This window comes from Pituophis catenifer, unplaced genomic scaffold (genome assembly GCF_029215685.1).
Source record: "Pituophis catenifer annectens isolate HBS135680 unplaced genomic scaffold, rPitCat1.0.hap2 SCAF_2, whole genome shotgun sequence".
In the NCBI taxonomy this organism is placed as follows: Eukaryota; Metazoa; Chordata; class Lepidosauria; order Squamata; family Colubridae; genus Pituophis; species Pituophis catenifer.
The window spans coordinates 122,759,929-122,870,188 of record NW_027256882.1 but is presented as its reverse complement, the minus strand read 5'-3'; the positions used below and the strand labels follow the sequence as shown (position 1 = coordinate 122,870,188).

General features: G+C 41.4%; 3 protein-coding genes across 3 annotated transcripts; 2 read left to right on the top strand and 1 right to left on the bottom strand.

Annotated features, from left to right (window-relative positions):
- Positions 1-41,303: 41,303 nt before the first annotated feature.
- On the top strand, positions 41,304-78,338 carry CAMSAP3 (calmodulin regulated spectrin associated protein family member 3). The gene is made up of 19 exons (XM_070934443.1): positions 41,304-41,596; positions 53,312-53,577; positions 59,876-60,010; positions 60,980-61,078; positions 61,672-61,704; positions 62,811-62,858; positions 64,558-64,696; positions 64,794-64,933; positions 65,408-65,501; positions 66,611-66,659; positions 68,186-68,262; positions 69,000-69,072; positions 70,905-72,618; positions 73,486-73,622; positions 73,886-74,112; positions 75,192-75,288; positions 75,432-75,550; positions 75,792-75,910; positions 77,599-78,338. The coding sequence occupies exons 1-19, from the start codon at positions 41,449-41,451 to the stop codon at positions 77,905-77,907; spliced, it is 4,023 nt and encodes a 1,340-aa protein (XP_070790544.1). The 5' UTR covers positions 41,304-41,448; the 3' UTR covers positions 77,908-78,338.
- Positions 78,339-79,800: 1,462 nt separating this feature from the next.
- On the bottom strand, positions 79,801-100,950 carry XAB2 (XPA binding protein 2). Its single transcript, XM_070937420.1, is given in 20 exon segments — positions 79,801-80,440; positions 80,542-80,651; positions 83,739-83,865; positions 83,974-84,145; positions 84,867-84,989; positions 87,618-87,808; positions 88,454-88,616; positions 89,497-89,610; positions 90,326-90,457; positions 90,810-90,941; positions 91,250-91,369; positions 91,796-91,947; positions 92,429-92,573; positions 94,352-94,516; positions 94,670-94,804; positions 96,408-96,605; positions 98,234-98,357; positions 98,696-98,844; positions 100,784-100,887; positions 100,890-100,950. Coding segments are annotated over 20 exon segments (2,679 nt in total). The 3' UTR covers positions 79,801-80,378.
- A 1-nt stretch (position 100,951) lies between these two features.
- PET100 (PET100 cytochrome c oxidase chaperone) lies at positions 100,952-107,498 on the top strand. The gene is made up of 4 exons (XM_070937421.1): positions 100,952-101,036; positions 105,347-105,427; positions 107,212-107,244; positions 107,334-107,498. Exons 1-4 carry the CDS (start codon positions 101,004-101,006, stop codon positions 107,409-107,411), a joined length of 225 nt encoding a protein of 74 aa, XP_070793522.1. The 5' UTR covers positions 100,952-101,003; the 3' UTR covers positions 107,412-107,498.
- Positions 107,499-110,260: the final 2,762 nt, after the last annotated feature.

Genomic DNA, 110,260 nt, shown 5'->3' with positions numbered 1-110,260 from the left:
CCAACAAAGACCAGGCAACCGAGTCACAGCCAACTAAAAACACCGCACACACCAACAACCGGCACAAAAGACCGCCCACCTGCAGGAAGAATCAACCGCAGAACTCGAACTCACCACCCGCTACACCGACAACGCGAGGCCCGAGGGAGAAGAGAAGAACCGGCTACTCACCAACGCCACGACATCCATCAGGCCAGTCCACGCGACCAGGGACCAGCGACCACGAGGGAGGACCCGCCGCCGCCGCCGCCATTACCGCCGAGCCGCTGGGTGCAGGGAATCCTCGACCTACGACCTCCACTACTGCTGCGCCGCCGACCCGCGAAAGTCCTCGACTTGCGACCGCGTCGCCCCCACACCTTCTGCCCTTCTTCGCCGGGGATCCGGCCATCCAGCAGTGGTGTCCACCTTCAGGAGGAATCTTCAGACCCACCGGGGGCGGGTCCAGCCTCCCACCGACAGGCCTAGGCCTAGGCCTGGGAGCTCCAGCAACAGGAACCTCACCCGATGGACTCCAGCGCGGAATGAGCTTCACGCATGCCCAGTACCTGCCTGTAACAAGAGAAGCAAGTTACATAGATCCAAGCAAGTACAGAATGGCCACAGACATCCCAAAGCCTTATTGTGAGTTTAATCACATTTTGGACCATGGACAGCTTCCCCCAGTAAGTAACCTTACTAATATTTCTGGGGCAAATTATACCAATTTGCCAAAATTGCAGTTAGATGGGGGTAATATTATAGAATGGAGCCAACAATTAAGAGTTGCTCTCATGAGAGAGAATGCACTGTTCCTAGCTAACAGACCTCCCCAAAAGCCCTGGTCACTGGAAATTGACTGCATTCATCACAGGGCATTTTGCATCATGTTAACCTCCATTCCATCTGCTATGTATCCATCTATTGAGGACAATCTAACTGTTTATGATATTATGCAAAAACTATGTAACCTGTTTTATAGCCAAAGCAGAGCCACTACCACTAGGCTATCTAGGGAGTTCCACTCCACCAAGCATAAGGCAGGGGTCCCCATGAGTGAGCACATCTTAAAGATGAATGCTGCAAGGGCAGAACTCATGCAGAGGGGGGAAATCATCACTGAAGAGAGCATGATAAGCATAATCATAAACTCTCTTGATAGCAGCTGGGACAGCTTCATGACCCAACTAAATAGCCTCAGCTTGCAATACCTCACACTAGGCGCACTGACCAGTCAGCTCGTTGCAGAGGACACTCTGAGGAGGGAACGCCAACTAGCCAAAGGGGACCCTAGACCCAAAAAGAGGGTGGATTTCCAGGATAGGGCCAGGGATACCTCAGAATGTTATTCTTGTGGATCAAGGAACCACTTAAAGAAGGATTGCCCCAGGAACCATAGGGATAGGGGACAGCATGACAGTAGAGGGGGAAGGTCACCTGAACGCAGGTTCCCAAAGGAAAGAGGGCGAGGGTGGTCACCCAACCCCAGGAAACACCACGAGCGCAGAGACCACTCCAGGGACAGTAACTCTGGCTCCATGTACGGGATCAGGCACGATGACCCAAATGACAAACACAAGATAGAGAGAAACTCATGGCTTCTAGATTCAGGGGCCACAAGTCACACTACCTGTAACCCAGAGCTGCTAGACTCACTCACAGAAATAGACTCAGAAATAAAGGTGGCAAACCAAAGCAAGGTCAAAGTAGTGGGGAAAGGAAACGTACACATCACACAGGTAGGGGACTTAAAAGGAGTACTGTACATACCAGAGATTCCCCACAACGTGCTAGCCATCACAAAGCTGACACGAGACACAAATATAGAAATAAAATTTAAAGATGGAAAGGCACACTTGATCAAGCAAGGGAAAGAGATAGGAAAGGTAACCATACACGAGGGACTTCCCTACTTCACACCCAACGCAAGGGAGGAAGAAGACATTGATACCAGCACAAACCACAAGATAGATAAGTATCCAGAAACAGAGGGGGTGCAGCAGGAGGCAGGATGTAGCCATGAGAAGACAAACAAGTCTGTATCTATCAGCAAGCCATTGCATGATAACTGCGCCCACCTCCTCCACAGGAGACTGGGACACATAAGCTTCCCCATTGTAAAGAAAATGACGGAATGTACCGAGGGTCTCAAAGTAAAGAACTGCGAAAACTACTTGGAGTGTTCAGTTTGTAAGCGTTCTAAGATCAAGGTTAAGGCCATCCCCAGGGGATCCAAACGAACCACGGAATACCCCTTCCAATTGGTGCATATGGACTTGGTAGGGCCAATGAAACCCTCTGTAGGACATAGGAAGCGATTCTTCCTCACGATTGTGGATGACTACACCAGATATGGGTATGTCTACTCCCTCAGACACAAAAACGAAGTGTTCCAAAGGTTTAAGGAATTCCACAGAAGAGTAGATATGCAACATAACATGAGAATAAGGCAGATAATGACTGATAGGGGCTCAGAGTTCATGGCCAAAGAATTCACAAGGTGGCTGAGGGAGCAGGGCATAGCGCATTACACCTCTTCACCCTTCTCCCCCTTTCAAAATGGAGTCTCAGAGAGAAAAAACGGGGTGTTGCAAACCATGATGAGATGCGTCCTGGAGGATGCTGGAATGGGGCAGCATTTCTGGTCAGAGGCATTACACTACGCTAATTACACCCTGAATAGACTGTGGTCAAGCTCTATCAATAAGACACCATATGAGATGCTATACAACAGAAAGCCCAACATTGCACACTTACACATATTTGGCGCCCCAGCTGATGTCCACATTCCCAGACAGCTAAGAAGAAAAGGGGAGAAATTATCAAAAAGGTTGAGGTTCGTGGGTTACGAACTGGGCACAAAGGGCTACAGATTTGTCGACAACAATAACCGTTTTGTGGTTTCCAGATCAGCCAGTTTCCACGAAAACGCAAACTGGTCGAGGGTACACTCCAATGACATCCCAACCAATAGGGTCACGTTCGAGCATGACCAAGGGGAAAGGGAGATCAGAGAGGTCACAGGGCACAAAGCCAACCATCGCAAGGCGAGCGTCAAAGGTTGGAAAGAAGGGCACCCTTCACTGAAGATAGATGACCTGACGGACAAAGAGGCAGACAACATGCAGGAAACCGAGCCAACCCCCAGCAGGCCAATCAGAGAAACCAGAAACAAGCTACCAAAGAAGTTAGAGGACTACGTTATGACCATCCACAACACCCATTTCACGCCCAGCTCATATGAAGACATCCTCGGGCTCCCCCAGGAAGAGAAAGAAAAATGGATGTCTGCCATGGGGAAGGAGATGGAAAGCCTAAGGAACCTCCAGGTATACTCACCTGCCCAAGTTCCAGAGGACAAAAAACCAATAGGAACCAAATGGGTGTTCAGGGTTAAGACATTAGAGGACAACAAGGTCCTATACAAGGCAAGACTAGTCGCGCAGGGTTTCGCCCAAAGATACCCCGAAGACTATACAGACACCTACTCGCCAACCGTCAGGGCGGAGAGCGTCAAAAGCGCCCTGGTGGTGGCCACCATCCTGGGCTTGGAGGTCTTCCAATTCAACGTACAAACAGCGTACTTGCACGCCGACCTGGATAAAGAAATATACGTCAAAGCGCCGCCCGGGTACAACAAAGGCGAGAACCAAACCTGGCTGCTGAACAAAAGCCTGTACGGGCTCAAGCAGTCAGGCAAAAGGTGGTATGACTGCCTGGCCAAGGCCCTCAGATCCATGGGCTTCGAGGCCACCTCAGCCGACAAATGCTTCTTTACGAGGAGAGAAAACAACACATTCGAAGGTGTGCTCGTTTACGTGGACGACATCTTGTACATCAGCAAACACAAGGACAGATGTGACAAGTTCGCCACTGACCTGGGTAGCCACTTCTCCTTAAAGTCACTTGGAAAGATTGACAGATACCTAGGGGTCCAAGTGATAAAAACCAACAAGGGTTTCCGCCTCTCCCAGAGAGAAAAGATCATCGAGCTGCTGTCCAAATGCAACATGTCCGAAGCAAAACCCAGCGAGACCCCCATGCAACCTGAGTTCCTGAAGACCATGTATGAGGAATCTGAACCTTTCACAGACAACAAATTGTATAGATCAACGATAGGGTCACTGCTGTACATATCCAACTGGACTAGGCCCGACATCGCCTTAGCCGTCAATCTGCTGTCCAGGCATGTAAGCAAACCCACGGTAACACACTGGAACGCCATCAAAAGACTACTTAGATACTTAAAATTCAGTGCGGATGCCCTACTCTGCCTAGAACCAGAAACATCCGAGAAACCAAAGCTAACCTGCTATGCTGACGCTGACTGGGCTGGGGACATAGAGTGCAGAAAAAGCACCTCAGGCTACGTGCTACTACTCAACAATTGCCCCATCCATTGGTACACTGGAAAGCAAAAACTGGTGGCCACATCAACTACGGAAGCAGAATTTGTTTGCCTATCAAAGGCCGCAAACAATTTAGTATGGTTCGATGACCTGCTCTGCGACATCTGGGCTGAACCCTCATATCCAATAGTTATCCACGAAGACAACAAGGCAGCGATAGAGATCTCTAGGGCCGATGCCATAGGTCAGCGTTCTAGGCACATTGACATTAAATACAAACACGTCAGGCAGTTTTCAGAGATAGGTTTCATTAGGGCAGTACACTGTGACACAGAGGAGCAAACAGCAGATATCCTCACTAAACCCCTACCACATAAACAACATGCTTACCTCATGTCAAAAATGCGTGTCTGCTTGTAATTCATGCCTGTACCTGTGTATTCTCTGTATGTATGCAAACACCGCCCCAGGTACCCAGTTAGGCATTTAGAGGGGGTTTTGTCATGATAAATGCCTAACTACTATATCTCCCTGATCACCCGGACCTTCAAGGGTTAACTAACCACATATCCCATAATCCCTATAACCACTCCTTACCTCTTAGCCCCTCCTCCTGGGTACAAAAGGTCCGACCACATGGTCCACAGATGATTCCAGATGTATACCTGAAAGAGAAAGGTACAAGGTCAGTGACCTCCAGTACCAACAGATCAATAATAAAGCTACAGAAAAGAATTGGAGTTTGTCTTTGAGTTATTGGGCTAGATCCAGCTTTTAACAGGCTCGTGCCTAGAGCAGGGCTAGAACTCGTGTCTTCTGAAAACTGGACATAATTGAGGAAGAATCTCTGTCTCTACCATCTCCCCTGGCTGCTTCAGTGCCTTTGAGAAAAGTGTGAATCATGCAGAATGATGCAGGATTAACAGTTTCAATGAAACACACTGCAGAACTACAAGAACTCAATGATCACATACAGCAATGCTCATTTTTTCTAGAATGTGTTGAGCAGCACTGCTGTGGCAATTCAGACTTGTGCTGCCACATGGGTATATACATTTCAGGTTATCTGAAGATGGGACCAGGAATCTAGAAGATCATAACCCTGAGGTAGCACTCTAATGCATAACAGTAGCCAGTGTTAAGAAACAGTCTGTTGGGGAGAGAAACAGGTGGGAACCCCTAACACCTTGGGGGCTGACAGACCTTGGGAAATAAGCCAAGGGTGTGCCAGGGTGCACTTCGGGGATGGGAGAGGTACCATTTTTAAGGCCTGCCAAGACCTGTATGGCCTGAAGCCTGAACAGGATATGTGCCTCTATGTGCCAGGGTGGAGTCAAGTTGCACGTGTTGGCAAGTGTGTCCTAGGTAAAAATTCAGGAGAGTTGCCAAGTAGCTTCATTTTAAGCATACTTCTTTAGAATCTCTCATGAGCTCACAAAACAAAAATGCAACAGTTGTCCACCACACCTCATCCCTGCTCAGGAAATCTTTCTGCAGCTGGGCATGAGTTCTTCGTAGCTCCACCTATACCTTTCTTCCAAAAGTTAGGGAAGCTTAAAATAAATAGGACTCAAGACTAAGGCATTTATAACATATGCCAGCCTTCTGGGTTGCAATTCATTAGTGATATATCATCCCAAAAATTACTGGCTGATTCTCCAAATTAGCTGTGTGAAAATGTTCTAGATCAGGGGTCTCCAACCTTGGCACCTTTAAGACTTGTGGACTTCAACTCCCAGAATTCCTCAGCCAGCAAAGCTGGGAATTCTGGGAGTTGAAGTCCACAAGTCTTAAAGGTGCCAAGGTTGGAGACCCCTGTTCTAGATGGTTTATAGCTTGGCTCACCTTGAAACATTGTATTGTATCTGATTTATTCTAGGATGGGGGACAACCAGGGAATCCCAGGGCTGCAAACTAAGATAAAGAGTTGGGGGGGAAAACCCAGAAAGTCAAATCACTTCCATAGCCTTGCTAAGAAACAAGACACATGTGCCAATAAAGTTACCAGAAGTAAGCTTGCCTTGAGAGAAACTTTTCCTTGGTCCAAAATTGTTCTAAGAAGCAAAGGAAAAAAACTTCATTGTAACCATAGGGTTGTAACCAAATCCCAAATTATTATAGTAAATAAAAATGGCAGAGTAGGTAATTTGTGACATTCCAGTATGATCTTTCCTTTAAATATATACATATACATACACATACACATACACATACACATACACATACACATACACATACACATACACATACACATACACATACAGTCGGGCCAGTTGGGCTTCAGGGCGGGTTACAGCATGGAAACGGCATTGATCGCATTGGTTCATGATCTCTGGAGGGCTCGGGACAGGGGTTGCTCCTCTGTCCTGGTCCTCCTAGACCTCTCAGCGGCTTTTGATACCATCGATCATGGTATCATGCTGCGTCGGCTAGAGGGGTTGGGAGTAGGGGGCATCGTTTTACGGTGGTTCTCCTCCTTCCTTGTCACTGCGTTTTTTTATTTACCAGTTGAGCTCTCATTTCTGGACTATCAGACTTTCCGTAGCATGCCAAGAATTGTTATCAGTAAGCTAAACTGCGCATGTGTCCTCCACCCACATTCTTTCACACTCTTTCCTTTGTTCTCTTGCCAGGAGGTCCGGCTGCTGAGAAAGCAGCTGGCACGAACTTTATTCAAAATGTAACAATTAATTTTCTTAGTTAGTGAGATGTTTTATTTTCTTTATAACAAATAAATGAGTTTTCTTAGAATATATCTTCGGGTTTTGTTTTCTTAAAGTATACTGCAAGGAAAGGTCTCGATTCACCCCTCGTAATCAGGTGCAATTATCCCAAAAGCAGAATGGGATTAATCAACGCCCTGACATTCCTCTCTGACCGTACGCAGTCTGTGTTGATGGGAGGGCAGAGGTCGACCTCGAGGTCCCTCACTTGTGGGGTGCCGCAGGGATCGGTTCTCTCGCCCCTCCTGTTTAACATTTATGTGAAGCCGCTGGGCAAGATCATCCGTGGCTTTGGGGTGAAGTGTCAATGTATGCCGATGAAACGCAGTTGTACATTTCAACCCCAGGCCACCCCAATGATGCCCTTGACGTGATGTCCCGTTGCCTGGAGGCCGTGCGGATCTGGATGGGGAGGAACAGGCTCAGACTCAACCCCTCCAAGACTGAGTGGCTGTGGTTTCCGGCGTCCCAATATAGCCAGCTTACACCATTGTTGACTATTGGGGATGAGAACTTACCCCCCTCAGAGAGGGCTCACAACTTGGGCGTCCTCCTGGACTCACAGCTGTCTTTGGATGATCACATGACGGCCGTGGCCAGGGGGGCTTTTTATCAGGTTCGCCTGATTTCCCAGTTGCGCCCCTTTCTGGATCGGGACGCCTTGCGCACAGTCACTCACACCCTCGTCACTTCCCGTCTGGACTATTGTAATGCTTTCTACATGGAGCTCCCCTTGAGGAGCACCCGGAGGCTCCAACTGGTCCAGAATGCGGCTGCGCGAGTAATAATGGGGGCGACCCATCGCTCCCATGTAACACCTCTCTTGCACGAGCTGCACTGGCTCCCGGTGGTCTTCCAGGTGCGCTTCAAGGTGTTGGTTACCACCTTTAAAGTGCTCTATGGCTTAGGACCTAGCTATCTACAAGACCGCATTCTGCCACCGATTGCCTCCCACCGACCAGTATGCTCACACAGAGAGGGCCTCCTCAGGGTGCCGTCAGCCAAACAATGTAGACTGGCGACCCCCAGGGGGAGACCCTTCTCTTTGGGGGCCCCTGCCCTCTGGAATGAATTGCCCCCGGACATACGAAGAATCCCCGACCTCCACGCCTTCCGTCATGCAGTGAAGACCCTGTTATTCCAGCAAGCCGCTCTGAAAGGATAAATCGTTTTAATTTGGTTTTAATGGGGTTTTAAAATTGGTTTTAAATGAGAGTTTTAAATTCGGCCTATGATTTAATTATTTTAATCTGCTTTTAAATTCTATTTTGTACACTGTTTTATTATGGCTATTCACCACCCTGAGTCCTTCGGGAGAAGAGCGGTATATAAATAAAATAAAATCAATAAATAAATAATGCACACACACACACACACACACACACACACACACACACACACACGTAGGTCTTTGGTTATTCGGGTTTTCTCCTGCGTAGAATTGGAAGTGTCTTGACGACGTTTCGACGAAGTCTCATTCGTCATCTTCAGGCTGGTGTTTTCGGCTTCGTGCTTCTAGCAGCAATGTGTGATTGCAGCTGTTTCTTCTTTTTAACTACCAGTGGGGGTGTGAACTGATTGGGTGGGAGCTTGGCTGTGTTCTGATTGGGTGGAGGTGTGTTCTGATTGGTTGGGGGCTTGGCTGTGCTCTGATTGGATGGGGGTTGGCTGTGCTCTGATTGGATGGGGGTGTGTTCTGTTTAGGTAAGGGCTTGGTTGTGCTCAGGTTAATCTGAGTTGCAGGGAGATTTGAACTGGTGAGCTGCATTGCTGTTGTTTGGCTTCGTGTTCGTAGTCATGCCTCATCTTCATGGTGGGTGTCAGTTTGCTTCATGTATGGATTGGAGGGGTTTAAAGTGGCTAATGATGCAGCTGCGGTCTGGCTTCTGGTTTGTGGTCGTGCCTCATCGGTGTGGATTTGGGTTTGTTCTTTGCGTGGATGTGTGGTGGTGACATCCTGTGTGATTTTTGTGAGTGTGGGTCTGGTGTAATTCTTAGTGTTAGGGACTCGTTTGTCAATAAGGGCGGGTTTCCAAATGGCTGGTAGGCGGGAGGTATCATCTCGTTTATTCATGCTGTGTGGGCGTTTTTCTATCTCAATGGCTTCTCTGATTATTCTGTTGTTAAAGTGTTCAGTTTTGGCGATAGTTCTGCTCTTTTTAAAGTCAATTTCATGTCCTGTGGCTCTAAGGTGCTGGACCAGGGAAGAAGTTGGTTCTTCTTTTCTGACTGAGTTCTTGTGTTCTTCAATGCGTGCACTTATTCTTCTGTTGGTTTGTCTGATGTATGTGGTGGGGCAGGCAGTGCATGGGATTTCATATACTCCTTGATTTTCTAACTCAATTTTGTCTTTGGGGTTTCTTAGGATGGTGGATATTTTTCGGTTTGTGCACAATGCTGTCTTGATGTTGTGTTTGTGGAGGATCTTGCTGATTCTGTCTGTGGTGCCTTTTATGTATGGTAGGAGGGCTTTGCTGTTTTCTTGTTCTCTGTCTTGGATTTTAGTGGGGGTTTCTTTTTGGATTAGGTTGGTAATCTTATTTCTTTGGAATCCGTTGGATGTTAGTATGTTAGTGAGAGTGTGTAGTTCGGTTTTTAGGTGTTGTTCATCAGCTAAGTGTTTTGTTCTGGAGATGAGTGTCTTGGAGTTGATCTGTGCTGGGTGGTGATGTGAGAGTGCTTGCAGATAGCGGTTTGTGTGTGTTTTCTTCTGGTAGATGGTATGTCCTAGGGAGCCATTGGATTTCTTGTAGACTAAGACATCCAGGAGGGAAGTTGGTTGTTATCTTCTGTTTCCATGGTGAACTGTATTTTGGGGTGTAGGCTGTTGAGGTGTGTGAGGAAGTTGTCCAGTTTTTCTTTCCCGTGTGGCCAGATTATGAAGGTATTGTCTATGTATCTGAGCCAGAGTTTGGGTTTGTAATCAGATTTTTCTAGAGCTTGGGTTTCAAAGTGTTCCATGTAGAGGTTTGCAATGACAGGTGAAAGGGGTGATCCCATGGGTGCTTCTTCTGTTTGTTTGTATTTTTGTCCATTATAGATGAAGTATCTGTTGGATAGGCAGTGGTTGGTCAGATCTAGGATGTGCTTGGGGGGGTTATATTTGTTTTGGATAGCTGTCAAGGCTTCTTTGATTGGCACTTGGGTGAAGAGGGATATGACATTGAAGCTCATGAGTAGGTCACTGGGCTGTAAGTTTTGTTTCTTTATGATCTCTATGAACTGGAATGAGTTTTTTACGTGTGAGGCGATGGATTCTGCATAGGGCTGTAGTTGTTTAGCGAGAAATTTGGCTAGGTTTTGTAGAGGTGAGCCTATGGAGCTGACTATGGGTCTAAGTGGGGTTCCTTCTTTGTGTATCTTGGGGAGACCATAGAGCTTAGGGCATCTGGATGATTTCTCTCTGGGAATGATTCTTCGCTGGATCTCTTCGCTGATAATAATCCTATCATAATAATCCATCATAATAATCCTACCAGCAGACAAGGGCAACGCCACGGTGATTATGAACACATCTGACTACCAAACCAAATTAACCAACCTACTCCAAGACTCCACATACAAACCTCTAAACACAGATCCCACCACCTATCTGGAAAAAAACACTAGATCCAAAATAAAAGCCTCCCCCATCAGCGAAGAGATCCAGCAAAGAATCATTACCAGAGAGAAATCATCCAGATGCCCTAAGATCTATGGTTAGGAGCATTCTAGGAGCACGAAGCCGAAAACACCAGCCTGAAGATGACGAATGAGACTTTGTCGAATCGTTGCCAAGACACCTCCAATTTTACGCGGGAGAAAACCTGAATAACCAAAGACCTACACACACACACACACACACACACACATATATATATATATATATATTCTTGTCTCCTTCACTTGCCTGTGGCTCTAATATAGGAGAGAAGTTCAATAAAAACCTGCTCCAAACTCAGTTTCTTCCTTTTTCCATGGTTGTTTCAGAGATTATAGTGGAATATCAAGTTTTGAGGTTGCTGCAAGAGAAACCAGGCATGGGGTGACTGGGAAACTCGGCATCCAGCTCAGGATTTCCTTGAGCATTTTCTGGGAATGCAGACATGTGTTCTCTTCTTATTTTCACTTCTCAAAGAGAAGTGACAGGGACAGCTTTGAAATTTTTTTTAAGATAAACGAACATGCTCCATTAAATTCCTAAGGTTTCTGCGACTATGGCTCAAAGACAAATAAACGATATATGCCTTTCAGAGAAACTGCTACAGATGGCATAAAATTATCTTTTCCCATCTAGTGTATGATCTCAGTTTAATGGCTACATTTGATAGGCACTTCATCTTAGTCAAGAAGCCCAGAAGCCTTTTGATAAATAGGTAGATCTATCATTCCATTTTGGAATAAACAACATCACACAAATTACAGAAGGAAAATAACGAAGAATAAGGGGAAAAAATTAATCAAAGGACACATTAAAAAATAGTCAATCTATTTTGCACCAATTTCATTATCTTTCTCCATGCTTTTCTGTCCTTGGAAACCCTCTTTGTTTCCACCATGTCTGTACATCACCACTTCATTTTGGGTTTTCTCAGTTTTCCTCTTTCTCTCAGTTCAGCCACTCTTTCATCATGTATTAGTTTTGCAATTCAATATTCAGCCAAACCTCTACAATGTCTTTCTCTACAGTGCTTTTATTTTCATACTCAATTCCTATTCATCCAGGGTCTTCTCATTCCTAACCCCATCTCTTCTTAATAGCCACACCTCAAGGCCTCATTCTCATTGTGCTGAACCTATTTTTATCTTTCTTTTGATAATTTCAGCTCAACTTTCATAACAAGAAGTATAGGTGGTCGATTTAATGACCACAGTTGAACCCAACATTTCCATTGCTAAGTGAGATAGTTGTTAAGTGGGTTTTGCCCCATTTTGTGACCTTTTTTGCCATGGTTGTTAAGTGAATCAATGCAATTGTTAAATTAGTAAATTGTTAAGTTAGTAAAGTAAATCTGGCTTCCACACTGATTTGGGGAAGTCAGGAGGGGGCAAAAGGTGATCCCGGGACACTGCAAATGTCATAAGTATCTAAATTTTTGATCCCATGACCATGGGGATGCTGCAATGGTTGTAAGTGTGGAAAATGGTCATAAGTCACTTTTTTCAGTGTTCTTGTAACTTCCAAATGTTCATTAAACAAATGGTTGTTAGTTGAGGACTACCTGTATGCAGAAACATGTTCTTGCATGCAGATATTTTTTGCTTAAGTTTTTTGTTTGTTAATTACATAGAACAATTCCTTCCATTTTCCCTGTCAATCACCATGACATTCGTCTTTGATATATTAATTTTCAAATCCATGCTCCTTCTTGCAACATACACTCTAATATTCACTTCAACTATTTGGATTCTCAGCCAACCACATGGCATCATCTGTATACAAAAGTACGTAACACTAATGTCCCTGAACAATAGCACCCCTAACATTACCATAGGCATTTCTTATACATTCATCCATATGCACATAAAATAATCAAAGGAACATCACCTATACTTGCCTGACTCCTTGCACAATGATGAACCAGTTGCTAAACATTTAATATACTCTCACACATGCTTTATGTCTATCATATATAATTCTTAATCACTCTCAGAAATGCAATGTCAACTCCATATTTGCTGTAACCATTACACAATTCAGTTTTTTTTACTTTAGCAGATGCTTCGTCAGTTAAACTAATGTGTGATACATTTACTTTCTCAGATTCATTTCTGCATAACCTCCTGAAGAGCCAAAATCTAGTCTGTATACCCTTTTGTCCATCAAAAAGGTACACTGCACTTTCTGTAGACCAGAGAGGGAAAATGGCCAAATAAGCTAACTCTATATTATTGTAAATCTGCATTAACCGAATCTTGCAACTCTAAAAGTACAACTCTCCCGCTGTCACTTTTACATTCTGAGCCTATTGCTCTTCCCACTAAGCGGCTCTGGGCTATGGTCCCTCTTATCTGACTGTTTTTCAATGGGTTAATTTAATTTTAATTAAAAATGAAAAAATAACAATTAATAAAAGATAAAAATAACAATTAAAAATAATGAATAAATTAAAAAAGAAAGCAAAAAACAAACTCAAAGGACAGACTTGATGAAGTACTAGATCTTTTTTGGCTGTCAGTTTTCTATGTTTCTATGGGTATCTCAAGGTCATTGCCATATATAATTTCCCAGTTTTGTTATTTGCTACTTCTTACCACATTCTTATTCTTAATAAAAGAAATACTAAACCATCCATATAGTCTTTCATTTGTGCAACTGGGGATGTTCAGTTTATCAACTGGGAATCTTCCGAGGTATTCTAGAAAACAGAACACAATCAAAAACTCAAAATTCTTTCTCACCTTTTATTTTACTGTAGAGAAGTAGTGATATCATGTCAAAATGTTAGTGGCCAAAATTGAAAGCCACTACTGGTTATAAATCAAGGATTACCTGTAATCATAATTTCCTGATAAGAAAGAGAAAATGTGGTGTGCAACCTTGTTTTGTGGTAGCTTCACATTCTGTAAAAAAAAATAATAATAATCCTTGCCTGTTGATGAGATATTGTTGTTCAATAGTTTATTTATTTATTTATTTGTTTATTTGTTTAAATTTCTATACCGCCCTTCTCCAATATAGGACTCAGGGCGGTGAACAGCCAAAGTAAAAACAAGACATACATACAAAACATACAAAATCTAAAAAACTGATTAAAATAATTAAATATCTTGGCCATAATTAAAACTGTTCCAATTTAAAATCAATTTAAAATTTGACTCAAGCCAGCCCAGCTAGTTGAAATAAATGGGTTTTCAGGGCCCGACGAAAAATCCGGAGGTCTGTTATTGTATGTAACTCTGGGGGAGGTTGTTCCAGAGGGTGGGCGCCACCACAGAGAAGGCTCTCCCCCTGGGGGTCGCCAGCCGACATTGTCTGGCGGACGGCACCCTGAGGAGGCCTACTCTGTGTGAGCGTACTGGCCGGTGGGAGGCTATTGGTGGCAGAAGGTGGTCTCGTAAGTACCCCGGCCCTAAGCCATGGAGCGCTTTAAAGGTGGTCACCAACACCTTGAAGCGCACCCGGAAGACCACCGGGAGCCAGTGCAGCTCGCGCAGGAGAGGTGTCACATGGGAGCGCCTCGTCGCCCCCATAATCCCCCGCGCGGCCGCGTTCTGGACCAGCTGGAGCCTCCGGGTGCACCCCAGGGGAAGCCCCATGTAGAGAGCGTTGCAGTAGTCCAGGCGGGAAGTGACGAGTGCCTGAGTGACTGTGCGTAAGGAGTCCCGATCTAGAAAGGGGCGCAACTGGCGTATCAGGCGAACCTGATAGAAAGCCCCCCTGGCCACGGCCGCCAAATGATCTTCTAAAGACAGCCGTGCGTCCAGGAGGACGCCCAAGTTACGAGCCCTCTCCGTGGGGGCGAGTGATTCACCCCCAATAGCCAGCGATGGCATCAGCTGGCTATATCGGGACGCTGGAAGCCACAGCCACTCGGTCTTGGAGGGGTTGAGTCGGAGGGGTTGAGTTCAATTGCTTCCAACTCTTTGTGACTCAACAAACATTGCTTTTGCAGGTTATGTGTCACAAACTGCTTCTCTGAGTTTGTGTAATCTCGTGTTTATGTCATCAGTAATATCAAATTATCTTCTGTCAGCTTCTTTTTATTACATTCAATTTTCCCGAAATTTTCCAAGAATTAAAATTAACTCTTTTTTTCTTTATCTGTCCAATGTATTTAGACATTAGTTAATTAGCAATGCTGCCTGATTTTACTTCATCTAGTTTTGAATCATGTGTTCTTTTTGCAGCCCACAATATTATTTTTAATTCCCCTAAGCCATCTGCATTTCAGTTTTTAAAATAGCTGTAATTTTATTAAAGATTACAAATACAACAATAAAAACTGATACAAACTAAAAAGTAGAAAAAGAAAAATAGAGGGTGCAGAAAAGAAAAAACAGAAAAGAAAAACATATTAGTAAAGAAAAATGAAATATGTAAAAATTGACTTCCCCCTTCAGCACAAGAATAAACAATTTTAGTAATTTATCGCCTTCTCTTAAAATACAACAAATGATTTCTTCTTCCCATATATCCTATCTCTTCTCTATAAACAAATCCATAAAGCCTCATCATTTTAGTCCTGATGTAAGCAAAAGTCCATTATGGGTTATCAGATATAAAATATCTTATCTTTTATCTAACCTTGATAAAATAATTTTATATACCTTCTTTTTTATTTCTAACAATCTAGATTAGGGGTGTCAAACTCGCATCGTCACATTGTCGTCACGTGATGTCTCATGACTTTTCCTCCTTTCACTAAAATGGGGATGGGCGTGGCCAGCATGTGACGCATCTGGCCCGCAGGCCCGCAAGTTTGACACCCCTGATCTAGATCTTTAGTGCCTGATTTATTTTCATTTTTTCTGTACAAGTCTTTTTTGTAAGTCCAATATGAGAAAATTATCCAGGTTATCCAGGTTTGCTTTTTCTAAATCACTTTTTAATTAGGAAGGTACCACCCAGTTTCTTTTTTATGTCCAATGTAGCATCTTTTTCCATATCATTCTTGTAGCTTGACATCTGTTTAAATCTACTTTCAAATCAGTCTCGATCTTGTCAGGCACAACTTGTTCCTCTTCCATAACATCTTTTTAACATCTTTTAAGCACAGTCTATTAAATAAAATAGATACTATTAAAATTAACTTTGGTGTCCCCTGTTCAAACATAGCCTGCAAAATGTCTAATGTTAGAATACTTTGTTTCATTCTATTATTGTAATTCTGAGCCTGAATGGCATAGGAGGCTAATGCCTCCTAAGGCAGCATTTAACATCCAGCTGCCTGCAATTACTGCGAGTTCAATTCTCACCAGGCTCAAGGTCGACTCAGCCTTCCATCCTTTCTAAGGTAGGTGAATTGAGGACCCAGTTTGTGGGGGCAATAAGCTGACTTTGTATAAATATACAAAAGTATGAAGGCTATTGCTTAACGCATTGTAAGCCGTCCTGAGTCTTCGGAGAAGGGCAGCATATAAATCAAATAATAAAAAAATAATAATAATTCAAGATTATGAGTTCTTCTTATTTGTAATAGTTCTAGTTCCCCCTAGTGTCCAATTTTTAAAGCCTTTTTTTTTTTTTATTCAAAACAAAAGCATTTTCTCATGGCAAGGATTCTTTATAATTAATTCTAAAACCTAATTCCAAATTTATTTGTACCTTTAGTCCATTTGTAATATTTCAAAACCAAAGTTTTTACCACACTTTTGTTGTTTATTCTCCAAACGTTTTTTAAAGTTGTCGTTAACATTTCTTTCACCAAGGAAACTTGCCTGGTTTTGGGAAACTTGTTGATCCAAAGATTTGTAACAGCTGAAAAGCAATTAACCATGTATGGAAAGTTTTAAATCAAAATAAATTTTATTCCTTATACTGTTTCCAACTTCCCCTTAACCATTAACAGAATCTACAATTGACAGAGACTAGAAATAATGTTGCAAACAAAGGTAATATATTGCTGCAGAAGATTACTAAATTGCATCTCCATTAGATAATTGACAACTGAGCTGAAATGGATTAAATCAAGTAGAACAGCAAACAGGGAAGAATCTTTTACGTAAACTTCCTTGAATGTCCGAATAGGTAAACCAGACTTAATCCACACATTAAGGAAGAATGGCTGTAATATACATAAAGTTAATTAAAATCTGTCTCTCTGCAAACTATAAGTCCACCAGAATACACATCACACAACTCTACACAGACTCAAACACCACACCCCTACCACTTTTTCTATAAATATGTCTGATTTCTGTACCTCATTTGTAGCTACCTTTCAGAGGGTGGATTCTGAGTCCTTTGTCCAGCACCAGGGAAATCAGAAGATTTGAGCAATTCAAATGTATCTCCAAAAGATTTACTGCAAGCTTAAGCTCTCTACAAGAATCTGAACTACTAATGGTCAAGGGAAATTAGTGGGAGTTAAGAATAGAAGGAATTTAGTGGGTTGGACTTAGACCACTTGTGAGCACAAAAGGACTGATGACCGATGACATATTTGACCCAGAGATGGGCATCATATAATGTAACAACCGGTTCGCCTAGAACCGAAAATGTGAGCGTGCATAGTTCACAGTGGCATAGTTCAAAGGCACGGATTATTTTGGTTCAACTTTTTTTAATGGTTAAGCTTTCACAGCCAGATGTCACAACTGGGAGACACATAGCTTTGACAATGCATATCTTTGTCAATGTGATGTCTCTGTCTAGAACTGCCACCCAAGTAGCAGACATCTGTTTATTATATATATTAGCAACTCAATACAGACTTACAGACTATAGTCATCATTCTTTTTTTAAAAAAAAAAATTAAAAAAGGAAACAGCCAAGTGAAAAGAAAAAAAAAACGGAAAGATACAATATCAGTCAAGTGAACAAAGAAATTGCAGAGTTAGTGCTCTGTTATGATCAATTAATAAGGGATTAACCATAAAAACAGAATATGTTGAATTTTTTTTTAACCAAAAAAAGGGGGGATTTTAAATATCTTTTTAAATAGAATGTCAGTACCTCCATATGTTATTGGATGGGCATCATATACATTTCATGTATAAATAATAAATAAAATTTAAAGATGCATTTATCTTTAAATTATCTATATTGTCACCATTCTTGTAATGTCTTCCTAGCTGAAAGATTAAATCTGTACAATTTAATGCAAAATGTGAAAAACTGATGGTTGATCTAAAATCTTTAAAAACTTCCCAATGTATATCACAAAGAAACAATTACATATAATACTTTTAAGTCTAAAAACTAGTAATCCTTTCCCTTGTGCAATTCAATAAAAATCAAATGTTTTAGGGATGAATAACTTGTTAGGTATTTAACAGAGACTAAAAAAATGTAAGAAATAGACTATATATTTGATGTTCTCTTATAACAATTTTACTTTAACTGGTAGGTGATTCCTTATATGAGAAGTTTATTACATAACATCTAGATGATATTCCATTCCAAGACAGTTATGAAACTGAGTTCTCGCTGATATGAAAAAATATGAATCCCAGTCTGATCTAGTTAATAAAATATTATAATTCAAGCAGTGGTGGAATTCAATTTTTTTTACTACCGGTTCTGTGGGTGTGGCTTGGTGGGCGTGGTGTGGTTTGGTGGGGTGGCTTGGTGGGCGTGACAGGGGAAGGATACTGCAAAATCTCCATTCCCTCCCCACTCCTGGGAGAAGGATACTACAAAATCTCCATTCCCACCCCACTCTGGGGCCAGCCAGAGGTGGTATTGGCCAGTTTGCCAAACTACTCAAAATTTCGGCTACTGGTTCTCTAGAACCTGTCAGAACCTGCTGAATTTCACCCCCAATTCAAAGCTTATTTGAAAAGAGTGAATTGTTTTCCAATAAGGCCAAATTAAATAGTTATGAGATCTATGTCACATACCCTGTCTTTAGAAACTAAGGAATAAGGTACCAGGAAATAATGCAAAAGAAAACAATTTCTAGGTGCAGAAGAAGATATATTAATATTGGAAAGGAGCACAATAATACAACTTTGGAATTTGAGAAAAAAAATTTAAGAGAGTAGGAATTACAATATGAAGAGGGATCTAGAGTTATTCCACATTCATGATTGTTCTCTAATCTGTGCCTAATAAGTGTAAGAAACTTGATCTTGATACCTATTGGTGGGTGGAGTCTTTGTTCAAGAGAATCCAATATACTTCTATGGGAAGAGCATTAGAGAGAATGTGAAAAAAAAAAACATTCACCTTTAATAACCGGATACTATTAGCATGAAAAGCTCTCCAGGGGTTTACTTTTCTTACAAAGTCCTTAGCTTAATCTTTTCAATGGCTTCAGCAGCTGCTATTGTTTTGATTGTTTTTCAGCTTGGCAGGCTACTCTTAGAGCTATGCCTTATGGCTCATAATAACTTATAAAACCACAACATTATCATGCTTTATGCAAAAGATGAAACTAAAACACAGTTATATTGCAAAGCACAAACATATCCAAAGAGATTGCATCAGGTATTAAAAACAGTAACGGCCGATTAAATATATACAGACACCTATGAAGACACACACAAGCTGCACAATAGAAAAAGGGAAAATTAGTTCAGCATCAAGTGTTTAAATATTAATAATTAGCAACCCCAAATAAAAATGTTCAAAATCTCTTAAAAGACATTAATATAAGGTCCTGCTTTCCAAGGAGTTCCATAAATGAAGGTTCGTCACTTCAAAGTCTCCCTGTTTATTTATTTGTTTTTATTTATTTATTTTATTTACTTGTCAAATACATATAACAGACATAAGTATAAACATGATTATGAATACAGGATACGCACTGTCACTCATGCCCTTGTCACCTCCCGCCTGGACTATTGCAATGCTCTCTACATGGGGCTCCCCTTGAGGAGCACCCGGAGGCTCCAACTGGCGCAGAGTGCGGCCGCGCGGGTGGTAATGGGAGCGACATGGCGTTCCCATGTAACATCTCTCCTGTGCGAGCTGCACTGGCTCCCGGTGGTCTTCCGGGTGCACTTCAAGGTTCTGGTTACCACCTTTAGAGAGCTCCATGGTTTAGGACCTGGTTATCTATGGGACCACCTACTACCACCAATAGCCTCCCACCGGCCGGTACGCTCTCATAGAGAGGGGCTCCTCCAGGTGCCGTTGGCCAAACAATGTCGACTGGCGGCCCCTAGGGGGAGAGCCTTCTCTGTGGGGGCACCTACTATCTGGAACGAGCTCCCCCCGGAGATACGGAGGATCCCGGATCTGCGCACCTTCCACCGCGCTCTTCAGACCTTTTTATTCCACCAGGCGGGCCTGGCCTAATCTTTTCCCTCTTTTTAATTATGTAAATTTTAATTGGTTTTTTAAAATGATTGGGGTTTTAATCTGTTTGGGCCAAATTGTTTAATTCGATTTTACTTTGTTTTTAAATTTTGTATCTATGTATTTTTACTGTTTGGCTATTCACCGCCCTGAGTCCTTCAGGAGTAGGGCGGTATATAAGTTAAATAAATAAAAATAAATAAATAAATAAATAAATAAATAAGGATACAAATAAAAGGGAACATTAGGACAGGGACGGTAGGCCCGTTGGTGCGCTTATGTACGCCCCTTACAGACCTCTTAGGAATGGGGTGAGGTCAACAGTAGATAGGCTAAGGTTAAAGTTATGGGGGTTTGGGGAAGTAACCACAGAGTCAGATAGTGCATTCCAGGCATTGACCACTCTGTTGCTGAAGTCGTATTTTCTGCAATCACATTTGGAGCGGTTTACCTTAAGTTTACCTTAAGGTACTTTAAGTACCTTAAGTTTAATCCTCCTCAAGGATAGGTCTGTAAGAAAATATCTTTTCTTTCTGCTGAAGAAGAACTAGGCAAATTGTTAAGGTTTAGGCCAAGAGATCCTTTTCTCTAATCACTAGAAGCCAGAGGACTGAGCAGGAATGTGTTTTGCAACAGGCTAAAAATCAAAACAATTATGAAAGCTATTACTGAAAGACCCAAGGCAAAAATTAGACTAGCATGCTAACCATGTCCAACAATGTAAGGTTAGAATTCAGGCAGCTGGTCATGGGATAGGTTGCCTCGAATCCTGGGTCAGTGCCAAATTGCAAACTTTATCCTAGAGCTTAGAAACCTCTTTATAGCTGGTCTGCTTCTACCAGAATTTCTGAGAAGTTCCTTCAAAAAGCCTTGCTGGCACACACCATTCTACTTCTTAGCCTTCTGAATGATCGTCTGTCAATGCCATGGAATCCAGGCAAATTTAAATGCAATAGATAATTCTTCAGATAATTTGGCCATACATGATTTTGAGCTTATAAATTTTTTCAACCCAGAAAAAAACTGACAAGCCAACACAGCTTTTATAAAATAGGTATAATATATTCTGACAGCCTGGAGTAACAAACAATATGGATATTTTATTCTGTCTAAACAAGCATGCAAAGTGCACAATATTCAAAGTAGACATAAAATGGAATACAATAGTCTAGTTTCTAATATAACTAGAGGTTGGTGGTTTGGGCACTATCCCTAGATAACAGCTTTCTCTAAATATTCCGCCTTTCCTCACTAATGATTTAATGAACCACCAGTTCTAGCTTGTGGTTAAAAGAGTGACTGCTATTCCTTACATGGTCTAGAGCACAGGCACAGGTGTCAAAACACGTGGTGTCATGTTGCCATGTCACATTGTGACATTTCACAATGTTTTTCCCATTCACAGAGCTGAGATGGGCATGGCCTGCACGTGACCCATCTGGCTCGTGGGCCGTGAGTTTGACACCCCTGGTCTAGAGTCTTGATTGGGTCCATACTACCTTTCTAATCAAATACCTTGTCCTTAAGTCCTGGGAGCAATATTTTCAGGGAGCAATTTCTTCAATGGCAAGATTGGCATGTACCATCAGCCAGTGATCTAAAGAAGGGGGCACGATAATATCTTCCCACAGTTCACATCCTGCAGTAAATTACCTGTCCTTTCTGAAAAAGGATGCTGAAGCACTATGCATTTTTCACTCTTAGATGTTATGGACAAACGCATCACCTTAAGCTGGAAAACTTGTTCTTTTTCAGGACTTCTCCAGACTGCTTAAATCAAAGGCTGGGAACAATAACATGAGGTCAGCATCATGTAATCAGAAAGTTACCAAGTTGTTTTGAGATAGCAAACAAAGAAAGGACTGAGGTAAAATCGCAAATCAATCTAAGCAGAAGAAGGCTGCTTCATCCCACTATTGAAGCCATCTGAGCTTCTGCAGAAACCAACAAGAGACTTTTTTTTACTGAATTTGTTGTACTTCTCCATTCCAGTTTATTTATTTATTTATTTTATTAAAATTTATGTGCCGCCCTTCTCCCAAAGGACTCAGGGCAGCTCACAACAGTAAAATCACAGTAAAACAGCAATAATAAATAAGATTAAAAGAGTCAATTAAAATCCCACAATTAATTAAAACTCCCAAAACAGAATCAGACAATTTGCTTAAAAAGCCATGTCTTCAGGTCTTTGCAGAAGGAACAGAGATCAGGGGCCGTCCAGAGCCCGGTGGGTAACTCGTTCCAGAGGGTTGGTGCAGCCACAGAGAACATCCTCATCCTGGGTGCCATCAGCCGACATTGTCTGGCTGACGGCACCCAAAGGAGGGCAGCCCTATGTGAACGCACTGGGTGGTGGGAGGCCGGTAGGATGTGATCCTGCAAGTACTCCGGGCCCATGCCAGTTAGCAGATTATCGCAGCCAGTGTGTTTTCTTATCTAGATTATTTTAGTTTCTTTGGTAAACAATAGAAATAAACACCTGTTTAAATTCCCATATTTTCCCTGTACTAGTAGGAACACAGAGGTAGAAGTACATGCCATTCATAAGCTGAAGAGAATTCAGCTAAAAGTTTTATATGGCTTTGATAATAGTAGCAATGTGAGTGGTAGAATGTACCTATGGCAGCTAAAAGTCATCAGGTCATGGAACACAGTAGTCATCACCTTCTTGGTTGCAGCCATCATTAACCTTAGAAAGTCTTGCCAAGTACCATGGGCCTGAAGCTAATACATTACCCCTTGCATGGCAGCTACATTATGTATCTTATTTCAAATCATTTTTGGCTTCCACCAGCTCTTACAATTTTTCCAAAGATCATCACCTCCTACAGAGATTTCCTGACTCTCCTCTATTATGACCCTATGGAGAGGATCTCCTGAGAGGCGACAAGATATTTGCAGGAGATCACAACTGCTGAAATCATGACACTGGTCTATTTTTGAAATACCAAGTACAACAGGGGACATTTCCTCTCCATAGTTTTCTCATTTTAAAAAAAGTAATAGGAGTCCTATTGTAGTAGGCCAGTCATAGCATAATTTTCTGTTTCGGGAGAAACTGAAACGTCTTTCACTGCCCTTCCCATTTATGTCCATAGAGAAGGAAAAATTATGAGTGAGTGAGCAACCTACCAATTTACGCAATACCTTCTCCTCCTGGAGAAGGTTACCTTCTCCTCACTCTACCCAAGAAATCATCCTACATATATTTTATGTTTATTTTTTGAGAACTGAAAAGAGCTCTAGAGGACTTTGGATCTAAACTGCAAAAGATGGTTTGGAGTGAGGATGTAACACCAATCGGGAATTTGGAGGCACTTTATGGAGGCTGAATGCAAAATGCTACATAGGTCTAGGACAAAATAGTTCTCATCTTCATATGTCAACATTCACACATTAGAGGATAGAAGGAGAAGTATATTTTCATGAATGAATGTAAACATCTTAAAATAAGTTCATTTTTAATGTGGGTTTGCCTCTAAGGACAGAGCACATTGAAAAGATGGGCCCAAATTAATTTAGAGCCTTTTCCTATCTAGAGTACTTTACAGGAAACTGATCTTTGCTGTTACAAAATTGGTTACAGTATTTGGGCATTGTAGTAAAAACATCCTGATCCTCCTTGCTCTCCAATCCAGCTATCCAAATGTGTTGTCCATGTGGGTAGAGGACAAATAATTTGAGGTTGCTGACTAGCACATGAATGCAGTTATGCAATGCATTATATATTTTACTAGGTTGTAATATAGGCACTTTGAAATTGCACCACCATACACTTATCTGGAGTTCACATGACAGAATGAAACATAAGGTAACCACACAAGTTACATTCATCACAAAGGAATGGTTCCCAAACAGTGTGTGGTGAACTTTTGGAAGGCCAGAGTCTTTGCAAGAGTTCTCTGCACCAAATAAGCAGAAGAAAAAATAAAAATAAAAAACCCACTTACACAGCTTTTCCAGGGGCACAGTGGGATACTTCAGTTCCTCAGATGCAGTGGGAGAGAGAGAGAAATGCTGGGCTCTCCTGAGAGGAAGCTTAGAAGGAACAGGATCAGTTATTTTGATTGATTCCTCCTTCCTTCCTCCTGCACCAACTGGGATTTCTCTCCTTCTCAATGTATACATGACTTTACCCAGGAGGGCCATGCTTCGTGGATTGTACTTGAATATGATTCCTGCAAAATGGATGCAGCTTCATCTCTAATCACGCACAAAGGGCTTCTCCCCCCCAAAAAATGAAAATAGAAGGGTCTTGTGGGAGGAGTCATAACAAGAATATATTTGGCTGTTTCTTCTGAACAAGTGTGGTGTGAGGGGGGATAGGGAAAAGAATGGGAAAGGGAAAGTCATTGTCGCTGCCCTTTCAGATCTTTTAGCAGATTGCTAATGGGATTTCTTTGTGTGAAAAAGACTAAACTTCTATGGCCTGAGTACATATTTGCGCATAAATTTAATATATTTCTACAATGGATGGATGCTGTTGTTGTGAATATTTAAAATACCAGTAGTCCTCAACTTAGGACCACAATTGAGCCCAAAATTTCTGTAGTTCAGTGAATTTTGCCCCATTTTATAATCTTTCTTGCCACAGTTGTTAAGTGAACCACTGCAGTTGTTAAGGTAGTAACACAGTTGTTAAGTGAATCTGGCTTTCCAGTTGATTTTGCATGTCAGAAGATCGCAAAAGATGATCACATGACCCACTGTCATAAATATGAGTCAGTTGCCAAGCATCTGGATTTTGATCACATGATCAAGGGGATACTGCAACAGTCATAAGGGTTAAAAACAGTCATGTCACTTTTTTCAGTGCCATTGTAACTTCAGTCACTAAATGAACTGTTCTAAGTCGAGGACTACCTGTTAGAAATAATGATTTCTGAAATCATAGCCTTTTTTGTCACGATGTTTTAATTCAGTCAGCAAAGGACAAGGTGAGATTCCACAATCTTTTTGATGTTTTTAAGAAAACTTTTTTTAAAAAAATATTTGACAACTACTCGCCTGGTTAAAAGGTGACCGATTAGTGTTTTGCCTGAGTGCATCTTGCAAAGGTAGCCGTACCTTGTCTGTTTGAATGGCTGCCTTTTCTTTTTCCTTTGAAATGGGGCTTGGAAATAATTAATCAAAGAAGTCTATTGGAATGTTTGCAAGAATTGGACTGACTGTGTAACAAAATTGTGTGATTAGCTTATCTGGCTGTGAAAGGCACCAGATATTGTGGTGAATAATAACCTGACACAGCACATGGAGCACTTTCTTAGCTGAGTTATGGAAATCTGCAGAAAGGTCAGGATATAAAGCTATGATTCATTCTCCACAAAGTGCAACTGAATTCAAAAAAAATATTCAAAGTATTTCAAAATCTATTGTTGCACCCAAGAGAGACCAATGATGCTGAGAAGTACCAGGGGTGAAATGTAAAATTTGGTACTACTGGTTCTGTGGGTATGGCTTGGTGGTGGTGGTGGTAATGTGACTGGGTGGGCGTGTCCAACTTTTTTTTTTTTAACTTTTCAAAGCATTTTTTCTAATACTTTGAAAAGCCTCTGCCGATCAGGCAATTCAGCTGGGATCGTCAGAGACTTTTCGAAGCATTTTTTTTTACCACCTCTTCAGCCAAGAGGTTGCAGAAAAAAATGCTTTGAAAAGCCTCTGATGATCCCAGCTGAGCCGCACGATCATCAGAGGCTTTTTTGTTACTTTTAAAAGCATTTTTTTGTCAGAAGAGGTTATAGAAAAAATGCTTTGAAAAGTAAAAAGAAAAAGCCTCTGATGATCGTGCAGCTCAGTTGGGCATGGTGGGGGGGGGAGGGCGCAGGGATTTTTGCTACCGGTTCTCTGAACCATCCGCCACCATCGCTACCGGATCAGGCAATCCGGTCCGAACTGGGAGCATTTCACCCCTGAGAAGTACCTCATTCAAAATGTCAAGAGTAGGAGGGGGCAGTGAACGTGTGAAATCAGAAAACAGGAACATGCACCTTAACTGCACTATCCCTACCCATTGAGTAGCATTCCCCCTACTAATGGTTGGACTTATGCTAAACTGTGATTGTTTTTTTAACTACCCTTGGCTGGTTTCATTGCACTAAGCAATACACTATGAACGATATACTACGTGGCTAGGTTTATTTCACATGCTAAGCCAAACACAGATACTCCACCTTGTGATTATCATGTGAACCAGTCCAATGGCTAATTTTTAGCCTATTACCGAGTATTAGGGCTAAGAGCTCTCCATCCTTTCCTGGAGTTTGTCTTCATATGCTAAGCTGCTAAAATGTAAATGAACATATTTATATAATTCTCTGTCTCTACATCTAGACCACAAGGAAAGCATCATTGCAGTGATGGTTTCTCAGTGTCTATAAATACTTCAGACAAAGATTTTTCACTCACACTCATCTCCCCCACTTTAATCAATTGCAATAAGCACATCTGTTTGTTATCCCAGGATTCTGTTATTTCAGCAGACAGACATTTCCTTGTATTTCTTACATTGTTATACAGACTATAGAAATGCCGGTAAAAGGTGGAATAAAAATTTTTTTGCAAGCAGTTTAATACAGATCAGGTTGTAAGATGGCTTTATTGAAGGGAAAGTTCTGGAAATGCAAAGAAATCTGAAATAGAAAATGATTGACTTGAAAATTGTAGAAACTAAAACTGCCTTTCAGGTTTTGTGGAAATCTCTACCCTATCACTGCTTGATGATTGCCGTTTCAAGCATATATAGGTATATTTATTCTGTTAAATTTTGCTTATGTGTTTGCTAATGTCAATAACTTCAGCCAGCAAATCATGTTTTTTCCCAAAAGGTAGCTGAAATTGTTATGCGATTACACAAGCCATATGTTGCCACCACTTTCAATAAAAAGAGACGGGTGAACATGATTTACTTTTTCTCTATGCATCAGAAGTGTTTCTTCATCCCTTGAGGAACATGATCTAAGTTGTCCATGGAAGAGAAAATAAACTCTAAACTGTAAAGCTTGGTGGATTTGTCAGAAATATTTGTGGTTTTTTAGATGATAGTGTCAGTTCTGCAAATGGCCAACACTTAGGTTCCAGATCACTTTGTTCAATCTATTAAAACTAAAGGCAAGATGAAGAAGAAAAAAAACTTCATAAAAACTAATCTGGAAAAAAGGGTAGGAATGAACAATTCTGTGGAAGAACCTGGCTTACAAAGCACTTGAAACTACAAATGAGAACATTATTTGTGTAATTCATAACATCTTTCAATAATACTGGAGTGTGCCATCACGTGATTTACTATAGACAAATCACCATTACCCCACTCATGCTACAGATTTTACTGGGTTCTGTTCCTATTATCTTCTATTATGTTCAACTCTATTTTCAGGATATAATACATTCATAATTAACTATATTTTATAGAATTAGCCCAAATCCCTGGATTGATTAAATACTAAACTATGAATATCATTTAAGTGGCTAGTTTGGAGTTCAGTGTGCTGGGTGAGATTAGTTAAAGGGCTTATTCACATGTCCTTCCTCCTGACGTGAGGATTCTCAAAAATAGTGCCCAACCTGCCCCAACCTACTGTGAAAGCAGCCTCTGCACATATTTTCTTCAACCATATGAAAATTAGTCTTTTCCCCTTGTGCCTGCAAGAGAGATGTTATGTAGACTGCCTGCAGCTCTTCATTTTCTTTTTCAGGAAAATCCCTTCAGTTACTTACTGTGCATTCCTTCTGATCACTGATTGCTATCCCCCACAGAGGTTTCACTCAGGGATGCTTGAATAACCACTGAAACTGTGGTAGTTTTTTTTTTTCTTTTAACCCTAGTGACAAGAAGAATAATTTAACTCTTTGTCTTCTTTTTATTTCCCATCTGGTAGACATACCAAGGAGGTATTTGTCAAGTATTACAGAGTGTAAGATGACTTTAATGAAGATGTGCAGGAACTGTTACATAGACAAAATGGGATGAAGCATTTTGAAAGTCCAGAATGATGAGATAACATTCAGAAGTGGCTAAGGAAGACACCTCTCTAATTGACTGAACTATTAGAAAGAGGAAACGTATAGGACAATCATATTTGAGATATTGTATTATTGCAGCTAGTCTTAATAACAATGTAGTTTTAGCCCACTTAAGGGGTTGATTTTTTGGTCTGTTCTGCCTAATAGGTCTAACAAGTATGAGAAGAAGACTCATACAAATGGTCCATCAAATGGAAACCACATGACCTCAAAGACATGGGTGAGTGGGCTAAAGGGAAATTCACCAACCAAAGGCCATTTTAACATTTGGCCAGCATCATTGCCAAAACCGAAGTATGGACTGAAATCTGTACAGCATTTTTTTAAAGCTGTTTTCATTTCCAGTCGATTTCTGAATAGAATAGAATACAATAGAATTCTTTATTGGCCAAGTGTGATTGGACACACAAGGAATCTGTCTTGGTGCATACTTTCTCAGTGTACATAAAAGAAAAGATACATTCATCAAGAATCATAAGGTACAACTCTTAATGATAGTCATAGGGAAACAGTCAATATAAATTGTAAGGATATCAGCAACGTTACAGTCATAAGTGGAAGGAAATGGGTGATAAGAATGATGAGAAGATTAATAGTAATGCAGATTTAGCAACTAGTTAGACAGTGTTGAGGGAATTATTTCTTTAGCAGAGTGATGGTGTTCGGGGGAAAAAACTATTCTTGCGTCTAGTTGTTCTGATGTGCAGTGCTCTATAGCATCGTTTTGAGGGTAGGAGTTGAAACAGTTTATGAAAGCCCTATATTGAAGAGTCCTAAGCATTAGTTTGTTTGTAGTATGAGTTAGCCACTCAAACTACTTCAAGTAGCAGAACAAGCCATTAATCAAAAGTCCCATAACAGTTAAATCACAGAGCAATCACCTGCATGATGTAAAGTGCTTTTGTGAGTTGCCCAAGTAGGCAGGCAGCACAGACTTTCAGTCTGGCTGAGAAAAATGTTGCCACAATGAAAATGCTAAACGTGTGGTTTCCATCTCCTTACAGGCAATGCTACAATTCAAAATGCCCTTTCAGGTTATCAGTTTATAAATCCAGAAATATGTAGCTGTTTATTACACAGGCTGCAGCTTTGTCTAAATTAGGAACTTCTACTGCAATAGGAGGGTACAGTATATAATATTTCCCTAGCACACACATTATCATTCTTCCATTCTACACCACATTATGATCAAACATCAGTCTGGAAAAAATACCTGTGAGGGAACTGAAACTGTCCATTTCCAAATCTTACTTTAGAAACAAATCTCTTAAGTAATCATGGTAAGCCACTTTTCTTTTTAACTCTTCATTGACAAAGAAGAATTTACTGGGTTTGGAAGGATTAATATGTTCATGCACTGTGAATCCTTGCAGTGCATTGACATGGTGTCCAAGTCAAACTTAACTATTCTGGTTTGGTTACAATGTGGGCCTATCTAGCTGCAGTATTTCTCTTGCATAGCAAAGAAGAAAGTAGTAAAAGACATGGGAGATGGTCACAGAAGTGATACTTTGTGGCTTGTATGTTCCTTTCTTTCTTTTAACCTGCGTACAGTCTGTGACACTCTGAATATTTAGAGCAGAATAAATCTGCTCTACTTTCCAAAGGTGAAACGCCCCCTGTTGGATTCTCACACAGAGAAAGCTCATGGTCCTATGTGCAGTTTGGAGGCAAGCCCAGGGGTGAAATGCTCCCGGAGCGTATGCAAGGGGCATACAGGCTTTGTTCACAACTTCTGTATAATATGGGAATGGGAGAAAAACTGTTAATTAAAAACTAATTAATTATTTCTAACTTTATTTGACATTGCAATAAACATGCAAGAAGTCATCAGAAGTTTCCTTCTCTCTCAAAAGTTAGCTATTAGATTTTTATTTATTTATTTATTTTTTTATTTTAAATTTATATACCGCCCTTCTCCCTGAGGACTCAGGGCGGTGTACAGCCAGAATTAAAAAACATAAAATACAAATATTAAAAAACAATTAAAATATATATAAATTTTTATGATTTAGCATGAGGTGCAAAATCTTTCAATGGCTGAAAATTGCTTTCTATTTCCCACCTCATGTTGACCCTGAGAGAACTACAATTATTCCAGATAGAGATGATTTCCAATCATCTCTAGGACGGAAATGTCTAAGTAAACAACTATGATAAGGAAGAAGATACCAGTTAGTTGCAGGATTTGAAATAGTGGTTATCACATTTTAGTGACTTTGGAGATAGTCCTGTTTGCATGGGAGCTGACATTTACACTGATTAGGCACTAATAGCAAACCAAGGATGATATCCTAAAAAGCCTTATTATACTCCCTACAAACCATTTTTAGTGTCATAATTTATTCCAGGCATTTCAAGCTCTCATAGTTATATGTCATGTCCAAGTCAGTAAAGATGTAGTGGATTTGTAGGATGTCTGTCAAGTATTTCTTACTCTGAGTGACTTCCTTTCCTTCTCCTTGCTAAGGCCCCTTCTTTCTTTCTGAAATGAGAGTGAAATTAACAAGATAGAGCCGCAATGTCTAAATAGTTAAATAGAGGTTTTCAATGAGAACAGAGGAACAGGAGAAAGGCTAAACGGGAACTGTGCAGATACAACTACTAATTTAAAAAATCCTGCTTCCCAGCCAAAAACAAAACAAAACAAACGTATCACCACCCGTTTAAATTTACTTTTCAACAAGCATATTTTCTAGTATTGTAATTTGTAGGTAAAGATGTGGTATATTTTAATTAGGGAAGAAATCTTATAACTGGAGATGTGCCAGCTTGGGAAGGATGGAGAGGGAGATCAAACAGCTGGCTATGACAGCTGTTTGAGCTATTCCAGACAAATGCCTCTAATACCCTGCAGAAACAGCTAAAATTGATCAGAGTTGGGAGAAGACGGGAAGGAATAATTCACATGTAATCTTTCAGTGCCACAACCATGCTTTTGTGGACTATGGGACTTGTACATCAATATCAGAGGTGCAATGAGGAAACTTATTCATTAAAATGCTTACATGGTGATCCATGTTATACAGAATAAACCTGTATGGCTCACTGCAAGATCAGTAAGAAGAGAAAAGAAAAAACAGCTATACTACGCATCATTGAGAAAACATACCTCCAAGGTTCTACCAGATTACAACATTTAAGAGAAGAGTCCCACACTATCACACTTTCACTATGTGGTGGGCAGAAAACCTCAGAGGGAGGCAGTTCCTCTTATTTATTTATTTATTTATTTATTTATTGATTGATTTATTGATTGATTGATTGATTGATTGGTTTGATTTATATGCCGCCCTTCTCCGGAGACTCAGGGCGTCTTACAATGCATTAAGCAATAGCCTTCATACTTTTGTATATACCTGCTTAGTAGGGCTTTCGCCCCCCCCAAGTGTTCTTTTTTTATACAAAGTCAGCTTTCCATTCCTTATTTCCATTCTTTTCCATTCCCTCACTCGCAACTCGCAACATGGTAAATGCTATTGAAAGCCACTGACAGATCAAAGAGTGGCAGGATGGATGCACAATGCACATTCCCATCCCAAACCATCCACAATTCTAATGTTGCTTCAGTACCGTAATCCAGTCTGAAATCTGACTGGGAAGAGATCAGATAATCTGCCTCTTGGTGGTGGTGGGTAGACCTCCAGGCCTGTTAATTATGTGCCTTTGTTTCCTGAAACCTGACTGAAAGTTGGGTTGGGGGTTGGGTGGAGAGAGGGTTTGGTGGATGAGTATTGATTTATTACACTGTGTATCCACTCATATTAAGCACACATGTGTGATCTGCTATATTCTTTCCAACAGCCCTGGAGAGACTGATACACTTCCTATTATTCTTGACTATGCTCTATATTGTATGATTCCATCTAACAGCCTTTAAGAACCACCTATGTCCCCATAATTATTTATCAATATGCAGGATTTCTATCCTGCCCATTTAAGTAATTTTCTGATCTGCTGCTGAGGAAAAGTCAATGCTTGCTAAAGACAAAGTACTGTAAGTGTGTCTCCTCCTATCTTGCAGTGGGATTTTATGAATTCATGATAAAGATACTGCAATAAACCCAGATGTCTACTTTGCCCCACGTTTATATCAACAATTTCACATAAAAAGCTAGAGGCTCCTTCACATAGTCTTCCTCCAATATCTGTCAGCAATGTTTTTCTGGATTCTACATAGGAGAAACAGGCCAGACTTTGTACAAAATCATCTTTAGTGGAAGACTTGATTATATAGATTGGGGGATTAGTGTGACTCTTGGATTTCAAACAGTTGAAGTTGCTTACCAGTTCTTAGTTCAGGAAACAAGAACTAACATGAGAATCTTTTACATATAACCTTCAATTGATTCTTGCTTCTGATTAAATAAAATGTGTGCTATGCATCGCATGACATTGCACTGAAATTCTTTTTCCTAATATTGTTTTCCAGTCAGGATGAATCTGAGGCAGAAATTATTACAACTGGATCATCAGCTCAACTCATCACAGAAAAAATAACGGCTGGGGTCATGTGGATTAAACAATGGCAGGATCATTTCAGTGATGATAATAAAACTATTTACATGGAGATAACCTGATAGAGCAAACATACCTTGTCCCTGGAAGAAAGGATGGCTGGGATTGTACTAGTAATTAGAGAGAGAAAACATTTGCCCCACTTCCTTATCATTCCTGATCTTGAAGGTGTGACTACATGACTGTTTAATTAGGACAAATCAAACAACATCATAATTCAAGAGAAATACATTGGCATGTGCTACTTCCCTCTGCAAATAGCTGGCGGGTATCATAGCTCATCTCAAGATAAACAAAGTCACGTTTGAACTCGTATAAAGCAAAATCTACAAGGGAGCTCAGCTACAGGTGGTACTGTTTTCAATATTCTTTCCTTAGACTGCAGTTGTTCATAATGATCTTAAGTGAATGAAGAAAGCAATACTTATTTTTTTTGCCTCCACAAATAAGCTGTGATCCTAAAGAAGATTGGGGTGATTCCTTTCTCTGGGCAGCTGACCGATAATCTGTCCCACATTGTTCTCAAAGCCCTCTAATCTTCCAGAGAATTTTTGTGGGTAGATGCAACTGATTGGAGCAGAGAGACAGAGAGAGAGAGAGATTATATAAAATTTTATTTGTGTTGAATTGCCTTAGAAATGTTCATTTAATAAAGTTTATTTAATAATTAATATATAGGTGGTAAGGTTTTGCAATCAACAGTCTGATTCAATGACAATTTTTCTTATTTGTGTATAAAGACACAAATACAGTATTAAGTTTCTAAGCAGCCACCCCTCAGATTAATAACAATCTGTTGGCAGCACGCATCTGGGTACTATTTCAGAATAGATTTAGAATTAAAATCGTGAAAAAATGGACTGTTGGGAAATAAAATTACAACCTGTATCAGATTAGTGGAGAGCATGAAAAACTGTGCGTCTTGGATTAAGTTTGTTTCTGTGAGGTTCAAGGGTTTTAACTAATGCAACATATTCTAAATTCTCAGCTATACTCTCCATATCTTTTTAAATCTGTATCTGTACCAATAGAAATGTGGTGTTATGTACCCACTTTCCCTCCACTGGAAGGGAAAAAAAGAAAGTTGCATCAAAACCTGCTTGGGAACTTAATGGTTTATTTGTAACCTTATACAGAAATAAGAAATCTCACCTTTCTAGTATCCCCCTAAGCATGTTTACTTAGAATAATCTTTCCTAAACCAATGCCCTCCAGATGTCCTGGGGGCACGTCTATAGAACACAGCATAGGGCGGAGTAGATGGGATTGTAATTATGAAGCAAATTTGTGGAGATTTGGGAGGAGAGGTAAATGGGAGACCCAGGTTGATCACAGAGCCAGTCACTCTCTCTCAACTCAATTTATCTCACAGCTGCTGTTTGGAGGAGTAAGATTAGGGAAAACCCTCCCCTGCCTGTTTGAGCTCTCTGAGACAAAGCAGGATACAAATGCAATAAATGAATCTGGAAAAGTGCCATGATCTAAGACAATTGGAGTGAGGTTGGCACAGAAAGACAGGAGGGACAATTGCAGGGGAAAGCTGGCTACATTTGGGAAAAATAAGGCAGAGCAGGAACTAGCATTCTCTGTTTTAAGAACAGTATTACCATTTGTTGTCTATCCACCTGTATTCTATTATCTTTACTGTTCCTTCCCTTGCTATATTTTCTATCTTTTTAAATCTGTATCTGTACCAGTAGAAATGTGGTGTTATGCTCTTTCCCTCCACTGCAAGGGGAAAAAAACGAAAATTGCATAAAAAAATCAGTCTGCTCTCATTTCCGTATTGAGGAGGAATTTGTGAAGCTTACAATAGAGGATTCAAGGGGGAAACTGGAATAATCTTTATGCACATTTAAAAATTCCACATTGAAATAAGCTCCTTATTAAACCTGGCTGTCCTGATTGATCTTAAAGGATAATCAGATTTTAGGAAGAAAGGCAATAGAAAAACATAGCAAGAGCTCTGGGGGATCAGTTTTGAGATTCGTTTTGTCAATTATTCTATTCACATACTGGCTTCTGGCAAATTTAAAAGCAGAACATCTTTGCAATATTCTCTATTTGATCTTCAGGATTTGGTACTGACAGGCAAACCAACTCAGACATAACTATTATATTTTTTATCATGATTAGTGGTGGTTACTCTTTTATCCTTCATGAACCCCACTTTAAAACACAACAAATTGGTGATCACCATTGCATCTTACAAATGATATGATTCACCGATGTACTAGACCCGTAATGGTGAACCTATGGCACGCGTGCTACAGGTGGCACGCAGAGCCCACTCTGCGGACATGCCAGCCATCACCCCAGCCCAGCTCCATCGTGCATGTGCGCGTGCTGGCCCGCTGGCCTTCAGGTCTCTGCCGCGCATGTGTGTGGGGCAGGGTGCATGTGGGGGACACGTGCATGGGAGGTGGGGTACATGCATCAGGGGGTACAGTTTGGTGCAGGAGGCTTTCCATGCCCAAAACAGGGTGTGGGGGGCCTCGTGTGGTACCCCCGCCCCCCGTTTTGGCTTCCAGGTTGGTGCAGGAGGCTTTCCAGGCCCAAAATGGGGCACATGCGTGGGGAGCGCTAACACTGCATTTTGGGGGTTCTGGCACGTGTACGTGCATTCGTGCGCGCATGTGCACGCTTTGGGCACTCGGCACCAAAAAGGTTAACTATCACTGCACTAGACCAATGATGAACCTCTGACTACATATAAAAAATGACATGCATGTTTTGGGTGACACACCAGAACTGGTCAACTACTATTTAAAGCACACCCTATTCCCCCCCCAGTTTTTGGAGGCTATGTAGACTGTGTGAGAATTGGTATATTCTTGCATGCCCTCTGGAAATCACACAAGAGAGTTATGCTCTTGTGTAGCCTCTGGAGATTCCAAGCACTATGCTAAAATGGGGTGTGCTTTTGTGAGATTTTTGAAGGCTGTAGAGGCCCATGCAATAGGATGTGTCTGGAGCCTCTAAAAATAATGTGAAAAGAGGATATGCCACAGAAGAGCGTTCTCCAAAGTTGCTTCAAGCATGAAGGCCTTGTATGATCTGGAGCTGCTTCAATTTATATTTTTTTAAAAAATAAATGGATGTGTAAAGAATTGTTTCTCTCATGTGTAGTTGGGGGGGGGGGGGGCGGGGCGGGAGAGACATGCCAGCAGAGGCAAGTTAGGCATTTTCTGAATTTTTGATACACTGAGCCCAAAAGATCTGCCATCACTGCACTAGACAGTAGAGAAGTCTTTATTTTTGTTTTGAAAAGGTCACAATTCAGCTTTATTGTATATGACCCTAGCCTCTAATATTTTAGGCGTGAGTGTGTGTGTAAATATTTCTCTATTTGCATGGTGCATGATTTCATATATCATATTTCAGTCATATATTATTGGCATTGTTTTCTACAATAAAAAGTTCAATTTTTTTCTTTTTAGAGGAGTACAAACCTTCCCTTGATTTGTTTTTTAGCTCTTCATGCAGCATCTTCCCCCAGGATCTTAGCTGGTGAGAGTTCTGTCATCAATATTTGAATTTGCACCTGCATAGGTGACACTGAAGCTCTGGGTCACTTACTGTGGCAAAATTAAAGACTTTAGAGCAGTGTTTGTTTTTTAAACCTGGGTAAATTATGCAAAATTGTGTAAATGTGTTTTTTTTTTTCCCTTTGGACACACAAACCGGTTACCCAATCACAACAGGGACATTTAAATAAGGACTTTCTGATAAGCGGGAAAACAGATTTTCTGATAAGCGGTCTGGAGTAATGAAAGAAAAGGTTTGGGAAACACTGACCTACAGAATGTTTTGGCTGACCTCTCAGTAAATCTGTTAATCATTTACACACAGAAACTTGCACTGCATTCCCCAAGAGGAGTCAATGTCAGTCTTTGCTCTGCTGCACTAGGAATTCTGTTTTCCTGATTTAATCAATAAGAGAAGTGGAGAATAATGCCAAGAGAAAAAGACTATCTTGGTGTGTGTGTGTGTGTGTATGTATGTATATACGTATAGGTGTATATGTGTGTGTGTATCCACTGATAGATCAAGACCACCAAACAAGAAAAGTTTCATTATCTCAGACCATTGACTAAGCTGACACTGATGGGTAGCCTTTAAAAAGTGACATCATCATTCTTATGGTACAGTAGCCCTCAACCTACAATCATTCGTTTAACAACTATTTGAAACTATGGTGGTGCTGAAAAAAGTGCCTTAAGACTGCTCCTCACACTTACGACTATTGCAGGGCCCCTGTGATCAGAATTCGGGTGCTGGGCTATTTACAACAATGGAGGCATCCTGGGGTCACGTGATTACCCTTTATGACTTTCCCAAGTGGCTTTTGATGACCAAAGTCAAAGCAGGAAGCCATATTTGCTTAAGGGTCATGTGATTTTTTAAAAAACAACTCTGGCAAAAAAGGTAGTAAAATTGGGTGCAACTCACTGAACGACCATATCACTTAGCGATGAAAGTTCTGGTCTGTTGTGGTTGTAAAGTGAGGACTACCTGTAGAATATCTACAATAGTTGCCTTAAACATGTTTCTCTTTGAAGAAGGGATCACGCTTTGAATATTTCAGATGTTTAGATATTTCTAAGGCATTAGAGTGGAGAAGATTCTTATTGGAATTAGGTAAAAGCAGACACTACAATTCTGATTTCTCGTGTCTAGACTAGAATCTAATAATTTAAGACAAGTGAAAAAGTCCTTCATTTGACTGATCCCCAGCAATGCTTTTGAGATTTTTCAAAATTATAGTGTTTTTTCTTTCCTTTACCTCACTAATTTGAGACAAACTGGCAAGGTAGAAAAAAGGACAGAAAAAAAAAGTCCTTAAAATTCTTGTATGTTATGGTGTGAAGTTAAAAAGAAGCCCTACATGGACCCACATTCCAGAAAATGGCTTTCAAAGAAAATGAATTAAGAGTCTTCTGTTTTTCTAGGATAATGAGAAATGTTTTGTGTTTCGGGGAAGGAGAAGAACAAGTTACCTATCTCACTTATTCATCTTCTTTCACAAGAGCACTTGGATTAAGAGGAAGATTAGTTATTGGCAAAGTTCTTTTTTAAATTCAAATGTAATTAAATAAAATTAATTTGTATTTTTTATTTGGATTCATCATTTTTTAAAAAGATCCATTATTCGGATCTTGCTAGGTTGTATTACTTGGGATAATCTCAGCCACTTTCTGGAACCAGTAAGAGTTTCGATATGACTTAATCCAGGGAAGACAGGATTCCGTTGGTTAGATAAATGGCTATCCAAAATGAGAGTGTCAGCCTATTCTGGAGGGAGTTTCCATTCTGTTTAAGGAGATCTGCAATTTAGAAATACTCCTAAAATTGGCATTGCTCCTGAACTGAAATAGATAGCAGTTTTTGCTTAAGCTCAACAGAGTGCAACAGAGGTTTTGAGACAATGGCCTTGCCAAAGTTATACATCTTAATTATATCAAAGTATGACTATTATATTACGCACTGCTTCTAAAAAATGCCTGAGAACTTGATCCAGAATACAGTAAGCAATTTACAGTATTGATTAGAATGGCAATTAAGCTTTAGTAAATACTTTACATAAATGTGAATGTTGAGTCTGCTTCTAAGATCATGGATTTTCATTTTGTGATTATAAGTATCTTACCTCTTTAATTAGCTCTCAAAATGTGTCTAGATTCTACCTTTAAACTTTCAGATATTGGGATGTGAATTCTTGAAAGGCTGCACAGATACCATCCTTTCCCATGTATGTCTTAGGAAAGGACCCCTGCACCTGAATCTACTTTGATCTAAGATGTGTGGATAGGCATAAAGATCTGGGATTTCTTGTATCTATCAAAAATGGTCTTTTATGGTCCATCTTTCCTTAAACTCTCAGAGCAGAGAGAGATACAGATATTTTATTATATTAGGCCTCCATGTATGAAGTTTTACACGACTTCTAATATAGCTTGTTTATTTAACTGAAAATGGCACATAGGATATTAACTGTGTAGCATTTTTTGCAACCAAATTAGCAAATTATTTACATGAAATTAGTTGGTTGTATCTCTATTGTCAGGAGGCAGTTCAATTTTTTGTTAGATGTACTATCCACTAACATACTTTATCAAAGACATTAAAGTTCCTTGCTAAATAAAACACGTGTTGTCTCATGTACTTATCATAATTACAGGCCACTTCAGGTTCTTTTATTGCTGTCCCTTTTGTTTAAGAATTTGGGTTTCTACCCAGGAACAAAAAAGCAAAAAACAAACAAACAGATACATGTGGCCTAAAATAGCCTTCTTTAAATGGGGGCCCACCAGTTATCTTGGAACTTCACTCTTAAAATTTCTAATTAGCATGGCTAGTGAAGAATAACTCTGGGAATTGTAGTCATAATGTATCTGGAGGGCATGAGATTCAAAAGATTTCTCTGTTCAGCTTACATTGGTATGGATTCTTTCACTGTCTGCAATTGTTTTGTCAATTTAAATATTCTAGGGCAATTGGAGATTGCCAAGTATATAAGCACTCTAAATTAGTTGATAAGATCCAAATGTCCTTCATTATGTATTTTTTTCTTCCATTTAATTGTCTGATTCTCAGACACAGACTGCCTGGACATGTCACTGCAGTTTTCTTGGCTAGGTTTTTCTCAGGTGGTTTGCCCTTGCTTCCTTTCAAAAGATCCATCCATCCCCAAGCAGGATTAGAACTCAGTCTTCCAATTTCTAGTCTGATGCCTTAATCACTAATCTAAACTGACTCTTGTTTATTATGCCAATGTACATTTTGCTCCTCTAAGTTTTAAATAAAAGCTGATACAGTAGTTGCTTCATACAAAACAACTACTGTAATTACTTCTAAGGGGCAAAATTCAAGCTTGGCATCAAGGAAAGCTTATATAAACTCAAATGTGGAAAAACAAGAAACTGGAAAGGCTGGTTTTATACATTTTTTTTGCCTCCACAGCACTGGAAAAACAGACTATCAATTCCATGTTAATATACAGAACTGCCTGCTTCCTGGATTGCCCTTTAGAGTTTCAAGACTATGACATCTGGAATAAAATTAAAGCATCTGGAAAAACGTGTCCTTGGCTACATACAAACCTCAAATTCTCATTGAAAATGTGAAATGCCTGGAAATAAATTCCTCATTTCAAATCAGATTTTAAAAGTGTAGCTGTTGAGGATGCTTATCTTGTGAACAGGGTGGGTCAATAGAACCTAGCTAGGAAGGTGGGGAGAGGAAGGAGTGGCACGGGCATGTTAGTCTGTCTTTGCTTATACATGCAACACGGGGCAATATGATTCAGTTAAAACTATGTTTCATCTGCATGTACGCACAAGCAAGCAAATGAGACCCTGACAATTTCATTACCTCCCTGCTTAAATAGTTAAAACTGGCATTTGGAATTATTCTGCCTCTGAATATGGAGGCTTCAGATGGTCTCAGTGCCAAGATGTCTTGCTAAGCTTACCTCCATTCATTCATTTTTCTAAATCCCCTTTAAAAGCTTCCAAATCAAATGCTGACCCTTCTGTGATACTGTATTGGGTATAATAAACTCGGGCAGTGGACTGAACTATTTCATGCAACAGGGGTGAGCAGGAAGAACCACAGTACGTGGTGGTTGATTTTTTTGGTTAAATCCCGACAATCTGTTTTCGGTCAACCGAAAGCAGGAAAATATATAGAATTTCAGGTTGAAAAACTGAAGGATTCAAGGCGTTGGTCCCCACGCCATTCAGTCTTTAGGTACCACCCCCGTTCCCCGGATCAATAGGATTTAGATTGGCTCCAGCCTAACAAAATGGTAATTACTTGCTGCAGCCAAACCGAACGGTCTTTACCGCATCTTTCAGCCGCAAATTCCGCTTATACCCTTAATCGCCCCTTAATCTTCGATGGGTTGCCCCGAGTTATAAAAGTCACAGGAGAAATAAAAACCTTCCCCATGACGGGCGCTGGATTTCGGTCTTTGCTAGGATTGCTTTTAAATTCTCCCTCAGCATTTCTTTCAGAAAGCGCCCCAAAGCGCTTTGACCATCTCGGTGGCCTTTCCCAGCCCCACAGCAGCTTTGTTGGCAAAAACGGGAGCGCGTCGGAGCCAGAGGAAGAAGGATAATTCTACTCCCGTTTTCCAAAGCCACGCTTCCCCACAAACGCCGGGCGCGAAGCCAAACTCGGCTACCCGCGTCGGCCACGGAAATGAGCAAAGGTCCGGGTTGGGTTGGGGGTACATTCCGAGGGATAACTCGTCTTTCTTCGGGGGGGGGCTTGTCATTCACGCCCGCCTGCCCGCCCGCTTGCTAACATGGTGGAGGTGTGCATACGAAAAGAGCGAGCACGCGCGCGCTTGCTCCAGCCCGGGCTGCGGTTCCTTTGTGTGTGTGTCTCTCTGTCTCCAGCAGGAGGATTGCCGTAGCCGTCTCCAGCCTATATAAACCAGGAAGGGGGAGGGAAGAAGAGAGGGAAATCCCGGTCTCGTTTCTAAATCCTCTCCCTCCCTCCCCACCGCCGGGAGAGCGCTGGCACAAATGCTCAATGGACTTCCAAGCGCTCCCCCCTCCCTCCCTCCCTTTTGTTCCCCCCTCCAGCCTGCTTGGTGCAAGGCGCGCACGCGCCCCACCCACCCCGGGCTGCGGCTTCAAATCCACCCAACCCACATAGACCCAGCGCCTTCGTTTGCCTCGGGCAATTACCTGTCTGGAAACTCCTCCCCACGCCTTGATTGACGGTCTCGATCACGTGGCAGCGGAGGGGAGGGGGCGGGAAAAACTGGGACGACTGGGCGGGCGTTCGCACCTGGAGCTGGAGGGGAGGGAAAGAAAAAGAAGAAGAAGAAAAAAAACCGGACGGGGATGCGCTCGGCTGGGGCCACCGCCGCCAGCTTAGTCTCCGTTGCTGTCGCCCTAGCCGCCTCCTCCTCCGCCGCCACACCAGGCCGTGTCCACTTCTGTTTCCCGGTGGTGGGGCCATGGTTGCCGCTGCCCCTGCAGCTGCCGCGGCCATGAGGAAGAGCTTCCTGGTGCCCGAGATCAAGCCTTTGGATCAGTATGATTTCCCTCGGGCGCGGAGCGCTGCCAGCTTGGCCTGGGTGCTCGCCAAAGCCTACGGCGGTGCAGGTACGGCCGGTGGCATGCGGAGGGGGGGGGGGCTGGTGTGGTATTGGCCGATGCCCTCTGTTTTCTTTTTCCTAGAGAAGGCGGTGAGGGAGAGGGGATTACCTCCCCCGGGACGCTATTGTGACCAGATCTTTCCTTCTTTCTTTCTCTGTCTTTCTCTCTGGCAGCTTATTGACTTCGGGCTTTTCGTTTTTTTCCCCCTTCATTTGAGCCGCAGTTTCTTTCTCCCTCTGTTTGGCGGTGGCTGGGAGAATGAATATGTCAGCCTCGCCCTCCTCTTTCCCGGCTTCAGGGATGCCCCACCTGGTCGCATCTGTTCAGGGGTGCGATGGCAATTGGCTTTGGCAATGTTCCTTCCACCCTCACCCACCCACCCACCCCACCACCCTTTCGGCGCTAACAATGAGCTCAGCTCGCTTGCGCCTTCTCAACCAGATAGTGGTCCGGGTGGGGCTGGCGGAGCCCGCAGTTGGGGTCGCCTTGCACCTAGGAGGATTACTTCCTATCTTCTCACCAAACAGGTGTTTGCTTTTCCCAGACTGATGGGGGAGAGGTCTGGGAGACGGGGTAGTAAGAGGCATGTGAGGGGGCCGTGGTGGCACTGGGTGGGGGCATTTTGCCATGTCTACCGCAGCTCCTGTCCTACACTGCCCTATGTAAATATTAAATCCTCCCTCTTTCTCTTCTCAGTCGCTCCAGTGCCTTATACTGTAGCTTTGTGTTGGCTTTTGTTACAGCCTAATCTTCTGCAGGACTAGCAGGCTGCTAGGTGAAGATCAAAGGCTTAGCAACACCCGCTTGGCTGAGCACCCCAAGGACCACGTTCTCCGAGCCTGATGGTATCATGGCTGCCCCACCCTAGTTGGTGGCACTGACAGATCCTTGAACAGGAAGGCAATGTTGGTGTTTACCTTTGTTCGGCAATGGAAAATTCTTTGGGGAAAACGATGCTACCAGCTTCGGCTATATTGCTTCAGCCCCCCACCCCCCGTTCATTAGCTTTTATGAGCGAAAAGGACGTAATGAGTGCTTGATCCTTTGCCTAGTGCCTTGGCGGGGTGTCTAAACAAGTGCAATGGAAAGGCCACTGCCTCTTAGCATGGTCCTCTTCGGTCCTCTGGCAGTGCCAGGCGGCAGACTTTGCACCCAGGCAACCCCTTGGGCTCTAGCTGCGGTTCCCTTTGTCTCTGCTGGGCCTGGAATTAATGTTCTGTAAGGATTTGCAAATTGGCCGTGCACAATGAAGGGGAAAGGAGGGGTAGCGGAAAATCCCTAGTGGGATTAACATCCTTGCTGTTCCTCCAGGAAAGTGGGCGTCATGGGCACTTCTTTCCAGTTCTTGATAACCTAGATTTTGCTTCCCTCTCATGATGTCATCCTTTCATCCTCTTGATTGCCCAAAACAAAAACCCACCACCCCAAAGAGGTGAGCCCTTGGACATTGGATTCCTACCCATCAATCTCTCCTGAAGACCCATTTCACAGCTCTCACAGTGCGATTGCAGAAAGTGATAGTGGGCTCATTTGAACCATAAATGGCATGTGAAATACTGTTTCATTTTGAGGATTGTCAAACTTAACGTATAAAATATATGATGTGCTTTCTGTCGCCAGTGAGTTGCCAATCAGGGTACTTACTGGCAGTGGACAGACCTTCCTCCCGATGTCTCTGTATGTATTTGTGTTTGTGTTTGTGTTTGTGTGTATGTGAATGAGGGGCATTCCTGAGGCTGTTGACCTAGAAATAGCATAATAGGGTTTGAGTCCTGCTGGGATTCAGGCCAGCCTGGGAGCAGGAAAATGGCTTGTGAGTTAATTAATAATTTTTCTCCTCTTGGTCCAGGGCTTTTGTGCCCAGAAGCTGTTCTCTCCTCAACTCCTGGAATCATGACCTCCTCTGAGTGAGATGCAACAACTATTCCATGGAGCAACAAGAAGAAAAGAGTAGAGTAATTGTAACACTTTTTGAAATTCCATGTCTGTGTGTCTGTGAATATCCTCACAAGGGTGGAATTGGGAGACCAGTTTTCATCTTTGGAATTAGTCTATATATTTGGTCAAACCCAAGTGAAACAGGTTCCCCTTGTCCCTACCCTTCCTTGTCATCTTGATGACACACCAACAGCACACTGTGATGGAAGTGAGACTTGTCATTTGCCTTGGACTGAGGCCAGAATAATCAGAGGTGCTAAGCCAGTGCTGGGTTCAGAGTTCAGTGAAAAGTGGAAAATGTGTTTCCTGGGATTGGCAGAAACTTAAAGCACTGTCCAGTCTGGGAGTCAAGTTCTTCTGAGTGCAACTGCTCATTGTCTTATAACCCCAAAATAAACATGGCACAGTTACCAGCTGTTCCAGAAATTGGCTGCTGGTGAGAGTCATCAATAGTTCAAAGCAGGGTATTTGGGGGCTATATACAATTGAGGGTGCAGTGAAATAAAACAAAATTTAACATCCTTTTTTAACATATGTAAGTATTAGCAAGTAATGTTGTCAGATACCTTGTAGTCTAACCTAATGCATGTTATATCCTCAGAAATATTTTTGCCTGCACTTTTTCTCATCTATATGTAAAAGTAATCTGGAGTGATTATTTATACTGATGATTCAAGAAATGGGCCCAGATTCTCCCCAGGAATGTCTCCATCTCTGGCACAATCTGTGGATACAAATGTAATCATTCTTATGGGTTAGACCTACTTGATTTACCCATCCTGGTACTGATGCTTTCCCTGTAAACTAGCTATCCCCTGACAGGTTTCCTGGCTAAGACTGCTGTTGTATAAATGCGAAAGTTGGCTATAATTATGTAAATTAAGGTAGCATGCTGAGATTAATTTCTTGGACAAATTTCAGCCCTTGTATGTTAGATCACAGCTTTCAATACCTTTGAAGGATTTTGGCAAAGGGATGGGCAGGAATGGGAGAAGACGTGGGTAGAAGTGACCGGATCAAAAATGATCAGCAGAAATTGACCCAAAATTTCAATGGTTTGTGTGGCTGACTAATTGGATGGGATTGAGTTTTGCAACTCTGTTACCACAATTTTGGTATTGTCATGCTCTGGATAAACCAGATAGACTGAACCTTAGCACTTTAATCCAATCCAATATGACAAACATATTCTTCACTGGACCAGCTATTTCTTGATAATATAGGACTATAAAATACTATTATGGTTTAATTTGTTAACTTGAGAAATGGAATGCAAAGAGAAAAATTAACTTCACCTAGCTTTTATCCAGTCCATCTCCAAACTATCAAGTAGTTTTGCAGTTGAGCAAAATTGCCCTATTTAAAGTGTATGCTTGCAAATGAGATGTGCAAGAAACCTAATATGAAGCTGGTAGGAAAAGAACAGAAAGACAGTTGGTCTGTATATAAACATGTATATGATTATCCATTTCAGCCAATGTCATTTTTATTTAAATTAACTAGACCTCTTTTTACTCCTTGTTCTCTGTAGTGGAATTCTGTTTACAGTAACATCACACTGCTGATTCATTACACTGATGTAAAAAATTGTTAAGGTATTTATTAGTGTACTCAGTTTTTTTAAAAAAAATGTAAAGAAACATGAGTACAGATCCAACTTAATTATATGCTGTAACTGTATGCCTTGGGCTGCAATATAGATTCTCATCAAAAGGCACATGGAGATGGACTAAACAAATATGTTGTCCTCTAAATATGCTGGGACCACAATCCCCAAATTTCTCAGCTATCATGGTATTGAATTATCTCCACCTCAGTGCTTATTAGGTCAGAATCACTTGCCATGCAAACTTTTATGATACCAGCTCCCAGTTTTTAAGTAACAATTTAGTCTTTATTGCTCACAATTTACATATTATATTTTATTTTATGGAACCCTTAAAATGTCTGTTGGAATTCTATAGAAGTTTTCCATGGAGCCTGCTTGCTAAATTGTAATATTCATTTAGTCTTGAAAAATGATGTCAATTCTGTTTTCTTTTTCATGCTTAAAGGTTTTGTTAGTAAATATTTGCTTTGAGTATTTCAACAGTAGAAATTAAACTAGTTTTCTGAGGTCTGTGTCTTTTTTGATAAATACAGCAACAACTGCTGCCTTTTTCTTGTCTGCTGTATATTTTAAAGATTTCTCCAAAAAGACAGTTAGTGGCTTTGGTTTTTCCTTGATTCTCTAACATTTGGGAGTATAGTTGATTAGGAGCTAGGTTCTTTTAACCATATGCCCACCTTTCCTGCATAGCTGTTTGATCAATTTATTGAACATCTGAGGTTTATTATGAGGAATCTGCACTGAGAAAATCCATACTGAAGAGCTATTGTTCTTATTCCCTTTCGACACTATATGGTTCCCCTTGTCGAATATTCTCACATCGAATCAAGTCCTTGATCGATCTTTTGGTGAATTTGCCTTGTCATGCCAAGACTGGACATTATGCATTGAATTCTCAGGAAAGTGCTTGCCATGGTAGCTTGATTGAACTCTTGCCTTGTCTCTTCTTGGTATTTTTCCAAACTCTTCCTGGTTTTTTTAACTAGGCCATGGATGCTTGGAGCTTATATCCTCCTTTATTATTATTATTATCTTAATTATATTCTCATGTAGGATCCCATGAGACACTGTTAGAGGCACTGAACCTCTCCTACCAAAGTTGGTGATCGGTTTTCTATAAGAAAGGTCTCTTTTAGACTATAGCGTTGCATATCACTCCTTAATTATTGTAGTAGTGATTGCATGGCTGATGTAGTAATGATTCCTGCAGCAGTTTTGAGAAGGCTGCTGACTTGCACTGTGATTTGGAGGTCTTTAGAGGATTGCATTTGTCATCATGGATTCAGAAGCTGAACAATATTTTATTAGCTTAAAAAGTACTTGGTTTAAAACTGAGATTGTGGGCACATACACAAACATATAGGCGTATATATCTTTTCACAAAGTAAGAGGTTACAGCTTTTTGGTTGTAGAACCTGCCTTTAGGTTCATTCTGCCTCAGAGGCTTTCCTTTCTTATCGCCTTACTCGCCTCTTGCTGACTTAACTGTATATTGGACTTGAATGGCTGAATTTTCTGTGTAAGCACTTTCTCTTCGGTCTGCAGACTGGAAAGTCCAGAGATTGTTGGTAGAAAAAAAGGTCCTGTTCTTAGCTAGCAATAAGTGTTTAGCAGGTAGAAAAATACCTGAGTCTTGCTCTGTCTTACCAGCTACAGTGGGAAAGGAAGATCATTCTGAAACTCCTCTCCTTGATTGTGTTTCCACCCCAGAAGCTGACAATCCACCCTTTGGTTACTTATTCTCTTGCTTCTGCAAAGTAAGATTAGTTTGTTTTCTTCGTAGCGACTGAAAGATTTTAGAGTTTTCTTTCAAAAAAGTGGTCCACTGTGTCAAATTGCTCAGTGTGGAATGGCAGTGGGCATAATAATGTTTTTGCAGTATGATAATCTTTTTTTTTTATTTATTTATATGCCATCCTTCTCCGGAGACTCAGGGCGGCTTACAATGCACTAAGCAATAGCCTTCATTCTTTTGTATATTTATACAAAGTCAGCTTATTTCCCCCACAACTGGATGCAAGGTTGAGTCAACCTTGAGCCTTGGCAAGATTCGAACCTGCAGTAATTGCAGGCAGCTGTTCTTAATAACAGGGTGCTTTAGACCACTGTACTACCAAGGCTCTATTACCTTCATAGTAATACCACTATTAATAAAGGAAACCTTGGAACAGAATAGAAAATACTCCTTGATAATCAATTAAAGCAAAAAATTATTACTGGAAAATGAAACGAGGGCTTCTAAGGTTGTATAAAAATTTCAAATTCATGTTATTCTGACTTTATAGAAGTTCTAGCTTTGGAAAAGGGTTCTGATCTCAAAACTATTTTACGCTCAAATTAATGCTTGAAAATGTTTTGTATACCTTCCAACTTCAGTGTTTTTAAAAATGAAATAATATGGATCTTATTTGTGATGAAGATTTTAGTGGCCATTTGGCATCATGGCTGCATGATAGCTCTGCACTTATAATGATGATTACTGGGATACATAAATAGGAGGATGCTGTTACCCTCATCTCCTGCTTCTAGGCATATGGTAATTTATTGTGCAAAAATCTGGTGCTGCTCTGTATAGACCTTTAATCTCATTCAGCAAAACTCTGCCTTATGAAACAGAGTATGTATGACTAACCAGATCTCTGTGACGTGGATACTGTCTTACATTTGGCACGTCTTTGGGGTCCATTAAATTCGTCTTTATAAACTTCTGCTTGCCTCTCATCCTTGACTGTAGCTCTAAATGGTGATCTTAGCATTCCAAGGGGGAGGAATAGGCAACTGTGGCTAAATGGCTTGTTTTTCTCTGTGATCTGGTTGCTTTTCTAAAATTCCAACATGTGATTTTACAAAACAGCTTCCTGGCTTGAATTAAACTCCTGTGTCTTGGGAATATAGTTCAATATATTTGTGGCACAGTTTAGGATATTTGGTCTCATCTACCTGTCTCTCGGCAGGCCTGGGATCCTAATATAAAAACTGTCTATGAAATTGACCTTCTGGTCTCAACAGGAGTAACTCTGATTCTCAGATGCCTTGGGGACAAAGGCTGTTTGCTATTTTAAATACTGTAGTTTCTTCCTGTTCTTCTGTTCCATTGACCATCAGTCCTTGTATACTTAGTACAGTTCTTCCCTCCCTGATTCACTCACAGCCCTGCAAACTGCCAGAATTCCTGGACAGTGTGCTAGTTGTGGAGTCTGGGAGATGTAGTCCAAAACATCTGGAAAACACCCAAATGCGGGAAGTTACAGTCCAATACATCTTAAAAACATCTGACTAGGGATGGCAAAGTTTTTTGAAACTTTGGTTTCAATAACCAAGAATCTTCTTTTTCTTGTAATTAAATTGTTCTGGTCATATTTACAAGGGCAGTGGGCTCTGACTGTAAAAATGAATACATAAATAAATTACCAGCAGGCTGTGCTGATAGATATATTTTTGAGTATTTTCTCATATAAAAACCAACAACATCTCCCACCCCCTCCAAATATTCAGATAACAAGTTCTAGGCTACATCCTCACTCACTCTGCTATAACTTAGTTTTTTACTTGCAGGCATGTCTGCGTCTGCGCGTGCATATATGTATAAAAGTATGTGTCTATATCGTATGTATGTAATAGCTGGAGTTATTTCCTCCTGAAGATGATAGTTGAATGGAAGGTCCTAAGTGAGATTTAGATAAGGTAGAACATTCTTTGCTGTGTACAATGAATTTTTGCAACCCAATCTAGTAGCCTTATCCAAGTTATAGTAAAGGAAAGGACAGACCAAAATCTACCTGCAGTTCTGTGCATGCAAAATGAGCAGCTGTTGAAGTTGTAGAAGCCCCTCGTGCACTTTCCTGCTTACTAGCAGCCTAGATCACTGGTTTTCTGCTGTTAATGGCTGTGATGAGAAACTAGCCATTTCCAGGAGGAATTTTCTAATTTCTCTGAGTGATCCTACCCAAGATTGATGGTTTCTGTTGCCATTGGCAACCTCAGGACTGAAAAGGTTTCCCATCTCCTGCTGTTGCAGTGAAATTGTATGTGTTTGGAAGGGAGGAGGATTTAACTCTTTGCCCTTGCTGTGTTCATATTAGAACAAAGTCCTTTTTTCCCCTTGCCATGGCCCCATCAGCTATGCAGGTCTACATCTCATGATGAAAGTCATATCTAGTGGCACCCGAGTGCTTGATCATGACCACACGGCCATAGAAGTGCTGCATGGCTAGAACTTGGAGTGTTGATCATATGTCCATTTTTTTCAGTGTTGCCATAACTTTTGAGTTTTGTTGAACAAATGGACATAAACTGTGGACTACATGTACTGAAGAGTTCAATGTACAGGAGAAAAGTTGTTTTCTGCCTTCTGATTGGATGTCTGCAAAGTCAGGACTTCCAGCCATGAGTTGTTAAGCAAACCAGGGTGGATAAAAGTCAATGATTTTTTTTAAAGAAAATCAAAGAAATCGGATTTTTTTTATTTAAATCGGATTTTTTTGATTTAAATCGGATTTTTTTTTATTTAAATCAGAATTTTTTTATTTTTATTGAATTTATTTTAATAAAAAACTTTTGGGGTAAAAATCTATCGTAAGATAGTTTTCTATTTAAGATACATAAATAATTTAGTTTATTCAGCATGAAATGGAGCTTACTTATGTAGCATGAGGCTGTATATTCTGCAACACTGGGACTATCGGTGAGTCAACAGCGGGTCAAAAGAGTAGCAGAGATGACAGTTGCTCTTTAAAAATTATGCTTTAAATTGAGTTGATTTAAATCAAGTCTTTTTACTAGTGATTTAAATCATGATTTAAATTGACTCAATTTAAATCAAATCCACCCTGAAGCAAGCCATAGTGGCTTGGCTCTCACACTAAAACAAAATGGTTGGGTTTATAATCAGCTGAGCAAAAAGAAAACTGACTGATGTTTGTCTGTGAACCAGGCCATTAAGCATACCTACGATGCTGTGATATACTTGGCATTATGACTAATCTTCCACTGGTTCACTGTTAGGGCAAAGGTAATTCTAAGAAACATTTGCTTTGGAACTTAGCCATTTAAAAATGGTCTTAATTCCCAATCTTTGCTGTTTGCACCACACCTTCTGAATCAGCCAAGTGACCAATTGCAAAATTGTCACCCTTATGACAATCTGGGATCCATCTTGAATGTTAATGGGTTTTACAGAAACTGAAACCTACTCAATAAATTGAGTACCTGCTCTTATCAATGGCAGCTGTACTTCAAGTCCCAGGATGTGAATCACGTTAGGACTTCCTGGCTTGAAGGAAATGGGTGTCTTTGTGTTAGTGCAACAACAAGTGGGGCTTGGTTTATGAGTTCAAGACTTGGCAGCAGTATCCTAAAAGCTTTCTTGATGGACATGCCTAAATAAATAGCCTTTACTGCTTAAAGGTTTGTGAATTTCAGATGCAGAGAGGATAGTAGTTTTCTTTAGGAGAAATCTACTTGACCAGATTTAAGCTTCACAAGATTTTCACAAAATTTGTCCTGGGAAATGATTGACCCATAAGCAGATGTGTAATCAATTATCTGTCAACTTAATTTTTGCCCTGTGGGGGGCTTCGTCTGATAAAGTTCTTAGTATGGAAAGTGTGAGTCCATTTTGTCCTTGGCCTCTCTTATGCTGTATGAAAGCATAAAGCATTCCTTTACTTGTATTTTTCAAGGTGAGGTTCCCTTCTAAACTGAAGCTGGACTCAAGAAAATATAGCAACAATATAGGAACTGTTGATTTACTGAAGTATATTTGATGAGGGATTTATGCCTTCTGCCCCAAGCAAACTCTTCCTAATATTGGATGCCCTGCAGCCTTGGAGAGGGTGCAGTGGGCTCCTTGCTAGGGTAGGTCTGCTCCATCAGCTAGAAGGAGCTGGGCTTTTAGCCAAGTTTGCAGTGGTGGCTGTGATCAGGTGATGCTGAATCAGCTGGTGAAGCTGTTCCACCTGTTCTCCTTCCCTGTTCTCTTAACTCAGAGATGTCCCGTCCCTCCCAGCCAGTTTTACTGGCAGGAGCTGACACGTAGATCCTGATCCTGCATCTCGTGGCCTCTTGAGGAAGTAGCCAACAGAGCATGTGAATGTCAGCTCGAGCAGTTTTTTTTCACAGAGTAATAAATTATTATTTGCTTTTTGATACTCGGTCAAGAGTATCAGAGACTCTGGGGAATGAAATTTCACTATTCCCAAAAGAAGGAAAAAAGAATCCATGAGCCTGTTTTCTGATCTACTCTCTGGCTTATTTGCAAAACCACACCTTTTGCAAATTAAACAGGTGAAACTAAAGGTGAAATTTGAAGTTCTGACTCTTTCTTCACTTGTACTTAGAAACCGGATAAAGTATTCCTAAACATTTTTATTTCATTGTAGCTATAGCTCTGTAACCTTTCTTCATCTAGGATGGCTTCATGGGATGGTTGCAAAAAATCTTACCAGGTATATAATCAGATGTTGTAGGTGATACTACAACAATGGTAGTTTCTAATTATTTATTATTTGATGGGATGGTGTTTGTCAACCTCATTTGTGTGAGACTGTTTTTTTGAAGTTCATTTTTTCCTCTCCCCTCTCCCATTTAATATTGATCATATAGTCCTAAGAGTAGATTGCCTAAGTAATTATCTGGCCATTCTCTGCTGCTCTGTTTCTGCTTTATTTTCTTCTTGCTATATGGAAATCATTCTAAATAAGAATGATAAGCTGTTGCAGATAGAGCTTCTGCAAGGAAGATGAAGACGGGAAACTTCCAGCTCCAAATCTCAGATGTTGTCAAGCCATCTGTATCTAGAAATATTGGGCCAACATTCACACATGTATCTTTGTGTGTGCTAGAAGCCTTGTGGTGCCTGAACAAATGGACATTAATCTTTTCCTTTCTGTATCCATCCCGTAAAATACATTGATTAGTGAGTTTTTGGTTATCGGTCTAGGAACTGAATGATTTATTCTTTTCCCTGTCACTCAGAGAACTGCGAGGTTCATCCCTCTTAATAGGAGAGTTAGGAAAAGCAGTACTTTTCCTTCTTTCTATGTTGCTGTTGATCTCTTTATGGTTTTGTAATGGAGAAAAAAGTTTTGTGATGTGAGGCAAGTTCTCCTTATTAATGGACAGGAACCCAACCCTTGTCTTTCTCTATCAAGATCTGATGTACTCCTGGACATAGTAAAGGAATAAAAGTATGCCAGGGATGGAATCTAGCTTCATATCACTGTGCTGGTACTGATCTAAGACCACAATAAACTGAAATTGGAATTTAAAAAAACCCAAAAACCTCATAGTATATTTAAGAATACTGAAAGTAAGCCTAGAAGCATATTTCAAAAATGTGCATTGTACAGTACATGAACACATACATTTGAAAAGTACTACTATTCACTGAGTAGATGCTTTGGTCTCATTTATTGGGCTGAGAATGCTAAGGTGCAGCACTGAGCAAAATTGTAGCTTTCTGTCAGATTCCCATTCACTCCAGGCTCAGAAGAGCAGAGAAACCAACTTCTATTAAAAAAAACCCTCATTGGGCTTTACAATTGGAAGGCTACACAGTTTCCTCTTCTTCATTCATCTGGCAGTTAGGCCAGAAAGAGCCTTCTGCAGAACTACCTTGCTCTAACTATCTGTAACCCAGGAGACAAATCAGTGGAGACAGTGGAAGATAAAGTAGACACTGAAAGGCCTATAGCAACACACCTCACAGCTCTTCCTTTTCTCTGATGCCGATTATTTGTCACTGTATATGAAGCCTAAACTCCAGTGAAGGGTGCAATCTATATTATTTCTCTCCTTTATTCATATAGCAAGCTTCCTTTGATCCCTTACAGATGTATCCATCTATCATTCTCATCAGCCCATTCTCATTTCACCAGGGGAAAGATGGAAATTGCAGCCCAAGATATCTGGAGCCCCTCAGAAAGTAAAAATAAAAATAAAAATAGGAAGTTAGATGGAGAGCTGATAATCTGTCCTGGCAACCTGTTGTGTTTCGGAGGGATTTGAACCTGCGTATGCTGTGCCCAAATCCAATGTTCTCATCTCTGATTGCAGCTCACTGAACTGGGCCTAAAGCAGGGGCCAAAGCTAATGGAGCATTCAAGGCAATTAGACATGGGCGCCACATTTATAGGGAGATATCTTCAGCGTGACCGCTTGCTTCTCTCTTACAGAACACATCCCTGCTGAACTGCGTGAGCCCTTTTATACAGACCAATATGAACAGGAGCATATGAAGCCTCCTCTCATCCGCCTGCTGCTATCTTCTGATGTCTACTGCCGTGCCTGGTGCCAGGTCTTGCCTTCAGGCCCTGACGGCGTCCATCCCCCAAAGGATAATGCTGCCTTGCTGCAACTTTTGGCCCACCGTGGCTTGGTGCCCACCTTTCAAGACAAGCCTGTTAAGGAAGCTGATCTGCATCACAAACCAATCAAGCTGGTAAGTCTGGAGAGAAGGAGGTGGCTATGCTCCCAGAGGCAACTTTGATCTGGTATTGCAGGATAGGAGACTTCAAATTGTGCAGCGGGATGAATGAATTAGTGGTTCTCCAAATCTCTAGCTGAAGCAGATAGTAGAGATCTGAAGCGTGGTAGTAACAACTCAGAATTCCTTGAAGGGTTAATTCTGCTAATTTACTCAGATCTCTTGGGTTGTCTAGGGACAGGAGCTCAGAAATCTGGATTAGCTTGCTTTTATTTTGCTTAGTTCTGTCTCTCCTGTCCACTGCTACATTATCATAAAGAAAGAAGCTAAGTACTTTTTATTAAGTAAATACTTCAAATTTGGAATAGGGTTGGCCGATACGGGTGAAACATAACATCTGAGCATTTAAGCCTCATCTGTGATATTGATGAGAATGCCTCCCAAATGGAGCTTCTGCAAAAGGAGCCCTAGTCATGCATGCAGTGGATCTTGGAGCAGATGGTTTTGTGTAAGGACCCCTCCCAAAGGCATTTTGGTAGATGCTTTGCAGATGTGTAGAACTACAACTTCCATCAGTTGCAGCCAGTAACTGGAAGGCACAAGCTCAAGAAACGGATGGAGAAAAAAAAGTTTTAAATGAACTGTTCCTCTTCCTATAAGTGTGAAACCTCCCAGTGGCATCCTAAAGTCGCTAAGGATGCCAGGCTAGACCCAAATCACCTTATAGTTCCCCCCATCTCTGCTGAATATCAGGAGTGTCCTATGTGGTGCCTCAGCTTCAAGGTGGGGCCTTTGCATGCTTAGATCTCAGCCACCCGTGGGAACCCCTTCCCTCCTCTTTTTCTGGGTGGGGAACATGAAGGTGTGGCTAGAGCCACCACAGAAATAATTCTTTTTTTCCCAGGGCTTAAAGTACTTGTTGGGGTTGAGGATCTTGTTCCAGCTTCCTGCAGCCACCATATTTCAAAGGCTGATATACCTAAGGACTAAGATGGATGGTGAAAATCCACAGTTTTGATGGTTGGAGTTGATAGATGTGTACATCCTCATGTACAAAAGATAAACCAAACACCTCTGTTTAATAAGAACATATATGAGAATTCAGGTTTTGTTTAATGTGGGCAGCATTCTAGCAATTCCCACAAGTTTGTTTTTTAACAAAATAAAAGGACGTAGATATGTCGAAGACAACAGCAGTGGAAGGCATCTATAAAAGTTACAGAATGTTCAGGACTTGATTCTGAAAAAGCTGGAAGCCTTGTAGATTGCTAAAATTGTCTTCTTTGACCTGATCATTGATGACAAAGTATCACCCAAAAAATGACTTCTCTCAAGTTTTCTGGTCAATGCTAGGATTGCACCCTGATAAACTTACTAACATTTTTGGGAATGGGGATTTCTGTTCACCACCTCCACCTCCACGTGCCAACAATTGTAATTCCTCTGGCTGGTGTTCAGTATGTGGAAGAGATAAGGAGCATTCCATCTGTTGAGATCCTATCAGCAGGTGTCTAGTAGGATTGGTTAGCACTGAGTTGATCTCACAGATTGATAACTGATTTTGCTTTGGGATTTTATTAAGACTGGGAGCTGCAATTAACTGCTCAGGGATGCCCTTAGTGGTGGGCTGCAGTCGGTTTGGACTGGTTTGGGTGAACCTGTAGTTCCGACAGTCAGCTGGCCCCACCTCCGTCCTATCCTGTCCTATATTTCCTTCTTTCTGGCTCAACTGATTTCTGCGTCTCCGCTGTTCTTACCGGGGCTGCCTTAGAAGGTAAGCAGCTGAGCTCAAATTGCTGTATTTTGAACGCTGCGCACAAGAACGTTAGGAAACGCGCGCTCACAGAACTGGTTGTTAAACCAGTTGCAGCCCACCACTGGATGCCCTTTGCTATCTGTTGTGAGATAGGCTAGCAGTGGATGAAGGTTGAAGAAATTATGGGGTGAGTCTCAATTCTGGTGAGATTTTGAGAAAGTTCTCTCTTCCCAATACTTTGCTTTGGATTTGATTCTGAATAAATGCTGTGGAAAGCAAAAGCAAGTCAATTCAAATGGTTACTCATTAATGCAGCTGTGTCTTTTTTCAGGATTATGAGGCTTGTGTGCCCTGCAATTCTGGAATCATTTTCAAAGATGGAATGACAAAGCTGTAGGTCAGCAGCTCTTTGAAGGGAATCACATTGGCTCATTGCTGGCAAAATGTGTCACAAAAGATGCCACTTGAGAGTTGAAAATGACCATTATTCTACTCCCCTGGCCTGTGTGACACCATTTTCATGCATTTATCCTGTCTTACCATGTAGTCAGACCTCTAGAATTTGGCTTGGGCTAGGTTTTGTGCCTTTTCCTTGCCAGGAGAAGAGAGACCCAACATTTGGGGCAAAGAAGTAACTTGGGAGCAGCCTTTTACAGTGCGTGTTATCTTACATCCAATCTCTTAAGGTTTGTTAAAAACAGCTTTGCCATGAAGAAAAAGAGAACTTGTTTTCAGGTTTTCCTTCAGGCTTAAGGTGCTCCTTTTCTGTTTTCTTCCTCCTTCCAATTAACTCTCTCCCAGGGTTTATTAATTACCTGGTGAATTTATTTTTTGCTGCTGAAGTTCTTTTTGCTGTAGTGTTTAACATCTTAGGAAAGTCTGAATGTGATATAAATGTACTTAGAGATTTAAAATTTCAAATGTAATCCTTTCCTTATTTTTGCTTACTGAAGAGGAACCAACTGCAACTTCAGGGCCAAATAATTTTACAACAGCCCTCAAAGCAATATCAGAAGTTGTTTTTGAACTGTAATTTTTATTGTGATACAAGAGAGATGCTATGAAATTGATTTTTTTCCTCCTTGCCTTACCTACTTTGTTCTGGCTCTACTCCCATTTTAGAGTGTTGTCATTAGCATACAGCTCAAAGTTCAAGTGTCTTTTTTTTTTTGGCTCAGAAAATATTACAAAGTTCTGGCTTCTAAGATCTAGTTGCTGCCAGGCATCCACTGAATCCACATGCTCTAGTGGATTAAAACATAAAACCCAAATGCCTTTCTAATCTAACCAGAGGCCCCTGAAATCTATAAGCTAGGCAGGAATGGATAATATTCTCTGCTTATTTTCTGAGGAACCAATAGCCCATTGCAATACTGGAGGTAATGTATTGCCCTCATGAATAGTAATTGTGAATTGCCCCATTTTTCATTAATTTATCAAATTAATCACTAATCAAGTCCTCCCCTTGTGTTAGTGAATGGTGTCATCATATGTAGGAGCCAGTTAGACCCATCCAGTCTTTGACTCACCATTTTCTCTTGCACATTCTTATAAATGAAAGTTCCCGCTATATAAATTGGGTCTTGCATCTGTTTAAAAGCCCTGGGCAAAAGAAACAAGTCCAGTTCAATGAGAACTGGGTTTAATCAGTAGGCAAGGAATGTTCTGCTCTCAAACAGTTTGGTTCCAAGACTTAGCATCCAACTGGATGTTTTGTGGGCCTTTAATCAACAGAGATCTTCCTTGGTACCACCCTCTTACTCCTAGTGAACTTGTCTTGATAGGATTTATTTTGCTTAAATTCCCAGATTGGGGATGGGACTGTGGTCTGAAACAGAGATAATAGTGAAGAAATATGTACTGGATTTCATTGTGCAGATCTACAATCCTCAGAGAGAGGAGATGTATAAAAGTTGTTTTGAGAAAATATTTACACAATACTCATCTGGCTGGTTTCACATATGTAAAATTTAAATCTTTGTTACATACCATGGATAAGAAACACATCATCTGCCTTATGATGTCCTTCCTCTTCTTCTTACCCCAGTTCTCTTTTTCCCATCAGCCTTTTCTTCCTCACCTTTCCCAACATCTCTGACTCTTTCCTTAACATTTTCTCACTCCCTAAAGAAGTTATTCAAGGGTTAACACGCCATATTTTCCATTTCCATTTTCCATTTCCTTTTTCACTACACAATATAAATCAATATTCATATTGCATAATCAGAATCTATCGGGGTGGGTTAACTTTACTACCGGTTCTCAGTGGGAGCGTGTGCGCAGATCACCCATGATGATGTCATGGTGGGTGGGCGGAGCCTCCCGCCGGTTTTACTACTTTCTATAGAACCGGAACGAACCGGGAGCAACCCACCACTTATGTATATGTATATGTATATGTATATGTATATGTATATGTATATGTATATGTATATGTATATGTATATGTATATGTATATGTATATGTATATGTATATGTATATGTGTAAGCACTTGTTCAGAGTCCCCCTTGTTAGGGAGAGCTTACTCATTTGATCCTTGGTTTTCATCCTAGGACTTGGGTTATGGGATAAAGTCACACCAGCTACAAATATTTGCTCTTTGAACAAAACTGTCTTGAACAAAACTATTCAAAGATGCACACAATCAGGAGAATAAAATAATAAATTGCTTCCCACTTTTAAGACTATTCTGTTTCCTATTTTTTAGAAAGGTTTTCTTGGAAAATTAGATTTGCAGAGGGAAGAATAAAGCCTAGTCTTTCCCTATATACAGAAAGCTTTTTTGGTGGGAATCAAAAGATTTGGTATGAGCAAGAAAAGCTTTGTTATCTTACGATAGATTAGCTTAATGTTGCTACATTAAGCTAATCTATCGTATGAACATGGGGTGAACCAGGATCATGCTATTTTCTTCTTCTTATCATATTGCAACTGTAGAAGCTTCTCCAGTAAGTGCTAGATGTAGGCGTTGCTGTAGGTATAGATTCATTTTCTGCCTCTCCTAAAAGTAAATGCAGTTGAGTCTCTAGCTTTCCTTTTTAAGTCAACATTGAAGGGTGGCTGAGAAATTAGCTCAGTTCAGATTTTAATTTAAGATTACCTAATTCACACTTTCTGAATTCGCTCTGTGAATTGGAAATGTAATTGTAGTTGATAATTGTCTTATTTTAAATTTCATAACAGAATTCAAATTTAAAATTCATGCCCATTTTTTTTTAAATTGCCAACTTGATGCAGTAATGGGGAACAAATAAACTTTGGAAAACTGAAGCTAAGAGAAATTGAACAAGTAGGAATCACTGTAACCAATTAAATTCCTTGAGTAAATGCTTTATGTGGACAAGTTTCCATTTGTTGATGCTTTGCTACTAGGTTTACAGGCAGCAAACTTGTTTTGTCCTTTACATTGTGTAGATATTGTAGTGGATGTTTTAATGACAGGAGCTGTAATATTGGAGAAATATTGAACTCGTTTACTCTAGAGTGGCAGCGAGCAGCAAAATAAAAATCTGGGATTTATCCCACAAGTGATTACCAGCCTTTCATTTTTTCTCCCTTAGTAGAATGCCTTTGGCAATTGGGTTATTTGGTTATTATGTTCTCAGTGAGGGTTTGAAGAGTTGTTACTTCTGGATCAGCAGTTCTTGGCGCTGATGTTTTGTTAAGCAGTGTTGAGAGACTTTGTCTCAAGATTCTGGAGGATTGGCAGATGGCATGTCTAATGGTTTTACCCAGGTTTTTTTCTTAACAGTATTAACATCTTAAAATGGCCAACCTAGCTATAGGTAGAGATGGGATTAAGGTGGAAATTAACTTCTTCAAATCAAACAGAAAGGATTGTGTTGTTGCTGTACTTTTGCCTATTTGGTCCTTTGCAATTTGTGCCTGATGTGTTAGTCATATTTGATTAACCTTCCAAGCATTTTTGAAGTTCCTTATGTCAGATTTAGTTTTTATTTATGGAAAATTCTATTCAGATAGTTTTGGGTGATTTGCTTAAACCATATAACTTTGAGATGAACAATTCGATAAAAGATTATTTTTCAAGTATATCGGACATGCCAGGTAGCGTATGGCAAAGATTGGGTTTTCAACCTTTATTGTTGGAAAGTACAGTATGTTGGAAGAGTGAGAGAGTCTGGTTTGGATCTGCTGTATGTTGACATTCTCTTGGTTTAACATTTTTATGGTTGTAAGCAGGGTGTTTTGAAAAAGAAATAAGGATCAGAAATGTGAATGTGTTGTTGAATTATAGTCTAAAAATGTAGAACCTATTGAGTGATAAGCATTTGAAGGCTATTCCTGCTCCAGATTTACATTCAGTTGAGCTATGGAAGACCAGCGTGGTAATGAGTGATGAAGCTTGCTTCTATTTTCCCCATCATTGGTACAGGTCAGATAGTTCTCTCTTCTTTTTGTTATTTCATACTCTGGAAGATAGTGCCAAATGTGTGTGTATGTGACTCCCATTTGCGGGGTACGGATGCCATTATGAGTACTGTAGTTTTTCTGATTACATTTTTCTCTGTTTTTTTTTTCCCTGCTTGACTTGTAGGGGGCACACCTGGCATTAATTGACTCTCTGATGACAGCATTTGCATTGGAAGCCACCAGCTCATTAAGTGTTGCATTGGGCATTGAGCCAGCAGCTGCCTCCTGGGACCAGAAACTGCTACGCTGGATAGATATGGTATTAAATGTTCATTCATTTACATTCTCTCTCTTTTATCTGTATCCAAGGAGCTTTTGCATGGGGATATCCCATTTTCTGCACACACTAATTTATGTGACAGCGGCCAGATAGAACAAATTTAAGATCTGCTTCCTTAGCCCAAGTACATGCTACTGATGACATGTAAAATTCAGTGCTGAGTTAAGTGTGGTTGGATTACTTAGATCAACTTCCCGATCTAATTCTGTTCTTGATTTGTGAGATTAGAATTATTATCCCCCACTCCCCCTTTCCTCAGCCCAGCCTGGAAGTTGAAGAAGGTTGTGAAGCTTAAGAGCAGGGCAAGGAATAGTGGCAGAAGACTGCACTTCACCTCAAGCGTATAGGAAAGGAAAAAAAATACAATAAAGCTAATCCTTGATTTACGACCACAATGAAGCTCAAAATTTCTGTTGTTACGTGAAACATTTGTTAAGTGAGTTTTGCCCCATTTTTCGACTTTTCTGACCGCAGTTGTTAAGTGAATCATTGCAATTGATAAGTTAGTAACCCGGTTGCTAAGTGAACTTAGTTTCCCCATTGACTTTGGTTGTCAGAAGGTCGCAAAAGGTGATCACGTGAATCTGAGACACAGCAACGGTCATAAATATGAATCAGTTGCCGAGCACCTGAATTTTGATCACATCATGATAGGGATGCTGCAAAGGTCGTAACTAGCTGCAAACGGTCATAAGTCACAATTTTCAGTCATAACTTTGAACAGTCACTAAACGAACTGTCGTAAGTCGAGGACTGCCTGTACAAAATTACTCTTAGACTATGTCCTCATGAGAAAGATGATGAAAAAAAAAAAGTGGATGAAACCCACAAGGGCCCATGGTTTAGGACCAGAAAAAAGAGAAAAGGGGATGAGGAGGGAAAGAAGCCACACCTGGCCCGTCGTTTGTGTTGCATGTTTGCAAATGATTCCTTGTTGCCGCCCTGCAGATAATTTGCAAGATACAACAGACTGCGGAACAGGAATCCTCTCAGCGTTCAGCTCCTGGAACTGATGGCCAGACTCCAGCATCCTGTAGTGGTCCCAAGGTGTGGATGCTTTGCTGCTATGGTTGCCCTCCTGAGAGAAGCAGGGGAGGGGTGGTGAGAGGGGCGTTCAGACTCTGGTTTAACTTGGGGTGGCAGCAATAAGGGGCACTGCTGCGTTCATCATCGAAAGAGCTTTCCCCACACTGGCTTTGTTATGTTTACAAGCTGTCCCTTCACCATTGCCTTAGAGGATAGAGTTTGCTTCCTTCCACCCTCCCTCCTCTTGGGAGGAGGGTCTCTCTCTCTCTCACCCGCCCACTTGTAAAGCCAAAGCCACTCTGATTGGGGCTAACTTCCTGTCTTGCCCTTTGGGTGGCCCGCTTGACTGCCAGCCAATGCTGACCATTTATTTCCCCCCCCCAAGCTGTTCAGTGGGGCTGGCTGGCTCTGCTGGACTGAACTATTGAGCAATGGGGAGTAGATGAGGGTCAATCCTGTTTCCATTCCTGGTGGGCTCAGTGCCCCCGTCCCAGCTCAACGGCCTCTTTGGTTGCCTGTGCTGAATACAGTCGAGTTGTGGTATGTGACCGAGCTGTCTTTTTCTGCATCTCTCTCCTCTTCTCCCTCTGGCCTCTCTCCTTCCTCTGCTTCAGTGTCCCACCAGGTGGTACTGGAAACTGGTTCCTGTAAGTGGGTGGCTTTATTTATTATCTCCCTGCTGCCTTGGCTCCTGTGCTGCATGCCAGGGGGACCCAGAGCAAAGGATGCTGGGGGTTTAGGACCCTGGGACAGAGGTCCCTGTGTAGTTCCTTATCTAGAGTTTCCCTTGGAGAAGATTTTGGGTGACTTTGTCGGTCTGTTTCGACAGGCACCAATCTTCTAAACTGAGACATGATGGGGGTAGATGGGATGCCTGTTGGTAGGGAGTCAGAGAGTTCCCATAGGAGACTCCAGCTGCTGGGATGCTGGTATATCCCAGCATCCTTTGTTCTCTAACCCTCCTCCTTCCATTCACAATCTGTACCTGCTTTGGTCTCTCTTAGCTCCCTGTGTCCTCCTCTGGGGGCCCTGGAAGAACAGGTTATCCGTTGCATATCATATCGGTGGATTCATATGTGCCTTCATTTTCTGCCTTGATTACACAGCCTTCTTGGGGTTACATGCGTTTGGGTGGGGAGTCTAATGCACTGGTTTCAGAAATCAACAGAAAGGCCACTTGTTATTTATGGGGAGGGGTTAAGAGACAGCCAGAGCAGGGCAGTTCAATGCTTGGAGCTGCCAGTAGGAACCGCATGCTAGTTACCTGGCATGTCTTTATCCTTTTTCCCCATTTGTGTTGCCTTCTGCCCCCTCCTTCCCTTTGCTTGCTGCCCTGCTGTACGTGGTGCAGCTAAATCAAGGCTTAGAGCAGTTTTTCTAATTTGAAAACTTTAAAGATGTGTGGACTTCAATTCCCAGAATTCCCCAGGCAGCAATTCTGGGGGTTGAAGTCCACACGTTTTAAAGTTGCTAAGTTTGAAAAACAATAGAGGACACTCTCCCCAGGTCTGTTGAGATCCAGTGTGTTGGTTATTTAGGAGGTGGGGTAATCCAGAAGGCATAGGGGTTCTCAGGATTTCAAGTGCATGCCGGGAAGCATTCCTCTAGTTCAGGCCTAAGTTAAATACTGGTGGCCCCCTCCCCACCTCAGGGTCTCCCTCCCCCAGCCTTGCAAGGCAGCAACCCTTCCCTTCTTCTCCCTCCTGGTGGGTGCATTGATCAGGCTCTCTTTTTTCTTTGCTGTTGCATCCAGCATGCCATCGCTTTTTGTTTGAAGGAGTCGGGGAATAAGCCTCCTGTGGTAATGTATCCATCGGCGTGCTCACCTGCCCGCCCACCTGCACCACTTTGCCATCCACTTGGGTTGCTGTTCTTGAACTTCTGGCTGTTCCTGCTGCAATGGGTCTGCCCTTTCCCCCCATGCCTCCCCCAACCTGCTTGGGTTTCTCAAGAGGCAAGCTTTCCCTTGCACCCTCCTACCATTTTTTTCAGCTGCTTTTATCAACTGCCAGACCAACCCCCAGCTTTCTTTGTTGGCTGCAGATTTCATGGCACCATGGCTGTTGGCCTTATGTCCTCATTGGGACTGAGGACTGTAATGATCTTGCATCTCTTTAGGAATTTAGAAACTTGGGAATTTTGGGGGTGCATTTTCATTGTCCGTGAGATGCCTTATTACTCAAGACTATTTCTGAATTTTCTCCAGAATTATAAGATACAATCAAATTTTAGGACGACCACCTACAGGTGTATATTTTCATCAGTTTAATCTCTGCATATTCTAGCTCCCACCCTACACCTGCACTATGACCCTTTTTGTCCTTGGTAGCCAGATGAGATGTCTCTAGCTTCTCCCCATCTTCTTTCCTGAAGGAGATATCTAGAAAACAGGCTAGAAGAAGGATTTCCTTTCTGAATTCTGAATTCCTTGATTCTGCGGGTTATGGAGAGCAGGAGGTTGTTCTCCAAAGCTTGCTGAGTCTGGCCAATTCTTAGATGCCACCCAGGAGTTTCTGTTGATCCTCCCTCCAGCTCATTTCAGCAGGAATGGAGGTGTCCCATTTGCTTCCTTTTATTTCTCCTCCTCTTTGCTGGCCTGCTGAGTATCTGTGTCTGCCTGTCTGTGTCCCTCCTTCCCTCCCTCCTTCCTTCCTTCCCCTCCTTGCCATGTGTACTCTTGATGTGTGGCCTGCCCTGCTCTGTGTGTGTCTCTGCTGGGAGTGTTGCCTTTGTCGTCTTGTGGGCTGCGTCCTGGGGTTGAGGACAAGCATATACAGAGTGGTAAAGGATAGTTTATAATTTTCTAAGCGGGTGGTGATGATGGAGGAACTGACAACTGGATCTTCCACCTTTCCCTTATCTCCAAGGCCAATCTTTCCAGTTGGACTTGGTGGTGTTACAGTCCACCCTGTCCCAGCCTAGAAGTCACTCTGATGGTTAGCCACGCTACCTGGGAATTTGGGGAGTTTTAGTGTTATGCAGATATAGGGGCATCTGCTTGCAAAAGGCTGATCTAGCCTGTGGGGAAAAGCCTGGGATCTGGCCTCCCTTGGACAAAATAGTGGGAAAGGATTCTTGTTCTTTAGGATCATTCAGAAGTGTTCCTGAAATGACCTTCCTTTTTTCCCCAGTAATGGCTGAGTCCTCCTTCTGCTTTCCGTCTCTGTTGCCTTTCGAGGGGCTCCTGCAAAGTTCTTGCTTGCCTATCCCTCCCTGCTTTTATATCATGTCTCCTTCCTTGCATGTAGTTTGCTCTTGGCATCCAGAGGAGGGGAATATTGTATTTGGGGGAGGGGGCTTGATTTCAGTTGGTCCTTTACCCACTGGGAGCTCTCCCTGGTAGTGTTTGTGAAGGCTGCTGCATGTCACCAGAGGAGCTTCGAATATTGGGCATGGAGACGGGAGGGCATTGTTCCAGCTTCTCTGGCACATGGAGCTTAACCCCACTATCATGGCTTTGAATTCTCCTTGCGGGTTTTTTTTTTTTTTGTCCTGCTCAGATCCGCTATCGGAAGGATAAAGCATTGCCCAAACAGACACCGTGTTTCCCTGCCATCACAGGAATAAAGGACCTGGCCAGCGGAGGGGCCATTGCTGCCACAATCCACTACTACTGCCCGCAGCTCATACGCCTTGAAGGTGAGTGACTGAGTGGAAGGATGGGGCATCCCTTCAGAATCACTATGAATGGTCCTCATTCCTTTTGCTACTAATCTCCTTGTCTGCTTCCTGGTAGATGTGTGCTTGAAGGAGACAATGTCGGTGGCGGACAGCTTGTATAACCTGCAGCTTATCCAGGGCTTTTCTTCAGATTATTTGGGTGGTTCCTGTTTCCTCTCACTGGAGGACCTGCTCTACATGCCACCACTGCTAAGGGTGAGTGCTTGGACTGGCTGGAGAACAGTAGGCTCTGCTACTTGAGAGGCAAAAGGGTGCAGGAAGGAATCTGTCTAATTGAAGAAAGAGGAGCAAATGGCTGCCCTGGCACAGGGAGGAAGTCTAGCCCCACATCCAGAAAAGTTCCTCCTGTGGAGCAAGTAGGGATTATTGTTTTGTGCCGGCACTCAGCCTGTCTTGCCCTAATAAGTCTTGGCTGATGTATCAAGCCACATTAACTAAAAGCTGATAGTGCAGAAACAATGAGGCCCTTTTAAGGTAGAGGCTGGAGTGGTGCTGGAAGGAAAAAAGAGATTTGGGTGCGAAGATGGAATTGTTACCCGATTTGCTTGTCGCCTTCTGAGAATGGCTGTGCCGCTATAGGGCAGAGACTCCAAGGCTTCCTTCCTGCTCAAATTCAAGCCAAGGGAGAAAAAAGTGAGCCTTGACTCACTTCCTGCTTTGCTTCCCCAGGTCAATGTCGGAGTATTCCTGGCTGAATTGTTTCTCTGCTTTGAGGTAGTAAAGCCAGATTTTGTGTGTCCAAAGGAACTACCAAGAGTTCAAGGTAAGAAGATAGTATGTTCATTCACCACAATTCCTGGGATTTATAAAAAAAAAAAATCTTCATGAGAGAACCGTTTGTCTCTTCATAACTACCAGGCCTTTCCTGTCTTGTAATGTAGAAGCTGCTATCATGCAGGGCAGGTTATGCAAAATGAGATAGTAGGCGGGCATATTAAGTTAATGTGTCTCTGAATATGAGGAAGTGGATATTGAAAAGAAGAAAAAAAGGTAAAGGCCATTGGAAGATGAAGGAGGATGTGCAGACATCTTAGCTGTAACCAGCTTAATTTTCACTTGCATATTTTCATATTTCTTGCAGCTCTACAACTAATGCAGCTCCTTTTAAAAAAACAAAATATTCAGGCTCTCAAGTTTTAGGGGGGGTGGGGGCAGGGAATCAATCACAGATTGTATATTTTTTCTTAGGGTTCTAAACCTGAAAATAATCTGTTAGGCTGTTTTCTAACAGGAAGGCCAAAGCATAGCATAAGTATCCCAAACATCCCAGAGCAGTTTCATCTAATTTATTAACTAAAAGAATTAGCATTTTCCTTCATACAGTTGTATTATAGATTATTCTGGGTAACTTTCCCCCAGAAGTTTGCATTGATTACTTCATCCTTATTAACATCCAGGTTCTTCCATTTTTTTAGAATTTAGGGGCAAGAGATTTGGAGCTTGTATATCGCAAACACTTCTGTCTCTTTTCTCATGAACATAGGATTTTTCTCATTTATTTGGTACACCGCATGGGGAACCCCTATCTAACCGGAGCAATCTGTGGTATATAGCCAACCAGTGTATAGGGTACATGCACATCCCCACAGCTATATAATTGGCATTTGATAGGGGACTATCACTGTTACTCCTTTTGCCAAATCCACATTCCAGCTAGAGCAACATCAAAATCTACTGTGATCTGGCATGGCTCCATTCTGGAACAATGGCCTCCTTTCTGAGCTGAGACCAGAGCAGTCTTCTTTCCTGCATCTGGGTAAAGGTGGCTGATATTTCCTCCCTCTTCTGACCTTCTACCAGTGCAATTGTCAGTTTGAATTCTTTGCTTTTCCCCTTCCCTGCTCTTGTAGTAAAACTGTTGATTTCTTTCAGATTCCCCTGGCCTGAATGATGCCTCAACACCCAATAGTGGGAAGAACAGGTGAGTGAGTCCTTGATATTTCCACCTGCAGTCACCCCTGTGTTACATGTGTCCTGTCTCCCCTGTGCTGGGAGCAGGTGGCTAGGATTCTGTGTATCAGGAAGCAACATTGAGAATTTCTTAATGGATTGAGAATGGACAGAGAATGGATTGTATCCCAGGAGTAGATCCTTTGATTCAACTATTTCAAGTGACATTACATGGAAAGGTAGAGAGGATGCGTGTGTATATACTTGGTTTGTCCCCAGACCCCCCCCCCCAATTGCATTGAACCAGTGCAATGGTTGTTGCTCTATCACCAGTCTAATCCAAATGCTGTGTTAGACTCTGGGAACGTGCATTGCCTATTACAAATGGTGCTTGTGAGTTCCTGAGGTTAAATTTATAACAGATTTTTAATTAAAAGGACTAAAATGGCTAAAATCTGACTGGAGTTCCAAATCTTGCCAGATTTTGGCCCTTTCATTTTTCTTTATTTTAGTACTGTGCTAAGGACTCCATGCACTATTGTTCCCTGGATCACCTGTTGAAAACTTTAATAAAGACAATCTTCCTTTTGTAATCCGTCCAAGTATCTTTTGAGTTGTGGCTATTTCAGAGCCTGATTTGTTATTTCAGAAGTGGCACCAATCCAGTGTTCCAAAACTTGACTTTCCTGTTGATAGTTCGATGCTTGTCTCCCCGGGCCTTTTTACGTGCTAGAAGTCTCTTCAAGTAAACTTGGATCTGGAAGGAGTTATTCCTGCTCTTAGGGTGGGGAGAACTCACTGTGTGTTATTGTGTCTTGATGCCGCCTCATGTTTCAAGCTGTAGAACCTGCCTTTGCTCCAGGGGAAAAAACTGAGTCTGGGCTGTTCTGAAGTAAGAGTAAAGTGCTACTTGTTCTCACAAGATCTAACTCTTGATCAGGAGAGCCTCCTTGATATGCCTGGATTGAGTTGCATGCTTGGAGGAAAGATTCTTGGCCAACGCTGCAATTCCCAAATTGCTTCAGGCTGATAATTTTTTTTTTTTTGAAGGACAGAGAAAAGCTTTGATCTTATTTAGATCTCTGGCACAGCTCTCCTCTCATTTGCAAGTTATGGGAATGCCTGTAGGCATCAAATTAGAATAACTTGTTTCTGCAAGTCAATGAATACATATTCACTTTATCTACCAAATGAATGAACTGATTGACTCTTCATATGTCATATTTATATACATGTATGTGTTCATAGTAATTTTAGGATTGTATAATTCCTTCTTGGGTTTTTTCATCCCTCCTGCTTTCTCACCTTCTCCCGTCCCAGGTGTTTAAGTAGCTCTAAGTATCCGGCTGCCGCCACAATTTGCTGTTTCTCTAGTAACTATAAATATCTGTGGGCAGGGGGGATAGAACTATTTTAGAGAGATTCGTTGCTTATTGGTGCAAATCCTGGCTGTTAGTCCTATAATAATCAGGCTATTGTTCTGTCTTCCTGTGTGCAACATCCAGAAACGTTATCCTTCTTTTGATCCAATCTTTGCTTCTTGCTCTTGTTTTGTAGTAGCTCCCCTGTATTCAGCTTGCGCCACCCACTGCTGCCTGGAGGACAGGCACAGTCACCGCTCTGTGGCTCCTTAGGTAAGATCTGGCTCCTTCTGTTCTTCGTCTTGCGGTTTCAAGTAACTTTCATGTAGATATAGAAAAAGAAAAATTTTGTTGGAAGTACATGGTATCAAGCCAGGCATATGTGGCTTTTGAAAATCTTAAAAGGTTATCTCGATCTTGGCTTCCAGCATTTCTCAATGATCAGGTTGGTTTTGAATGCTCAGGGCTGGGTAGCTTTCCAGTTGTTCTGGGCTGTGGCTACACACAGGTCAGGGAAAATAAGAGGCACAGCAAGCTTGTTAGTTTAGTTGTGTGATAAGGACGTACTCCGCCAGGTATTTTCAATTATCTAAAGCAATTGTGGGCTATTCCTTTGAACACTTTCCCACTGAGTTTAGTGACACTTCTAAACCTACATGTTTAAGATTGCACTGTATGCAAATCAACAGCCTTGGATTTTAATGAAATTCTAACCTCAAATAATAATAATAATAATCAAGGAGATTAAAATGACCAAAGATTGGCCAATTTTAGCACAATTGTGAAAGGTACGTCTGCTAAAGTAGAATATTGTTGCAGTTTCTACATGTTGCTTGTTTCTCCTTACACTGATCTAATCGAGGAAATAACTGTCTTCCCAGTAATAATCCTCCTGAGATGCTTGCCATTCTTTTTCTAAAGCAGGCCTTGAATCCCACTACTAGAGAAAACCATTGTGTGATCTCCTTGGAGTTGTGCTTTGTTGTGACTTTCTACTTTTGTGCATGTAGGTTCCCTGCATCATTCCACATCCATGTCCCAAGTAGAAGGCTTTGGTAAATCATGGAGCAAGAAGCAGCTCAGGTGAGAGGTGGGAGGAGGAACCATGGATCATTTGCTGACACTCCTGAAAAATTAGGAAGAGCTACCAGGAAAATGCAGAACCGGTGGTTAGGCAACCCAGGGGATTTTAACAACGAGCAGTTTGTACAGTGGGATGGCAAAAGTTAGGTGAGGCAAGGAGGGAAAGAATAATAACAGTAAGGAAATTACACAGAGATTAAGATGAAGTGAGCTGGAATAATAGGAAGGACCTAAAAGGCTAAATTACTAAAATGCACCCAGTAATGCAGGTTTCTTAGCAACATATGGAAGTGGTTTCCATTTTTCCAGCCTAGCCTAAAGTCTTGGCATTCCGTGATGGTCTCCCTTCCATGTACTAAGTAGGAGTAATACCAAGGACATTAATTTGCCTTAAGCAAAGTTTGAGCCAAAAGGCAAAACATAATTGAATAATTGACAGTTAGTGGGGTATCTGTTTACATTTTTAAAATGATATTTTAACAACTCATAATAGATTAAGATTAATTTGGCTCAGTCACCAATAGAGTTTTCTTCAAACTTGTAATTTTGAATATATTGGCATTCTGACAACATCCAGAATTCCCAGCAGCATCTCTGTGACTATCTCAACACATCTGGAAGTGCTAGTTCAGGGAAGGTGCAGGAGGACATTTTGTCCAAATTGGAGCAGAAACCAGAAGTGTTGTTTACATGGTAGTTGTGTTGATTAACCCAAACAACATTAAGATACATGGACTCCAACTCCCAGAATTTCCCAGCCAGCAATCCGCTAAGGTTGAGAAACAGTGTGGTAAATACTGAACATGTTCAGAAAAATAAATAATTCTTACTTAGACCATTGAAAGAATAGAGATGGCAAAGGCCATGCCGGTAAAGAATTATGGACATTGAACTCCAAAATGGTTAGAAATGAGTTTGAACAAAGCCAATCTAATTAATGTGTTTTTAGTTGTTCCAGTTGTAACAATAATTGCTTTTGTTGTTTTTAAGAAACAAAAATGATTTTGACTTTTATTAAGGTGGAAATAATTTTTTAATTTTTTAAAAATGGAAATTTAATTATTAAAATAATGGATTTCCTGTTTTCCCATTTTCAAAAGTATGCTTAAGGTTGGTTTGTATCTGTTTAAACTTTCTACCAATCATCAACAGTTAAACAGTTCAATTAATTAAAAATAACACAAAGCAGGATGGCAAATGATTAAATGTGAAAAATATCTGCCTTCCACTGCTCAATGAAAGCTAAATAAAATATTCTGCATAATTTGTTCTGCTTAAGAGAGTAAACAAAACATTGTGTAGGTTACTGAAATTTCTACCTGTGTCTGATATCAGGGCACCTTTCCTCTACAACAGTGGGTCTCAACCTTCCTAATGCTGCGACCCTTTAATACAGTTCCTCATGTTGTGGTGACCCCCAACCATAACATTATTCCTAAGACCATTGAAAATATGTGTTTTTGGATGGTCTTAGGCAACCCCTGTGAAAGGGTCATTCGACCCTCAAAGGGGTCCTGACCCACAGGTTGAGAACCACTCCTCTACAACATCATCTCTGTGGTGATTTTTAAGCTCATTAAGAACCACCTTCAGAGTTCCAGATCCTTTTCCTTAAGTCCAGGAACTTTGAAACTATAACCTGGAATTCTCAGGAGGTATGAGGAATACTAAATATTTAGGTTAAGAGTCGTGTAGGATGTCGTAGCTATAGGTTTGGATATAGAATTGTGAAAAAGAAACTATACAATGCTGAGGTAGAAATTGAAGTTGGACTTTCTCAGCCAATCCTTTCTGACCTTTAATATTCTTTCCTTTTTTCCTCTTTTTTCTAGCCATCCCTTGTCACAGGCAGTCTCATTCAGCATCCCTTTTGGCCTGGACAGTGATGTGGATATTGTGATGGGGAACCCGGTGGGTATCCTTCGTTCTGTCAGTTCTGACAGCCTGGCACCGACCTTCTATTCCTCTTTGCCTCGCTCCCCACACCCATGGCCTACTGAGGCTGCTGAGGCCCCCAATGGATTAGTAATGCCATCACTCCATGGGGCTGGACACAAAAGTCAAGAAGGACCGGCTCTAGAGAACGGCCTAAATGATGCCTACCCTGACTTGCCCACCATCGAGGAAGCACTGCAGATCATCCACAGCAGTGAACGCCTGGTCCCTGAGGGAGCCCCCGATGGCTTTTATTTGCATTCACCAGAGCCTCCTAAAACGTCTGTGCTGGAAAAGACTCCCCTGCCCACTGTTTACCGCTGCCATAACGGGCCCCCCAATGGTGCAGAACCCGTGCAAGAAGGTAGCCTGGACTCTGATGCTGAGGAGCCCTTGAGGCTTGCAGGAGGCCCAGACGATTCCACCTCAGGCGTGAGTTCCCTGAGTTCACAGCCAGAGAGCACGGCCTCCTCCGCCTCTGGTGTGCGCATGACCAGCTTTGCAGAACGCAAGAAGAAACTGGCAGCTACCGACAGCAAGTCCAGCGGGATCAGCTCTGAAGGCTCAGAGGCTGGTCAGGTGCCATCAGAAGAAAGCCCTGCCCAAAGCCCTGCCCTTAGCTCAGAAATGAGCCAGTTGAGTGCCCGGTTGGAGGAGAAGCGTCGGGCCATTGAGGCACAGAAGAAACGCATAGAAGCTATATTTACCCGGCATCGTCAGCGCTTGGGCAAAAGTGCTTTCTTACAACTACAGAAAGCTCCTGACTCTCAGTCTGAGGATAGTCGACTTGCCCTGGAAGAGCGGCTTGCTCAGCTAGAGGCCGAGGAAGAAGCTGGAAGCCCACGTACCCGTCTGGATAGTAAACAGGTTACTTTCTCTCCTGATATCACCAAAGGGGGAGCGCTTGATGAGAATCTGGGTGATTACAACCGGGCAGTGGCCAAACTGAACACAGCTTTGAGCTCACTGCAGTTGGACATGCAGCGCCTAAGTGAGCAACAGCAACGCCTCATGCAGGAGAAAAAGCCTAGTGCACAAGCCTGGGTGATCCCAGCCCCAAGGACTGGCCGTGAGGGGGCTCCTCCCCGCTCTTCACTGGAACTGTCCTCCCCTTCTCCTTCCCCTTCCCGCAAATCTCGCTCACCCCAGCCAACACCCAAGAAGTCTCCGGCCCCTGTGCCTCCCAAGAGTCCCAAGCACACCCGACCAGTTGAGCTAAAGCTGCCACCTCTCACACGAGTCCTGACGCCTCCTCACAATGTGGACACCCTTCCACACCTCCGCAAATTCTCCCCAAGCCAGGTTACTGTGCAGACCCGTTCCTCCATCCATTTTGCTGAGGAGGTGCTGCCTGTGCCAGAGGTGGAAGCCCCGAATAATCTGCGGCCGGTGGCCTCTGTTCCTCCACAAGGAGGCAATGCTCGTGTTTCAGGTGATGGCACCAGTGATGTCTCCTCACCCAGTGATCGACACAGTAGCCTGATTGAAATCCCTCTGTCTAGCTTAAAAGGAGAGGATGATGAAGATGTGGATGGGGATGACTCCCTGGAGGAATCAATTGCTGAGACTTTGGATTCTGAGCCCCGTTCAGGTCTGGGCTTCTTTTTTAAGGTGAGAATTTAACTCGTGGCTACTAACAATTCTTACCTACCTGACAGAGCTTTCTGCTTTCTGTAAAAGAGCCTCTGGGGGAAGGGAAGGAAGTTGGCTAGGGCTTCTGCTTAGATACCAGCAGTTCTGAGATGAATTTAGATAATCTGGATACACTTTTTTTCAAAACTAGTTGGCTGAACATAAAAGGAGCAGGAGGAATATCAGATTCTGTCAAGGGAAGTGTGTCCCAAAATGCCACCTGGTAGGCACAAGCTTATTAGGTGGGAATTGTCAGACAAAGGATTTAAACTGTGTGTGAAGACGTGCAAGTAATTATTGAGAAATAATAGGACATGAGAAAAATGTTTTCAGAGGATTTTTTCTGTGCTGCCACTGGCCAGCCTAAATCCCACCAGTAGCCACCACTTCAGTAGCTGTTCTCTAGTAATCAGTACACATTTCTGTGGCATCTAGAATTGAAACCATTTGTATACCTCATGTTATGCTGGAGATTAAAGATCTTGAAGTGCAGGTCATGTGTGTGCTAATTTTTGTTGCAACTGAATCCTGTTTACTGACTTCTATTTGCACGACCACTTTCAAAACGTGATAGTAAGCCTGCGGCCCCTGACATAACCCTAGAGGTAGCACCCAGTCTCATTGGTTTAAAATACAATTTGGTTGAAGTCTGCTACAAGCAGAACACGAAACCGGCATGAGTAGCCAGAATGGAAGTGCTCAAGTCCTCCAAGATGGGTGGGAGATGATTGTCAGAATCTCCAATCTGAGGGAGGAGAGGATAAGAGTGAACTAACTCTTTTGGAAGTCAAAACTGATGCTGATCCATTAGGGTTACTCAGCTGACATGTTTTTTTTTCCACACAGGATGAGGATAAGGCCGAAGAAGAAATGGCACAGAAGCGAGCCAGTTTCTTAGAGAGACAGCAGCGGCGAAGTGAGGAGGCACGGCGCAGAAAACAGTGGCAGGAGATGGAGAAGGAACAGAAGAAAGAGGAAGCCAAGTAAGATGGGATGAGCCATCATATTGTTGTGTCTATACTTGCCACTATGACCAGTGGCATGGGAGCTGCTTTGACGTAATGACGTAATGAGGTATCACCTGTCATATGCATGTGACTATTAGAATCAAGCAAATGGTGCCAATTTACACGTCTTTTCTCTCCAGCCAATTTCAGCAGGGTGGGAGAGAGTCAGTTGAATAGTTAGATGGATTGATCCCATTGATTAATATCCCCTGTGGATTTCTGGCTATTTTTTTCCTCAGAGTTCAAGCAGATGAGCGGGGCCGAGTAGAGGAAGAAGTTGGGCCAAGGCGTGGCGACTTCACTCGCCAAGAGTACCAGAGGCGTCATCAACTCAAACTGATGGAAGATCTAGATAAAGTGCTGCGTCAGAAGCCCACAACCGTTCGTGCCCTAAAGAAGGGACGGCCTAAAACAGTCTTTTGCGATGATTCTGCCCTTGCCCGCAGCCCTGTCAAAGGACTCCTTGGTAAGATTTATGGTAAGAGGGAGGAAGGGGAAAAACAGTCCAGCAAAACCAGGGAAAAGTGTGTAAGAGGCTGTGGTTTCTCCAGAGAATTGAGACTAACTCAGATTAATTGAGACTGACTCTGGGGTGTGAGGAGGGGCTTTTAAAGGCTGTGATTATGTTGCTGTATCATGATGTCATCATCTGCCTGTATGCCTATCCCTTAGTCCCTGGGATGATAATGAATTATCAAAGGTGATGGTCTTAGTTACCTGAGCTGGCTAGGTTAATCTCTTGTGAAGCTTTAGGGATTTCCAGATGATTGTTGCTGGTTAAGGTTCAGGCCAAAACCCTTAGAATAATTACAGTTCTGGATTTCATTACTTTCACCAAACTGTTTTTATTGACACCTGATCTTACTAATCCAATTTGGTACATTCTGGAGTTTCTTTAACTGCGGCATAGATAGCTGGTGGTCTTAGACGTGGGATTAATATAATTTCTAAACATAGATTGTCAGACAATTTTCAACACATGCATCAACCCTCTGGAAAAGTAGTTTGGGAAAGGGAAGTGGTTCTTTTAAAAATCAGTTTGATAATACTTGGCTGGCTCCATTCTCTATTTTAGAATCATGTCTTGCCTTTATGGTATCAGCTACAGTGGTGTCTTGTTTATTTCTGAATGTAGCGCTGGATATTATTTTAAAATTCTTGATGACTTAGATCAGAGGGCCTGTGGGATTTTCTAATAGGGTGAAATTGTGCTATCCTTTAAGATGAGATTTTTTACCCAGGTCTGCCATTATCACAAATGATTTTTTTTTAAAAGAGACGCTATGAAGCAGTCAGTTGGGCTCTGGTGACAATAGAGGATATTTCTCTTTTAAAGCAAGAATTTGATTCTTTAGCTGCTTAATTGGATGTGATTGTTAATTTTGACTTAATACCTTTGGAAGTTGCTTCATTGATTCCCCACCCCCATCCCAGTAACAAAAATCAGGGTCTGCCGAACTCTCAAAATAAATGAATGAGCTTCTTTCTTAGCGTTATAAATGAGAGGCTACTATGCCAGTTCATATTGGTATCCATTTTTCTTAGGCTCCAAGCTCAGCAAAGTCTACTCTCAGTCTACTCTCTCTCTCTCGACCGTGGCCAATGATCCAGGAAATTCCCTCTTCGTCAAGAGAGCTTCACGGTGAGTAGGCATTGCTTTTCTATATCGCTGGCAAGTGGGTGAGGAAGGTTTAGACCTGGAGCCATATCCAAGGAAATGCATCTGTGTACAAATGATTGAAGTTCTCTTAAATCCAGGATTAAATATATTGATCTATTTCCCAGAGCTGCATCACCTTCTGGGCCAATGTCTCCCAGTCGGTTGCTGCCAAATCAGAACCGGGAACGTGACTGGGAAAATGCATCGACTGCCTCCTCACCAGCTTCCATTCCAGAATATACTGGTAAATCATATTCTGTTGTTCCACAGATCATAATTTTCCTCTCCTGACATGGCAGAGGGTGGTTGGCCAGACCCTCCCCATTTCCAAGTGTCTCGTCTTGAAGTGGCTCTGCGTAAGGCCCTTCCGGTTCCATCTTCTTTCACTGCAAAGCATTTATGAATGCTTCTTTTTTGGTCTGCTTTCCTTCAGATGGGGAGAAATGTAACCTATCTTCTAGGCTAACCTCATTGTATTTCTGCAGGGCCCAAGCTATACAAGGAGCCCAGTGCCAAGTCCAATAAATACATCATCCATAATGCATTGTCTCACTGCTGCCTCGCTGGCAAGGTCAATGAACCCCAGAAAATCCGTATCTTGGAGGTAAGTTGAGACATGGTGAATATGAGCCATGGAAAAGATAGTCCTTTCTTGAAATGGGCACAGCATGCAGATGTTGGTATCAAATCTAAGAGTAATTGCCTTTAAAAATTGGGACAATTGTGGCTGCAGCTCTACATCAATAGCTTTGGAGCTACAGGTAGTCCTTGGTAGTCCACTCACTCAGCAACTGTTTGGTTACCACAGCACTGAACATCTGTTTCTCAAAGTTCTGGCTGTTTCAGCATCTCCATGGTGTCATGATCACAATCTGGACACTTGGCAATTGGTTTGCACTTATGACAGTTGCAGAGTCTTATAATCACATGACTGCTATTTGCAGCTTTCTCTGCCAACTTCCCTCAAATAAAAAAAATGGGAAAGCTGGCTGGGAAGGTCATAAGTTGCTCTTAAGTCGCCCCACCTTGCAGCAACTATCACAAACCTCATTGAGGCACATCAGTTCCTTGTGTACCCTCCTCTGCCTGGAAGCATCCATCACAGGCCTTGTACTTGAGCGTCACTGGCCCCTCATGCGCCCTCCCCTCAAGAGCAGCCACTTTAGGCCTTGCCCCTTGTGTAACACACTAGTCCCTCACTTGGCAACAACCACTTACCTGCCTGTCAGCCTGCTTCCAAACTTCCTGGGACTTCCGATTTCCTGCTGGCTTACCCATTGACTTGGTTGTTGGAAGCTATGAGGGGGTTGTAAGGAGGTCCTTGCTTAACAACCCGTGAACCTCGCTTAACAATGGCAATAGAAGCTGCTAGGATTGCCATTGCTAAGAAATGCAGATACATGTCATGCTTTATGATTGCATCATTAGCAACTGAAATTCTGCATCCAATTATGTTTAACTGGGGAAATACTAATATCTCTCTATGTATATTTGTATTGGCTTAATTTAGTAGGTTGGGTGTTTCTTCACAAGCAGATTTTCCTTCTGGTGTCCTTAAGTATATAATAGCCATATCTGAATTATTGAGATGTACTATCATGGTATGGGTAGGCAATTTGATCTCTAGATTCTGGACTATGCTTCCCATACTCTTTGGCTATTGATCATGCTGACACTATGAAACATCTGAAGAGCTCCCAAGATTTAAAATTTACTGCAGTAACAGAATAAACAGAAAGCCCTAACTGCATTCTTTAGTTGTGATGAAAGGGAGAAGTATTAGCAACTCAATCATTAAGAAATGTAAATGGACGAGCTTTACTGTTGAGAAGTTGTGGAGCCCTTTTAATGGGTACAAGATGTTAATACTATAAAACAAGGTCAATCTTTTCTCTTTGTGGGAAGAAGTAAATAATAGGGCATTTAGTATTGCTCTCCCAATTTGATTTGATGAGTATCCATAATTTAGAATGGTACCCTCTGGTTCTTCAGTTTTTTAGGAATTAGTAATAGCAATAGATTTATGTGCCACTTCACAGTGCTTTATAGCCCTCTTTAAGCAGTTTCAAGAATCAGCATATTTCCCCAACAGTTTGGGTCCTCATCTTACCAACCTCAGAAGGATGGAAGGCTGAGTCAATCCTGAGTCGGTCAGAATTGAACTGATGACAGTCAGCAGAGTTAGCCTGCAATACTGCAGTCTAACCATTGTGCCACTATGGCTATTGTTTTGTGTTATATACTTTGGCCTTATCTAATCTTTTGATTATGTTTCTTTTCTCTCAATTTTAGGAAATTGAAAAAAGCAAAGCAAACCACTTCCTCATTCTCTTCCGTGATTCAAGTTGCCAGTTCCGGGCGCTCTACACCCTGTCTGGGGAAACAGATGAATTGACACGTTTAGCAGGCTACGGGCCCCGCACCATTACCTTGCCCATGATTGAAGGCATCTACAAGTATAGCTCTGATCGCAAGCGTTTCACTCAGATTCCCAGTAAGACCATGTCCATGAGTGTGGACGCCTTCACTATCCAGGGCCATCTCTGGCAGACCAAGAAGCCAGGCACCCCCAAGAAGCCAAGCACACCAAAAGAGCTGTGACCTGAAGAACCTGGCGTTATTCCTACTCTCTGCCTAAGACACCTAATGACTGGCCATCTGTGACGGATGGCTTGAGTTGACGAGGCTGTTAGGCATTGGTCTGAGACTCTAGTCCTGGGCCAGCACTATCTCTGGCTGGATCAGAGTTATCTGGGAAATTCTTCTGGTGCCTGCTTTGAAGATGAGACTACTATTGGCTGCTTTGGGTTGTGGGGCGGTATGGTGTTGCAAGACTAGGTTCTGAGTAACCTGCAAATCCCGTAAGCTAAAGTCTCAAAGAGTTGCCATAGTAACACTGCCCTAAATAAGGGTTTGCTTCTTGCCTCTAACCACTACCTGAATGTTAATGTGCAGCCAGAAGGAAGAGTCTATTTTTCAGACTCCTGTTTGCCTGGAAGATTCTATGTTGGTTTTTTCATTTCTTGGGTCTCCCTGTTTATACTTATACATACTATACATATATATATAATATATATATATGAGCTATTTAATGATTTTTCAATTATTTGTATATAAAAAAGAACAAATTTGCAACAGCGGGTAGGGTGAATTTGTATATGAAGTTGGCATGGTGGAGGTAGTGCAGAGCAAGGTGTGTATGTATGTATGTGTGTTCATTCCTTTTTCCACCTCCCTTTTTGTCTACTCCCTTATTTACAAGGGCTATTGGGTGTACAGCTGAGAAAGAGCTGTTAACGTGATCTCTTTTCAGCAGCTGCTATCATTTACATGTTGAGAAGCTGGTGGCTGCTACAGTCATAGAGCAGGTCTCTGTGTACCCCGAGTTGAACTGCCAAAAGAAAACTCCAACCACTTTAGGGAGGAGTGTGGTCCATCTTCCTTTTTCTCTCTTTCCTCCTTCCTTTCTCCAAACCCTGTTTACCTGCTTCCAAGGCTATGAGGCTGGGTATGCAGTCCTCCCAAGAGATAGAGGAGCCTGGGCGCAGAATCTTAAGTGGCCCTTGATTATTTGAGCCTCATTTGCCATCCAATCTTTATGCCTCAAATAGAAGTTGCTTGCAAAGCAGAGTAGGGGGAAGATGTGAGGGAGCCAGTCCCATTCAGCTTGGATGCTTCACTCTGATCCTGTCTTGTTCAACCTTATTCTGGTCTCTTGTGGCTGACTGAGCGTCATGTAGGTGTCTGGGGTATAGGGCAGGGTTGAGTTGATGTAAAAAGTGGGTTGGGATTTTTGTCCTTCCCACTTAATAAAGTAACTTAAATGAGCTCTTTACTGGTCGTTACTCAGTGAATGTTTGAATCTTGAAGCCTGTGCCACTGATAAGCAGGCAAGGCGTCTTTGCTTCAGTGCAAGACTAGTGGATACTAAAATTGAGCGCCATACAGTTCTAAAAGGCACTCGTTCATTCTTACTTTCCATAATATATGGTAGAATCATTTAGAATGAATACTATCCCTTGATTATTTAAAGTAAAAAATACAGGCATACAGGGAGGCTGCTGAAATCTACACAAGTGGAGGAAAAATGCAGATGTTTGTGTTCAACAAGGAGCAAGCTCAAGATGGGATTAACTCCTATTGTCTTCCATTTTAAGAAACTCCTGCCAGTATTTTAGTGGAATTGAAAGTTATTCCATATTCTATGGATTTATCCACTTTTTCCTACTTGTTCAAAGGCATTTAAAGCCATAAGGGGAACATACTCTTCAATTTTCTAATGTCAAAGCTGATATATAATTAGCTACAATTTGTTCCTGGGAAATAAATATCAAAATGAGATGGAGAGAAGGCTTAACTTCTATTTTGCCTGTGCCTGACCATACTGGCTGGGAATTCGGGGGTTGGGGGTGTGTGTTCCAGCACCTTGAAGACTCCAAATTAAAGAATTCCGGTTTAAGGAAAGCTATCATTTAAGAAAATCTGTAGCCTTGGTTTTGTATTGCAAAAAAAAAATTTGTTTAAATCTGCAGTTCTTAACGTTTATAAAAATATAGGAACATTCATTTTAAAAGTTCATTTCTATGAATGAAGGCTAATTTTACACAGTAAACAATTATTTCAGCTTGGAGCATGATATACATTAAGCTCCCCACTCCCCTTGTTTCCATAATTGCCTTGTTTGTAATTTTAAGATTTCAGCCCAGGCAATAATAAAGCTTTTAGTGATAATGAAGTTGGTTAAGAATAGATATTACCATATTTCCAGAAAAACAAGCCTGAGTTTAAGAAAACTCCCCATGAAGAAATAAGTGTCTGCATTCATTACCATCCTTTCCGCAAATCTTCCATTTTAAATGTAAATTATTTGGGAGAAACATTTCCCTTCCTGTTGGTTAAACACAATACAACTATCAACAGTATTTTATAAATTGCTTCTTTCTCTATTATGTTGAGTTGCCAAGAAGAACAGCAGCTTAGAAGATCACAAAGAAAAGGCTTTACATGGCACACTGGTTAATCAGGAAGGTGTCTATACTCCAGCTTAAAATAGTTCATTAATAACAAATAGCTCAGTCATCTTTAAGGCCACCAAACACAGCAGAGGGGACGGTCTTCTGTTCCAGCTGCACCTCTGTAAAAGAAGAATTAGAATGGTTAGTGTGAAGGTTACTCACCAAAGTCAACAGCCATAGCACCAGAAGAATGCTGCTGTGTTACCATCCTTCCTCTTACCATCAGGCTCATTGTCTTCACTCTCATCGCTGTCATCCAAATCGATGTCTATCTCATCAGGATTGGCCCGCTTGGAAAGTTCAGCCAATTCACTGCGGGAAGCATCACTCCTGAAAAGAAGCAAGGGGAGAAGAGTGAACTTGACAGCATGCTTTCCAATCGGGACTGTCCTGTACTTACCCTTCCCTAATAAAACGGGCTGCCTATCCTTTTGCCCTGGCTTTATGTTTTCAAAAACATATTGAAAAGTTTGACATTTGTACATCTAAAGCAGATATAGCCATACTCTCGTATAAATTTTCTAATATGGCAAGAGTGAATTCATTCATTGGTTGAGTGGGGATGATGAACCAGCCGTATAATTTGTGGGGTCTTATGTCAGGACAGGCAATCTGATGCCCTTTGACTGAAACTTTCACAAGTCCCAATAAACCCAATTAAAAATTCTGGGAGGATGGGAATTTCAATCTAAACATTTTCAAAGCACCCAGTTATCTGCCTGGAAGAACCAGCTTCACATCTTTGTTTACCTATGGTGATTACAACTTGCCTTTTGGAAAGTTATTCTCAATCTAGGCCAGGGGTGTCAAACTCAATTTCATTGAGGGCCGCATCAGGGCTGTGGTTGACCTGGGGGACCAGCTGGGCATGGCCAACTGGGTGGGCGTGGCCAGCTTGACACAACTCCCCAAACTGCTGGCATGTTTCCTTTTCACACTGGGTAGACCAGGACAGCCCTGGGGGCCGGATCCAACCACATCATGGGTCAGATGCGGCCTGCGGGCCTTGAGTTTGGCACCCCAGGTCTAGGCTATCTTGGTACAGTTACTGAGCTAAGGAGGAAGATAACTTTATCTTCCAAAAGAGTTTCTAAGTATGAACGTGGACAGAGTTTACCAGAGACCAAGAAAGAGAAGAAACCAAACTGGAAATTGCCATGAAGAAAACAAACAAAGAAAGATAAAAATCTCAGGAACTTAACAAAAGCTTCAGACAACTGTTAGAAAAGACAAGAAGCAATATTATAGCAACATTTATAAGGACATTGAGGATGTAAACACACTGAAGATGGAAAACCAAGGAAATATTCAAAATATCTTTGAACTCAGAATAAGATCCCAATCTCAAATTGGTATGCTAAAGGAACTCCATGGACAGATAGTAACTGATTTAAAGGAGATCAAAAGAAGATGGAAGGAGTACTATATTGAAACATTACACAGAAGAGGTGGTCAGCATCCATATACCCTAGAAGATATTTCCTACTTACAAGAACCTGTACGACTAGAAGCTAATTATTGTCAAATTGGAAGATTACAGAAACTGATGGAGCACCTACAGAAATACAACATGCAACAGAAGAAGAATCAGTAAAAGTTCCAATCGAGCAAATACAGAGAATAATATGAGGATCAAGAGATTGGAAGAGGATGATTTACATTCCAATTCCCAAAAAAAGGGATTTGATAGAATGTGCAAATTATCACAGAATACCCTTCATTATACTTGCTAGCAAAATAATGCTTAGGATCATATAAAGTGAATTAGAGTTGGGAAAAAGTAATTTAGAATTAACTTTAGAAAAGGGGTATCTACGGGACCGCCTCCTGCCACCAATTGCCTCCCACCGGCCAGTTCGCTCCCACAGAGAGGGCCTCCTCAGGGTGCCGTCGGCCAGGCAATGTCGACTGGCAACCCCCAGGGGGAGAGCCTTCTCTATGGTAGCACCCACCCTCTGGAACAATCTACCCCCAGAGATACGAGTGATCCCAGACCTCCAGACTTTTCGTCGGGCTCTCAAAACCTATTTTTTTCAGTTAGCCGGGCTGTCCTGATTTTATGATTGGTTTTAAATAATTTTGATATGGTTTTAATTGGAATGTTTTAAATTAATGGGCCAAATTTATTTAATTATTTTAAATTTATTTTAACTTTTGTATATAAAATGTTTTATTTTTTGGCTGTTCACCGCCCTAAGTCTGAAAGGAGAAGGGCGGTTTAGAAATTTGAATAAAGATAAAGATAAAGAAAAGATTGAATAATAGGGACATTACAGCTGATGCAAGCTGGATAATTGGGAAAACCAAAGAATACACCCAAAGAATCAGTACTGGTAGTCCTTGCTTACTAACTGCCTCGTTTACTGACTATTAGAAGTTATGACTGTGACCTTTTATATTTATAATCATGTCCCACAGCCACGTGATTGCCACTCAGATGCTTTGCAATCAGCACACATTCACAACTGTCACAGCATCTCACAGCAACATGATTATTGTTTGTGTGCTTGCAACAAGCGGTTACTGGAGATGCAGAAGTGAAATCACAAGTTGTGGCCATGTGATGCCTCACTTAAGTCCAATTCTCCTGCCATCTCTTTTACACCCTGAAAAATAAAGAGGGCCCATTCTGAGACTCTTGCCCAGCTCATCATCATCCAGCTGGAGGCTATGATGTCTCTTATTTGATCATTCCCGAGGCAGCATCTCTTTACTCCATCATCCAAGATCTTTCTCACATACTGTTACATTATTTGAAGATGGACCACTCTGGAAAAAGCTGTAATACTGGGAAAGGTGGAAGGAAAGAGACCAGCAGCAAACTGGATGGACTCGGTAACACTGGCATTGGGTGTACTGGTGGAAGACCTGAAGCACCCGGTTAGGGACAGCATCATAGATAAAATCTTATGTGTGTGGTCACTAAATGTTGACATCATCTCGATGACACACAATCACATAGGTAGTCAATGAAATCAGAAAGCCAAATAGTACTTTCTCTGCTGGGTTCCCAATGTGTCATAAGTCATTCAGACCACACTGTACAAAAAGTACCAAAACACTAGATGCAAAGCAGGCTGTCCTTGACAATATTTCAGTGTCATTTTCCCTAGAAAAATGCATTTGATAGCTTGAAAGCTGAAATAGCCGTATGGTAGAAATTTGTGCTAGTTTCTCAAGGCAACTCCACAGTCCTGTTCTCATTCTAGACATGTTAGCAGCTAGAGCACTATTTATTCAACTGTTTCTTCCTGATGCTTGATGGGTTAAAATAATATACATTGTCTTGAGTTCCTCAACACAAATCAAAGAATTGGTCACATTTTTCCCATCATGTTTTTTTGATGATGTTATGAATCCAAATAGTCTTCCCAGGGAGAAAAAGATAAACAAGTCGTCTGCTTATAGAACCCTCACCTGACAAACAAGATCTTTTCCTTAGCTCGAGGCTGATCTCTTTCTGCTTCGGCTGCCAGGTGTTCTGCTCGCTGCTCTAAGAGCTTCATGTCATCCATGCCACTCTGTCCTGGTGCTAAGTCAGACACTGAAAGAAGGTAATGTTAAAGAGGAGGGATGAGCAGGAGGAACAGGAAAGGGTTAGAAGAGAACAGGAGACGTAGCTCATCTCCACCTAAAAGAAGGCAAGAAGTACCTGTGCCTGTGGCATTGCTGTAAACCTTTAGCATCTGAGAAGCCATGAAGTTAACTTGAGTGTTGTAAGTAGCCTGTACACTTCGCTTAATGCGCAGCATTTCTCGGATAGTGTCTTCGTTCCCATGCCGAATCTCAAATTCTTTCCATGTCTGCCAGAAGTTGGCCGTAGTCTAGGAAGGGAAACCAAAAAGATGTGTGTTTTGAGGACCGTTGAGAAAGAGACGGTGGCAACATTGAACAGAAAATTGATTCAAAGTTTGCTGTTTCCTCTGAGCTTTCTGATTATTAAAAAAAGGAAAGATGTAATGAGGTTAAGAGGACAAAGGTCAATTATTATTGCACTCTCTATCTTCTGCATCAGGAATGGGCAGTCATAAACAACAGAGACATATCCATTGCTTAAGCAAAACAAACGAACACACACCTTTATTTATCCATCAATGATTGCAGATGGAAACATCCATCCTTAGTTTTTCCAAAACTGCATATAAGATTGTCATGTCATAATACATATACAGTGGTACCCTGGTACTCAACTTTGAAACTCATCAATTTTGGTACTCAATGCATTTTGACGTGAAAAAATTTGTCCCGGTACTCATCATTTGTTTGGTACTCAACGCACAAGCTAGAACTTGTTGGTGTTGGCTGCCTTGTGACTCACTATATTATTCCTTATGGGAAAAATTTGTTTGGTACTCAAACAAATTGGTACCTCTTGGCACCAATTAACGATGAGTACTAAGGTACCACTTAATTTTGAACTGAGCAGGAAGTGATCATCTCTGCTCTTTTGGCAAAATGAGGAGCTTCTTTCTTCCTCCTCCCAACTAAATATTGCCACATGCAGACAGTACGCTAGTTCTCTAGTACACAGAAAAAGCCACTTACTCGGGGGTCACACATCTGTGAACAATAGGAATAGATTGCCCGAGCTCGGTCTATTTCACCCAATTTGCATTCCATATCAGCAAAGCGCAGACACATGTCCCGAGCGTGTTCATCTGATAGCACCTGCAAAAAGTATGGATATTTAAATGTACCCTGCCCTTCAATACTTCAGCTTCTAGGTTGGTATGAAGTAATAATCTAGAGCTAAGTACGTATATCATTTAAGGATTATGATTACCCAGAGGGCTTTCAGAATATTTTAGCAATTGGAATATCTGAACTGATCTAGGAGTTTTGTTCCAGGAAAACAAAACCAATTTGAACAATGTGAACAAGTCTGTGGATACATGGATGCCACACCCAAAGAGATAAATACAGATGCAACTAGAAAATGATGAGAGGTAGCTGGATTTAGTGAGAAGAATTCTTCTGGGCATCAGACAACTGACTCTGCAGAAAAGGATTAACTTTTCTTTAGGTGAAAAAAAACAAAACCCAACAAACCTTTTCTGTTCTTTATGGAGGAACCTCTCTGCAGGCAAAGGAACTGGCTTTATTCATAGGGGATCTTACATTCTATGATCTATAAAGTCTTTGAAACCAAACTTCATTCTATCAGCAAAAACATAATCGTCAACTGTCAGGTTAACTTTCTTCCCCAACTGCAAACTCTTCGCTCTTTGTGCTGATGAGTCTGTTGTCCATTGGCCAGAAGAACATCTGAACATAGTCTCCAAAGTTAAGGTGGCAGGAGTAGTATTCCCTAAGGTGGGCCTACAAGTGTTATAATACTTTCTCCAATCAATCAAAAGTCTCATCTGAGAAAGCTTCTGGAAATCTGCTTGAGACAAGTTATATGTGCCAATGCAATACAATCTTAGTCAGCACCTTAATGGAGGAGCCATAGACCCGCTTAACTTGTGCTCCTGGTTTGGATACATAAAGAGACCGCTGGGTGTTTGGTTTAATTGAATCCCAAGTATCCTGCAAATATTTAACTTGCTGAATATTTTGCTAGTGTTGGATGTATTTGGGATACAATTGGGCAACACAATCACTTAGGAATAAAGTTACCATGCGGATGTGGGAAAATGCACAAACCTTGCAACAATGTCTACAGCTCCTCCACTTTCCTGGCTGACGTACAGTAGCTACCAAGAACATTGCCTTCTAAGCTAATATTTTAGCTGGAATCTAAATAATAGGTCTGAACTAAGAATACTTACTCTAAATCAATTGTAGTTCAAGAGATTCACTGAGTATCTTCCCCTCATTAAGGGCTTGCATATTCCTGGTTACCTATTCCAGTTTTAGGATCACTTTTGTCTAGTAATACTGTGCATACTTTAAATGTGAAATCTATCTGTGCTCTAGAGTTCCTCTTCCTCCTCCTACTATTCCACAAAGACCTGCATGTCTGATGGGGCCTGTGACATTCTCCCTGCAGAATCTGTAGGATGAGCAAAGTCACAAAATAAGTGAAACGATGCATCTGACTTTTATGGAGGCTGCTGCCTGGGTCCTGGTGCTTCTTGAACCTATTTTTTTTTTTCTATGCTTTTTTGACTCATATGATAGTGGCTTTCTTTTACTTTCCTCCTGCAGTATGAGGTGGGAGAAAAGAGACAAAGATGTTGCAGGCCAAATGGAAGAAGAAATTTGTGATGAAGCAGATGCCAGAGCAAGACCCGAGAGAGACAAAAGATTCCTCTCTTGTTTTGCCAGGAAACTCTTCTCCTTTAATTGTTAAATGACTATGCCCATAGATATTACATGTTGCCCACTTTCTTGGCTGGAACTAGCAAGTTCTGCATCTTTCTTGGTGCCTGGATTCCGTCATGAGCTATAGTGTTCTCCTTCAGGTCCCTTTCTTGCTTTAGTGGAAGAATGAAAACTATCTGGGCACTGGGTCTCTCTCTTCTTTTATACCCAAAGTGGCAGGTGCAAAAGGAGCTGAGGATTCCCATATTTGGGTCTCTATGTCCTCCTGACAGACTACTTCATATAGTGGCTTCCCTTTGTATCCCTGCTGTTATCTCATGTGAACGGATCGAAATGCTATAGGCAGTCTATCAATCTATCGCAACACCCCACTTTTCCTCTTCTGGAATTGCTTTGAAATTCTTCTTTTGGACTGATCGGGAGAGAGCTGGATGCTATGCTGTTCTCTGGCTTCACTGTCACTCCTCTGTTGTCACAAAGTACAACGAAGCTGCTAGTGCTGTATGGAGGCTGGTGCAGACAGTAGGGATTAACATGGTTGGTTTTAGTCTTAGAGGCATCTCAGCTGTTCTGGAAATTCACACTCCAGTCCTTGAGCAACTGACCATGAGGTGGGATAGAGGCTTTCACCATTGTTTGACTTCTTGATGGCTGGCTTCTTTCTTTTTTAATTTTTCTTTTCTTGTCAGTCAGCTCCAGAAGGACTGAAGGACTGTTTCCTGCTTGACAAGACCTAGTCAAAAATAAAAGTAATCTTCTCCAAGGGAGCAGGCAATTCTTCCTGGCCTTTCTGATCAACTCAACAAAAATCATTCCTTTCCTATAGGTTTGATTTGATAACTATGACTACCTACAGATTTATATAGGAGGAAGCAACCCAAGATGCACATGATCTAATAAGTGACCCACATTTTTAATTGTGGTTGGCCAGCTAGAATAGATTAAGCCGTATCATTCTATGAAGGAAGCTGAATCATATTGGTTAGGATGGGAAAACCAATAGATGCAATTTAGAGAGAATAAACTAACCTCAATTGCCTTCTCATAGATGCTACGTGTGTGGGTGACGCCATAAATTTCAGCTGCTCTCTTGATGTAGATGTTGTACATATCATGCTGCTCTGAAGGCAGCACAGCCTGAGTAGCTCGCTCATATACTGCCATGGCATGGCGGGCCAGCCCATATTCCTCCTCCAGCCTGGCATATAACAGATAGATGGCTGCAAAAAGAAAGAAAATTAGAGCCAGATTTCATCTCCCTTCAATTTCAGGTCAACGTTTTTCATTAGACTTATTAGCATGCTTGTTATCAAAAAGCACTCAAATAAGTCCTTGTTGAGAATTTGCCCACTCTGATTCATCTTGCTCTCCTCCACTAAATGATGAAGAAATGAAGAGAAGCTCTATGTCTATGGAGATTCTCAGCCATCCAGGTCATGCTTGTCCCAATGTTGCTTTTTCAAAAGGCAACTGGCCTTTTTTATGCTTTTGCTTGAAGACGTTTCGTGTCTCATCCAAGAAGATTCTTCAGTTCTGAAGAACTGAACTGAAGAAGCTTCTTGGATGAGAACAGGAATGTTTTCAAGCAAAAACAAAGTCCAGTTGCCTTTTGAAAAAGCAACACTGGGAAGAGAAGTTCTCTTTACCCAATTTCCAATGAAAAAGGCATTTTTGAGTCCTCAAGTTCCTTCTCAGGCCAATAAAACAAGTCCATTGATAGGGATTATTGGATAGGCTAGGAGGTTTGCTACAATCAACTGTTGTCCAGAAGACATGTCCCATCCAACCTTTCTTCTACTCAGAATCTGACTGAATAGGAAAAGTTTGTGACTCAACTTCTTGCTAGAGAGACATTTCATACATACTTTTTGCAAATTTCTGGGGACAGCCATCCAGGGCCTGCTCAAAAAGATCCCGAGCACGCTCCAACTTCTTGCCACCATAACGGTCAATGAATTTGGTTAGATAGGTGTTCCAGATATCATAAACATTTGGCCACTTAAACAAGGAGATGCCTCTCTCATATGCCTGTCAAATTGAACAGAAAGTACAAACCAAACATTCAGACTGCTTTGCAGAAGGCTCTGCACTATTCCCAACTCAATTAAATACCATATGGGACTGTCATGCTTTGACTATACTGATTCACATTTTAAGGAATAATTTTCTTCCTGCAAATTGCTAACCAACCAAAAACTACTTTAATCGGAGATCCTAGGAGCCTTCTATTGTATTGGAGTGCTAATTCTACCTTAGTTATGTTTCTGTTTAACATTTTCCAATTAAACAAAAAAACTGATAGCCATCCCAGAAGAAAGCAAACAAACTTTTTCGATAATTATAAACAATAGCTAAGAAATATTATATATGAAATGAAATTTGGATAAAATGTTTAAGCACTTGTTTTTTTCTATTAGAGGTAAGAATATCTGTCATATAATGCAAGTTTGAAAATTTTGAGAGCACAAAATGATTTTCACCGATTGAAATACTGTCTGTAAGTGTTTGGAAGGTTGATGTTTTTTGTGTTGTTTTTGTTTAAAAAATAAAAAACTTTTTGAAAAAAAAAACAATAGCTAAGAACAGCAAAGATGCATGGCAATTATAGTGCAAAATATTTACTCTGTTCCTGTAGCTGTCCCAACACCTAAGCTATAGTTTGCTCTGAAACACAGACCATCTCAACGTGGAATATATTGGCTAGTTTGTTCAGTTTTGAGAGAGAAAGATTATATACAGTAATTATCCTTTGCAACATACTGTACATAACAAGATCTTAAGTGTATTGCAGCTGGTTTGGCCCTCTCTTCTGTACTACCATCTGTAACATGCAGTGCTCCAGGTTCAATGACTTCTACATTGATACAGGCCCAGATGGTAGAAGGAAGCATTGATGAAACGAACTCACCTTGAAGCTCTCTTCAAAATATTTGTGCTCCTCCAGGAACAGACCATAGTTAATGATGATTTGTGGGGTGGCAATGCGAAGATCCAAAATGCGATCGTATACAGCCTTAGTAGACTAGGAATGGCAAAGCAAAAAAAGCTTCAATACTAGGCTGGACCAGAACTCCAATCACAGGCACAGATTCTTATTACTCACTTCCCAACTATGTCCAAATTGAGATGAAACACTTAAATTTGAGACTGAATGCCTTTTGTAGAGTAACTTGCTGGCTCCTACCCCCCATGCTGGTCAAATCAGGTGCTATCACACTCCTTATCAGTAACACGATAGAAGTTAAATGAATAGAAATACAGCAATGCACTTATAGGCGACTATTATTACCATTCTTCTTTAGCTACTTAGGGGAAGGAACAGATGGCTTGTGCCAATAATTCCATTCTGGCCCTGCTGCTTCAAAAGATTATTTCCAAGCCAAACTCATGAAATAAGAGGGAAAGGATGCTCGGATTCCTTAAAGAGGAAGAGCAAAAGAGAGACTATCTTTTATTTTGGATGACTTCCTACTCACTTGCAAATTAAAAAGGGTAAGAAATACCTTGATTTGATTCTAAGGGGGGAATAATATTTTTAAAGCATTTTATCTGTGCTTGGTTACAGGACTTTGTCCAATCTCATAAATCTCAAAAGAGAAAAAAAAAGGGGGAAGTTTCTTCTAGATGCCAAGCTTAGCCTAACAAATCTCTGCCTGGCAAAATGGCCCATCGTAAAAATTGCCAGGAGAAATGCCAGCCGGGATAGGTAAGAATGGAAGCGAACCAAGACCACTTACTTTGAAAGTGCCGAGACTTTCTTCCAAGTCAGCCAGCATGGACCAAACCTTGAGGGACTTATATACACGGTTCTGCACAGGCTCTGTGGAATCAAAATATTCGGCTTTCTTAGCTGGGATAGCTGTAGCTTTCTGGAAGGAGAAAAAATGATGATAAGAACAGAGGAAGTAGAACCCCTGGAGCAAGCAGGTTAAGAACTGGGCTCACATACAGTACTGTATATAGACATTTGAGACTACGTAGCTTTGTTGCATGCAAAGGGAATCCTGACTTCCTTCAGCCTTGCTTAACTAATGCCCTCTTATTGTGGAGTAAAAAGAATCTTTGTCAGCTTCCCAACGATCAGATTCTTGGCCCACAATATCCAGGAAGATATAAAGACGATCTGTTCAAACCTAATCATTTGGAAAACTATTACAATCAAGCAAGTTTGATTATAAGACTCCAAAATGCACTCTTCTTGTTTGGTTTGCTTCTTCTCACCCTCAGGATACGCAGGGCTTGATCGTAGTTCTCATGCCGCAGCTCCATCTCACCATACTCGCACCAGACGCTGGCCAGTTCATCCACCTGCTTAAAGTTCACCTTAGTGGCCTTTTCAAAAATTGTTCTGGCCTGGTATAAGACAGGGAGAAAAAAAAAATCAGAGGAAAAGCTAGGAGAGAAAAAAAAAGAAAACTCACCATGTCTTCTCTTTGGATTCTAGTCTGTAATGCAGCTTAAACCCCACCCCTCCCCAAATTGCTTTGTGCATCACCAAGGACTGGGGCCCATCTCAGAAACCCTACAACAAGTACTCATTTGGAATGTTTTTATACGTTAATTGTGAAAACCCCAGAATTTAACTCTTCAGACAGTAGCTAGGAAAGAGAAACAGGAAATAGGCTAGGGCAGTGCTTGCTTCTGTCCAGTGCATCACTCACATCTTCTATCTGTCCATTGGTCTCGTAGAACTTGGCAAAAGAAACCCACAAAGTATGTGTCTTTCCAGTGGCTTTAAATGGGTCAACAGTCTGCACTGCTTCCGTGTACGTGTTGATGATCTGGAAGGAGTAAAAAGTAAGTCAGAAAGGAGAGTCATGATTGGAATGTTCCTTTCTTGCTTGCTTCATGCTTGGGTGAAATACTGTGAAACATAAAACTGAGCAAGTGAGAAGAAAAGGCTCTTTGTGTTAACTCAGCCTCATTAAGAGACAGAATTTTTTTAAAGCTACTTTGAGATGCAAGTACATGAAAAGAAGCCCTGATATATCCTATTTTCACAGACAGACCTAACTTCCAAGGGGTCTCAAACCGGGTGGCTGACTGGTTCAAGTTAACTGCTTGAAAAGTATTTCCATGAGCTCCAGTTCCAGAATGTTACTGTCATTGAACATAAAATCCAGTATTTAATAAATGGGAACGGTGTTGTAGGCTACTGGCTTGAGAACATGACAGCTCTAGCCATTCAGAGATGAACGTTCTCCTACCTCCCAAGGTTTGCCTTCATATAGCTTCACCCTCTTGTGCCACTCATGGACGTTGTGAGGATTCTGGCGCAGGAGGACACTGTTGAGAAGCAGAGGCCGCCGTGTGATCAGCTGCTCAAAGCGTGCCAGACGCAGTTCCAGATCTACATCATCTATTTTCCAAACAGAAAAATAGCAGAAATGAAATTATACTATAGGACCACAGTTCTTTTCTATTTAGCTACACAGTTCTCCAAAGGCATGGGAAGAATAAGAAAAGTAAGAGTTGTGTAGTCTATAACTAATGTATGGGATGGATAAAAAGAGAGAAGCCGTTTTCTATTAACGTTAAGGTATTATCTGTACTAAAACACAGGGAAACATCCAGCATCATGTAAAGATCCAGGATAGAGATGGACAGAATGTGGCCATCTACAAGTTGGAGAACTCCAACTTCCATCAGCTCTAGCCAGCGTAGCCAATAGTGAAGGATGGTGAAATGAAGGAGGATTGTAAGACCAAACAATCTGGGAAGTCCTGATTGGTGAAAGTCGGAAAGCTTCAGAAGACTCAAAAACTGTGTTACCTCCTCCCCTCAATCCAGTTTAAAGAGAAGGAGTAACATTTGCTTTCTTCTGGCTAAGCTGCTCTTACCATCCTCCTCACGTCCCATTTCAGAGTTGGTCTCCATCTTAGCAGCAATCATGCTCTCCTCAAATTGGGCGTAGCTGTCAAATACTTGAGTGAAATCCCGTACCGTCATCACTGTCTGAATAGCTTCTTCATACACATCACGAGCCTAAGACAGAGACAATAGTCACCGAAGCTGCTCCAGAACACAGCTTGTTTGGCCTCTCTTCTTCAGCCACCCAGCAGTTTGCACCTCTCTTCAAAAGGGATTGGTTTTATAAAAGCACAGTCCATCTCTCAGGATGCAATCCATCCTTAGGAAAACCAGGTTCTCATTTATGTGGGACAGCCCAGTCAGTCAAAAGGCAGCGAACTGGAATGAACATGGTCTAACAGGGAGGAAATCTTCCTCTAGAACTGTTGCAGTTACTGCTAAGAAATTACACCTACGTCAGCTCAAAGTGATGGCTCACAGCTAGGCTTAAACCTACTCGAAAAGCAAACTTCAGGCAACAGAAAATTGTGCCCATAATTTGATTTTCCCATCAAATCCAAAGTCCAATAACTAAGAGTATTTTTGGTTCATATCTGAAAAAGAATGAAGTTTCAAGCTCATCCAACACAGCCAAAGATAAGAAATGTCCAGCTTCCTCTAGCTGTTTTCTTTACCCATGTGCTAGCAAACAAAGGTTTCTTAAAATCTATCTGGCATTCCCTAAAGGCTACCCTGCAGTTATACAGAGAGCACTAATATTTATCTATGAAAAGTGTACTACAGAAGCTAACACAGAATTCAAAGAGTCCCTGAGGCTATTTTCCTGCCACTGCCTCTGAGAAACTCATGATCCTGAAGTCCCATGAGAAGGACAAACTTAATAATATTGGCTTAATCTACCCTTTGGACCTGAAACAGGCTAGTGATCTGATGGCATGGGTTTGGTTCTCCAGATTTTCTATTCCAAGGATACTGCCCTTTTTTCCCCTCTGCGTGGGCAAAGAAAAGTTATTCTGAAATGAAGCCCAGAAGTTGTATAGGGCCCACAATTTGCCTCTTTTTCTGTTTTCAACCTCCTAAAACTAGCAAAGGCTGACAAGATTCTAAAAATGGAATAGAAGTCACATGTACACATAAACAATGGATACTTATTTATATCTTATCTTTATTATTTCTATAACTATCCCAAAGTAGTGAACGCACATACACTACTCCTTCCTCCTTCTATTTTCTCCACAACAATCCAGTGAGGTGAGCTGAGCTGAGCTGAAAAAGAATGACTGGCCCAAAGTCACCTAGCTGGCTTTCATTCCTAAAGTAGACTCAAATTCACAGTCTCCTGGCTTCTAGCCTGATGCCTTAACTTTTAGACAAACTGGTTCTCATATGCCTTGCTCTGAACTCCCTAACCGTAACTCTTTGTAACACTGTTACTGCCCTCCTCTGAAGAGGTAGGTAACAATTTTATGTTTCTTAACTAATAAGCAGGAAACATTGTTTCCCAGCTAATTTTCAAGGGCTGCAAAATAGCAATAGCACTTAAGACGTATATACCACTTTATAGTGTTTTACAGCACTCTCTAGGTAGTCAGCATATTGCCTCCAACGATCTGAGTCCTCATTTACCGACCTCGGAAGGATGGAAGACTGAGTGATGCACAGCTGAAAGGCTGATAGTGATACACAATTGATTTTTTTTCAAATCTTTGGTAAGAGTTTAAAAAAAATATTAAGACTTAACAAAAGTTCCCAGGGCCTTACAAATTGACCTGCAGAATGCCGGATCCACTTCTAATCTAGCCTATGATTTTCTCAATTTAGTAGGGTTAAATCAGGGGTACAAACAAATTGGTGGCTGCACTCTGCCCAATCTATGCTTTGGAAAATTTCTTCCTGGGGTGGGATTTTAGCTGTATCATCATATCATGCAGACTGCTGGATTCAGTGCCTACCTTCTCAAAATGGCCACTGCGGATGTAGTAATCTGCCAAAGAACACCACAGCTTGCCCAACTGGTCTGTGAAACGAGTCAGGCCACCTCGGATGATGGCCCCCACATTGAGTGACTTCACCTTGTCTGGATTTTGAGAGATGAGATCACAGAGCTCGTGCCACAACTACAAAAGAAGCCCAAAATGCCAAACAATAAGAGGCAATAGAGAACCCAGAAAAGCTTCTGAGAGGCACAGAAAAAGCATGCAGGCTTAGACCAAGGAGATTTAATATGTAACTCTGGATGGTAGAAATGATTGTCTGCTACAGAAACCTACCTGATAATTTGATTTTCCCTCCTTGGAAACAAAACGCTCATCATTCACCACAGCTCCAAGACGAACAGCGGCTTCATCCAGACGGTCAATGGAGCGCAGGTACTCAATATATTCCTCTGCATTCTCAGGGCTCAGCTGCAACGTAAGAGAAACCATACCTATAAACCTCATATCAAGGGCTCAGAGCACATAGCCATTAAGAGAACTTATGATTCTCTGCTGATGGAAATGCTATTCTGAAGACTAGTCAAGTACAAGAACCAGTCTGCATTCATCAGCCTACGTTAGATGAATATATTAGGCTGTTTGGTTTATGATGATTTTGCTTGGGAGAGAATATCGAGGAACAATTAAGCTGTACTTGTCAATATTATGTAACTGTTTGAAAACACAAAGGAGAGCAAAACTCAGGAATCCTGAACCTAAACTACTTCTGATTATTAATACATTTAATTATAACACTATTTCAAAAGTAAAAAACCCCAGGCCCTGGATTTTCAGGTTCATGTGCCAACTATATCTCCTTTTTTCCTGTGAATGATGTGAGAGGTTCTATTTTTCCACAAATCCTATGCCTTAGGAAAATGAGACTACTAACAACCAGGCCAAGACTACAGTATTGCCTTAGATGCTTTAGCTCAGAAACTTTAACTAATCTTTTGAGGTCTTTAACCCAGTTTTATCTTTAACTTGAAAATGGGATCAGGTATATTCCATTATCCCCCAACTCTGGCAAGTTACAGATGTGTGGACTTTATCTCTTGAAATTCTTAGCAATGGTCATGATGGTCGTGAAATGATAGTCTATATATCTAGAAGTTGTTTCCGAGTCATATACTATGTAATCACTTCTTTTATGTACATTTACAAGATTCCAAAGAAAAAGGACAAAGATGCTATATTTTAACAGTTGTATACAAGGAGGAATGATAGAATATTAGTTTGGTGTCCATGTGTGGACACCCAAAAAAATAAAATAAAAATCACCAGACATAAGAACTTGGTATTCCCTGATTGACTGCCATTTTTTAGAGTGTGCAACTGCTTCAGAGCGAAACATTCTAATAAAATATATATTACAGGTAGCTCAGGATTTACTACTACAATTGGGACCAGAATTTCTATTGCTAAACTAGGTGGTTGTTAAATGAGTTGTGCCCAATTTTATGACTTTTTGCCATGGTCATAAAGCAAATCATTGCAGTAATTAAGTGAATCATGCGGTTATTAAGTGAATCTGGCTCCACCCCCCCCCCTTGACTTTACTTGTCAGAAGCCAGCTGGGAATGACGCAAATGGCAGTCACATGATCTTGAGATGCTCTAAAGGTCATACATACATGTTGGTTGCCAAGTGCCCGAATTTTAATCATGTGACTGTGGGGATGCTGCAACAGTTGTGAGAGGACCAATTGTGACTTTTTTCAGTGCTGTTATAATTTCGAGTGGTCGCTAAGTGAATGGGTTTTAAGCCAAGGAATGTCAAGATTGAACCGCTTTGCTTCTTTCAAACCTCAACTCTTTTCAACTTGCCAATGAACTGGGGGAGGGTGGGGGGAGGGAAGGGGGAAATAGATTGCTGAGAATGTGTGCATGGACCATGAGAGCCTGGCAACCATCAAGGTCACCACTGCAGGTGCTTGAGAAAGAGATGGACTGTTCCCATAACAAAAGGATGTCTCATAATTGGACAATCTTGACAAGGACTACCTATAATGGGAATGGGAAGACACCCTCACCTTTAGGTACCTACGGTAGACCCGTACAGCTGTCTCAGGTAATGGATAGAGTCGCACAAACTTCAGGTAAAGTGGCCAGATACGATGGTGCTGTGTGATGGGCAGAGCTCTGAGCGCCCGGTCAAATGTCCTGCGGGTACGGGTGATGCGACATTGGTCCATGAGAAACTGGCAGTAATCTAGCCATATCCGAGGCATCTGTAGGAAATATAAGATACCAGAAATAAAATAATCCCTTCGTTAAATCAGACAAAAGTCCATATTGTCCAGCAATCTGATTCAAAGATGGTGGCATAAGTGGTTTGTCTTCTGAGTCAAGTTATATATACACGACCACCCTTGAATAAAAAAGGTCCACTTATAACTTCATGTAACTTCATATAATTTAAATAAATGTAAATGTTTTAATTAAGAACATAGCCACTCTCCTGATGGATTGGACCTCTGGCTCATCTAGTCCAGCTGTCTGTTCTCACAGTAGCCAACCAATTGCACAAGGAAGCCCACTAGTCTTCAGAAGCAGTCACATTGCTAGCAAAGCTAATAGGCAATGATCACCATGACTTTCATAAATTTTTTGAAGTCAGTCAAGCTAGTAGCAAGTAACACATCTTGAGGTAGTGAATTACACATTGTTTTAAAAATCAGAATTTTTTTCTGCCCTGATTTTTCCAAGATTCAATTTCATTAGATGATCTCTGGTTCTAGTAACTCGGGAAGGAGAAAATAGCTTCTCCTTGTTCACTTTGTTCTCACCATGCATAATTTTTACACCTCAACCATGTTTCCTCTTATTCACCTGTTTTCTTAGCCACCAAAATCTCAACGTTGTAACCTTTCTTCGTAGGAAAGTTGCTCAAGCCCCCCTTAAACATCTTACAGATAGTCCTTGACTTACAGCAACAACTGAGCCTAGAATTTTGGCTGTAAGTAATTGCAATTGTGTGTGTGTGTGTATATATATATATATATATATATATATATATTTCTTTTTAGTATTTGGCATTCTCAAATTGCCCCCTTCTCTTGATTTATGGGAGATGTTTTTCCACCCCATTATACTGCTTCAGTCCTCCCTTTTGGGTTTTGCAAGTCAAAGAGGCACAAGAAGTAGCCAGAGCTCTCTTCAGATCCCTCACCTGTGAATATGTATTGCTTATATCATATGTTACTTATGCATTAAACTCTCATCTTTCTGAGAAGTATAAATTTGAGTACATCCCTTTCTTGGGTGAATGCAGGTCTGACTCAATACTCTTCAGTCCCTCTAGCATGTGCTATCTAATAAGCACTGCAGTAAGACTTGATTATGGGCTTTTTCCATAGTAAGTTGAGCCATTACGTGCCTGGACTCAACTTTTTGACCATTTTTACGATGGCCACTAAGTGTACACCATGGTTGTTAAACGTATCATGTGGTGTAAGTCTGAATCCAGCTTATCCGATTGGGGTATTGAAAAAATTTATATTGCAAAATGCAATCGTATGACCATAGGATACTGCAACCGGCCATAAATGCAAGCCAGTTCCCAAGCAACCAAAATGTGATCATATAACCACAAGAGTGGTGTAGCAGTCATATCTCTGAGGACAGGTTGCAAGTAGGTAACTTTTTTTCGAGCCTGTCCTAACTTCAAAGAGTTGTTAAGCGATGGGTCATAAGTCAAGGACTACCTATAATCACCTTCCTTTCCAATCAGAAAACTAATTAGCAAGTGTTTCAAACTGAGCCGACTTGAGCTTAAGCCATATGTTTTTCCCATCCATGTCTTCCTGCTCCTCTTGGGCTCTACCAAACCCTTTAAGTTTGTAGGCTAACACTGTACCTTATGCATGAAGACCAAGGCACGCTCATGGCAGTTGTTCACTTCTTCATAGCAGGAATCTGTTACACATTTGCTCTTCACTTGTTTCCGCCTCTGCTTAAGGTAGTTGTACCAGAGCTTGTAGCTGCAAGACACAACAAAAGAGACCATCAACATCATAATAAGGAATTTTGATCTTTTCCAACTCTGACTGGCAGCAAATTTTGAACTGCAATCTTCACACTTTGTTTGGAAGTTTTAGAGTAGCAAGGTGACCTAGCTATACAAAGTATTACCAATCTCTTTCAGCAAAGACAAATTTAGACCCCCCCCCAAAAAAAGGGGGGGGCAGAAGGGGCATCCGGGTTATTGACTTTGAAAAATCAGTGGCTTCTATGAAAAACTGGGTGTTAAAAAAATAATTTTAGTATTTGCAAAAATGTAATTTTCAAAACGATCATAATGAATGAAAGATAACTATACCTTCCTGGCAATTCCTTAAGAGCTCTCTCATAGATCAGATTCAAGGTATGTTTGGGAGCATTTTGCTTGAAGTCAATATAGCGGATCCAGCACTTGACAGAGAATGGATTGCGTAAGATCTCTTCTTCATACTGGAGGTCTTCCTCCTCCTGTACAGGGAGGTAGAATAGGTTGGGATAAAAAGCACCATTTTCTTTCACTGAACATCACTACAACTTCAATATCTCAACAATATTATTTTCAGGTTATTTCCACAGGATAGATGATAGCATTATGTAGTAATAACACATATGTGGGGGATCAAGAAAATCTAATCACTTCATAGAATAGAATAGAATAGAATAGAATAGAATAGAATAGAATAGAATAGTATAGTATAGTATAGTATAGTATAGTATAGTATAGAATAGAATAGAATAGAATAGAATAGAATAGAATAGAATAGGAATAGGAATAGGAATAGGAATAGGAATAGGAATAGGAATAGGAATAGGAATAAGAATAGAATAGAATTCTTTATTGCCCAAGTGTGATTGGACACACAAGAAATTTGACTTTGGTGCATATGCTCTCAGTGTACATAAAAAGACAAGATACATTTGTCAAGAATCATAAGGTACAACACTTAATGATAGTCATAGGGTGCAAATAAGCAATCAAAGCATACTAGGAAGCAATCAATATCACTATAAATCATAAGGATACAAGCAACAAAGTTACTGCCATGCAGTCATAAGTGGGAGGAGATGGGTGATAGGAACGATGAGAAGACTAATAGTAATGTAGCTTTAGTGAATAGTTTGACAGTGTTGAGGGAATTATTTGTTTAGCAGAGTGATGGTGTTTGGGAAAAAACTGTTCTTGTGTCTAGTTGTCTTGGTGTGCAGTGCTCTATAGCTTTGTTTTGAGGGTAGGAGTTGAAACAATTTATGTCCAGGATGCGAGGGGTCTGTAAATATTTTGACAGCCCTCTTTTTGACTCTTTTTGACTTTTTGCAGTATACAGGTCCTCAATGGAAGGCAGGTTGGTAGTAATTGTTTTTTCTGCAGTTCTAATTATCCACTGAAGTCTGTGCCTGTCTTGTTGGGTTGCAGAACCAAACCAGACAGTTATAGAGGTGCAGATGACAGACTCAATAATTTCTCTGTAATCTCAGTGTCATTAAATAGGTACTGGCACATCTCTGTAATGCTCCTATTGTCCCTATCCACACCACTAGTTATATGGAAATAGGTTAATAAAAATAATAATTTTATAAGAGTATGTTACTAAATGTTGATATAAAAAAGACTTGGAAATGCTATTATTTTAATTGCAATATTATGGTCTATGATGTTATGGTCTTTCCTGCCCACCTCACAAAGGCGCAGAGAAATTGCAGCTATACTTATCTTAAAATGTGCTTTCAAAAGCAATATAGCATTATGTGATTTTCATCCTTTAATCATATACTGTTAGAAGGAAGTTGGTTATGCAAGCCATTTTAGGGTGCCTATATAATTCCCAAATCTTCTCTTAAAAGATAAAATGCAGACAGTAGTTTCAGACAGCCAGGCATTCCTGTCTGATCTTTATGGATTGGGAGTCACAGTTGATAATTAAAAGGCATCCGTTTTTCCCCACCAGCAAAAATCCCCATGATATATTGACGATGTTGCAAAAGCGATCCACTGCAACTACCGTTTTTTTTTGTTCACGATCGGGTGTGATTGTCTAAGTATATACTTAGACCAATATACTTACACTTAAAAAGACGTCTAAGTCTATTTATCCATTTATCATCATCATCACCATCACCATCCTTCCCATCTTCTTCACTCCCCCCCCTTATTGGTATCAATATGATTATGATGATTATGATTACGCTGTTGCTTTGCAGCTTTTGCACCGGAGGCAAAATTCCTCCGATCACACTTGGCCAATAAAGTACAGTATTCTATTCTATTCCTCCATTGGGGGGAAAAAAATCTCCAAGCGAGCCTCCCCTTCCAAGCGTCTCTACTGAGAAAAAGCCTCGCCATGTAAACATCGATGGAAGCCCATCTTCCCGACCCAGGGACCCAACCTCTTCCCCAGCCCGGACTCACGAAGAAAAGCTCCCGCTTTCCTGACACCGTCTCCGACTCCGGCATCGCGGCCTTTCCCTGTCGAGGCCAAATACGGCGCGCAAAGATGACGTCTCTTCTCCCTTGCGTTCGAAATTCAACGTCAAATCTGTCCCTCGTCTCAGTCTCGCATTGGGCTGGCCTCCCATTGGCCATCGGAGAGAGAGGGGGGCGGGGTTTTTTTTTCCCGTCAACGGGCATCATGATATCCAGGAACCAGCTTGAGATTTTACGGGTCTGTAATGCGATGGCGGCGGGAAGGGAGGGGAGGGAAGGGGGGGGGGCTTTATTAAAGGGATCGATCGGGTGGAAGCCTGTCGGCAAGGCCTCCCGTCTTTTGGCGGCCAGCTAGATCCCGGGGCGGCTTCCTACGTTCCGCTTTGGGGGAAGGGTCAAGGTCGGCGACATAGTGGAGACTTAGACTTTAGAATAACTTTTATTGTCACTTTGAATGTTCACTGGTTGGCATACAGTAAAATGAAATTTCGCTGCATACGGCTCTCAAAGTGTCACCACCTCCAATATACATTACATAAACATGACTAAATAAATAAATAAATAATGCATATACCCAAATACATTGGCATCAGTGGTGAAATGTAAAATTGGTTACTACCGATTCTGTGGGCGTGGCTTGGTGGAGGTAATATGACTGAGTGGGCGTGGCCAACTTTTTAATTTTTTTTTTTTTTACTTTTAAAAGCATTTTTTCTACAACCTCTTCTGCTGAAGAGGTTGTAAAAAAATGCTTTTAAAAGCCTCTGACGATCCCAGCTGACTTGCCTGATCGGCAGAGGCTTTTTTTCCTTTTAAAAACATTTTTTCTACAACCTATTCTGCTGAAGAGGTTGTAGAAAAAATGCTTTTAAAAGCCTTTGATGATCCCAGCTGAGTCGCACAATCATCAGAGGCTTTTTTAAAAAAACTTTTAAAAGCATTTTTTCGGCCAAAGAGGTTGTAGAAAAAATGCTTAAAAAAAAAAGCCTCTGATGATTGTGCGGATCAGCTGGGTAATGGGGGGGGGGGCAGGGATTTTTGCTACCAGTTCTCTGAACCACCCGCCTCCATCGCTACCGGATCGGGCGATCCGGTCCAAACCGGGAGCATTTCACCCCTGATTGGCATTCTTCAGTCTCAAAAGACTATGGTATTGCGCTCTGGAAAGAGGTCCTAAAACAGCATCTAGTGTGACTAAAAAAGCCAATTCGAGAATGGCAATCCCTTCCACACTAAGGGCAGATACATTCTGTCCCCTGCCCAGCCCCCAGTTTTCTCTGATTCTGGGACTGCCTCTTTGCCCTCAGCCTGCCAGACAAGTGTCTCTTCAAATTGGAGAAGACCATGCTGCGTCTTTAGCCTCCAAGCTGAACAATCGGAGGGTTTCCCAGTTGTTAATGTCCATTCCCAGGGCCTTTAGGTCCCTCTTGCAGATATCCTTATATCGCAGCTGTGGTCTCCCTCTGAGGCGCTTTACCTGCACTAATTCTCCATACAGGAGATCTTTCGGAATCCGACCATCAGCCATTCTCACGAAATGCCCCAGCCAGCGTAGACATCGCTGTTTCAATAGTGAATACATGCTAGAAATTCCAGCTTGTTCCAAGACTGCGCTATTTGGAACTTTATCCTGCCAGGTGATGCCAAGAATTCGTCAGAGACAGCACATATGAAAGGTGTTCAACTTTCTCTCCTGCCATGCATAAAGGGTCCAAGATATATACCCAAATACATACATACATTAAAAAATAATGCATATACCCACATATAAGAATTCAGGAATTCTTCCTTTTGACAGGAAAATAAGTGTTTCATTGTGTGAACTCTAAGCTGCACTTGTTAATAGGCTTTGCGGGGAAACAACACCTCCTCCTCTCGCTCCCCTTCCCGCAAGTACTCCTTAAGGCTTAAACTTTGAGGCACTCTTTGTTACCCGGAGATCAGAAACTTGGAGCTATTGAGGAAAGGGGTACAGTCATCGGCTTATGAGGACACAATTGAGTCCAATTTTTTCTTTCTGAACAAAACAATTATCAAGTAAATTTTGCTCCATTTTACCACCTTTGTTGCCCATAGCTGTTAAGTGAATCACCGCAGTTGTTAAATTAGTGATGTGGTTGTTAAATGAATCTGGCTTCCCCATTGATTTCGCTTGTCAGAAGGTTGCAAAAGGGGATCGTGTGATCCTGGGACACTGCAACTGTCATAAATACGAATCAGTTGCCAAGCATCTGAATTTTGATCATGTGACTATGCTGCAGTGTTCGTAAGTGTGAAAAAAGGTCATAAGTCCCTTTTTCCAGTGCCGTTGTAACTTTGAACCGTTACTAAATGAACTGCTGTAAGTCAAGGGCTACCTGTATTGGGTGGAATTGGCTGCCTTCTCTTCCCCTGCAGTGATGTTTGTCAACCTTGGCAGTTTGAAGATGGGTAACTTCAACTCATGGTGGCTGAGAAATTCTGGAAGGTGAAGTCCACATATTTTCAAGCTGCCAAGATTGAGAAACTTTGCCCTACAACAGTGGTTCTGAAAGGGTGGTCTGGGACCCTTTCAGGGGATCTGCAAGGTCAAAACTATTTTCATAATAATACTAAGATGTTTTTTTCACTGTTTAATTTCACTTTGCAACTAACCTTTAAAACATGTTGGGTTTTAGTATGGGGTCAAAACAGAATTTCCTGAAAAGGCTGCTAAAATACTGTGCTTCTTCCTTTCCCAACCAAGATCTGTGTGAGGCCGAATTTTTTTTATTTATTCCATCCAAAACAACAGATGACAGCAGATTGAATGCAGAAATAAATAGGAGAATTCAGCAGTCTTCTATTAAGCCAGCCATTAAAAAGATTTGAGAATACTAAAACAATGTTACTCTTCTTACTATTTTGTTTTGTTTTGGAAAATGTAATTATTTTTATAAAATAATTTATATAAATATAAAATATTTATATTAACATGAAAATAGCTTTATTTGCAAATAGTTTCATTTATGATTAACAATACATAAATTATAGAGAGATGGGCAATTAAGAAATATAAATAAATAAAAATATTATCAAAATGTTCACTATTTTAATTTCTAATATAGTAAATATTGAAAGTTAAAACCAGTGGTGGGTTTGCCCCGGATTGGGTGAACCTGTAGCGGTGGCAGTGGGAGGCTCCGCCCACCCGCCTGGACTTCTCTGCGTATGCGCACCCACGAGCAAACCGGTAGTGACGGTATTTGAAACCCACTACTGGATACAATCCATGTTAACAGTTCTTTGGCATATTCAATAATTTTTAAAAATGTAAAGCGATCCTGAGACCAAAAATTCTGAGAACTGCTGCCATAGAGACTAGTACAGCTCTGGATATCACCAATGCCAGTTTCCTTTTTTACCTTCTGATACTAAAAAAAAATTAGTCTGAAAAGAAGTACAGACCCTTTTTCTTTTAACCATTTTGTAATGTCTGCCTTTTAACTAAGGAGGTAAGAAAAAAAATCCAATATAAATCCTGTAAAATAATTTATTTTCTATGATTCAACCAATGGCAATTGGTTGGGGAGAAACAGGCCTCAGGCTCCACCCATCCAAGACCGAGTGGCTGTGGTTTCTGGCGTCCCGATATAGTCAGTTGGTGCCATCACTGACTATTGGGGGCAAGTCATTGGCCCCCACGGAGAGGGCTCGCAACTTGGGTGTTCTCCTGGATTCATGGCTGTCTTTAGAAGAGCATTTGACAGCTGTGGCCGGGAGGACTTTCTATCAGGTCTGCCTGATTCGCCAGTTGCGTCCCTTTCTGGATCGGGACTCCTTACGCACAGTCACTCATGCCCTCGTCACTTCCCGCCTGGACTACTGTAATGCTGTCTACATGGGGCTCCCCTTGAGGAGCACCCAGAGGCTCCAACTGGTTCAGAGTGCGGCCGCGCGGGTGGTTATGGGAGCGACGTGGCGTTCCCATGTAACACCTCTCCTGTGTGAGCTGCACTGGCTCCCGGTGATCTTTCGGGTGCACTTCAAGGTTTTGGTTACCACCTTTAGAGCACTCCATGGCTTAGGACCTGGGTACTTACGGGACCGCCTTCTGCCACCAGTAGCCTCTCACCGGCCAGTACCCTCACATAGAGAGGGCTCCTCAGGGTGCCGTCGGCCAAACAGTGTCGACTGGCGGCCCCCAGTGGGAGAGCCTTCTCTGTGGGGGCACCTGCCATCTGGAATGAGCTCCCCCCGGAGATACGGAGGATCCCGAATTTACACACCTTCCGCCGTGCCCTCAAGACCTTTTTATTTCAGCAGGCTGGCTTGGCCTAACTTCCCATTTAAATTGTAAATTTTAAATTTGTTTTAAAACATTAGGGGTGTTTTAATTTGTTTTGGGCCAAATTATTTAATGGGTTTTTATATTGTCTTTTAAATTTTGTAGTTTGTGTGTTTTATCTTTTTGGCTGTTCACCACCCTGAGTCCTTCGGGAGTAGGGCGGTTATATAAATCCAATAAAATAAAATAAAAATAAAATAAAATAAAATAAAATAAATTGTGTTTTTTTCTTTCTTTTCCAGATGATGCTGTATCTGACTTTCCCAGTTGCTATATTCTGGGCAGCAAATCAGACAGAATTTTTTGAAAAATATGGAATTGCAGTAAGTCTTCTGTAATTAGATGAGAAAAATTTGGGCTAATATATTTATTTCCCAAAGTTCATCTTCAAAACAAAGGGGAATCAGTCTGGTATCAATACCTGGAAAGATTCTGGAAAATATAAGCAACAAATCTGTGAACACCTAGAGCAGGGGTCCCCAACACCCAGTCTGTGGCCTGATACTGAGCCCTGACCCAATGGAAACAGGGCCATGCAAGTGGCAGGCGAACTCGCAAAGTTGCATTTATGCAAGCAGTGTGGACGCAAAACCATCCAAAGTCATAACCAAAAGCCAGCATGGTTTTGTCAAAAACAAATCATGCCAGAGAAATCTTATTGTATTCTTCAACAAAGTGACAAAATTAGCGGACCAGCATTTACTTGGATTTCAGTAAGGCATTTAATAAAGTTGACCACAACCTACTACTTGATAAAATAGAAAAATTTGGGTTAAACTGCATCACCACCAGATGGATTTGTAACTCAAACAGACAAACTGCACTCAATGTGTAGTCCTTAATGGAACTTTATCTACATGGAGGAAAGTATGCAGTGGGGTACCTCAAGGCTGTCTTAGGCCCAGTACTCTTCAATATCTTCATCAATGACTTAGATGAGGGAATAGAAGGGGAACTCATCAAGTTTGCAGATGACACCAAGCTTCCAGGAATATGGGGAAGATGGGGTCAAAATACAGAAGATCTTGACAGATTTGAACACTGGGCCCTATCTAACAAAATGAAATTCAATGTAGAGAAAAGTAAGGCTTTATATTTAGCAAGAAAACCAAATGCTCAAGTATAGAATATGAGGTATTTGGCTCAACAGTAATAACTGTGAGAGGGATCTTAAATATGAGCCAGCAGTATGCTGCAGCTGCCAAAAAAGCCATCACATTCCTAGGCTGCATTAATAGAGGGATAGAATCAAGATCATGTGAAGTGTTAATACCACTTTATAATGCCTTGGTAAGACCATACTTGGACTAGTTTTGGTTGCCACAATATAAAAAAAGATGTTGAGACTCCTGAAAGAGTGCTGAGAACAACAAAGATGATGAGGGGACTGAAAGCTAAAACATGAAGAACAGGAATTGCAGGTTGCAAGAATTGGACATGCCTAGTTTAATAAAAAGAAGGACAAGTGGTGACATGATAGCAGTGTTCCAGTATCTAAAGGCCTGCCACAAAGAAGAGGGGGTCAACAGATTCTCCAAAGCATCTGAAGGTAGGACAAGAAGCAATGGAGGGAAACTAATCAAGGAGAGAACCAACCTAGAACCTAGGAGAAATTTCCTGACTATTAGAACAATTAATCAGCGGAACAACTTGCCTCCAGAAGTTGTGGATGCTCCAACGCTGAAGGTTTTTAAGAAGAGATTAGACCACCATTTGTCTGAGAGGGTATAGGGTTTCCTGCTTGAGCAGGGGGTTGGACTAGAAAACCTCCAAGATCCCTTTCAACACTATTATTCTGTTATTCTGCATTTTTTCTATTTTGATTTAAACTGAACAAGGATTTGCTCAAGCACTGGCTGAACTCAATGGTCTATCATACTAAAATAAAATAAATTCACAACAGTGACAAATAGGAGAACATTCAGTAGAACATAGTAGTGCATCTTCCCCCCCTAAATGATGCACTTTGATTCCAGTTTCCATTCAACTATTTCTTTTAAGCACAGCATTTTACTTGCTGATCTCCTTTCCATTTCTTCTTGCTGGCATTTTACATTCTGTCATATCACTTCTGACACTAATTGTTTTCTTGCTACATTTTCTACAGAGCAAGATCTTTCAACCTCTAACTGAAGAGCAGGTAAATCTGTTGCTGCAATAAATGTCATTATTATACACTTTGGAAGGGAGAAAAATCTATGGTGAAAATTGCATTTCTGTCTTCTCCAGAGAAAAGATCTAGAAGCCTTTAGAAAAAGACTGCGGGAGAGGAATGAGAAGAAACAGCTGGAGGAGGCTAAAAAATAATGGAGTGGTGTTCTCCCTTTAATTCCAAAATATTTTGGGCAATGAAATAAAGGGGTTTGTATTCCACAATAAATTCTGTATTTTGTATATATGTAATTCTGAATTGTATTCTTCTGTACATATCTAAGACATTTTGGGGATAAGAATGAGAAAATTTTGATTTTGTTTCTTCAGTTGTGATCAGTCACTTGCAATGTATAATCCTTAAATTAATCACTGACTGTCTCATGTGAATCACCTTGACTAAAGCAGCATACAGTAAGATTATATTACACAGCACAAGTGTGTATAGTACTTTATTTGCGTCTCCCAGACTGAAGTTCAGATTGTGATGTTTTCTTAAGTATCTTTGAATCAGAAGTGCAGCACCGCTTTAAGAATTAGTCAACTAATAGGAGCAAAATAACTCTAAAGGGGAACTGGGTTGGGGAACAGCGGTGTATGGGATTAGTAGTATATCGTCTTTTTCCAATAACTACTGAACAAGGTTAGTCTTCATTTGAAAAACTGGAAAGAAAGAAACAATAGGCGGAGAACCTAAAGTTTAGTTTAGTTTAGTTTACTTTATTGTCATTGCACCTCGTACAACAAAATGAAATGCCATCTTCAGTGTACATTATAACTATAAAAATAAAACACAAACACACATCCTTCACATTCTATACAACTGAATTGAAAAACTGATATTGCATTAATATTGCACTATACAGTAAAATTCAATATAGTTACTGCTCTGGAATAGAAGCTGTTTTTCAGCCTATTTGTCCTTGTTTTTATTATCCTGTACCATCTGCCAGATGGTAATAGTTCAAAAAAAGGGTGCCCAGAATGAGATGGATCTTTAAGAATGTTTTGAACTTTCTTAAGGCAGCGGGAGCTATAAAGCTTTTCCAAAGGGGGGAGAGGGCAACCAGTGATTCTCTGGGCAATGATTTTAACCCTCTGGAGTGCTGTCCTATCTGCCACTGTGCAATTGGCAAACCATACACAGGTGCGGTAAGTTAAAATACTCTCCATGGTGCAGTGGTAGAAGGTCACTAGCAGTTTTTCATTCAGTTGTTTCCTGAGCAGTCTCAGGTAATATAATCTCTGCTGGGCCCTTTTGACCAGTGCTGCAATGTGAGTGTCCCAGGTCAGGTCTTCTTTTATGATAACACCCAGAAAATTAAAACTGGCCACTTGTGCTCCACTTGGTCTCCATTGATAAGCAAGGGCTGGATGTCTGATCTATTCCTTCTATAGTCCACAATAAGCTCATTGGTCTTATTGGTGTTAAGGACCAAGTTATTGTCTCCACACCACGAAAGCAACCAGTCCACCTCATCTCGATAGGCAGACTCATCCCCCCGGAGATGAGTCCCACCACTGTTGTATCATCTGCAAATTTAGTAATAGTATTACAAGTGTGAATGGGAATGCAGTCATGCACATAAAGAATATAGAGAAAGGGACTCAACATGCAACCCTGTGGTGTACCAGTGTTAAGAATAAGGGCTGAAAAGATATGATTACCTAATCTGGCCCTCTCAGAGCAGCCAGACAGGAAATCCATAATCCAAAGGCAGATTGAATAAGAAAGTCCAAGATCCATAAGTTTAGACACTAGTCTATGTGAAAGTATTGTGTTAAATGCAGAGCTAAAATCTACAAAAAGCATCCTCACATAGTCCTCTCCCCCATTCCAAATGAGTTGGAGCAGTGTGAAGAGCGATGGCTATAGCATCCTCTGTAGATCTATTTCTTCTGTGTGCAAAGTGGTGTTTACTAAATGTATGCAGAAGACCAGAAATGATGTGCTGGCAGACCAATTTCTCGGAACACTTCATGATGATAGGAGTGAGTGCCACTGGTCTGTGATCGTTGAGGTTATGGATAGGGAACATCTTTGGAACAATGGTGGAGGCCTTCAAACAAGATGGAATAGTGGACTGGGATAAAGACCGATTGAAGATTCTGGTAAAGATTCCAGCCAACTGATCAGCACAGTCGTTAAGCACTCGGCCAGAGATACCGTCAGGACCCTAGAAAGGCTGTGGACCTTTCTAGGGTCCACAGCCCTCAGAATGCTCCTCACCTCCTGTTCCTCCACAATAAGGTGGGGGCTACAATGGTGGCTGTACTTTGCAAGGTACATTTAGTCCAGAGGTGGGTTTCAGCAGGTTCTGACCAATTCTGGAGAACCAGTAGCGGAAGTTTTGAGTAGTTCGGAGAACCGGTAGTAAAAATTCTGACTGGCCCCGCCCCCATCTATTCTCTGCCTCCCGAGTCCCAGCTGATCGGGAGGAAATGGGGATTTTGCAGTAACCTTCCCCTGGAGAGGGGAGGGAATGGAGATTTCCCCCTGCCACGCCCACCAAGCCACGCCCACCAAGCCACACCTACAGAATCGGTAGTAAATTTTTTTGAAACCCACCACTGATTTAGTCTTTTGTGCCCACTAATGCCCTTGCAGATAGCAATAGCAATACCACTTAGACTTATATACTACTTCACAGTGCTTTCCAGCCCTCTCTAAGCAGTTTACAGAGTCAGTGTATTTCCCCCAACGATCTTGGTCCTCATTTTACCGACTTCAGAAGGATGGAAGGCTGAGTCAACCTTGAGCCGGTCAGGATCAAACTCCTGGCAAGCTGGCAGAGCTACCCTGCAATCCTGCATTTTAACTACTGTGCCACCAGGGCTCTTCTATAAATACCTAGAGAAGGATAATATGGGTAAGTGTCCTTAATGTGCTATTCTTTCAATAGCCTTTCTGCTTCTTTTCCATCGAATGAGAACAGGTGTCACTATCCCATCTAGTACAGGGAATTTAAATCAGGAATTCAAGAGGGCTTACTGGGATCAATTTA

What these genes read in the sequence shown, in the direction of transcription:
- CAMSAP3 (XM_070934443.1), top strand. Translation starts at nt 41,449, where the DNA reads ATGGTTGCCGCTGCCCCTGCAGCTGCCGCGGCCATGAGGAAGAGCTTC. An exon ending in CGGGGAATAAGCCTCCTGTG is followed by an intron (nt 62,859 to 64,557) that starts GTAATGTATCCA and finishes TGTCCTGCTCAG; the next exon opens with ATCCGCTATCGGAAGGATAA. An exon ending in GCAGCTCATACGCCTTGAAG is followed by an intron (nt 64,697 to 64,793) that starts GTGAGTGACTGA and finishes GCTTCCTGGTAG; the next exon opens with ATGTGTGCTTGAAGGAGACA.
- PET100 (XM_070937421.1), top strand. Translation starts at nt 101,004, where the DNA reads ATGATATCCAGGAACCAGCTTGAGATTTTACGG. An exon ending in TTGAAAAATATGGAATTGCA is followed by an intron (nt 105,428 to 107,211) that starts GTAAGTCTTCTG and finishes CATTTTCTACAG; the next exon opens with AGCAAGATCTTTCAACCTCT. An exon ending in AACCTCTAACTGAAGAGCAG is followed by an intron (nt 107,245 to 107,333) that starts GTAAATCTGTTG and finishes TGTCTTCTCCAG; the next exon opens with AGAAAAGATCTAGAAGCCTT.